This window comes from Zootoca vivipara, chromosome 11 (genome assembly GCF_963506605.1).
Source record: "Zootoca vivipara chromosome 11, rZooViv1.1, whole genome shotgun sequence".
In the NCBI taxonomy this organism is placed as follows: domain Eukaryota; kingdom Metazoa; phylum Chordata; class Lepidosauria; order Squamata; family Lacertidae; genus Zootoca; species Zootoca vivipara.
This window is the reverse complement of record NC_083286.1, coordinates 26,782,373-26,926,551: the sequence shown is the minus strand read 5'-3', so window position 1 is coordinate 26,926,551 and position 144,179 is coordinate 26,782,373. Positions and strand designations below refer to the sequence as shown.

Genomic DNA, 144,179 nt, shown 5'->3' with positions numbered 1-144,179 from the left:
TGCACGCTGAAGACCTCCTTTAAAACCTGAGCACTTTTAATCTGTACTTTTCCTTTTTCTCCCCTTATAGCACTCACATTACCAAGTAATTGAAAGCGAATAAATGAGAGTTTGTATGTGTAGGCAGTCACAAAGAATATAGGAAACACCTGTTTTTACTTCCAATGACTGTCTGCAGGACTAATAGTGAGCGCTTATTTGGAGATGTTACATTAGCTTGGGTAATAGCGCACGACACGCTTTCAGTTTTACTGCAGGCAAACAGCAAACATGGCTAAGAATATGTGAATAAATGAAACACAAACATGTCCTCCAAGCCAGCCATGCAAATGAATGGAAGTATAATGACAGCATAGATTACCTCCTCTGTCCACCGTGAGTTGGCAGGAAACAGTTGGTGAGCGACCCTCATTTTTCCATTCTTCACAACCTGTCGGCAGCTGTTTACTGAAACACTCAGGTTAATTCAACCAAAAGGCAGGGATAGTGTGTAGGCAGGATTACATGAAACACACACACACATACAAGCATCTTTAGGGTAAAGAACAGCAAACTGAAAGGCAGCTGTTCTGCACAATGTTTTCCTTGCTCCCTCCCCCCCCTTTAAATACAGTTCAATCTACTTTACAGCCATGCTAATGATAGCTGTTTATAATGGACAAAACCTCATGAGCATTTACTTAACCTGGAGCTCATTCATGCATCACAGTGGAGTGGCTTGGGGACACTCATAGCGGTTAGCAATTAGCAGTTCCGGAAAACAATAAACCTGATATTGTCTCTTCCGGTTGTGTGCTGGTGTTGGTCTCTAAGCCACTGATCACAGATAAAGGTAAAGGTAAAGGAACCCCTGACCATTAGGTCCAGTTGCAGACGACTCTGGGGTTACGGCACTCATCTCGCTTTACTGGCTGAGGGAGCCGGTGTACAGCTTCTGGGTCATGTGGCCAGCATGACTAAGCCGCTTCCGGAGAAAGCAGAGCAGCGCATGGAAATGCTGTTTACCTTCCCGCCAGAGCGGTACCTATTTATCTACTTGCACTTTGACGTGCTTTCGAACTGCTAGGTTGGCAGGAGCTGGGACCGAACAACAGGAACTCACCACGTCGCAGGGATTCGAACCGCCGACCTTCTGATTGGCAAGCCCTAGGCTCTTTGGTTTAACCCACAGTGCCACCCGCATCCTGATCTCAGATAGTACTAAGTACTAAAATAACTAAATACACTTTTTAGGCTGTAAGACTCAGTTAACATAATCTCCGAGTACAAGTATAGGATTGTGTTGCAGTTGTGAGGACAAGCCTTCTCACACTTCCTGAGTGTTGTGGCAATATCACAAAGGACCGGAGGCCTCAAGGCAGGGTAAGCTGGTCATTCTAGCGATCAAATCTACCCAAAAGTGAATCTGGTTCTTTCTGGGATTTCTAAGTTTCAATGGAAGTCAGTTCAGTTAGGTGCACGTGTTCATTTTGTAACAAATGAAAAACTGATATGAAAGTTCAATTTTCATTAGTTGTTAAGTGAATGCCAGAAATAACGAATAAATACAAAGGGACTCTATTGTCATTACTTAGGCAAATAAAATGAAAGTTAAAACAATGTGTCTGAGCAGGGTGGATGGGGTAGGTACTTTAGATAGTCCTATCAGGTAATCTCACCAAAGAAGAAAAAGCTATGTAGTAGTAGAACAACCGATGTTGTCTGTTTTAGATGTCTGTGCCTAGCAAGCAGATGAATCGCATTAGAGAGTCACAAACACTTTTGAGCTAGAGCTCATCAGACTGAAGCAATGTGTCAGGAGATTGTTGCGGCTACTCTCGAGTAAAGATGCTCCAGTCCGCTCGCTCTGTCTTTCAGAGTTTTATTGTGCATATTATTTACAGTGCAGAGATATCAGAAAACATGACCGCCTAGTCCGATTCAGAACCCGGCAATGGCTGTTTCCGGCTCTTCGGCCAGCATAAAAGCCTGGGCACCCCAAAGCGCCTCCCCCTAGCCCTGCATGTGGGCGCACACCTCAATTCCGGTGCTGGAAAAGGCTGCATTCCTTCTCCTGTCCTTTGGCTGGAGCGTTGCAGAGGCTCCGGCACCTCGCTGCACTGTCCTTCCCCCTCTGGTCAGCTGGGTCGGTGCCTAGACTCTGACATGTCTAAGAGCCCTCTCTCCACCCCGCTCCATTCCTCATTCCCTCCCCCTGACCCGCTGCTAGTGCTGTCACTGGGCGAAGTGAGGGTCAGGATGACTGGGGGAGGGTCCCTGTAAGGAGTCCCCCTGACACACGGCAACAGAGCCAAGTTCATGATCAATATGCCAAGCTTACACTGCTAAAGGAGACAAAGTTATGAGCATGGACCAAGGTGATGTGATGAGAACCACAAGCACTTACCTGAGCAGAGACAAGCAGTGAGCCCCATCCCTATTTCACGACAGACATGCATAGAAATGTGCAGCAATTTGCTACCTTCCAGAGAAATAGGTTTTAACCTTATGGTAGGTTTAGAACTGTAGAGAACATTTGAATATTTCACTGAAAAGGGGGTTGAAAATGCACAGAACTTGTATTTTAAAATATCAAATAATTGTTTAGGACCACCACCACAATCCACATTAACCATCAACCTATATAAAACAAAACAAAAATGCAACAGCTGTTTACTATTGGAAATTCAGTTGCAGACCAGTGCCTAAAATAATACAAATGAATAATCCTCTTTAGCCTGGAAATACCTATGAGCTAGTTAATTGCCTGTCTCATCTTAGAAAAGAGCTATTATGTTCAGTGTGTTTTTCTAGGCTCTTTTCCACATGCTAATTCTTTTGTCTTTTGTTTGCTGTCTGTGGCATGTTTGAAGAGAACTCCATTAACTGATCTGTTCCGTTCAATTAAAAGGATGAGCCCTGATTCAAGCTTCAGGGAAGAATCCTGTTTCAATGTTTACTGTTCCAATAGTCTAAGATACATCTTCAAGATGAATTGAATTACAAAATTCATGATGCTTTATGGCTAGCTTGGATTATTTGCTTTTTAACCCAGGAAAGTCCAGTTGGCTTCTGATGCTTTTTGTCATTTTAAGTTGTAAATTATCTTTTTATTGGAAAAAGAAATAATAAAGAAAGGGCATTTTGAGTTTCAGTGGATACATTGTCTCTTGCTTTCCTTATTCTGTCTTTGTGAAAGTGCTCTTTTCTTTTTACAAAGTGAACTCCAAAAAATTAGGCGGTCTCTATGTTCATAACATGGTTACTGTAAGTTAACAAAAATATGTTCATAATCCTCATAATTCAGAGGGAACGCTACTTCATATGTGGTGGACCTGTAACAAAATTAAGAGCTTCTGGGTCATGGTATATGAGGAGTTGAAAAAATTATTTAAACAAACTTTTGTTAAAAAAGGGGGGGGACAGAAGCATTTCTATTGGGCATAATAGATTCAGACATTGCAAATGAAAATAAGAGAAGCAGTGCCCTCAGATTAAAACCTGGACTTGCTTCGAATAATTTTTGCAAAACAAAACACTGTTTACAAATGCAACATATGGAGAAGGGTAGAAAAGACGAAATGAGAAAGAAGCAGTTTATCAAGTTTAAAATCAGACCCACGTTGAGGAGGAAGGAAGTCTATTGAACAGAATGAGAACTAAAGACTGGATAACATAAGTCTGTGTGCAGATACTTGTGGATTTATGGATATATGTTTATCATTTATTTTGTGTTTTCTTTTGTAGTTTGTTTTCTAAGTGCCCTGTGTGTGTGTTGCACAATAATAAATTAATAAAGCATTTACATAATCCTCATCCACTGAGAACCTATTCAGCTATTCAGAAAAGGCAGTCTTCATGGTACTGTTTCACTTCAGCATGTAGCTGGTCCATCACATATTTAAATGCCGTCAGACAATACAACTCCCTGCACAGGGAAAGTGTGTGTAGCAAGGTAAGTGCATCCTCTCTGCCCTTTTCTCTGAGAGATTGGCTTTTGATATGGGAAATATTGCCATGTGCCATTTTCTATGTGCATTTTCTAATAGGGCAGACCTCAAAAGATTATTCCACACGGAGGGATGCATAGATCAGTCAATTTAATGCCTGTGTCAGTTTTGCATGTGTACATTCATAAATCCTATCTCGTTTCTAGTTTAATCCAATATATATGAAAATCCTGATATGTAGATGTCACCTCTTCTTTTAATCAATAATTTTAATGGTTTAGTTCAGATTTTTGTAAACCACTTTTACAGTCAAGGTATGTAATTTTCTTGATGTCAATGACTCTCTATATATTGTCATTGCTGGCATCCATCTGTCTTGAGAAGCAATGGAGTACATCTCTGGGAGTGAAGTCAAGCTACTGAGTTAGCAGCACCAGGGTGCAAGCCTGGGCAGTTTGTATGGAGGTCAACAACAGCAAGACCTCCCTCTCAGACAACAGGACCTCCTTCTCAGCCTTGCTGATGTGGTCCAAAGGAAAGCAGAGCAATACATTTGGAACCAGCTTGGCTGCAGGAGCTACCAAACGGAGGCTACAACGTACCATCCAACCGTCTTAGGGACTGCACTCCAGATTCGTGTAGGAGTTACTCCTTAGCCTTTTCTTCTCCCAGAGATACCCCGCAAGGTAGAGGTTTGGATCAGAGTTTTCCTTCTCCTAGATTAGGCATCCCCAAACTTCGGCCCCCAGATGTTTTGGACTACAATTCCCATCTTCCCCAACCACTAGTCCTGTTAGCTAGGGATCATGGGAGCTGTAGGCCAAAACATCTGGAGGGCCGCAGTTTGGGGATGCCTGTCCTAGATGGACTACCTTCCCAAGTTGATGAGCCCCATCTGGCCCTCACTTCTACAGAACACGCAGAAACCACCTTCTTGACCTTTGGACCCACTATTGGTCTCATCCACTTATCTTCACATGTAGAAGTCCCTAACTCACTGTGGGTTTGTGGCCCATCAGCTACCCTCACCTGGTTTAGCCAGCCAGTCAAGGCCGTTTCCGTGGTATGACTGCTGCTGCATGGTGACAGCTTCTAGGAGCCACAGGTGAGAACTGAGTGCTGGGTGGAGACCAAAGGTGGACCAACTACCCCAGAAGGAGCACAGCATGTCCCCCACAGAGGTACTACCCTTTCTCTATGCCAAGGAGATGCTCTACAATTAAGCTACATTCTTTGCCCAATAGAGAGAGCAAGGAAGGATTGGGGGGGGGGAGGTGGTTGATGATGAAGTCATGGAACCTGCGCTCAGTTTACTGTCTGGCCTGATGAAGAGGTCTGGCAAACTCAGAAGTCTGCACACTATTTTGTGATGCTTTGGATGGCCTAGTAAAGGTTTTGGATCTTTTTTTTCTTATGGGGTAGCAGGGCTACCTTTACTTTAGTATATATGTATGAAACTAGTGCCTATGCATTGATAGGAACCGTGTGTGTGTGTGTGTGTGTGTGTGTGTGTGTGTGTGTGTGTATGTGTGTGTGTGTGTGTTGCACAAATTTCTCACACAACTAGATAAGGTGGATGATCCTTAACAAACACTTCTCGATTCCAAATGTACTACGGCATACTTCTTATTCTGCAATGCTCCCCCCCCCAAAAAAAACCCCCACCTATATGAAAATAATACCCTTGTTTCTTCAATAGAAACCTTAATCTCCCAAGAGCAGTAGCAGGTGATGGAGCAAAGATATCAAAGTACGGCTTTTCCATGGATTAAGCCGATGATTAATTCATAAAGCCTTATGGATGAAAGTTATTTCAGAAGCAGGCTGAGCCTTCAATGGCTGCAAATTCCTATTTGCACTCACCAGCACAAAGCAGATTGCAATGACTACAATCACCCCCATGGGAACAAAGGCTTGCCCTATCAGAGAATGTGCTTGGCACCTATTGAATCACAAGTAAAGAGGCAAAGTGTCATGTTCAAGATGGCAAAGAAAGTTGTAGTTATCATGGGAAAGCTTGATAGGGGACTTTTCCAGCAGTGATCCTGGGGGAAATAACACATCTGAAGCTAATGGGGTATTTCTTCACTCAGGGACGGACATTGGTAACATGCCACCCTGTGTAGTGGCACAGCATGGGTTCAGACCCAGGTACAAAATTTGTCGCATGAACACTGGCTATTTATTTCTTCAGATTATCCATAACCCACTCATCGTTGTTCACACAATTCCAAAATGAAGAACGTCATTAAGCAATGGAGCGACATCTTACTTAAATGCAGCTTCATATAAAATCAAACAATGTACAATCAACATAACTACATCAGTCAAGTGAGTATACCTTAATCAAAGCTTGAGCTCAATAGCCACATTTTCAGCAGGCATCAAAACATCATTAGTGTGGGTGCTGGTTGCACCTGAGAGAGGAGAACATTTCAGAGCTAGGATGCTACTATTGAGAATGCCCTCACAAATCACCACATGCTATATGTCAGAGAACTTTGACACTGTAAGAGGGGAATCACCCAATGACCTCAAAATCTGGACAGGTGTATATGCAAGGAGGTGGTTTTCCAGATATCTGAGTCCCAAGCCTTGTACCTTCTGTTCATTCGAACATTCCTCCAGAGGTACTAACTTGTGAGGGACATTGGGGGGGGGCAACATTGTGTGTGTTCCGTCAGGACCTCCGAGAAGCTAGGGGGCAGAGCCAAATATGGTGGCAGTGCAGTTTCAGTGGCCAGCGGCTGCTTCCCCCCTCCGTGGCAGGAGAAGAAGGAGCCAGCCACTGAAGTCACACCATGCTTGGCTCCATGCCTGTCCCTGACATTTTTGAGCATTGGGGGCCTGCTCCTCAAAATATTGGGGGGAGGGTTGGGCCCCCAGGCATTGGTGCCCCTGCATTCTTCCATGGTTTTTTGTGAAATGAGGTGGGTGATCTCTTTGTGAGAAGGGCAGGATTCAAATGGGAGTATGCTTACTATCATGGAAAAGAAGGCACAACTTGCAAGTTAAATAAATTGGAGTGACTCCCCCCCACCCTTAGAAGTATTTTCTTTGAAGGGTAGCAAGACGACAGCCTTAAAAACACAATGTACGTTCTTCATTCTGTGACCTTACCAGGTAGCTCCTTGTCCTTTTCAAGTTGTTGCCCTACCAAACAACCTTCAGAGCTCTTTTGAGTGAAGACTCCCTTCTGAACTTGCTAGCATCCTTTTAAAAACAAGGCACAAGATGCATGTGACAGTTTGTATTCTGCTTTTCTAACTTATAAAGAATCATCCATTCTTCATCTCATATTTAAGATTTCACCTTGAATGCCCTTGACCTTTTGCTTCAGCCCCACTCACCTCACAGAGTGTTTGTTGTGGCGGAGGAAGGGAAAGGAGAATGTTAGCCGCTTTGAGACTCCTTCGGGTAGTGATAAAGTGGGATATCAAATCCAAACTCCTCCTCCTCCTCCTCCTCCTCCTCCTCCTCCTCCTCTTCTGAACTTGGCACTCAGTGAAAAACAGGGGATGACTTGTTTGGATTGGAGGGGGTGGGGAGGCGACCTGCCCACTAAAGCAGGAGAATTTCCAGGCTTATCCATAAACCTTAGCATTTATGAGCGCCTCCAGGCTATCAGTATTTTGGAACTTTATGCTTGCACTAGTCGATTTGTTGCAATATGGTGACAGAACACTTTAATTAAGTATCACCAGTATGCAACAAATCCACTTTTCAAAAACCCAGATTTTATTTTTTATTTTTTGTAGTTTGAAAAATGATGGGAAATGCACTGAAAAGTGTAGGATAAGCTAGGTGAGAGTAGCCAATGGGACTCAAACCCTCAGTGAAGACAGGCTCAGGCAGATTGAGTGGATAACACCAATGGTGGGTCAAGAAGGTAGTTTATGCACATGATGTAAAGGGAAGCGGGGGGCAAATGGGGCTCACCCACCTGGGAAAGTATCTTCCCACCACTAGCAGCTTTGACATGGTGTCAGCGAGTCATTTGGAGAGACCGGGGGATTATGTCAGAATGCTGTTTATTGATTATAGCTCGGCTTTTAATACCATCCTTCCAGACCATCCTTCTTATTAAAAAGCTGATGGACCTGGACCTTTCTTCTACCATCTGTGATTGGATTAAAGACTTTCCGAGGGATCACACACAAATAGTGAGGATTGGGCCTGTTACATCTACCTCTCTGAAGCTCAGCACTGCCACCCCACAGGGATGCGTGGCGAGTCCCTAGCTGTACTCGTTGTATACATGTATTTCATCCGATCCATCCACTGTCATTATTAAGTTTGCAGATAATGCCACCATAATGGGTCTAATTACAGGTGGAGATGAATCAGCGTATAGGGAGGAGGTTCAAAAAGTCTCGACATGGTGCCTAGAGAACAACTTGCACCTAAATATCAGTAAGACAAAGGAGATGGTGTTGGACTTTTGGACATAGCTGCCAAGTTATCCCTTATTTTAAGGGATTTTCCCTTATGCTGAATAGGCTTCCTCGTGAGAAAAGGGAAAACTTGGCAGCTATGCTTTTGGAGGAAGAGAGGGGAACTAGCCCCGTTGTATATCAGGGGGAGCTGTGTGGAGAGAGTCTCCTCCTTCAAATTCCTGGGAGTTTATGTTGGTATGCAAGAGTTAATTGTCCAAAGGATGTTACGCTCTGTCACTGAGCATGTTGGGAGTATACGCGCATGCGCGAGACTCCGTATAAAATGAAGAGTCTCTACATGTGCTCTCTCTTCTCTCCCTCTCTTGCTTGTCTCTTGTACTTGGTGCTTGTAGTTCTTATCTTTGTTTTGAGTTACTCATGCCTGTGTGCTGAGCCGGTTTCGTTTTTTGCCCAGAGATGAAAGCATGTCTGCTACATCTCCAGGGCTGTTGTAAATAAAAAACCTCATAGTTTAAAGAGCCTTTCCAGCAGTCCTGATTTATGACTCTGAAGATCCACTGCTGCTTCTCAGCCGCGGTGCAACTCTGCTACAGGGGAGAAAAAGGCTGGAAGCATACCGGGCAGCCTTTGTCCAAGTCTCCTTTATAATTACAACAACATAAACTACAGTGGTACCTCTACTTACGAATTTAATGCATTCTGAATGCACATTTGTAAGTTGAAAAAAATTGTAAGTCGAATCCCATAGGAATGCGTTGGGAGAAAAAATTCGCAAGTAGAAGCAACCCTATCTAAAAATTCGTAAGTAGAAAAAATCCTATCTAAACCGCATCCAAGATGGCGGACGGAGCTCCATTCGTAAGTAGAAACATTCGTAAGTAGAGTTAATCGTAAGTAGAGGTACCACTGTAATTAAAGTTTATGAACAGTTTACCCTAGTGAAGACTTCACTTGGAAAATCAATACAACCCAGGTGGTTAGGAAGGCCCAAAAGAGACTCCATTTCCTTAGGGTCTTGCGTAAGAACAATGTCAAACAAAAATTGATGATCTCTTTCTACTGGTCCACAATAGAAAGTGTCCTTTCATACTGTATTACAGTGTGGTACGCTGGTTTGACAGCCATGGACAGGAAGTCCCTACAGAGGGTGGCAAATACAGCACATGATATCACGGGCTGTCCCCTGAGTTCGCTAGATGACATAGTAGGAGACCACTGCCTCAGGAGAGCGAGGAAAATTCTCAGGGACGACTCACACCGCGGCCAGCACCTCTTCAATCTCCTACCTTTGGGCAGGAGATACAGAAGTATAGTCAGCAGCACCAACAGGTTAAAGAACAGTTTTTATCCATGGGCTGCTGGGCTGCTGAATGGGGAAAAAAATAGTGGTGCAATTGACTTCCAACAAGCACACAGAGTGCGAACAAGACTGAGTGTATTGGGGGGGGCTCATTTAATTTCACTGCACACAGGTGGTATTGTGACAATAAAGTTCTATTATTATTATTATTATTATTATTATTATTATTATTATTAATAGTTGGGCACACCTGTCAAAAGTTGACCTGTGGGATGGGGAGAGGGATCTGCTTCTCCGCCATGTTACCGACAGGGAACACACTGGTGGAGCAGAACCCAGCAGGATTGAACCTTCTGCTCATCAGCTGACGAGTGCAAAATGCAATCATGCTGGCTGCAGTGGTCTGCTTCGCTGGTATGTTCCCTATACAGGAACATGCCAGTGAAACAGGATTGAACCCTACCACCCAGCCCATCATCAGCTGATATCATTCACTAGTGTCAGGTGATGGACAGGTGGGTGTGGTTTGGGGACATTGCCTTGTGGACCAGCTTGGACCCCCTGGTCAGCCAAAATTGGACCATGGGGGCATAGGTTTTCCACCTGTGGACTGTTGGCAAGACTGTCAGTTTCCCATGACCAAATCAGCATGAATGCTCATTGTTGCATAAACAAATCAGAATGAATGTTCAATAAAGACCAGATATAATCTAACCACTCTCTAAGATTTGTGAATGAAAATCAGGATGAATACTGAGCAAACATCTGGAGGAGTAGAAATACTATACTCAGAATATGCCCCCTTCTTTCTTTGCGTAGTGATACCTATTATTCCCACATTCACAGGCATATGCAATTCCAATTGGTGTTTTTTAGGGGATGGAGGGTTGATGCAATGGCATTAGAATAGCTAGGCTGGGGTAGGGGTAGGGACAGGGGGGTGTAGGGCAGCAGCAGGGTCTGTAGGGTGTCATGGTGGTGTTACAGTGGTTGTTGGGCTCAACAACTTTGGTCTGCCAATGGGGGGTCGCTATGCTGCTGAGGAATGGCATCAGAAAGCTTGCTTCTATGAAGCCATTTTGCAGGGCTTGGTTCACATAGTGTCATTTCATCCACTCTATGCTTCTTATTAGGTGGACTTAAACCAGCTACCACCACCTCCGTTCTTTTATGAATGAGATTCAATAGCCACGATCGTCACAGCAATATTTAATAGCCATGATCTCCACACCAATATTTTATTTACTCTGCAGTACCAAGGCCAGGCCAGCTGTCTCATTACATAATCTGATGAAATCTCTAAAGACAGAACAATTTGCATGAAATGTACATAGAAGCAGCCAATTTACATACAGCTCTAATTGCCAGGCAAAAGTATTGAAAAGGAATTGTTATTTTCACTGAACTTAGTATTCAGAATGTGTTGTCTGAATACATCAGCTTCTTTGTATCTCCTCTTGTCTGACTTGGAGTTGTTTGCACAAACCAGTGTGGAAAGACGTCTTTAGAATACTTTTGGAATACTAATGAGTAATCCCTGTCAAGAATTATGTTTTGTTAACAACAAGAATTAAATTCAGGAGGGAATATATGGTTGATGGTTGCATTCTTTTGGACGCCCATTTTTAAGTGATGACATGCAGGACTGAAATGTTTCACTGGTGAATAAGTTAGATCAGGCATCCCCAAACTTCAGCCCTCCAGATGTTTTGGACTACAGTTCCCATCTTCCCTGACCAGTGGTCCTGTTAGCTAGGGATCATGGGAGTTGTAGGCCAAAACATCTGGAGGGCCGCAGTTTGGGGATGCCTGAGTTAGATGAATCAATTAAAATTTTTGAATTGACTTAAAAAGATGTTCCAGATTAATGGATCAGGAGCTTTATTTATTTTTTAAATGCAGTACATATAGAGACAGCTGTACCTTAGTTCTCAAACAGAATCCATTCTGGAAGTCTGTTTGACTTCCGAAAACGTTTGAAAACCAAGGTGCTGCTTCCGATTGGCTTAGGGTTGCCAGACTCAATAGAGGACAGGACTTCTGTGCCTTTACTTGCCTTGCTCTCTTTTGAGTCTGGAAACCTTAAAGAGAAACCAGCAGACCCTTTGCTTGGAAATTAAACAAAGGGTCTGCTGGTTTCTCTTTAAGGTTTCCAGACTCAAAAGAGAGCAGGGCAATTAAAGGCACAGAAGTCCTGTCCTCTATTGAATCTGGCAACCCTAGATTGGCTGCAGGAGCTTGCTGCACTCAGTCGGAAGCCACAGAAGCCACACCATACGTTCGGCTTCCAAAAAATGTTCGCAAACCGGAACAATCACAGACAAAAAGAAAGGAGGAAGACAACTCCAGTACCAATCAAGAGATGAGCCAATTTGGGATATCTTTTCAGATTATTTTGGTGACAGCTGTGGGATGGGTTTTAAGGGGTATGAGATGATATATTAATTGCAATTTATTCCTCCAGGCACCCACATTTGTGAAGCGAACAATTTCAAAATCCTGCCCATGGCAGCAAAATTGAAAGCATAGGAATTAGACTATAAACGCTTGTTTCATAATGAAATAAACTGCCCCCCTTCTTACCCCACTTAACAAAGAATCAGGAAACAACTTGTAAAGTAACTTTAAAAATAATATTTACCTATTTCATAATTATTCATTGTTTCACAGCAACAGTAGCAGTAAAAACTATTCAGGCAAAATATTGATATTTACAAGCCTCAGGCATTTTCCTGAGCTAGTGCAAGTGGAAACATTTCTGCTTCCTTCGCTTGTCAAAGGAAAAGAGGATCATTAAGTACTCTATGCTCCTTCGTCTCCAGGAGAAGAGGGGAAATGACATTGCACGGAGCCCACTCTACCACTCTATGGTCTGAGTATCTGTCATGGCTAGCTAGCAAGAATATGCAGTTGTTAGATTTGGCTACTAATCTCCCACTACAAGTAGCATATGGTATAGCTGAACCAAAGTAGCTCAGGCAAGCTTTGACTAGATAGGTAAGAGTTTTGTGGACTCTGTGCAGAACCAAAGGGAAGCATATGAAAGAGGTGGAGAAAACTGGTGTGAGGGAACCCTAAACAGCTAGATGAAAACCATTGTGAAGGCTCCTTTTTATGATGAAATATCGAAAGCCACAATAGTGACCATTATTAAATGACCCATTTAACATAATCCTCTTTCAAGGCTGAATTTTATTTCTAAAGAAATCCGTATTCAACGCCGAGTTTATTTCTTAAGGAAACAGAAATGCATAGAAATCAGTTATTTTCAAAAGAGTTTTGGTGCCTGTCCACCACTGAGGCATGAAGATAAAAGGAAAAAAACCTTGGCTGTTGAGTGACTCAGTGGCAGGAAAAAAAAGTCTGCTTTAATGAGAGCTACCTGCTGAAGATTTATAAGCTATTCCAGCTATTATTCCTGGTCACCAGTGTGCTGTAATCTCCTTCTAGAGCAATATAATTAGCACTGCAAAAGGAGTGACCTTTCTTGAGATCTTATTTTCCATTTTGCTAAAAATATCAGTGTGATCTTGGGTGCCTACAGCACTTTCAAGCATGGCAGAAAACAGCAAACTAACGCTCAGGAGGAAAGGGAAGATCGATGGACAAATAGTTAATAGTTATTGCTGCAGCCAAATTGGAGGAGGAAGAAGAGAGCCAACCTCCATATAATCATTTGGGGGGGGGAGCCAAGTATTTATTTATCTGTTACAGTGTTGAGAGGCATGGGTCAGCAGGGCAGCAGGTCATGGCAGAGCAAGGTGGAACAGGGCAGAGCAAGGCAAGACAAGATGAAGCAGGATTTGACAGGTCGGGACCAGACAAGGAGAGGCAAGTCGGGAGAGAACAATGGGATCCTGGAAAACTACTGAGAGGGTCGTGAGTTGATCAAGGAGGGGTGTTTGGAGAGTAGGCATGTGACAGGAGCATGGACAGAGTGCATGAGAAACTGCACGTAGGTAATGGAGGCATTTTGGGGTGGCACCGGGAAGTGACGTGCACAGGAACACCACCTTGTATGGAGTCGTGCTACCACCATTGGCAAAAAGTTGCGCTAACGGGTTAATCATTAGCTGTCAAGTAGAACTGTCAATAAAAAGGGAGCGCCCGAAAAGGCTCGAAGTCGCCTTCCCATTGGAAATCATCCTGTCTCATTGCGTCGTTCTTCACCAGCCGCAACACTTCTTGCAATGACAGTCTGCCACCTCTGTTTGAAGTCTCCTTCCTCGTATGCCAAGGGAAACGGTATGCACAGAGTTCTTCAAAAGGTTGGCATTGCGAAATGTTGCTGTGGCTCAAAGTTTAACCGGCATTGATCATCCTGGCCAAATGGGATTATGAAAAATTGCCTTCATCTTTTCAGTTAAAAAGAACAACTGCTCAAAGCAGTATTTGTAAATAAAAGGAAATTACATGTCTCTGAAAGAGGCAGAGGATACAGGTGTCTCGGGTGAAATGCCATCTGCCCTGTCTCAAATAAGTTTGACAGCACTAGCTAAAAGGCAAAGTGCTTTTATAGAGGTGGTCTATGCTCACAGCTGTGTGGTGCATGGTTGTTTAATGGCTGCAATATTATGATTTTTGATATTTTCATCTCAACCTGCTCAGTTTTTAATCATTGCAAGGGTAAGTGGATTTTTAATATATATTAAATCCCCTGAACATGGCACCTTATATCACAAACAATATATAGTTGCATAATAGTTGCTCTCTGGGGCTGTGCCAACAGCTCGAGCTCGGGCAGTGGTGACAAATAATAGCTGTTGCTCCTTTAGACTCAATTAAGTTAATGTAGTATATCTGTTTGTGTGTTTACTTTTGTTGCTTTTGTACTGAGAGGCACCATCCTCTGTACCTACCCTCTGTATAATATTTTTATATCAGCTGAGGAAACCGATCCAGGATGAAAAAAGGAGACTTGCCTCCGACTTGCCAAGGAACTGTAAACACACAGCAAAACACACTGCTCTGTATTCTCAGCCTATCTTCAGGCATTCAGTTACAAGAGGAAAGAGACGCTCAACACCCCAGTGCATTAAGGAGTAGGGGGAAATATAACCAGGATGGTTTAGCGGTTAGAGTGTTGGGACTCAGAACTGGGAGACCAGAGTTCAAATCCCTACTCAGCCACAAATCTCACTGGAACCAGTCACTGTCTAGACCAGTGATGGCCAAACTTGGCCCTCCAGTTGTTTTGGGACTACAATTCCCATCATCCCTGACCACTGGTCCTGTTAGCTAGGGATGATGGGAGTTGTAGTTCCAAAACAGCTGGAGGGCCAAGTTTGGCCATCACTGGTCCAGACTAACCTACTTCACAGGGTTGTTGGGAGGATAAAAGGAAGAGAGAAGGAGAAATAGGTACACCATCTTGAGTTCCTTGGAGGAAAGGTGGGATCGTCGTCGTCATCATCATCATCATCATCCAAAGGGACATGAGAAAAGACCTACTAGATCAGGTCACTGACATACCACCCTACAGTCCCACTTCGAGCAGGACATCCTGCAGTTACAGATGCTCCCCGGCTTCTGTTTGGAATTCCAGATGTCCCGGTTCATCCTCCTCTCCCTCCTCCTTGCAGCCTCCTCCACCATGTGGCCTTTGCCAGCCCTGCCATACTCCTGGAAGTGGTCAGAGCACATCTGGAAGCACACTTCCGGAAGCGGGCACACCACTTCCGGCGGCCACAGCAAGATCGAGGAGGCCGTAAGGAGGCCAAGGTAGCAGCAGTGGAGAAGGAGGAGAGAGAGAGAGAGACAGCAAAGGTAAGGCAGTGGCAGGTGGGGGACGTGGCAGCAGCAGAGGGCAGCAGTGGCGGGGAGAGGGGGTGGCTTGGTGCACGGGGTGGGTGTGTCCTGGATTTGGGTGAGAAGATGTTGGAGGGTATACATTGAGTCCAGCATTCTTCCCATAGTAGCCAACAACTGGCTGCTTCTAGGTAGAAGAGCAGACCCTGAAGAAGAATTTAGGTGCCTCATTATCCTCTAGTCAGAGAAGGAGCATGCTGGGAGGGCCAGGTTTTGGCAGGACACATACCTATTTCACTGGAGGGGCTGCATTTGAGATGCTCAACTGAACCCCTAACAACTCTCTCTGCTGCAATCTCATCTTAGCCAATCTCTCTCTCTTTCTCTGTTTCTCAGGAGCAAGAGGCGTTCAGGGAACAAGCAGACATACAAAATAGGAGGGTTTGGAGCCACAGTGAGTGGCAGAGCAGATGTTGCTAACCCACTCCCTGGCAATCTGGAAATATGCCCTGCCCCTGAACTATGAACTTCCCCACCTGTCCAAAACAAAGGGACACAGCTAAACTCCCTGAGGTCCTCCTTTGCAGCTTCTGGCCAAACTGTGTCTTTGGAGATCAAGTACCATAAAGTAGTATGCTGATTCTCATACGGGCATTGCCTTTCCTCAATATTTTGCTAACAGCAAGTACCGTATGTTGTGCCATAGAGGTTTTGCCCACTATTGTAATGTTATGCTTCCTGATTCACTTGCTTGTGGTTGAAGCACACACAATCTATTAAGATAATGGTATGAGATTATATTGTACTGTACTGTACTGTGAGTCCTTGTCACATGGGTCATGTTGTGGAATCTCAGCGTCTGCCATTATTCAAGGTCACTGATTCTTTCATAAGGATTGTTGTTAATGACCGCTGTGGGATTCATATAGTCACAGAATTGTAGAGTTGGAAGGGACCAAAAGTGTCATCTAGCCCAACTCCCTGCAATGCAGGAATCTTCAGTCCAAAGTGGGACTCGAACGCACAACCCTAAGCTTTAAGAGTCTTATGTGCTACTAACTCAAAGGACCAGTTTCCCCCCTGAGGGTACTCAAGCGTACGCAGTACCAGCACCATTTCCCCCCAAATGTTAAAAGTGTGGCACTTACTTTAACAACTTCATGGTGAGTACTGGCACATATATGGATGGATGACAACTTTTTCAGAGACTTTGATCATGGCTTGTAGGAAGCACATAGATTATTTATTTATTTATTTAAAAACTAACTATGGTCCCTGGGAGATGAGCTTCATGTTTAGCAACAAAGACAGGCCTAGGAATTCTGGCCGTTGCTCAGATCGTATTTCCTGTTTTCATCAGATACCAGTGTGTGGGCTTCATACTGATTTAATTTCAGCTCTTCTGATGTTCTGCAGACAGCGAGAAAGTATGCCAGTTTCAGCAATTGCCTCATTCCAGTGATAAAAAATAATATGTGCACCCAACTAGGACACAGTTTTGCCTCTCTTTTTAAACATAATGTTTGTAAATGTCAACAATGGGAAATGTTGCCTTTTCTTTTTTAACTAAAATGCTGCAATTTGAAAAATGTGTTCTAGTATTTCATGGTTTGTTGTTGTGTTGTTGTTAAACTGTAAGAATGATTTCAAATGTAGCATCCCATATACAGTATAGCAACAGGTAGGTAGCCGTGTTGGTCTGACGCAGTTGAAATAATAATAATAATAATAAAATGTCCAGTAGCACCTTAGAGACCAACTAAGTTTGTTCTGGGTATAAGCTTTTATGTGCATGCAGAAGAAGTGTGCATGCACACGAAAGCTTATACCCAGAACAAATTTAGTTGGTCTCTAAGGTGCTACTGGGCAATTTATTTATTTATTTTTTATTTCATATATAGCAAGTTATTGGACCATTTGAATGAAAGTAAACTCACACTAGCCTTCCTGTGTCTAGTGAGTATACTAGGGTACAAACAAAGATCGCTTACTCTTGCAAACACACAGGTATCACCTAGGGAAAACATCAATCAAAGCATATTTATTAGCATGCTCTTCTAGATGGGGAAAGGGAAGGGGTTGTCAAGCAGTGCACCACCTAACCACAATATAATAACCAAAATCAAGACCTTCCTATACCAACCATTCAATATTTTCAGTGGAGAGGTTATATATAGTAATACGTTTCAATGTTGAATGTGTAAGTATATGTCTAGAGACAATGGATAAAACAAACACCGCTAGATGTACTGCTGGATAATTGGTTGTTGGTTGTTAGTTATTGTATTTGTTTGTTTAAAAACCAATAAAAATTTTGTGTTGTTTTTTTTAAAAAAATATAGAATGCAGGAAAAGGGATGATTCTATGAAGAAGGCCAGTGTGTTTCCATGTTGCATGTGTCAGCTGCAGTGAGCCTTGGATTCCTTCTGCATTGCTCCCCTGTGTTTGGAACGAACTAGTTCAGTTGAACATCGTTGACCAAACTAGTTCAAAAATCTCCGAACTACACATGAAAGTAGTTCCTATAATCACCGGTTCAACTAAAGGTGAATGACCACAGACCTGTTGTGGGAGTAGGAATAGAAAACCGGAGTGGGAGAATGGAATGGAATACAGTGGTACCTCGGTTTATGAACACAATTGGTTCCGGAAGTCTGTTCATAAACTGAAGCGTTCATAAACTGAAGCGAACTTTCCCATTGAAAGTAATGGAAAGTGAATTAATCCGTTCCAGGCGGTCCACAGAGTAAGCGTTCATAAACTGAAGCAAACTTTCCCATTGACAGTAATGGAAAGTGGATTAATCCGTTCCAGACGGGTCCACGGAGTACTTAAACTGAAGCGTTCATAAACTGAAGCATGGGTGTAATTGGTTCTGGAAGTCTGTTCATAAACTGAAGCGTTCATAAACTGAAGCAAACTTTCCCATTGAAAGTAATGGAAAATGAATTAATCCGTTCCAGGTGGGTCTGCGGCGTTCATAAACCGAAAATTCATAAACCGAGGTGTTCATAAACCGAGGTTCCACTGTAGCTAGAATCCTGAGCAGGAGCACTCTACACCACAACATTCTGTTGTAGTGTAACAAATAATGTACAGTAATGTAATTGGACTTAACTGTCAGGGGTCCTTTACCCTTTTTAATGTAACTAATGTGTTCTGAACTCTTCCAATGAATGCACTATATTTGGCATTGAATATTATGGGAAATTGTTCCATTAGGTTTGACATGAACCAAATCATAGCTCTGTGGATTTTCCACTCATGGAGTCTTTTTAGGCCCGATATTGCTGGAACAGAGTGACCCAGATGTGGGTTTTTTTTAAAGTCCGTTACTGTTATTATTAGTGACACATAGATGCAAATTACGAGCTAAGGGCTTTGGCAGTGGCAAAACACACCATGATTTCATTATGTTGCGCACAGAGATTGACACATGGAGCTATTCCAGTTGTGTCAGGGTGTTACCTGTCTTTTGTGACGGGTGCATTCATTTGGCATAAAAGATGTGAAGCTGACTTCTTGAACCGAGGAGCTTGTAAGATAAAATATGCAGGCATGTACAAGGTGCCAGCAAGAGGTTTAATACATAGCAAAAAATAGTGAGCCTGCATGCAAAGTAGACGTGCTACCACTGAGCTGCAGCCCTTGCCTATTCCACCCAGTCAGACCATTTCTGCCTCTAGCTCAGTATTGTCTTGTGCCAACTGGCAGCAGCTCTCCAGGGTTTCAGGCAGAGGCCTCTTTCAGCAGTGCAAATGCTCTTATCACTGAGCTATGGGTTTTCTGCTGAGCTACAGGGTTACCAAACAGCAGACAAGGTATTGCACACCCCAGCCTCCAAGCAATGAGAAGCCTGTGCTTACCCAGGGTTTGGTTTCCTTGGAATGAAGGTCAATGGAAACTATGGTGTCTTTAGGATATGTGGTTTTATTTACATATATATACCACTCAAGCATAGGATTTGAGGGGTGGTGGGAGGGGCTCATAGCATTACCACCACAAAAGATCTTGCCCACCCATTGTTGTTTCCAAGGAATCCCCACTTCACACCCTTGGGTCCAGGACAGAGAAGACCTGCCTCTGTCTCTCCAGCTTCTGCTTTCATCTCTCTCTCTCCTTCACCTATTGTTCCCTATTTAGGATGATGTGGCATCCAGCCAGGTGGGGAGTTGGGGTTGGGAAAATGCTGGCTCCCTTCTTTGAAAGTGCCATCACTTAGTTGTCATTATGGCTACATACCATAGCTCCCTTTTTGAGATGCTGATGAGAGCATTTAACTGGCCAAAAGCCATTACCTTAACAAATAAAATTGTCGTACTGGTTCAGTAGCCTTTTCTACTGGATTCTAAACCTCACCGGATACAGAATCACAGCCCTGGAAGTGATCCACAGGCATCATTCAGACTGACCCCAAACCCCATGACAATAAATATAAGTTGATTGGCTTGAAATTATGGATTTTAGTGCTGGTTTTATTAATTGTATTCTATTCTCCTTTTGGACATCTTTAATACGTAATTACTAAAGCTTTCTTTGCAAGCCATTTAAAGGTGCATTTACAAAAAGTGGAAACAGTTTAGATAAGAGCACCACATGTAGTCTGGTTGGGCAGGCCGAATGTGTGAGGTTCGGGACAACCAGGCCTGACATTTGCAAAAGGTTGTAGCTCGATCAAGAGAAATACTAAAAGTAATATACAGAACAGCATGCATAATCTCTTGGGCTTCTTCCATTTTCCCTTCCCGTCTATTTCAGCATGTAATATGAATGCACCATGGTGCGAATGAGTGAATGGAAGTTGCCTGACTTGTTCCTTTATGAGGTTGGGCGTAAAATAATAAGCAAGCCACCCACTGTAAATTTAATGAGGCAATTTGCTTCATGGATCATACCCAATAAATGACACAGAAATCATTTCTTTTCTACTGATGCGTTGTAAGACGTGACTCAAAGGAAAGTGATAGGGTCTGGTTAAGGGAAGTCTCAGTCGTTATATAGTTTTTTAAGGAAACGGTTATGATTGCAAAAATAAATGTGTTATGAAACACAGGTGTGTTATGAAAGGGGAGAGGGGGAAACCAGCTCGCTCTTCTACCGTGAGGAAAAAGAATAAAGTGATGTAAAGGAACCAGAAGGGCAAACTCTGTGACTCTTATCACTTAAGTCTATGGCTGGGAGCTGTTGGGACACGGAATCTTAGAGAACAGTTTGGGGTAGGGAACAAAAAGGAAAATGGAAAACATAGCAGACAGGGAATTGACAGCTTCCAGTAAGTATCCTGGAGGGTGTAAAAAAAACACTTTGTGACATACTTTCCTCTCATGACTCCATAGTAGCATTCACATAATTTTATCTGTGCTTATCTTAACTGAAGTCCTAACAGGGATGGACCATAAAGAAGGCTGATCGCCGAAGAATTGATGCTTTTGAATTATGGTGCTGGAGGAGATTCTGTCTTGAGAGTCCCATGGACTGCAAGAAGATCAAACCTATCCATTCTGAAGGAAATCGGCCCTGAGTGCTCACTGGAAGGACAGATCGTGAAGCTGAGGCTCCAGTACTTTGGCCACCTCATGAGAAGAGAAGACTCCTTGGAAAAGACCTTGATGTTGGGAAAGATGGAGGGCACTAGGAGAAGGGGACGACAGAGGACGAGATGGTTGGACAGTGTTCTCGAAGCTACAAACATGAGTTTGACCAAACTGCGGGAGGCAGTGCAAGACAGGAGTGCCTGGCGTGCTATGGTCCATGGGGTCACGAAGAGTCGGACACGACTAAACGACTAAACAACAACAACAACAGGGATGTGATTCTGCTTTCATACAGGCTTGAAAGCAAAGTTTTATATATATATATTGCTAGGAGGATCAGTTCTAACTCCTCCTCATCTAAATGTCTCACCTTTGTCCAGAACTCTGGTGGGTCTATTATGGACATTGGGTCTGTTGTCAGTCTCTACCTCCGATTCTGGCTCATAAGGTCAAGCCTCTTGATAACTGTTTGTTGTTCTTCCTGAGAGAGGTTCCTAAAGGAGCTGAGGAAATCATCTTCCAAGGGATTTATGGCATACTCAAATTCCTGGGGTTGATCATCCAGAAAAATCAGCTGTTCCTTTTGGCCATCCTGGTTATGTTGATGTTGAACATGATTCTGCGGATTCAACTCGGGCAAGTCTATTTCCTCCTGGCTTATCAAGTTTGTTTGTGATGTCATTACTACCATTGGAGATCCAGGCTTTGGTTTTGTGGGTTGCTCTGTAGCCCCAGTCCTCATCTTGCATAAGGGCGCGACAATAGAATTGCGAAATACCTGGGTTGGAAAAACTCCTCTGCTTGACAGTCTGAGTTTCAACTTGTGGATCAGTATGGGCAGTCTGGTAGAGGGTTTTTAAGCAGAGATTGGACAGCCATCTGTCTTGGATACTTTAGCTGAGATTCCTGCATTGCAAGGGGGTTGGACTAGATGACACTTGGGATATCCCTTCCAACTCTAAGATTCTACTGTATGATTCCATGTACCAGAAAGGAAGAAACTACCGCCGACCCCTGTGGGTTTTATTTCAAAGTTAAGATGCTTACAATAGTGCTATAGCTCTCATGTAGTGTTACAGATTCCAGGAAGTTCATTGAGCTGGGCGTGTTTTCCATCGATGGACAACTAAGGGTGAATTCTATGGGAATGTTAGGGATGTGGATTAGGATATATTATTAGATAGATCCTATCCAAGCTTGTGTTAGCAAGCTTCCAATATCAGCAGAGTGACATTCCCCTTTTGTGCGCAGCAAAGCATGTGCGTTAGATTCGCTAGAATCTCTATAACAATATTACACTTTATAGTTCAATATTACACTTCCTGGCAAAGGTCCCCTTTGTCCCTCTTAAAAGAAATACACAACACAGTGTTTATAAAATAAGATAGAGTTTACTTACAGTTTCATCCTGAGTTACAGCATAATCTCAGAAAGGCAGGCTTGCTTAGAAAAGTTACAAGTACATATATATCTAGAGACTACTTAGTAAAGTAAGACTCCATTTGGTCTCACTCTTGGCTGCAGGCCTAGAGTGAGAACCATGCTGACTAGAGATTCTCTGAAGATGTGTTCCCATCGAAGGAGGAAGTATCTAAGAGAGAGAGTGATTGCAGGCTAGGGCTTTTGTCTAATCCAACTCATTTGCATGTCTGAGGGAACAGGAACTGACCTGTAGTCAGGTGTCCCTCCAGGTGAGTTCCTGTTAGTGGACACTCTAGGAACTGTTGTGACTTGTCTGCCCCAGTGTTCCATCCCACAAACCCCTTCTCAGGCAATTCACAACATTCATTACATACAAAACAAAACATAAGCAACTTTATTCAACCACCCAAGAGTCCCAGCTTGACACGCAGGTTCTGGAAACTCTGTCTTGGCAGGGGTTTCGTCAGGATGTCTGCTGTCATCTCCGATGTGCAGCAGTACGACAGTTCGATAAGTCCATCTTGTATCATCTGGCGAACGTAGTGGTACCTGACCCCAATGTGTTTTGAGCGTGCTAGGAACTTCTCACTCTGCGCCAGCTTTAGACAGCTTTGGTTGTCCTCCAGCAGGCTTATAGGTTCCTTTCTCTCCACGCCAAAGTCTGTTAGGAGTTGGTCCAGCCAGGAAATCTCTCTGCACGCTTCTGTAGCCGCAACATATTCCGATTCTGTAGACGATAAAGCTATACATTTCTGTTTATAACTGCCCCATGTGATAGCTCCGCCCCCATACATAAAGACATGCCCGCTTGTGGATTTATAATCAGAATTATCACCCGCCCAGTCAGCATCAGTGTACCCAATGAGCTTAGGGTCACTGACAGCTGGTAAGTTTAATTTACAATCCATTGTACCCTTAAGATATCGAACCACCCTCTTCACACCAACCCAATCATGCTCAGTGGGACTACTCACTTTCCTGCTGAGAATCCCTACTGCATTGGCTAAATCAGGTCTGCACGTGGTAACTAAATACAAAAGTTTACCAATTGCTGAACGATACTCTGTGTTGTTTGGCAGCAGCTTCGAATCCTCTTGGTTCTTTAAGAAGTCTGTAGCCATCGGGGTGTCGACGGGTTTTGCATCCTGCAATTGCATACTCTCCAACAGTTCAATTATCTTTTGCTTCTGATTAAGTAGAAATGAACCATCCTGTTCTCTTTCCACTTGAATCCCGAGGTAATACTCAACTGGTCCTAATTCCTTCACTTGCACTTCCTTGTTGAGGTGCTGGACTACATTTTTATAATCCCTGTCATTTGACGTTGCGATTAAAAGGTCGTCAACGAAGGCAAGAATATAAGAAAATTGTCCATTACTCTGCTTAGTGTACAAACACTTGTCAGCTTCACCTTGCTTGTACCCAAGTTTCACCAGCATTCCATGCAATTTCAAGTTCCAGGCTCTGGCTGCTTGTTTTAAACCATACAGTCCCTTTTGAAGCTTGCAAACCAAATGTGCCTCATTTGGCTTTATAAAACCTTTAGGCTGCTTCATGTAAATTTCTTCAGAAATTTCCCCATGCAAAAACGCAGTAGCTATATCGATGTGTTTCACCTCCATCCCTTTAGATGCTGTGATGCTTAAAAGTAATCTTACGCTACTGTATCTCACTGTCGGTGCAAAGACTTGGTCATAGTCGTGGCCATATTGCTGTGAAAAACCTTGTGCCACTAGTCTTGCTTTGTAACGTTGCACCTCCCCTTCTGAACCCCTTTTAACCTTGAACACCCATTTGCTCCCAATTGCTTTCTTACCAGCAGGTAATTTTGTGAGTGTCCAGGTCTTGTTCTTGTGCAGTGCGTCAATCTCCTCCTGCGCGGCTTTCCTCCAGAGACTGGCTTCGGTGGCTGGCATCTGCTCTACCTCTTCCCAAGTGGAAGGTTCTGGTGGAGACGCCGACCCTGCAAAGTAGGACAGTCGTAGTGGCGGAACGCCCTTGTTGGTTCTGGATGAGCATCTGACCTCTGGTTGTGCAACCGCATCAGCATCCTCATCCTCCTCCAACGCTGGCATGTCCACGTACAGCTCCTCCTCTTCGTCTCTGGTGCCGCCAGGGGTCTGGACCTCTGCGTCTTCTGGGGTGTCGCCTGTAGGGGGTGTTGTGACACTAGAAGGTATATTAGTTCCTTGTGCTAAAGGAAAACTTATAAACTCTTCATCTGGTGACTCTCTAGAACAGTCAATAACAGTGTTCTTTGTATCAAACTTTCCTAGTTCATCAAAATGAACCACATGGTATGGGTCTACTCTGCCACTCTTTGGATCTAGAACTCTATATCCCTTTCCTCCAGGAGCATATCCAACCAGGATACCTGCTTTTGCTCTGGAGTCAAGCTTGTGTCTGCGCTCTTTGGGCACGTGGTAATAACAGACACTTCCAAACACACGTATGTGCTGCAGACTTGGGACTCTCCCGTGCCAAAGTTCAAATGGTGTGCGTTCTGCACCCTTTGTAGGCAATCTGTTTTGCAAATAAATCGCCATATTCGCCGCTTCACCCCATAGCTTCTGTGACAAGTTGGCCTCTTTTAACATGCACCTTGTCATCTCCATAATAGACCTAAACTTTCTCTCAGCAATGGAGTTCTGTTGAGGCGTGTAAGCAACTGTAGTTACATGTGCTATGCCTTCTTGTGCCATGATGGCCTTCATCTGCCGTGAGCAAAACTCTCCACCATTATCCGAAATTAAGGTGGAAGGAGCTCTCTGGAATTTGTTCTTCACCATGTTTAAGTACAGTTTGAACAATTCCGGTGTCTGACTCTTTTCCTCTAGAAAATATCCAACACAATATCTTGAGAAGTCATCTATAAATATCAGAATGTACTTATTGTTTCCTAGGGAAGGTACATTCAGCGGACCACATAGGTCAGTATGAACAGTGTCCATGACTTTTGTGCTTCTCTTCTCTGTACAACGTGGGAAGGAAGGCTTGACTGCCTTTTCAGTTATGCAAGTTGTACAGTTTGGCATTGGTGTACTGCAATTCTTTACCTGTAGACCTTTTACCAGATTTTCCTTCTGCATTTTCAGGATAAGGTTGGTATCCCTGTGTCCAAGCCTTTTGTGCCAGAGTTCCAGATCTGGTTGATCCTTTCTGCTGGGTTGTGCAACCCTTGCAGACTCATTCTCTGAAATATCAATCTCATACACATCATTGATTAGTTTGGCTTGAATAAACACTTCACCATCTTTTATCACATTGCATTGTCCATTTTTAAATATAATTTCAAAACCTTTCTTGTCCAAGCTAGACACACTTATTAGGTTACAGTTCAGCTTTGGTGCAAACTTAACATTACTCACTGTAGTATCAAAAGACTCATTGTTCACTTTGAAATTCAAGTTCAAAGATCCTGCACCTATTGACTTTATAACATTTCCATCAGCAATTTCAATCTCAGACTGTTTATTATTGTCTATTTCATTGAAATATTCCCTTTTATAACAGAAGTGGCTGCTTGCTGCACTGTCCAGAAGCCACTTATTGCGCTTTCCTTCACAGCTCTGGAAAGCTACATTTCTTTCTTGCAATATCATTGCACGCCCACGACCCCCCTTCTTTTCGCCTTTTGGTGGAAAGGGGCGGGATTTATTCCTAGGTGCCCGGCATTCCTTCGCCATGTGCCCTTTTAAATTGCAGTTAAAGCAAATTATTTCCTTTGGCGTTTGTCTGGACCTTTGAAAATGCTTGGAAGCATAATTAGTGTCCTTTCTCCCTGTATTCCTTTCTAAAGAATCAAGGTAATCTCTGCATTCCTCTCTCAAATGATCAATCAGTTCTTCAAAAGTCAGGTCCTTTTTGTGATCCATGCAACTCTTGAATGAACTGAAGCTTGGTCCTAGAGATGCTATCAAAAATGAAACCTTTGTTTCTTCATCAAGGGCTTTAGTAGTAAGATCAATCCTCTGAACAATTTCACTAAATTTGCTGATATGGTCAGTGAATTCTTCTCTTGAATTCATCCTCAGCGCAGTTAATTTGCTCATCAAATTCCTGTAGGAGTTCTTAGTAGATGCTCCATACCTGCGCTCAATATCTTTTAAGATTTTAGCTGCATCATCTTTGCTATTAACTGATGTTAGATGCCTGTTGCGAAGTCCACTCAAAATTATGTATCTGGCCTCGCTGTTCATGCGTTTCCAACTTGCTATCTTAGCTAAATCCTCTGCTGTTGTGCCAGTAGGCATAGGTTTTTCAATGGCATCCAAAACATTCCTTGCATCTAAAAATGCTATCAGGCGTTGTTTCCAAAATACATAATTGTCATCATCTAGAGCCATGAATCCTGGCTTAACTCCACTATCAAAATCTGCAAAAACCATCTTGGAATCTCAAAATTCTAAAAATTTCTCAAAATTCAAAAATTTGCCAAAAATTCCAAAATCAAAATCTCTAAAAATATCTCAAAATGCAAAATAATCTTCACTGCCTCTGAGTTCTCAGTGCTGTAAACTCTGAGGGAGGGGAGGGGTAGCTAATCCCCTAGGCACACTGGAGAACAATAGACCATGTGCTCACCAGGAAGTTCTAACTGAAAAAATCCTACTCAGTTCAAAATCACAATCCAAAGCAATCCTTCAAAAATACACAAAAATACGCAGTCCTGGGCCCATAACCCTTTATGGGAATGTTAGGGATGTGGATTAGGATATATTATTAGATAGATCCTATCCAAGCTTGTGTTAGCAAGCTTCCAATATCAGCAGAGTGACATTCCCCTTTTGTGCGCAGCAAAGCATGTGCGTTAGATTCGCTAGAATCTCTATAACAATATTACACTTTATAGTTCAATATTACACTTCCTGGCAAAGGTCCCCTTTGTCCCTCTTAAAAGAAATACACAACACAGTGTTTATAAAATAAGATAGAGTTTACTTACAGTTTCATCCTGAGTTACAGCATAATCTCAGAAAGGCAGGCTTGCTTAGAAAAGTTACAAGTACATATATATCTAGAGACTACTTAGTAAAGTAAGACTCCATTTGGTCTCACTCTTGGCTGCAGGCCTAGAGTGAGAACCATGCTGACTAGAGATTCTCTGAAGATGTGTTCCCATCGAAGGAGGAAGTATCTAAGAGAGAGAGTGATTGCAGGCTAGGGCTTTTGTCTAATCCAACTCATTTGCATGTCTGAGGGAACAGGAACTGACCTGTAGTCAGGTGTCCCTCCAGGTGAGTTCCTGTTAGTGGACACTCTAGGAACTGTTGTGACTTGTCTGCCCCAGTGTTCCATCCCACAAATTCACCTATGCACGTTTATAATTTGCAGATTGCAACAGTCCTATTCATTCATTCAGGGTGAACCCAGGTGGGCTTATAGTGGGGAGAGGGTGGAGGTACATGCAAAAGCCCTGCCTCCAGTATCTCAGCAAGCTCTGGTGCAAAAATCTGAAGAAGGATACTAAGTGCATTAATATGAATGCATGTGTTGGAAAATCCTGAAAGCACAGAGTTTACACTGGTGGAAGCATTTAGCTCTGAACACAGTTAGAGCATCCCTGCATACCTTCACTCTCAACATGATTCGCACTTTAAGCCCGCAGATGTTCACACAAGCACATACATAGGACTGTGATGTTACCTACATGGGTGGAACAGCTGCCACATATCAAATATCACCAAATGGAGTTTTTAAATTACCTCATGTCATGCCAAGAACAGTATTTTTCAAAGGACACAATTCCCCCAATTTAATTGTGAGCCACTGTTTGAGGAGATATCATCAATTCTAAGAAAGGGTGAATGTATATATATAGCAGCCAACAGAAGATCAGAATCCCGAAGAAAGCCCACTTAAGTAAAATGACCTTCACCTCCTGCCTGAAAGCAGGAAATGAAAGATCCATGTACGGTAATCTCATTGTACCCTGAATTCCTTGGTTCATGTAAAGACTTGCAGGTTTAGACAATCCTAGGTTCAACTGTATAGTACTTTGTTCTGCTGTGCCTGGCCACCTGCTCTGTGTAAAAAATAAATAAATACTTTTTTGGATGCAATTCTGCGCACTCTTAATTGGACCAAGTCTTGCTGAGCTCTGTGGTGCTTACTTCTGAGGAGACATGCTGAGGAGACTGCTGTGGAAGATACTGTACAGCCTTTTTTTCTCAGCACGCAGCTCTGTGGAGTTTACAGCATCTGTGATTTTTCAATAGAACTGTTAAGTGATCTGCCACAATATTTCTGATGTTCATGGAATGGATCTCTAAAAGGAAGGGGACAGGTTTGGAAGAAACTAGTAAACTATTGTGTGCATTCCAGTTTCCCAGAACATAATGGTCAAGTCTTGAGGTGGTAGCAGTGTGATGACCTGGCTTCCTGGTTGACTGCCTGTAAAGATCTATGACACTGGAACTAAATCATCAGTTGCACCCTGTGACATCTTGTTTTTGCATTTGGTTAAGCTACGAAATATTGCCTTCACAGATTTGATTTTTTAAAAACTTTTTTGATAAAACAAACCAGCAGTCAAAGACGTGATCTAAGATTTATAACAGTGATTATCTTCTCACTTGCTGACGTAAATTTGCCTTCTGGAAAACCCAAGTTGTGTCTCAATATGCTGCTAATGAACAATGAGTCAGAGCAACTGATGATCTCTCCGTTTCCACAGGAGTTTTATAGTACAGTAACTGCAAATGTGAAATTATGGCAACTTCCATTCCAAGAGCTTTAGAAGAGAGGATCAGGGCTCTTTTTGCTATTGCAGGCTCTTTGGCTTGATGGTTTTGAATGCTTTTCAGTAACAAGTATATTTTTTCCACTTGATGTGATAATGTAAGATAGGGATGATCATTGCCCCCATTGACATTTAGACTTGAGAATGGTTGTTGTTGTTTTTATTGTCTCGTAAACTGACAGTGCAGAATTCCTGGATGCTTAAGGGAAACAACTTGTTGCATTTTTTTATTTTTTATGGGATCAAATAAGGCCATAGCTTTATTGGTTACAGTTGTGAAGGTTTTGGCCATAGACATTGGGGTAAGCAGCCCTGTACACCACTCTAGCCCATCTGCTGGCAGTGTCTCTAAGGGTAAAGGCAATTGGGAGGGATGCCCTATAGTATGACCTATATCAAATCGGGCATCCCCCAAGTGATCCCCATTGGAGGAGTGGTACGTCACTAGCATCCGACGAGCCACTCCTCCTGGATACTTTTAACAGAATACCCTTACCCATAGAGGGGCAGACGGAGACTACAACTTGCCCTTCGTCCAAGATCTAAACTTACCCAATGACTATCCGCCTTGCAAAGTTGTGGCGATTGTTGTGAGGTAGGCGAAAACCAAATGGCCAATGCCAATTTGCCAAGTGGAAAAATTCCTGCCCGGTCCTGAATATAGCAAGGTTGTAGCATCTGCAAAAACCCAGAATTGAGGGAAGGTGTGTGAGAGAAACGGCAAAGCAAAAGAGGCAACTTGTTGCATTTGACATATGCATTGCAGCAAAGCTCTTCTCAGGTGTTCAAATGTGAATGCATAAAGAGCTTTAGCCAGGTAACCCACACAGGCTCTACTTCCTCCAATGACCCTATCATCACAGGAGACCTTTGCGTGCTGAGCGCGGAGGTCTGAGGCAGCTTCTAATTGCATTCAGGTGAACCCTGTGCTGTCAGTTCCCAGTTGTTTGGAGGCATTGAAACACTGGATCCACTTGGAAGCCCCCTTCAGTTCATCCCTCTCAGTGCTCAGAGAGATGCTCTAGGGATGGGGACACTCAGATTGGGACAAACACACCTAAACCCATAGATTAGAATTGCTGTGCATTTCTAACAAGTCTTATGGTAGCTCACTGCACCACCTGATGGCCATGAAAAATCCTAGAATTAATGCACTCTCACTCTCGTCCTCCCTCCCCCTTCCAATATTATTCTTAATGTATTGTTGTGAGTTTGGGGGGTTCCATGGTTGAAAGAGCTAGGTCAGCTTCTTGCTAATGGCCCTAAAGCAGGCATGTCAAACCTGCGGCCCTCCAGATGTTTTGGCCTACAACTCCCATGATCCCTAGCTAGCAGGACCAGTGGTTGGGGAAGATGGGAATTGTAGTCCAAAACATCTGGAGGGCCGCAGGTTTGACATGCCTGCCCTAAAGTATGGGTCATTAAGATACGAAAGGAAGCTGCTCTGTTCCAGAGGCCAAATGGGTGGGTCCCCTCCCTCACCTGGCTGCTAGTGAGAAGGACAAGAGCCTGTGTGAGAGAGCTGGGCTAGAAGCAGGCTGCAGACAAAAGCCTCAGTGAAAGAGAGAGAGAGAGAGATGCTTGATTTCTGCTTGAAGCCGAGGCTGTTATTATGGAGCATCAAGACCAGGCATATGCAAACTCGGCCCTCCAGATGTTTTGGGACTACAAGTCCCATCATCCCTAGCTAACAGGGCCAGTGGTCAAGGATGATGGGAGTTGTAGTCCCAAAAACATCTGGAGGGCCGAGTTTGCCTATGCCTGATTAAGACCTTCTGGGCTGTTAATGCTGTGAACCATAGCTGCCAAGTTATCCCTTTTTTTAAGGGATTTTCCCTTATGCTGAATAGGCTTCCTCGCGAGAAAAGGGAAAACTTGGCAGCTATGCTGTGAACCCCTCCATCGTAGACTCAGATTATATATGTGTGTCAATAAACCACATATCCTAAAGACACCAATGTCTCTCCTGTGCCTCATTCCAAGGAAATAGAACCCCGGGTAAGTGCCAAGAACCCCTGCAATCCTGCACTGCTTGGAGATTGGGGTGGCGTGCAACAGTACAATTTAAAAAGTTTCAGAGTTCAGGTATAGAATCTCAGCTGGGATCAGAAATCACCCTACCTGAGTTTACAGAACATTATCCCTAAAGGTTGGTGGAACCCGCCTCCCGTCTGAGGTGCAGGCCTGGGGGAAGGCACAAATATCACCTATCAGACTATGGCGTATATGTGACATGCGGCCACTGTTGTGGCAAGGTCAAATGTGGGAGAAGCTTTCCGGCCTTCTCATACCTTCTCACACCACAGCACAAAGACTTGTGGATTTTTTCACCCTTCCTCCTCGTCTCGCCCTCACTCCACTACTTGGGTCATGCAGAATGTAATAATTTCTAATGCGGCTATTGTGGTAAAGTGATTTTTTCAGGGGTAGTGCCATACAGCTCCTTGCCAAGGATGCAAAGGACCCTAGGTATACCTCTGCTTGTGGCCATAGACTCATTGCGATTTACTGAGACACCATTCATCAGTTGATCCTGTGGACCAGGTCGTTTGTAGCTTATCCTCTTACAACCACAATCCAAGTGCTGTTACTGGGATCTAAGTTCCACAGAAATCACTGGTGCACTTCCTTTTCCAATTAAATGTTTACTTGAACATATTTTTCCCCAGTTCACATTTTTGAGATAGTCTATTCCTTCATAGAACTGAGCTGCCTGCTTTTGGTCCTCTGATATTTTTCCATTTCCCATCTAGATTTACGTAAGCCTTCTTTATTATTAGAAGTACTTATGGGCATACTGGAATAGTACCCATCTGCAGCCCAGCGTAAGGGTGCTCTGAATCACTTCATGACGTCTGCGTCAACAGTTGCCCCATCATCAACAGGAAGCAGCTGCACAATCAGGTGTGGGCAGGTGGTTGAGTCCACTCTGACAGTGGGGGGAAACGGCACCTGAGAGAAAGTACATTAGGTCCCTGCAGCTCGGAGAGAAAGAGCACGGCATCGCTTAAGGAAAATGTAATAAGGGGGATAATGGGAGATTCATTGTGCATGTAAGCTGAAAAGCTTCGGAAAGGGAAGGAAATCATTTGGCATTGGCAGAAAGTGAGTTCCCTTTGCTCGGTCCCAGCTCCTGCCAACCTAGCAGTTCGAAAGCACGTCAAAGTGCAAGTAGATAAATAGGTATCGCTACATGCACTGCTCTGGTTCGCCAGAAGCAACTTTGTCATGCTGGCCACATGACCTGGAAGCTGTACGCCAGCTCCCTCAGCCAATAACACAATATGAGCACCGCAACCGCAGAGTCGGTCACAACTGGACCTAATGGTCAGCGGTCCCTTTACCTTACAATATTTTGGACTACAACATTCGTCATCCTTGACCATTGGCCATGGGGCTGATGCGAGTTGCAGTTCAACAACTCTTGTGGGTACCATATTGGGTGCTTCATGTTGGCTACCCCTGCATCACTGCGAGGACTCTGGGAAGCTGCCTGATTCAAAAACTCCAAGCACCTGGGGAAATAATGTAAGCGTAAGAACAACAAACATTGGAAAGAATAGCGATCATTTGGACAGTGGGTTAGCTAATGGCACAAGCTTGTGAACACAGCAGGCCATAGGATCCAGTGAAATACACTTTTCTGCGCTGTATCTGTGTTGCACCCATATAGGGAAAACTCCATGTGAATTCATGTTCACATGATTTGTATTTATGAAACAGAAGCTGCAGTTGTGTGGCGTATTGCCTGCTAACATTTGGCCTTGATGAGCACAATAAAATTGTGGATGTAGTAATTCTGCTCATTGCAACTGCTGGTCTGTAAAGTCCTCTGGGTCTGTTTGATTTATTTACAGACAGTTGGTTAGGCACATAATGAGAGCGAGACAAACACAGCTGCCTCTTTTCCAACAAACAAGCAATTTGCTCATCATCAGACTCAAATTCAAGGGTGGTGCATTAATTCTGAAATAATTGGCTTCTGTGATTTACATACACTTTTGGAACTAATCACATCACCTTCAGGTCAGATTGGGTAACGCGATTAGCATCCCTGTAAATTCTCCACAGTGAGGTACCCAGTTTGTGGCTTCTTCAGAAGGCCTACCTCAAAAAATGGATAGGATCAATAGTCAAAGGCCTTGGAAATTGTGAAGCACCACAGGGCATTTCAAAATCCAAGGGATGCCAATATTGGTAGCTACATCTCTGTTTTACAGAAGTAGTAAAAGTGAGGGGATTTAACAAACAAACAAAACAAACAAACAAACAAACACCATTCTCTGTAGATGAGAAAAGAATTTGCATTCAAAAACTGTTAAATGGAATTGGGGCACAGGAATTTTGTCCTATTTACCTTCCCTTTGAGGTGATTGAGGGGTGTTTGGAGTGTCCTTTTTTGCATTGTACAAATAATCTCATCTGCAGTCTCCCCCCTGCAGGCTCCCTGGGTGCCCATACTTCAGTTAAAGGCATCATGAAGCAACTCTTCCCCAGTCATGTGTGTGTGTGGTGGGAAAGAGCCATAGAACTGTCCCTCCCCCGTGACACCAGTGTCTCTGCTGCTTACCCGGAAGAGGGTGGAGTGGGGCAATGGTGAGGTTAGGGCTGTCTGGTTCCACATATGTAGGCCTCTCAGCTTCTACAGTTAGACAAATTGCATTGTTAAAACAAATAACCATATACACTGCTGTCAGCAGCATTGAAGTTTTCAGCAGTAACCATGCAAGATGAAACTTCCTTTACCATAAAGCAAGTAAAGTAATGTGCTTGAAGAAAAAAAACAAAGTAAATTTTACCGTAGGCTGCAGACTGGGAAGCTTGCAAACTCTTACCTGAAAAACATGGCTGCAGTGAAGTAGATCACTTTTCTTGTTCATCCCAAAGAATGTAAGCTTCAGAACATGACAACAGCAGCTTATTTAAAAATAATATAAATTGCAGAACTGATAGCTATTCCCCCCAAAGCCTAATAACTTTCATGTAATAATTCAAATTTGATAAGTGTTGAGTTGGAAGCTGTCAAATAGGCTGCATATTTTAACAAATGGGTCATAGCTTCCTTTTCAATCGCATCCACAAAAGATACAGTTATGAATTAAACTAAAATAAGAGAATGTCAGAGAATGTCAGCCTAGCTATAGATCAGCGTTTCATTTTTCATAGATGACTCAGCTGGTAGCTATGGCAACTTCTCACTCGTATCATCACCATGTTAGCTGTGGCCTAGTTGTCATTGAGGCAGGAAATCTTTCCCTGGGCAGTGTCACTTCAGACTGCAGGTGAACTCTCACACAACTGCATGTTGCCCCACATGAAGACCCCCTGTCACTGTTTACAGCCCCCAGCCAAATCATGTATATATATATTACTGTAACCTAGGATGCCACATTTGACATCTGAGATGAAGTACAGTGGTACCTCAGGTTAAGAACTTACTGTAATTCGTTCTGGAGGTCTGTTCTTAACCTGAAACTGTTCTCAGGGCCGGCCCTACAGGCAGGCTGGGTGGCGCAGGGCACCACAGTGCCGGCCCGCCAGGGGGCGCCACAAGCTGCGCCTGCCCGCTGGCCGGCCGGCTGGTCCGCCGCGCAGCTGCGCCCACGGCAACCGCGCTGTGCCTGCCCTCCCTCCGTGCAGCAGCGCTTGTGGCAGCCGCGCTGTGCCCGCCCACCCGCCCACCGCGCTGGGAAACGGGGCGGGGGGCACCAGAGGGATCCGGCGCATCACGGCGCCAGGGGCGCTTAAGACGGCCCTGACTGTTCTTAACCTGAGGTACCACTTTAGCTAATGGGGCCTCCCGCTGCCACCGTGCGATTTCTGTTCTCATCCTGAAGCAAAGTTCTTAACCCGAGGTACTATTTCTGGATTAGCGCCAGGGTCTGTAACCTGAAGCGTCTGTAACCTGAAGCGTCTGTAACCCGAGGTACCACTGTAGATTCTCCAGTCCATGAAAGTTTATGCCACAATATATTAGTTATGCTTTAAGGTGACACAAGATTCAGCAGCTGCATACACACCATATGTTTAAAGCACATCATTACTCTCAGAGAATCATGGGAACTTTAGTTTGTTAATGGCTGTGGGAATCATGGCTCTGAGGGATAAACTACAGTTCCCAGGATTCTTAGGGAGGGGAGCCATTTGCCTTAAATATAGGTTGTGTATGTAGCATAGGCACTGACTCCAAGGGGCCAAGGCTCTTTGGGCCCCCTCAACCTTTTTTTGAGGGGGTTGGCATCCCCCCATTGTTCAGGCCGGGCGTAGAGCTGGGTGTAGAGTGATGTCAGGACATCGTACAACATCAGGACATTGTGTTGGCCCCCCTCAATGTTCTTCCAAATGTGGTGCCTCTGGTATGTAGCCTTTGTTGGTTTTCTGTGAAATGGACTAACATGGCTGCCCGTCTGCAAATTCTCACATAAAAAGGATTCCTTGATGTAGAAACTTGCATGTCATATTCAGTCAAGTTCCGCTAACTAAGCCTTTTTCAGTCTTTGGGCTCCGTATACTGTTGAACTACAGTTCCTAATCATCCATGCCCCTTGCCTAAGCTGGTAGGGGTTGATGAGTCCAACAGCTGAGGACTCAAGGTCAAAGATGGCTGCTCTAACAAGTCATAACCTTTTCTGTAATAAACTGTACGTCACACAGTTTGAGAACTTGTGGAACTGTCACATTCTGTACTACGGTTTGCATAGGCATAAGATGCTTTGGTCACCTCTCTCCAAATGAAGAATTCATTGTTTTGCAAGCCACATTGCGTCTTTAACAGAATAGCTGCTTCCTGCTAAAAGGAGGAATAACATTTTCCTGTCTTACTAAACATCTGAATTTGTGCAACTTGTCTGACTTCAGTGTAGAAACCAAAAGTGAACTTGGGTCATGAAGCGTGCAAACTTCAGCAGATATGTTGGATCAAGGTCGCTCAATGGCCATCTAGCCTCTGCTTAAAAACCTCCAAAGAAGGAGAGCCCACAACCTCCTGGAGGAGACCGTTCCACTATTGAACAGCTCTTATTGTCATAAGTTTTTCCTAATGTTTAGTCGGAATCTCCTTTCTTGTAACTTGAAGCCAAGAAAGGCGATTCCAACTAAATACAGGAAACACTTTCTGACAGTAAGTAGTGAATGGTGAACCGGCTTCATATCCATACAGTACTTGTCAATTTCCATTAGGGTTAAAATATTTCAAGGTGGAGAAGGATAAGAATGCTTCCGATTCGTCGCGCTGGTGAAGTTGGACGCAGGGACTTCGTGCTCTGAAGTCCCTGGCTTCGTGGAGGGGGGGGAAGTCCGCAGAGCGAGCGGACTCCCCGAAAAAACACCGAGTAGAGAGTCTCGGTGACAAAGTGCCCAGCTGTTTGCTCCGAACGTGAATCCTCTGCTGCCCGAGAGCTCAGTAGAGCAATCGAGAGCCAGCGGAGTGGAGTCGCGGGAGCCATTTTTGGGTTTCATCTTACCTCCTTGAAGTGAAGCTCCGAGTCCTCAGCCTGCAAGCGGCGGATTCTTCCAAGGCAATAAAAGGCAATAAAAGGCAATAAAAGAAGGCAATAAAAGACTTCTTCAAAGTAAGTTAAATCTCTATTCGGATCTTAAAAATTTTAAATTTGAAGATAGGAAGAGATTCTAAAGTAACGGAAGCCGATCTCTTCCAAATGGACAATCGGGAGGCGCATTAAATATTCCCAAGCCGAAAAGGGAAAACTTCTTTCGAGATTGCGGACCCGAGAGAAAGAAAGACTTTTCCAAACCTCCCCAGCCCCCCGGTGTCGTTGCCCCTTGAGGTTCAGCAGCAACAAGGGGAAGGACGTTTTGACAGCTGTCAAAAGCTGTCAAGTTGTTAAAGGGCTAAGAAAGATGATTTTATTCCTGTGAATTGGAAAAATTGATTCAAAAGGTTTTAAAAGGATTTAAGCGGACTGTAAATTTGAAATCTGATGAGGTTAAAGACAAAGGATAAGAACAGCCAAAATGGAGCCGAAAACGTTGTAGAGAGGAATTTTCCAGTACCCTTCTGCCCTTATCTCTGGTCTGCCTGTGGTCAAGTGAACTATGAAAACAAAATTCTCTCGAGCTTTCCAGGAAGCTGTGCTGGGTTATCTACAAACATGGGAAGATATCTACAAGGAAAGGCAATGTTTCAATCCAACAGAAAAGGAGAATGAGGTGCAAGAGCAAGATTTAGAGGACAATTTTGATTATGAGATTGTGTGTGAGGAGCAACAATTTGAGGACAATTTGGAGACTGATTCAGACTATAAAAAATATGTGTTGGATGATGAAAAACAAAGATCAGAACAAAGAGATGAGGCCGACAAGGAGAAGCAAAGTGAAGAGAAGATTGATGGAAGTGAAAATCCTGGAGAGACTGAAATGTTGAATGGTGTTAGTGAAGGGAGGGAAAGGCAGAAAGAGGGAGGAGGAGAGGTCTGGAAGTGGATGTGGGAAAGAATTGGAGTGGGGTAAAAATTTTAGTTTAAGGTACTGTTTTTGATCTATGAACAACGGTGTCGGAATCTTGGTTTGTTAAAGGATATGCTGATCCAATTGGGAGGAGGGACATGGGGGGGGGAGGAGAGATTTTTATAGTTTAAGGTTAAGAGCTTTCTGGAGGGAGTAAAAAGAATGGCTGAGGAAATATGCTTAGAGTTTGTTTTTGAATAATTTTGGTGATCAGGTGTTTGGGTGGAAAACTGCCTGTCTCCCCCTTCTTACTCTTGGTACCCAGTGGCAGGGGGTGCCTTGAGGGGAGAGGGAAGGGTGGAGGGAAACCCAGACACAAAAATGGAACCTTTTGACTGCTGGACTCCTCGGGCTACCCCAGTGGCAGGGGGGGGGGGGCTCAGAGGGGGACAGCATGAAGAAGGAGGAGGATTGTGTTAATATTATAAGAATAAGATTCTGAATTGGATTAGAAAACCCGCCATAACTATGTAAAGAGGTTGGGAAATCCAGGAGGAGGAGAGTCGTGGAAGCCATTAATATTTTTCCTTTTTTCTTTTTTTTTCCTTCCCTTTTTTTCCCCTTTTCATATTTTTGCTTTTTTTTTTCCTCTCTCCTTTTTTCTTTGTTTTTCTTTTTTCCAGTACAGTGAAGAAATAGCTGGGGGATAAGCCAATCCCCAGAGATCCTCCGCCTTTGTCCTCTCAGTGGCAGGGGGGGGGATGAGGGGGGAGGAAGGAGGGGGGAGGTCAAACCCAGCTTAAAATGGACCCCTTCGTTCCCCAATACCCATGGGGCTCACTGGTGGCAGAGGTGGGCTTGTGGGTGGAGGGAAAATGAAGGGACAGAGTTTATGTTGTATACTTTGTATGTGTTTTTTTTCTCTTTTTTTTCTAAAAATTAATAAAAATTATTCAAAAAAAAAAAGAATGCTATCATGAATTGTACCATCTTCTGCTGAATATTACAGCACCCTGATTGTTACAATAGGATTCCTGGAAATTATTGCTACTTTCTCTGTAGAACATATCAGGCTAATTCAACCTGCTGGCTTTGCCTTTCACCCTGGTGGCTGAACAGTTTCTCTGTTTCACAAGAGAATTTGGGGCTGTACTCAGGATTCAGGTAGAAAATACTTTTAAAATATGTTCATCCAAAATGATCAGAGGCCTTAAACATATATTAAGTGACAACAGGGGGCAGCAAGGCACTTGCTTTTTTGCTGAAGGATTAACAATATATCAGGTGAAGCTGGAATGAAACCATCTTGCACAAATTAATTGGGCTTTAAAAATAAAAAAGTAAAAAAAATTGGAAGTAAACAGTTTGACTCCTAAGTGACAAGATAAATGACGCTGTTCGACTGAATTCTAAAGTTTGGAGACCGTGGTTTAAAATGTCTGGGTGAATCTCCTACCCGGAAATGGGGGATTTTGTTCATTAATGTATTAAAAATATTTGTGTACTACCTTTCACATCAAAGAAATGGCAAGGTGGATTACAGCATAATAAGACAACATTCATCAAACACAGCAAATAAAAAAGGCGTAACATAACAATGAACAGAAGAATAGTAGAGTGAAAATAATAACCATGTTACATATTGTTGCTATTCGAAAGGCTGTTTTGTTGGTTTTTTGGTATCTTTTGACAGGGAAGCATATTTAACAAATAGAGCTAGCGTGTACAAAATATATACAGTGGTACCTCGGTTTATGAACACAATTGGTTCCGGAAGTCTGTTCATAAACTGAAGCGTTCATAAACTGAAGCGAACTTTCCCACTGAAAGTAATGGAAAGTGAATTAATCCGTTCCAGATGGGTCCGCGGCGTTCATAAACCGAAAATTCGTAAACCGAGGTGTTCATAAACCGAGGTTCCACTGTAAAGGAAATTTTATTTGGAACTTCTCTAAGCAGCATGCAGACAGCCAGCAGATGGCACCAGAATCCATTATTTCACTTTAATTAGCAACTTCCCAGTTTTGTCTGGCAGGGAAGATTTGTGTTCTGTTACTGAAGGTTATTTTTATTTCACTTCCTTTCTGGTGCTTCTGATTAACAGTAGTGCCACACTATTAGCATAATCTTTAATGTCCCATGAATTTATGCATCCATGCCCATCCTACTACTGTTGAATAGGAGGCTGGTTTTTAATGGCACAGTCCTTAGTGTTATTCCAGCTCCTGCATTGGCTGGAGAACCGAATAGTCAGGGTCACTAACAAAAAGAGGCTGCCTTTATGGTAGGTAATATTTCCTGGGAGTACACAGAAGAAAACTGAAAGAAATGGCTAGCAGCAGGGCTGACGGTAAATAAATGAGTCACAGAAGGGGACAAGGGGAATCACATTACAGCACAGCTCATGCTGTCCTATAATGCACAGATAATGTTCCAGGACAGTTGCATAGTGATCAGCACACGCTATTCTGAAATACATTTTTTGATGGTATAACATGTTTAGGGTCCGCCACTGTTTGATTGCTTCTTTATCCTAGAAGTGACTGAATCCCTGGAAACTATGCTGAAGCTGACTACTAGTTCCCAGTTCCTTAAAGTTCAAAACACTCCAGCCTCAGAAAGCTGATTGCCTTGGTTCCACTACAGATGCTCAGGTGTTCCTCAGTAGAGACATTATTTTGGAAAGCCTTCTCTGCCCAAAGAAACTCAAAAGCACTGGTCTAGTCCAACAGGCGGCTGCCTCCTCCTCCTCCTCCTCCTCTCTTCTTCTTCGTCTTCTTCACCAGTGTGGTGTAGTGGTTAAGAGCAGTAGATTCATAATCTGGTGATTCTGATTCGTTTCCCTGCTCCTCCACATGCAGCTGCTGGGTGACCTTGGGCTACTCACACTTCTTTGAAGTCTCTCAGCCCCACTCACCTCACAGAGTGTTTGTTGTGGGAGAGGAAGGGAAAGGAGAATGTTAGCCACTTTGAGACTCCTTTGGGTAGTGATAAAGCGGGATATCAAATCCAAACTACTACTACTCTTCTTCTTCTTCTTCTTCTTCTTCTTCTTCTTCTTCTTCTTCTTCTTTCTTCTTTCTTCTTCTTCTTCTTCTTCTTCTTCTTCAGGATCTTCCATCTCAAACTGCTTAAAAGTGTAATTTAAACAGAAAGTTTAAACACCTTGTATGAAGGTGGGGGAAATCCTTCTCAACAGAGAAGTCTGGTCTTATCAATATTATTGTATACTGGATGTTTCTGAGAAGGGACAATTAGAATACCCGACAAAGCAATTGACATGTTATAGGCAGTGTCCATAAGTCGCAACATTACCTGTCCATCTCAGTTTGCAGGAAAATGTCTTACTGGTGAGCATGAAAGCAATTCCCCTGTCAAGAGAAACCATAGCCTTGGAAAACAATTATAGAGAGAATGGCAGTGAATAAAACAGGGGAAAAATATCACCAAAAAGACATCACCATCAGGCCCTTGTTAAGTGAACTTGCACATACCATGTTGGGAAGTTTGCCAGGCCCAAAATAGCAAATAATTGCCCTTCCCTTTCTGCACCCTGGAAACTGGTGAAACATGAGACTTGACAGGATTAAGCCAAACGGAATACAGTTCATGTGACATCTTTCTTTTTAAACCCAATCCAATCCTTTCGGGTTCTTCCCTCAGTAAGTTCTTAGGCTGCAGTCTTATACACAGAGAGACTGAGAGTAAAGCTTATGAACTGGATAGGACTTCCTTCTGTTTAGACACGAGTAGGATTGTGCTATTAATCATACATCTGATTTGAATGGATGACTCTGGAAGATACGCAGCCAAACCCCCAGCTGAACCAATGAAGCTGGGGCACTTTGATTTGTCCTTTCAAAAGAGCAAGTGTGGTGCAGTGTTTAGAGTTGGGAGACTAGGGTTCGAATCCCCCACTCAGCTACAAATCTCACTGGGTGACTGGGTGACTGGGTGACCTTGGACCAGTCACAGTCCCTCACAGGGTTGTTTTGAGGATTAAATGGGGAGGAGAGAGCCACGTACACCACCCAGAGCTCCTTGGAGGGAAAAGTGGTATATAAATGTGCTAAATAAATAAACAAACCAAGATACAGCATTAATTGCTCATAAGCAACTACCGACTGGAAAGCTCAGGGACCAAGAAGTCAAGAAATTCAAGAAAGAACGGGAAAAGTTTATAATTTATCTAGGAGACCACTGTAAGCAGGTGAAAACATTAGCAGGATTTTAACCTCACTTGTAATGTAACAGACAATATGGATAGATATAAAATATAGATGAAATAATATACAGTTGAAAATGTTGACAATAGGACCCATGGAGCGGATGGGGGGAAGTCTTGAGATTCAGAGTAATCTCTTTATATGGATGCACATTTGGTATGGTTTTAAATTTATATTTGTAAAATCAAATAAAAATGATTTTTTATATTTAAAAAATTGCACATAAGCAACTAACATGCAGGATCACCAGCCTTTAAATACTTGCTGTGGGTTGGGAGGGGGGCACAGAATTGGGTCTTCCAACAAAAACATTGGTCTCATGAGTCCTACCTCTCCTTTGCAATATTTACCAATGTACTACATTGCAGGGTTGCAGCTACTTTCTCAAAGCGACAGACTTCCCACTGCCAGAGAATTCCTATGTGTGTTCCATCTGTCACCCACCTGTGCCAAGTAGATGAAATGTAGCAGGGCTTGAAATACTAGCAGGAAGCAAACTGTCCTTCCCGGTTCCTCCTGGCTTGGCAACTGAAACAAGATACATAACAGCAGAAAACCAAAGAGAATAAAACACACACACACACACACACACACACACACACTCAAGGCAATGTGCAAATAAATAAATAATAATAAAATAACAGAAGCAGCAGCATCAACATTCAATTTCAATTATAAATCAAAAATATCAGTCAACCAATCAGTTTATTATGGTCATAGACCAGAAGTAACCCCCATAAATCTACACCCGTTAAAATGATGTCTTATAGATCAGCATCATTACTCAGTTAAGAGTGGACTGAAACACCCAAGCATTTAAAGCCTTAAAAGAAAAGTCCATAAGAATGAGCATCACTGAAAAGGCCCCGTCCTTTGTGCCCACCAGCCTGATGAACCTTACCTACAGGTCCTTGAAAATTGTCTCCATCAGAGCTATTTTTCTAGCTGAAAAAAAAAGCCCCGGTCTCCATCATAGGCCCCAGGCAGATTCATACAGGTGCCATTTAGGGCCTTACAAGTAATAGCAGCATTTTAAATTAGTACTTGAAATGCACCAGCAACAGAATTGGTGCTATATGTTTGTTCGTAAGCAACCAAAGAGCAGCTTGCTACACCAGCCTAAGCTTTCAAGCAGTCTTGAAGGGTAGCCCCACACAGAGTGTGGTACAAGGAGTCTTGTCTGGATGTAGCCAGGGCTTGAGTGACTGTTGCAAGGTCTATTTTCTGTTGACATGAATGCTAGCAGCAAACCAGCTGATAAAAAGGCATTCCTGACAACTGTACCTTGATAGGCAGTACTGTAACTTTTTTGTATTTTTAAGAATTCCTAGCAAATGCAACTGCATAGAGAAAATAAGGCATGGTTTACAAAGAGAAAGTTGGAAGAAATAAAGTAATTATTAGGTTACAATAACCCAACACTGTCAGTTTGGTGAAAAGCTTCCATATTTTGATTCTTGAGGACAGAGCAAGTCAGTGTCGTGAAAGAAAACCACAATTAGGCAAAAACTGAAAACTGAATTGCAGTTTTAAATGGGAATATGTTTTATAAGTCTGCTTTTATGACCTTTTATCACAAGGGGGTGCTGGAGCCTACTAGATGTCTTATAAAAGCATTGTCATTTTCTGGTTGTTCATATTTTTTTATAAAAAATATCCCCTTTTTAATCAGCCTCTGGCTTTTTGAGAGGCAAGCCAAGCATATTTCACCACACTGCTTGTTGATGATTCAGAGGAGAGCTATGGCATGACTCATCGCTTCTGAAATCACAGCCTAAGGGAGGGGGAGCAACTCGCTTTTAAAATCACCCCATGGAGAAGCAACAATTCCTGCTTTTGCTGACAGAAAACCAAGCGTTGAATTGAATAAAGTGAGTGAGCTAAGTCAGGATACTCGCGGCTGGAATCTCTGCCACCAGATGTTTTCCCTTCTTTAAGAAAACAAAACAAAACAGTAGCCAGTTCTCTCTATGAGACTAAAGGCCTGGGAAAAGGCATGTAGAAGAATACCGTTGAAGAATACTACAGAAACTAGATTTGAGGCTTAGTTACTTGAAGTTTAAAAGAAAGAAGAAGAGCCAGCAAACCTTTTTTTTTACTAATTCTTCAAATGGGACTGGAATGTTACGAACATTGTCAATTTGCCATATGCTTCCTCAATCATCGTTTGCAGGAACCGAAGGCTGTTTATGGAAAGGAGATTGTTCTGTAATGTAAAGGTATACCCTCCAACATTTAACCGATGAAAATAGGGACAACAACAACAACAACAACAATAATAATAATAATAATAATAATAAATACCCCACCCATCTGACTGCATTGCCCCAGTCACTCTGGGTGGGCAACAAATATAAAAACCTAGTAAAAGATTTTTAAAATAAAAATATGTCCCTAGACAGGGCTGCCTTCAGATGTCTTCTAAAGGTTGTATAGTTACTTATCTCCTTGGCTCAGGGGTCACATAACTCCATACCCTCCAAAAAAAATTCCATTGAAAATAGGGACGACCTAAGGAAAAGTGGGACATTCCGCCAGGATGGTGTCTGTAAATCCAGGACTGTCCCTGGAAAATAGGGGGTCTGTAAAGGAAGGCAGCAATTTTGTTGCAGGTTCCATTTGTTTCTTCTTTCTATTTTTCATTTTCGCAGTGGACACCTGGTATTTATCAGTGATTCTGCTTCAGTCCATTGTCTATTTTAAGGTGGTGGATCATGGAGGTTGCTTCTTTCAGGCTCATTAATTTATCTCAAAGCAATTAGCTTGATATGGAAGTGGCTGGGGAGCCCTTACAAAAGTGGTCAGGCACTCCCTCCAGGCTGTAATGCTTGGAATTCAAACAGGCAACACCCAGCTTGCCATATTTAACTTCCTTTTACACTGTAGACTTAATTCTTTCTAACCAGTATCCACATGATTATTATTATTATTATTATTTGCATAATGTTAATCATGATTTTGGCACCTGCAGCGAAGTGTCCCTGCATTGCATCCCTGCCCCGGTTTTGGTCCTGTTTGTGCTCCATCAAGACCACACAGAAGCTAATGCCGTAATGTAAACATGATAAAGATTGCCTGAAATTGCTTAAGAGCCTAATTAGCTATATACTTAAGTACTTTTTGCATTTCATTGCTATTTGGCTATGTGAGATCGGGGGGAATTTGGTGCAAAAACATTATTCCATTATAACAGTACAATCCCATCTATGTCTACTCAGAAGCCATTAATTTTAGAGGGGTTTATTCCAAGGGTGCAGAATTGATCCTGGAATGTCCCAGTTTCCCTTAGGATGTCCCTATTTTCATTGGAGAAATGTTGGAGGGTATGGAGTTATCTGACCCCCAAGCCATCTAAAGGCAATCCTGTATAGGAAAGTTTTTTTTCAAAAAATGTTTAATGTTTTATATATGTTTTTATATATGTTGGAATCTGCCCAGAGTGGCTGAGGCAACCCAGTAATATGCGTGCAGTATAAATAGTAAAGCTGTCCCTGTTTTCATCGGAGAAATGTTGGAGGGTATGAGACATGGCTATCACTCTGAAAATTTTTCAAATTTGTTTCAGAGAACTGTGATCAGAAAAATGCAGTGTTCAACTAAAATGACCTTAAAATGAAGAATTTGGGATCCTGTATCTGAGGTCTGGGACCCAGGTGGTGCTGTGGGTTAAACCACAGTGTCTAGGGCTTGCTGATCAGAAGGTCGGCGGTTCGAATCCCCGCAATGGGGTGAGCTCCCGTTGCTCGGTCCCAGCTCCTGCCCACCTAGCAGTTTGAAAGCACATCAAAGTGCAAGTAGATAAATAGGGACCGCTCCGGCGGGAAGGTAAACGGCGTTTCCGTGCACTGCTCTGGTTCGCCAGAAGCGGCTTTGTCATGTTGGCCACATGACCTGGAAGCTGTCTGCGGACAAATGCTGGCTCCCTCGGCCTATAGAGCAAGATGAGCAGACACGACTGGACCTGATGGTCAGGGGCCCCTTTACCTTTACCTATCTGAGGTCTGTTATTAAGTGTGTGTGTTTAATTCCTTGGTTCTTCCAGAAAAGTGCAGTGAAAAGAATGCCTGATCCTGGCTGACCTTCTTCAACTTTTTGCAGCGTTTTCAACAGGGAGTAGGATCCTTCATGTTGAACCCACAGGAATGCAGTGCAGTCTGTTAGACCTGTTGGCTGCTGATGCTCAGCTGTTGCTTACAGTTAAAAGGCATACCTATTCGGAGAATTACATAAAGATCATTTATGTTTCAAATAAGACACACCCTTTCTTTTGTTGCATTCTCTATTCTTACTTTCTGAGCACACGTTAAGTGCATGAGCTAAGAGCTGAAAGTCCCCACTTCAGATCAGAACCACAAAGTCAGAGTAGTTCCACCTCTTTCTTTCCATTGCTGCCAAGTTTTCCCTTTTCTCGCGAGGAAGCCTATTCAGCATAAGGGAAAATCCCTTTTAAAAAGGGATAACTTGGCAGCTATGCTTTCTTTCTTTCTTTCTTTCTTTCTTTCTTTCTTTCTTTCTTTCTTTCTTTCTTTCTTTCTTTCTTTCTTTCTATGTGCTGCTCTGCTTTTCAATCCAGGATTTTCAGAGTGGCTTACAACAGTTAAAACCCATGAATAAAGTTCTAAAAGTGGGTTTATCAAAACAATAATGAATTAAACAGCTTTTTAATCACATATTGGTAAAGTCAGGTTGGTAAAGTCAGACTTAAAGATGATTTAGTGCTCTTGTGCAACAAACCCACTTTCCTCTAAAACTGATCTTTTTGCAATAAGGGAAGTGACAGGAACTTGCACTGAAAGGTGTAGAACAATTGCTTCTTACAATGATATGTAACCTTCCTGCAAACCACTCAATAAATAAGAAATGTTGCCTAACTGTCCAGCAAAAAAATTAAAATTAAAATCAGGATGAATGCTCAATAAACAGATCCATCCGGAAGCAACCAGAGGGTTATATATGTATATGACTTGGGGGAATTTGAAGGCTATCACTTGACACCAAAATATGTCAAACTTCTCCCGGGAGAGTATTTCAAAATCAGGGCTTCACAACTGAAAAGGCTGCAATTTAGGTATAATAATGGGTGTAATCTGGAAATAATAATAATAATAATAATAATAATAATAATAATAATAATAATGGTTTACCTTACAAGGTGGCTATGATACATGTGACACACATTAGAAGCTGCTACAAATGGTACAGGCACCCTCTGCACTCGAGTGACACATTGGGACACATTCGGTGGAGATGGGTTTGTAAAAATAAAATAAAGACAATGTACAATACAGAGAGCCTCTTTATGGGAGTTAGCAGAGAAAGGATAGCTTGCTGCACTTCACAGTTTTGGACTCTTATGTGTGGGATTTCTCATCAGTGCAGGGGCTGCAGAATTGCCAAGCTGGTCACCATCCTGTTTCATGCTAGACAGAACTCCCTGACTCCTGCAATTGAACAATGTGTGCAAAGGGCAGCTACAGCCCTGGCATCTAAACCAGCTATCTTGTGATTTGTGATAGCATGACGGTTGTTATGCAGACATTATGTTCAGTGTGCTTCATCCTTTCCCAAGCGCCTTCTCTCTGAATTCTGCCAAGTGGCCAAGTGGGATTTGTGTCAGCACTGGAACCGTATTAGTGTGTGTCATATTTGGTGTAATCATCATCACTATTGTGAGTCCCTCCAGACTGACCCCCCCCTTCCCAAATGTATTCTTCGGCATGTCATTGAAACAATAATAGTGCATTAGGGTGTATTTATACAGGACCATTCATACATCATTATGCTTTACTAGTTGTTTTTCAATGCTTCTTTGGTGCTACCGCATTATTGCCACTCTTGCACTATAGCACAACCAAGGCAATAAAATAAATAAACTGGAACACCTGCAGATAAAAAAAGAGAAGGGACAAGAAATGAAGCTGCAGGTCTGCCACAAAACTTTTGCAGGTGCAAAAAGAAATGGAAATGACACAATAAAAAGGATATCTGGAGGGAGCTTGTGTTTAACCATGCTTGAAGTGGGAATTGCTTGGGCTCACTTTCCATATTAGTGGTGAAATTCTGGGCTAAGTACTTAGTTAAGGCACAGATGAATTCAAGGCACAAGGGCAATTTAAACACTCAAAAGCAAATAAATGTGTAATTAAGCAATTCCGACTCTCGGCAGCTAACATTTCAATGCTGCACCATGTTGTGAGGGAGTAAAAAGAACAGAATCCTACCACCAGTTTAATAGGTGGACCCATTAGCAAGTACTATAGTTTAATCCAGGCCTCCTCAAACTTGGCCCTCCAGATGTTTTGAGACTACAATTCCCATCATCCCTGACCATTGGTCTTGCTAGCTAGGGATCAAGAGAGTTGTAGGCCAAAAACACCTGGAGAGCTGAGTTTGAGGAAGCCTGGTTTAATCTGACAGATTATTTAATACTTTAAGCTCACATTTCCATGGTTTATTAGGTTTTTATCTGGACAGTTTTGTACATTCCACTTTCTTTTACTAGCAGCTTATTTATTTATTTATTTATGCCCAAGTTCAGCCTATTCTTGACAACAGTACTGAAATGTTCTAAACAAGCATGCATTTGGGTTGAAATTGCACTTAACGCACAATTCTATGCATATCTACTCAGGAACAGTCCCACTGAGTTCAACAGGGCTTGTTCCCAGGTGTGTACACTAAGATTTCGGCCCTTTCTTTTTATATTCTTCCTTTACTGGGGTGGCATACACAGGACTTCACTCCCAGCCCCTCCAAGTGCCCCTATTTTCGAGGGGTAGCCCTGGGTTTACAGAAGCCACCCCGGTTTCTGATTTGATTCCAGAATGTCCCACTTTTCCTTAGGCTTAGGGTGTCCCTGTTTTCATCAGAGAAATGTCGGAGGGTATGGAGTTATGTGAACCCCTGAGGCAAGGAGAAAAACAACCATACAACCTTCAGATTATTTTAAATCAGAACTAGTGAAGGCGGTGAAGGTCCTGTGCGAGTGCCTGGAGGCAGTTGGAGGATGGATGCCGGCTAACGGATTGAGATTGAATCCTGACAAGACAGAAGTACTGTTTGTGGGGGACAAGAGGCGGGACTCCCTGGTCCTGAATGGGGTAACTGTGCCCCTGAAGGACTAGGTGTGCAGCCTGGGAGTCATTTTGGACTCACAGCTGTCCATGGAGGCGCAGGTCAATTCTGTGCCCAGGGCAGCTGTCTACCAGCTCCATCTGGTACACAGGCTGAAACCCTACCTGCCCACAGACTGTCTCGCCAGAGTGGTGCATGCTCTAGTTATCTCTCACTTGGACTACTGCAATGTGCTCTACGTGGGGCTACCTTTGAAGGTGACCCAGAAACTGCAATCCAGAATGCAGCAGCTAGACTGGTGACTGGGAGCGGCTGACCACGTAACACCAGTCCTGAAAGACCTACATTGGCTCCCAGTACGTTTCCGAGTACAATTCAAAGTGTTGGTGCTGACCTTTAAAGCCCTAAACAGCCTCGGTCTAGTATACTTGAAGGAACGTCTCCACCCCCATTGTTCTGCCCGGACACTGAGCTCCAGTGCCGAGGGCCTTCTCGTGGTTCCCTCGTTGCGGGAAGCCAAGTTGCAGGGAACCAGGCAGAGGGCCTTCTCGGTAGTGGCACCCACCCTGTGGAATGCCCTCCCACCAGAGGTCAAAGAGAATAACAATTACCAGACCTTTAGAAGGCATCTTAAGGCAGCCCTGTTTAGGGACGCTTTTAATGTCTGATGGATTTCTGTATTTTAATATTTTGTTGGAAGCTGCCCAGAGTGGCTGGGGGAACCCAGCCAGATGGGCGGAGTATAAATAATAAACAAATAAATAAATAATTTATGTTGTTATATGTATTGGAAGCCACCCATGGTGGCAACCTAGTCAGATCGGTGGGGTATAAATAATAAAATGATGATGATGATGATGATATAGGACATCCCTATTTTTATCAGAAAAATATTGGAGGGTATGCACTTCCCCATCCAGGCACTGATCTGGTCCAGACTTGTATCCCTTCAGGAAGCAGTGGCTTCCTTTATTTGTGCAAACATATCTGGTAGGTTTTATTCTGCTGAGAAATATTAAGCTTCTGGTGGGCGAGGCACATTTTTATCTTGTTTGAACTGAGCCAAGTCTTGTAGGACGATGACTGGCCCTGCTAGAAGTTCAACCCTAGATCTTTTGGCCTATTATTTCCATCTTCTGGGCTCTTTGAAAGTTGCTTTGCCAGTCAGTAAGTGGCCAGGGAACTTCCCTGTTCTTCTTTTTTAAAATAAAAAAAAAATTATTAAAGATTTCTTAGTTTACAAAAATAAGTGCATTGTCTCTTTTTTCAAGTTGCGTTTTCTACAGATCAGTTTCGTTTGTTGTGAGACATTAGTGTTACATGCAGTGTTCGGTTAGGAAGAAAAGGGGGGAAGGGGGGGGAATGGACAAACTAGGGAGTACCCAAATGCTCTGGCTAATACACCACCATTTAAAAATGCCCTGTTAAACAATCCAGTACTGTAGTAAAATCAGCAGCAACTAGGCCCTCGACAACTTTCCTGTTTTGAGGTTGAGGCTTCGTATTTCCCTGCCAGAAACAAAGTCTCTCCAAAGTAGCAAGAAAGTGGGATCATCGTCTTCTTCCTCGTTCAGTGCCTCATATGCCTGAGAGAACTGCGCTCAGTTCAAACAAGATAAAAATGTAGCCTCGCCCAGCTGTGGCCTGGTCAGGAGTCTCAGCTGAGCGTCTTAGCGAACGAACGAAACAAAACAAACTGGCCACCGAGTCTCTTTTGTCGAGCCACGCTCCCCTCCCTTCTCCCCAAACACCGAAGCCGAGGACTTTTTTTCGGTTGCTTGTTGCTAAAGCGGCGGCTGCAGGAAGAGGAGGGACCTAGCGGTGCCTGGCTTTTGGCACCACCGGGGGGGGGGGGTGGCCGTCGGAAAAGCTGCTTCATAGCCGTCCCGGACCCTGCCCGCTTCGCTCGCCTTCCCCCTGGCGGGAGTTATTATTGCCTCGTCCTCGCGCCGCAGAGGACGTGAGAGGGAAACAAACACACACTCCTGTCAACATGTCCCAGCCGCAGAAAGACAGGAAAACTCCCGCCAAAGAAGGCAGACCCGTAAGTAACGGCGAGGGCGGAGAGGAAGGCGAGCGAGCGGACGGCCTGGGAGCGAGTCTGTCAGACGAAGCTCCCCTCGGTTTTTGTTTTTTTGTTTTGTTTTGTTTTGTGAGTGTGTTTGCCGCGGGGCAAAAGGCTGAGGCAGAGAAGCAGGCTGGGGGGCTGAGGAATGTGCCCCCCGGCGCCCTGTGGGGCTGACGCAGAAGGAAAGGAGACAAGCGAGAGCAGTGGGTGGGGCAGGGTGGGGCGAGGCGGCGGCAGAGGCACAAGTGAGGGAGCTCTGTACGCGCGCGCGCAAGGTTGGCGCAACTCGCCCGTTGCCCCTTCAGACGCAGCCTCTGAGGGAGAGCGTAGGCCAGGGAGTCTGCCCCACACTCGCCCCCAGGAACATGGCAGTCCTGAGAGAGGGTGACAGTTCCCTTCTTCTTCCTAGTGGGGCGTATTTTGGAGAGGTCCGCCCACCACCAGACGGCTAATGTTCTCGCTCCCGCCCCGGGAAGAGACGCAACGCGTGTCTTATCTGCGCGTCTCGACTCAGGGCTAGAGGTCCGGGCAGAGTTCGGCAGAGTTGCCACCCGCGAGGGATTGTGGGGAGGGAGACTGGCGGCGCGAGTAAGCGGTCTTCCTCCCCGCCGTATCATGGCCGGTGGAGATTAAAGCTCAGGGCGCCTCCCTTAGGCTCTGGGTGTGTGAGGCTCGCTCGGTGACTAACAATTTCTGGACAACTTCCAGAGGGGGTAGCCCTTGTTAGTCTGTTGAGGCGGTGACAATGACTGCATTGTGCCATTAAAAAAACAGGAACAATTCGGTTCCAATCTCTGTTGGAAGGCACTCTGTATGTGCTCAGAGGCATTTGTCATCAGCACATCATGTGTTCCAGGACCAAACACGGGCCCTGAAAATGTGTTGCTGGCTGTAAGCAAGCTTAGTTGGTAGAGCATGAGAGACTTAATCTCAGGGTTGTGGGTTCAAGTCCCACTTTAGGTGAAAGATTCCTGTATTGCAGGGAGTTGGACTAGATGATCCTTGTCGTCCCAACTCTACAAATCTATGGTGGGTGGTGTAAGCAGCTTTCTAGGATCCCTCCAGACCATATGTATTTTGCATTCAAGCACATTCATGAGATTCAGACACCAGTTAAAGAAGATTGAATGTCCCTGTTGTCCTAGTGCAACAAAACTACTTAAAAAAAAGTTTCAGAGGTTAGGAAACTGATAGGGTACTACACTGAACTGAAATGTGTGGAATGATTAACAGGAAGAAATCCTCCACAAGCAAATCAGGGTGGATGTTCATTGTCATGAAACCTCTGCATAAACAAATCAGAATGAATGCTCTATTAAAAAAACCTGGTATAGTCCAAGTGCCACAAAAGTTTTGGGAAAGCAGATTAGGGTGAATGTTCAATAAATAAGTGATCTGGAGGAGTCCCTAAAGCGGGAGAGACAGGAATCCAATCAAAGCCTAAGGAGTTGGGGCAAGAGATTGTCCAGGGCATTTTCTCCAAGAAATAAAGGGATATGAAATGTCTTGGGCAATAACTCTTCACTTTCAAAACAACCAAGGAGACCTTAAAGTTTAGAGCTGCTCCTCCTATAACCAAGGAAGGGCTGTAGCTCAGGGGTAGAACATCTGGCTTTGCATGTAGAACAGGCATAGGCGAACTCGGCCCTCCATATGTTTTGGGACTACAACTCACATCATCCCTAGCTAACAGGACCAGTGGTCAGGGATGATGGGAATTGTAGTCCCAAAACATATGGAGGGCCGAGTTTGGGGAATGCCTGGTTAAGACCCTGAAGAGGTTCTGCCAACAGTGCTGAGCTGCATGGACCAATGGTCTGAGTCAGAGCCTGCTTAGACCATTATTGTTAAGACAAGCCTATTCAGACAAGCTGATGTTCTTCAACCTTTTTTTACCCTTATTTTTAATTATTTTAACATTGTTCTAATGGTCTATTTCTTGTAAACCACCTAGTGGCTTTATTGCAATCAAGTCATACATAAATTCTGTTAAATAACTTTTTTTAATAGAAAAATAAGCAAGGCAGCTGCTTGTGTTTCTGTGGAACAGTAGGTGGCAGCCTGGTGTAGCTCACTTTAATTTGAGACCAGTGTCTAATCTAATGCCACAGCTCAGTCCCGGCCCTTCCCTGTCTGCAATAAAGCCAATCCTCAGCATTCCCCTCTCTGCCAACCTCCCCCTACCGAGTTCTGCAGTTGCCAGCTGGTATGAACTGTCCTTCTCTTTCTCATAATGCCCCCTCCTTTATTTTGTCCATATTATTAATTGCAATGCGCCCTCACCCCATGGGGGGGATAAAGCACTTGGGGACAATGTTGCAGTGAGGTTAAACCCAACCTACTTTAGAGTAAGTGACCTGACCCTTTCCCCTCCAAGAGCATCTGAACGCTATAAAAACCCTCCCTCCACACACTAAAAGCATTTCATTTCATTTAGCCAGAATTTATTGGGGGGGGATTTATGTTAGAGGGGACAGAACCGATCTTTATTTAAGTGTTTTTATTTATTTACTTGATGGGGGGCAGACGCCCCCCACTCCCCTGGCTATGTCCATGCCTCTGGCCATGTGCAGAGTGCCTTTCCTTAGTTCTGGGCTACCAACTACCCCATCCAACTGGGAAGCGGAAGTGGAACAGGGGAAGCTCTCCCTGGTAGTAGTCGGAGAAAAGGACAGAGCCATTTCCTTCCTCCTGAAAGAAATCTTTTTGGGAAGAGGAACAGGAAAAGTTGGGACCTGGCTGCCCACTATGAATTAGGTGAGGGGGCATGAAATCCTACCTCAGGCCATACTCAACATTTACAGTCCACACCATACATGGAAAGCGCCAACCCCAAAATTTCGGGAATGATTTGGTATTCTGGGCCTCTCTGTACTTCTGCTTAGTTTTATTTGGCATCTGTTCCTATGTTTTCTCGCGTTTTATTATGAATAAATAGGGTGTGTGTGTGTGTGTGGTTTGTACTTAGCCCAGGGGCTCAGACAGCAGTGCCAGCCCCCAAAGGAGTCCCACTCCAGGGATGGTTCTTGCCTTCAGGGTACAGAAGGCGAAAAGAGCCCGCCCTTGCTTGGCATGAGTCCAGTCCCGTTCCCCCGAAAAAACCCTATGCACTCCAAGCCCTCTGTGGGTTAACTGTGCACCGCAAAGCCCAAAGAAGCAGCCGCAACGGGCGCAAACACCCCCACCCCCGCCTCGCCCTTTCTGGCGTCACCGCCTGTGGAGGGGCGGGGCCGATGGCAACAAGGACAGGTCACGCCCCCTTTCTCCCCTCCGCCAACCTGCCCCGCCCTAGTAGAGGAAGCAATGCAATCCAGCCACTCGTGGCTGAGTTTGTGAGCGCGCAGTTGGTCTTACTGAAGCTGAAGTTTGGAGGGATCAATCGGAGAGGAGGAAGCAGGAACCCAGGATGGCGTTTGCAAGCTGGTGGTATGCGACGGTAAATAAGAGCGATGGATGTACTGTGATTGTTTGCTGTGGGTTTGTGCTTGTCTTTTCTTTTCCTTTTTGGTCTTCACGCTGCTGCCTGTGTATAGATTTTGTCAGGGAGTGTCAGTCATCATGGGCAATTGTGTAGATAAAGAGTGAATGGAGTGGAAAGCTCAGCTGGAGAGCTTAAGTGCACACCTATGGGCAGGTTACTCCAGGTATGCGTTTCCCCACAGAACAGGAAACTTCACCCACTTATGGTATGCGGAGGAGAGTAGCTGGCCCGTTCTCGCAGGATTCCATTGCAGCATTTTTCGCTTTAAAACGTGGGAAGCTTTTGGAGCGTCACAACAGAGGGAAAGTGGAAGTGGTTTGGAAGACCTGGGGAATAAATCGTTTGTGCATGGTGTTGTTGTTTTTTGGCTTGGAATGTAATAAAGTAGACCATGGACAATTTGTTTAGTAGGCTACAGTACTTCCTCATGCTTGTCAAGAATGATCTGTTGGCACTCATTACATTGGATGGTTTGAGAAAATGACATATGAATCTTTTAGGAAATTATTGGCAGTTTCAGGATTTTTAATGTGTGCTAATATAGTGACAAGTCAGGCTTTAATATTCCTTCTCATTATGGAGACTAAACATACAACCCACAGCTAATTAAAATTAATGACAGGTCTTCTAAGCATGCTGTCCTAAGTACACTTACCTGAGCGTAAATGCCATGGAATTCAGTTGGATGTTCTTCTGAGTAGACATGGTTAGGATTGTAGTGGAACTTTTGTGGCTGTATTATTGCAAAGTTTTTAAGATTTTTTTTTAAAAAAAAATCAGTCCCCCCACCCCACCCTCAGTTAGCAATGTTTCTAATTGGAAAAGGAATTTAATTGGAAAAGGTTCATTTTTCTGATGCTAAAATAACTGTAGTACTGCATTATTGGAAAAGAGTTTAGCATTTCACTAAAAAAAAAAAGTTCCTGGCTTTAAGAGCTTTACTTTTTAATGGTATTTCTGGCTTGAGGGCACCTCCTAAAATAAATCATGACTGTTTGAAGTTTGACAGTTCCCATCACACAAGATCATCTCAAGTAAACCTGCAATTACTTAAAAAAAAAGAAACCAAAACAGCCATCCCTTCAATTTGCTGACCTTGAAAATTCTAGTGGATAGTTGCAAAATTGCAGAAAAGGGGTGGGGGTGGAATAATACACCCTGGGAGATCTGTGGGCAGAAGCAGGTAGCTAAATTCATACAGTGATAGTTATCTGGATCCCAATTGACTGACAGTCTGTCAATGTCTTGATAGAAATGCAGTAGAGCCACTAGACTCAATATAAGGAAACGTGGTGGTATAAATATTCTAAACAAATAGGTAATGCATGGTTACAGGTAGGTAGCCGTGTTGGTCTGGATCGAAGTAAAATAAAATAAATTCCTTCAGTAGCACCTTAAAGACCAACTAAGTTTTTATTTTGGTATGAGCTTTCGTGTGCATGCACACTTCTTCAGATACAGTGAAATGGAAGTTTCCAGGCAATTATGTAGAGAAGGGGTGGGGAGGGGTGGGGATGGGGAGGGGGGATCACTCAGAAGGGTGGTGGAAATGGGTGATTGACTGACTGATAGCTGTTGATGACCGCAAACGACTGCAAATGGTTTTGCATGAAAAAGCAAGGGTTGAGATGGCTGAAGATCGCTTATCATGTATAATGAGATAAGAATCCGATATCTCTGTTCAAACCAGGTCCCTCCATGGTTTTGAGCTTGGTGATAAGTTGCAATTCAGCAACTTCTCTTTCCAGTCTATTTCTGAAATTCTTTTGTAGTAAGACAGCTACTTTGAGATCTTGTATAGAATGTCCTGGGAGATTGAAGTGTTCTCCTACTGGTTTTTCTGTCTTCTGGTTCCTGATGTCAGATTTATGTCCATTTATCCTTTGGCGTAGGGTTTGGCCTGTTTGTCCAATATAGAGAGCTGAAGGGCACTGTTGGCATTTGATGGCATACACAATGTTAGAGGATGAGCAATTAAATAGTCCTGAGATGGTATGTTGGATGTTGTTGGGGCCAGTAATGGTGTTGTCTGGGTGTATGTGGCAGCAAAGTTGGCATCTGGGTTTATTGCAGGCTCTGGTACCAGTGTCCATGTTAAGTCTGGTGGTTGTATTATTGTGGGTGAGGAGTTGTTTAAGATTGGGTGGCTGTCTGTAGGCAATGAAAGGTCTTCCTCCCAGAGCTTGTAATGCATGTAACTGGTTGTGTGCAGCTGCAGGTGAGTTGTGGCCACATGTAAGAGGCTACAGTGGGGATTGGTTTGGTTGGAGAACAAAATATGTGCCCAGCACTGGAACCATAATTGAGAAATAAAAGCAATTGACTGCATTACTCAACACAGATGCTTTTGTAGCACAGTTCTTACTCAGAAGTAAGACCTATTCAATTCCGTTGGGGCTTAATCCCATTTCTGGATCAAGACTGCAGCCCTAACCTCCTTTACCTGGGAGCAAGCCCCAATGAATTCCATAGGACTTACTTGTGAGTAGACATGTTTAGGATTTGATTGCAAGTCCTGCTGATTAAGGTAATTTGGGATTGGACTGCAGATTTAGTAACTTTATCCGATTTCGTGCAAAATATTCAAATACTGATTTCCACAGGATGTTTTTGGGAGGGTTCCCATGACCCACAAGCTATATCTGGCCTATTGCTTAATTTTATCTGGACTTCGGTTTCCATCTTTGGAAACGCAGAATTGGCCAGCTATCTGCTAGCCCAGTTTGTACTTTGAAATCTCTCCTCAGGTCGTAGGTTGGCCAGCCTTCCTCCTGAGAAAGGATGGATTTGAAAGCAGAGACCAGATTGGCTAACAGCTGGCCCAGTGCATGCTTTGAAACATACACCAGGCAGCAACTCAGCATTAGACCGCCTTCCACCTGAAGGGAGCTTTGAAAGAAATCTCTGGTTTATAGCATGGGCATAGCCAAGGTTTTTGCTGGGGAGGGCAGGCTTTTGTTAGGGGGAGGAAAACCTCAGTTAAGTATTTTTATTTAGTGGGGGTCAGCTGCCCCTGCCCCACTCCTTATAGCAGGACTGACCCACACATTCAGTTTGGAATGCACTAAGAGGAAAGAAAAAAGATCCCCCATTGCTAGAGGGAATTGATTAGGATATGCATACTTTTAATTCAATTAATATAAATTTTCTTTCTCAGTGTTTTATCTTAACATCTGAATCAATTAGCTGCTATTAGCAGGTGTAGATGAAAGGTACTTGGTATTCTTAATTAGACTTGGGAATTCAAGTAGAAGTGTAATGAAGCAGCTGTGGATTGTCTTGTACAGATTGTGCTTATGGGCATGTTGATGGTAAGAACCACCCAGGGAGTCTTTGTGCATAAGAGGAGTTGAACCCAATGCCTCTTGTTAGCTCTAAATTCTCCAGGCAAGCACCTGAAGTAAACAATCATCTTTCTTGCATGTTCTGGAATATTATTTTCAGGAAAACAATATAAACTTTGGGCTTCTAGTTTTGCAATCAACATGTCTTTAAATGAAACACAGTACATTTAAATGAATACACAGTACAGTGGTACCGCGGTTTACAAACTTAATCCATTCTGGAAGTCCATTCTTAAACCAAACTGTTCTTAAACCAAGGTGCACTTTGAGGCCTCCTGCTGCCAGTGCCCTTTCACCATTCGGATTCTGTTCTTAGACCAAGGTAAAGTTCTCAAACCAAGACACTTTTTCCAGTTTTGCGGAGTTTGTAAACCAAATCAATCTTAAACCGGACTCTTCTTAAACCGAGGTACCACTGTATTCTCCAAGGTTTGGCACATTGTGACTGGCTTGCTACTGTGCCATAGACCTCCAATCATCCTCTTTATCTCACTTGTTCCTCAGTTATGAGAAATGACATAGCTTGAAAGTTTAGCATCCTAGTATATAGGCGTGCTCTGGTCCATGGGGTAACGAAAGTCAGACACGACTAAACGACTAAACAACAACATGTAAAACAAAGGTCTCTTTAGTCCTAACTGGCTTCCACTGAAAACCAAACATTGTGCCAGCAGTCCATAGGTAAAGGTAAAGGTACCCCTGGCCATTAGGTCCAGTCACAGATGACTCTGGGGTTGCGGTGCTCATCTCGCTTAACTGGCCGAGGGAGTAAGCTGCTTCTGGCGAACCAGAGCAGTGCACGGAAATTCTGTTTACCTTCCTGCTGGAGCAGTACCTATTTATCTACTTGCACTTTGATGTGCTTTCAAATTGCTAGGTGGGCAGGAGTAGGGACCTAGCAATGGGAGCTCACCCCGTCATGGGGATTCGAACCGCCGACCTTCTGATCAGCAAGCCCTAGGCTCTGTGGTTTAGACCACAGGTAAATGAACATTAAAGTGTCTGACCAAGACATCAAATTCAGGTAATCATGGGTGCTCAAGATTGTATTAAGATCTTGTGCCTAAATCTACTTCAGCAGCATAATGTTAATTGCAGGGATGAAATGTAGGCCAGTACAGGGCCATTCCTGCTGGTAGGTAGGGTAGAGTGGCTCTCTCCTGTGGCTGATGCTGTGTGTGTGTGTCACATGGCTGCCCTACACCCTCCCCCAACTAGCCTGTTGTCCTCTAGCATGGTGTAGTATGCTGTCCCATTGCCAATCACATGCAAGTGCAATTGGCACCTCTATACTGAATAAAGACACACCAATGTTGTTTTCATTGAGCAGCAAAATAGTCTTGGGGTGGCCCTGCTGCACATATGGTTTGTGTGTCAAACAACCACACATTCCAACAGGGTTGTGACAGATATTATACACCTGGGCCATTTTGATTGGTTTTAAGTGACTTATTAAATGCAAAAGTGATAAAATGAACAAGATGAGACACACACACACACCCGGGCATAAGCACCCAAACTCTCATGTTTCATATAAAGGAATCTGTGGTTCTCCAGAAGTTGTTATCTCAATGAAAAAGCAGGTGTGTCTTCCTGCATGTTTTGAAGAGGGAAGGCTGCTCAGGTGCCATGAGTGACCTGGTGGAATTTTCTCTTGTGGTTGCAGCATTTCTGGCATCCTATTGTGCAAAGTGCAAGTTACAATTGTTATGTATGTATCTTAATTATTTTGTGAGCTAAGAAAAATATTATCTTGTATTTTTAAATAGCTGTGTGTTATATCCTGGCCAAATAGAAACATTGCATGGCTACATAATGGCAAATGTGTGCTATACCAAATACAGTATCTGAAAATTATTGCTACATATGAGTCAACGAAGGATGCACTCAATCATGAAAAAGTGAATGACTGGCAAAGTTTCTTTGTATTCTACTAAATAGCCCACTAAGATACAAAATTGCCTTTTTGTGCCTTCTGTTAGTTTGCAAGCAACTTTGTAACAGCTGCACATTTAACAGATATTGCTTTTATTTCTTTATTTTATAGTTTTGTAAGCTCCCTTTTGATCCCTCCCTCAAAATTTTCCAATCTATCCACAATTTATTTATTTATTTAAAATATTACTAGGGCTGGAAATAGAGAGAATAAAATATTTTGTTAGGATCCAAGCCAATGTTCTGTAATTAGGCTTCTATGAACAGAAAAAAAAAAACACCATCTATAGGAGTGTATGGGAGAGACATTGATTTCCTCCCGCAGCACTGCTCGTTCTGCTCCAGGGGGTCCCCGAACTCTTTGGAGCAGATTTCTAGGGGGTACAAGTGCCTGAAGGAAGCCTCCCTGCTTCCACTGGCAGGAGCACAATGTGAGCGAAACTCTACTCAGGAAGCTCCTGTCATCAGAAGCAAAAGCAGGATCTCAACCATAGATTTTGTGGAATGAGAAGGCTGTCCATGGACCCGACTTCTGATAAAGATGTTCAGCATTGTGGGTGAGGTAATACTTTATGTACAGTGTCCATTGACATTTGAACTTTCCTTCATCTCTTGATGTGGGACACTTCTCTTTCAACAAACCTTCAAAGCTGAGTTTGTTTTCTCATTTGGCATCCATATTGGATTGCAGTTGTTGTTTTTGTTGTTTTATATTGTCAGTGTTTTATGTGTAAATTGTTTTTTTTTTTGTTCAAGATGCCTCATAGGAAGTGATTTATAAATCTGTTGTTGTTGTTGTTGTTGTTGTTAACATTCCATCACCAGGGAAGTCTTCAGGTGTCTGCTCCAAAGATAATAGAAGTCAATGACAGAAATCTTGAACATGTTCCAAATACATTTTGGCTTCTGTCTTTACGGAAGTCTGTACCTTCCAGTTTATGAGGCTCACCTTGACTGATCAAGGAGTCGGAGCTGACAGGTGTGGCCATGAAAGAACATGCTTTTATGGCATTTCAAGTCTGCTTCATTGAACACTATTGTTCAAGCTTGTGAAGAAAATTGAAAATGCTGTTCACTGGAATGTTGTGTTCAATAGCTTATCCAACTTTAGCCTCTCGGAGTTTTCTTTTGATTTGCTGTGGTTTTACAAGCCAAGAAATTACTTTTACTCCTTAGACTGTTAATAGCTCTCCATTTATTTGGGTATGCTAAGAAAGTGTGGTTCTAGTTATCAGGTACTACTTTGGGTACAGTAATAACATCAAAAGCCAGATAAATGTTGGACTTTGGATTTGTGCCGCCGCCTTTGCATTGATTCTCCACCCAAAGAAAATACAGGTTCACATTTCAAAATTATGTGACTGAATGCAGCACATTACTATAACTGTATGCTGCTCTTTAGATAGAAATCTTACTTACATTGGTGGGAAAGCTGTGTCTACATCTGTGACAATGTATGACTCTTTAGAATTTTTATAGCTGGATCATAGTGATGTAGAATGACTGACTTAGGGCTAGTTCACACAGGCATCTCCAGCAGTTATTGACTGTAGTGTCATGTAATGACTTGGATTTATGAATGAGCCACCACAGACTCATCACCAATAATAGACCCATCACCTAAGGCTCACTCTAAGTGCATTGCTGTCCAATGGAGATAGTTCAGTTGTCTCGTTTAGAGGCATCAAATGCTAACATATCAAGTGGTGTATATGTGAACAAGCATCACAAGATAGTTCCTTAAATGAAAAGCTCTCTAGTGAAGCATGGTGCACTGGAAGAGGAAGTGAATATGTTTCTCACGTAAGAGCCAAAGTAGCATTGTGATTATACTATAAGACTAGTAGACGGAAGACCAAGGTTCAAATACTGGGTCAACCGTGAAGCTTACTGGAGCAGCTTGCCCAAGGTCATGCAATATATTCCACTGATGTAGTGAGGATAAAGCTGTAGGGATCATACAACGTATTGTTCTTGTTGGGTAAATATGCAATAAAACAAGATGTGGGGGTATATAGAAGTAGCAGCAATGGATGGCATAGATCTTGGATATACCAACTGGAATTCTTGGTTGGATGGGTTTGTGTGCGTGCAGAAGATTAAGTATGTTTATGGCATGATTTCACAAAGTTTTAAAAGTGCTAGTTCAAAAGTAAATGCAAATACCTTGTGAAATATTAATACCCAAAATAGTGTGCTTTATAGAGGCGTATACACGCTGCAAGCTATTTCCTCCTTTTAATTAGAGCATTAGGTGCTGGTTTAGCTGATTAGAGAGTTAAGCACATAATTCCTGAAATGTGTGCTTGGCAGTACTGTAAATGCATTCATGCAAGGGGAGATACTATCTCCTGTGGGATGAAGTCTCCATTATATGCACAGGTCAGTGGAAGTGACAATATGTGGTTATACATTTTGTGTTATAGAAATACCGCATCTTATACACTGTATCCTATATCATCCTCAGCACCAGAACAGTTACAGGGCAAATACAGTGCAATTTATTTGCAAGATTGCAAATGGTATACGTGTAAAGTGTACAGTACAATTTTTTTGTAGAACTGCAGTTTGTTGGACTGATATAGTAGATTTACTATGGTAGATTAGTATGATTGTTTTTGCTGTCAGGTAGCCTCCTTATTCACATGAAGCTACATCACAAAAGATGTGCAATGGGGTTGAGCAGCAGCACCTTTCGTTCAGTAGGGATGAAATGAAGTAAAGGTAAAATTTGGGGGAAGATCCAAGGTTGGCAGCAGAGGCCGTGCTGGTGTGCACACACCAGTGGGCTGCTACCAACCTAACTCTTCTTTAATCTTGCTGCCACTGCACCTGTCCCATCCCTCTCCAGGTGGGCAAGCAGCAGTGCCCTCTGGGTCACACGGTGGATGTGCCTGCTTAGTTAGGATGTACATTTCTTGGCAAGCTACGTATGTGCCTGTTGATTATCTTAATGTGTGAGCTGCCTCATACAGGTTAAGAGGACCTTTCAAGTATCCTGGTTGGTTCCATGCCGTATAAGTTGGGAATAAGGAGCCTGAGGTTCTCCAGAAGTTGTTGGGCCTTCAACTTGCATCAGCCTCAATCTGCATGGACAGTGATCAGGGATGATGGGGAGTTGTCGCTCAACAACTTTTGGAGACACACAACTGTCATCATTCCTGACCACTGGCCATGCAGAACTACAATTCCCCATCATCACTGATGTAAGCCTCTAGGGGTCCTGACCAGTGGTTTCTACAGTGCATTCACACCATCCCTGCACTCCTCCCTTTTTGGCACACCATGATTGAATAATTTTAAACTAATTACAGTTTCCTGTTATTTCCCACCTAGGAGACTAGGGGTACCAGGATTTTGAGTGAATTTGGATCTTAAACCAATTCAAAACATAGTGATCATAGGCTTTAGATTCACATGGTATAGAAAGGGATATTTCTCTGCAAGAAATAGAAGTCCAATGTTTTAGTGGGTGTGGAGAGAACTAGGTTTGTACTTCATGGGTCATGGCCAATATCTTGGCTGTATCATTTGTTTGCTTTAATTTACAGTTTGTCTTTGTTTCCTACAGCGTGGGCCTAAAAATGCAAGTGGATCATCGGAAGATAAAAAAGGAGCAGAAGCAGTGGAGGTAATTATAAAGCATTATGTTTTTATTATTAGGATTATGTTACAGTAATGAATTTTAACCAAAATTATTGTGCTATTCAAGGCAGCTAACAAACTCAAAATGAATAAATAATTCCTATTTTCCTGTGTGCAATGACTTTTAATTGCTATTTTAAAAAATGTTTACAGGTGAAGGCTCTCACAGCGCACTGTTCGCTTAGATTTTATGATTTGAAAATAGCAATGAATAATATTGCTTTGTTTGCCATAATTTAGAGGATCAAAGGAGTGATGAAGCACTACATAAATATTTGCAGCCCAATATCTGTAACTGAACCCAGTTGTAATTTCAATAGTGTGAGAAGGAAACAGTGTGGGGGAAAGCGAGGAAGCTGAGAGGTACAACAGAGCAAACTGCTTTGTTTAATGATTCCTACCTAGAGAGCTGTAACAGAATTCTCTCAGTTCAGAAGAGTAGCAATCTGACATTTCAGCCGCACCAGCCATCATGTCACCTAAATCTCTGAGACTTCCTGACTGAATAGCAATTTGCTTAGAATGTGATCTCTTCTGCCTTTCATTAGACAGATGAGTAGATATTGTATTGCCTGAAGAACAAGGGCTGCTGTAATGCATCTCCTCTGACTTTGTCAACTCAATCCTTTCATCGTCTAAGGTTTTTTTCAGCCTACCTGCATAAAGCAGGGTGTTGTGCTGTGTTGAATTCCGAGATCCTGAAGACACAGAAACTGGAAATGCATGAATAACTCTTTATAGACAGTGGGTGGAATTGAACGTAGGGCTATGGCAATCTTTCAGTCAGTGTAAGCATTTTAGCTTGCCGAGCAGAACAGCCCCCCCTTCCTCCTTGCCTTTTCTGAGTGTGCTCCCAACTCCCTGAGCCAATTTGGGGTGTAGGGATGTAGGGATGAAGGGGGAAACCCATTGCACTAGTGGGAAGTCCTTGTGTGGACTTTCGTTGGCAGGACTCATTAGGTGAGTCCAGCGTAGTGGTGCTGTGGGTTAAACCACAGAGCCTAGGGCTTGCTGTTCAGAAGGTTGGTGGTTCGAATCCCTGCAACGGGGTGAGCTCCCATTGCTTGGTCCCAGCTCCTGCCCACCTAGCAGTTCGAAAGCACATCAAAGTGCACGTAGATAAATAGGGACCGCTCTGGCGGGAAGGTAAACGGCGTTTCTGTGCGCTGCTCTGGTTCGCCAGAAGCAGCTTTGTCATACTGGCCACATGACCCAGAAGCTGTGTGCGGACAAATGCCAGCTCCCTCTACCTATAGAGCGAGATGAGCACTGCAACCCCAGAGTCGGACACGACTGGACCTGATGGTCGGGGCCCCTTTACCTTTATGTTTCCAGCTAAGTCATGCTCACAGTAGACCTGCAAGTCCACTGATTTCAATGGGTCAACCCAGTGTATGACTTAGGTGGATATGACTATTATGTTGGCATATCATGGATCAGCCATTGCATTGTATTTTTAAAGAAGAAAATCCTGAGAGCTTAATTATGAAAACAACTTGCATTTCCATTGTATTGAACATACATAAATATAAGAAAGCTATCAAACATTACTACCGTAGGAATCATTATTGGCCCTAATCCAGGGAGGAGAGACAACAGTAAAAGGCTACACAGCCACTGGAGACCTTCCACTCCTTGCTCTAAGATTAGTGTTCTCGGTTCAGGAACGGGCACCTTCAGCATCTTTCTAACTTAGCCATTTCTGCCTACCTTTTCTATCTCCTCATTCTGCACTGTCAAAGTGGAAAATCCACTGATAGGTGATATGTGCACAGAGTAGCAGTAATATATATGCATTGTACCGGTAGGTACTTCCTTTTCTGTATCAAGTTTTGAATGCTTTGCTTTGTACATTGCTTACTTTCAAGGAGGAGTCTGGCGCTATCTACTTGTCTGAATAACATGGGCAGTGCTATGTTTTTGCCTCCCGAACCAATCTTCCTTGCTTCATGCCAACCTTTACTCTTTGATTTGGAAACTGCACAATTTGTGGTTATGGTGGTGGGAGTAAAAGGGCAAAGCAATTCTGGTTGGAACATTTCTATTCCAGGGCCCTTGCTGAAAGGCCAGCATGAGTCTTTCTATTTCAAAAGAAGTTTGTGCCCACTTCTTCTAGGAAGGTGTACATTCATAATATTATTTCTATGCAATTTGCTATTCTCTTAAAATGTCAAACTTTGAATGACTAGCACCCTAAGCTAACATTTACAGGCAGGAGTGCCAGCTTGGCCCTGAGACTGTGCGTGCCCGGGGCTGTGGGTGCCATGCAGTGTGCATGGCCCTGGCGCCAAAATTTCTGGGTGCCCAGTCTCTTCATGGGGAATTTTGTGGGTGCTCAGCATAGCTGCCAAGTTATCCCTTTTTAAAAGGGATTTTCCCTTATGCTGAATTGGCTTTCTCGCGAGAAAAGGGAAAACTTGGCAGCTATGGTGCTCAGGCACCCAGGGCCCCAGGGAGCTGGCACTTATGTTTTCTGGGTTATATATCCATGGCATCACTCTCAGCAGTCTCCTGAACAGGACAAGTGGTTTAGCCTGTATGTTTCACTGGCCTGGCATCTTCCCCTCGTACTCCCAAAATTGGGTAAATTCTACCCCATTACTAAATTTATGATTATGCGGAGTCTGCACCGCCCAAAAATTCATAACAGCACTATAGCAGTTAATATACCACCTTTCAGTAGAATTGCACAGTGGCTTGCATAAGAGATGTCTTTTTGGAGTTAGCATCTGTTGGTTATTGGCCAGTTAGTTTATTCTGTTTATATCCTACCTTTTTCATCCAAGGAACTCAAGGTGGCCTACATGGATCTCTCTCCCCTCATTTAATTCCAACCACCCTGTGTGGTAGGTTAAGCTGAGACTTTGACTGGCCCAAGGTCACCCAGCGTGCTTCATATTGTTGCATCATTCATTCATTCATCCGCCACATCATTAATAGACAGAGTTCCGAAACTGATCATTAACTATAAGATGCTAGGGGGATGGATGCTACATCACTTCTGTGATGCTGTTTGTAGTGTGTTAGATGTTTTTCTGATATATGCAATCTTACAGGGATTTCAGTGCAGCAATGATTTTTATTTTATTTTAAATAATTTATGTAATGTATGGTCCAGCCGATGCTAAGCATTTCTAAGCTGGAAATGACTACCTGCAATGGTTAAAGAGATCATTCATGCCATCTCTACCGTACTGAAAGAGGAGGCCAGGAATGATGTGTTGTCTCCTGTTTCACTTGACTAGAGTAACTTGGAAAATCTCCAATTTAGATTGGGAGCACAAGTCACGGACAAGTGTCAGCTGTTTTTGTTACACTCTTAAACATCATCTGGGACGTTTGATGTTGTTACAGTGTTAGTATATTATTTACCATTCTTGGGAAAAGCTCCAAGCATTGCTGGGTTAAGTAGATTTCTTAAGGCTGTTTCACACTAGGTTTGGATGGAAATTGTTTGGCAGGTATATTATTAATTAATTAATTAATTTCCTCAGCCACTCTGGGTGGCTTACAGCATATCTAAAAACATAAAACATCAAATGTTAAAAACCTCCCAATACAGGGCTGCCTTATTGTTAATTTAATTCACACTGAGGTCCCAGGATGGGTCACAACAGTTTGAAATAGAACATTAAAAACGATTTAAAGCAGCTTACATCCACAAAAATGGGGTGTGTCCTAAAAATATATATCTTGAGGAGACTCTTCATGAGCTAGGGACCAGTGTGAATATCATGGAAATGTTTGGAAAAGGCCAGCTCTGAGTGTTAACTTGACACCCGATGTGAAAAACCACCATCAGCCTGGTCTCATTGACATACTTGAGTTCTTAAATAAGATAGTAACTAAGTGACTCCAAGGTTTTCATGCAGGTTGGAGGAGAGTGGGAGGGAAGGGTTTAAAAAATATTGTGACCAGAGGATAAATTGCATACATGTGTGTCAGCGGCCTGCAGATCTGCTTGCCTGTTTTAATATTAAGATGCTGGAACTTTGACAGAGAAGGGCAATTAATTAATTACATTGGCATCGACTTTTTGCTCCATTCTTAGTTTTCATCTTTCAATCCATCCTGTTTTATTAACATAGGAGAAAATATGTATTTATAATAAAAGGCTAAAAGCAAGGAAAAGCTCCTTGAACTTGATTGTCAAGGCAGTGTTCTGTTTATAGAGCCGGCCCATTTGAGAGCATTTCGGTGCTCCATTCTACACCACACTAAAACTGCCTCTGGTATCAACTATTATTTGCCATTATTTCAGGCATCATTTGCTGATGCAATCATTTCCCCTTAAGATGTATATTGGAAACCCGCTTCCAACCATGGTTTTCAACCCGTCACCAGAAGTCTTTGCTGATTCCCCCCCCCCCTAATTATGACAAACTCTTGGTTAATACTAAAAAGGAAATCGAAAGGGGAGGACACAGCTCATTCACAGTCTTGAATTAAGTTTGTGCATCACCAGTTTAAGCTGACTATATGGAGAGCAGAGCATAAATCTTTGCATCCCTTCCCAGAGCAAGTCTTTATCCAGGATAACAGCAGAGTTGTTATTCAGGAAGGGACATAGCTTAGTGGTAGAGCAGGCACCCCCAAACTTTGGCCCTCCAGATGTTTTGGACTACAATTCCCATCTTCCCTGACCTCTGGTCCTGTTAGCTACTGGTCCTGTTAGCTAGGGATGCCTCTGGTAGAGTGTCTGCTTTCCTCTTTTTTAAAAAAATGATTTTTATTGCTTTTGTTCATTAAACAAATATTCAAATACATAAATAAAATTATTTCATACAAAGAACTGAAAAAGAAAAAAAGATGTGCTGTAAACATTTCATAAATAAAAATATTTAGAAATAAATGTTCCGTCTCGTACCTTATTTGCCTTTCTTTTCTTTCCTATATATTTTTCTTCTAAACTTGTTCTTTCGAACTTGACTTCCTCTTTCCTCTCACTTGGTTTTATTTTTCCAGTTTTCAGTTTTCGGCGCTCTATTCTTTCTTGCCTGTCCTAATCCTACATCATTTTCACATATATCTTTATGACAACGGCTATATATATCCTTGTTGTATTTTCAAATAAGCCTACTGGTGGTTTCAAATTTTACAGTAATCTTTTAAATATTCTACAAATTTATTCCATTCTTTTTGGTACCTTTGCTCTTTTTGATCTCTTAATCTTCGTGTCAGTCTTGCCAACTCTAAATATTCTGTCACTTTCTCCCTCCAATCCTCTACTGTTGGGATTTCTGGTGTCTTCCACCTTTGGGCCAGTATGACTCTTGCGGCCATGGTGGCGTACATAAAAAGGTTTTGGTCCTCTTTTATTTCTCTACCCAGTATGCCCAATAACATTGCTTCCACTTTTTTGGGGAAGGTATAGCGCAATAACCTCTTTAATTCATTATATACTGATTCCCAGAAGACTTTTACCCTATCGCACTGCCACCACATGTGGTAGAAATCCCCATCTTTTTTATTACACTTCCAACATTTTTTACTGTTTGTCTTATATATTTTTGCAAGTTTGTCTGTTTTCCATGCAGAAGGTCCCATGTTCAATCCCTAGTATCTCCTGGTAGGACTGGGAATGTTCTCTCCCTGGAGAGTCACTGTCAGTTGGTGTAGTGATACTTACCTAGAAGGACCAATGGTCTGATTCGGTTTAAGGCAGTTTTCTATGTTCCTATTCATATTCATACTTTCACATGGCACCCAAAGATTGCTAGTGAGTGAATTAAAGTAATTGCACTTTAGTAAAAAGCTGACTGCAGATCAGTACATCATCAACATGGCAAGAAAAATAGCTCTGAAAATAGGATGCAACACCTATCTTTATTGAAGATTTTCCCTACAGCATTAGTGTTTTACTAGTAAATTAATATTTCAATTTTTTTTGTCTTGTAGAAGAAACCTGAAAGTGCTAGCCTTGCCGAATCTCCTAAAACACAAACAAGTGGGACATCTTCCATCAGTAAGGTAACTTGAGTTTTTATAGAACTGCTCGTCATATTCCTGGAAGTATGACCGGCAAATGCTTTACTAATTATCTAATCTTGAATGTTTATGCCGGTGTCATCGGTCTTTAAATTGACTGTGGGTCAATTTAATGCATATTGTTGACAAATTGTTGGAAGCTGCCTTTGGAGGGTTTGGACCTAAAATGTGGCTCATATATATTTTAAATTAATAATATAGGTGAGTGATATATCAGTCAACTGAAACATCAATGAAGTGAGTTGTGATGCCTTGACAATACAGATGTCACCCCTCCCCTACTCCCCACAAAAGGCTGCAGACAAGCTTCTGCTGAAACCAAAAGTAATGTCTCTTAAATTTGCCATAATGATGGTGAAGCAATGGGAGAAGGGCGAGCAAACACCAGAATGGAGATTTTCTGTCAAATTGCCCATGAAACACTAGACAAGACTAAGCGAGTCTTTTTTTTTTAACCCCTTCCAAAACTGTAATGGCTGTCCCTGTGGGGAAATGACAAATTACAGAATGATGTCTGCCATGAGGATTTATGCAAATTCCACCCCAAAATAAAAAGGGTTTTGGACATTTCCTTTAAAAAAATAAATCAAATGTATGTAGCAGGAAAGTGCTTTGATCTATGTCTGTCTGTAATTTGGTAATCTTTGTTGACTCTGGAGGGGGAAAATATGCCTGCAGATTTAATGCATGCATGTCAGGAGAAGAAAAAAATGGTTATAACCATTGCTGATTTCCCAATAGCAAAGTGGCCAGCAGGTTGGGAGACAGCGTGGACTTGGACAGACCCCGAGATGAATCGGGCACCTAGAAAGTGCTTTGACGAAAGCTCCAAATCAGGGTCCAAATGGAATCATGTGGTTGATGCACACCAATATTGCATACATGTATAAAATATCTGAATGAAAACTGCAGGTTTTGCGTTAAATTTTGAGGTGCTATGGTGGGTTCTGGGTATTTCACAGCACTGTGAAGAAATCCTTTGAAAACGTCCTGCATTGAGATAATCATTAAACATGCATTCATGTGCAGCTATGTTTTACCATTGGTTTCCAGCCACAGTTCAAATCTTGGTAAGCCCCCTCCTATGTCGGCTTGCCTGTTCACTAAACTCGAGGAAGGTCATAGTTGAAGCGCTGTTGGGTGGGCCAAGGAATGTGGCTTTCTCAGTGACAGCATTGTAGAATGGTTTGCCCAGTGAGGTTCAAATGGCCTCCTTCCGAGTGTTTTCTTGTAATTCATGAAGACTTTTTTAATTTGCCAGATTGAAGTGATTTTACTGAAGGCTGTGTTCTGTTTTGAGTTTTTATTCTCGCTGAGTTGTGCTCCTCTGATTTTAATTATTGTGAGTTGACTTGGTTGGGAGGGGTTGGTGAAGCAGGCTGGTAATGCAGAGCTGCCACAGTAGCATCACTGCCACTTACCTGGATGGTGTCTGGGCGGGGTGGTGGCAAGGCTGGGGTTACGCGGACGAATTGGTGTCAACACCAGATAGGCACTTTCCTAATGGTTGAGATTTCCAGAAGTTTAGCTGAGCCATTAATGCAGCTTGTTCAGTGTTTATCTATTTCACATATATTGTGTTATAAAATGAAATATTTATTTCTAGAGTGGTGGCAAAATACCCGCAGGAAACTATCATATTGGATATACCTTTTCTGTTATTTTCCACCCTGACTGCTAGCAGCTCTCCAGATTGCGGTTTTTGCCTGCTCTTCTAGCTAAGATTATTTTAAGTGGAATGTCTGGGGTGGACTGTGGAAGCTTCTGCACATGAAGTATGCACTCTGCAAGTGTGCTATGGTTTGTCCCCATCAGTATTTTATGTATATAGTAAAGGAAACCTGAAGCACTACAGCTCCTGTAAGCTGTTCTTGTGTAAGTTTTTAATTTGTTCCCTGGCTCTAACAGTTTTATGTGCAGCAATAAAATATTGTCTGATAAAGAGAAAGTTACATGTTCTATACAGTGCACAATAAAATGGCTTCATTGCTATATAGAATTCAGAAACAACATTTTGAAAATATACAGTGGTACCTTGCAAGATGAATTTTTCGCAAGACGAATGCATCTTGCGATCTGATGGTGACTCGCAAGACGAATTCGTTTTGCGAAAAATTCATCTTGCGAATCGCAGTTTCCCATAGGAATGCATTGAAATTTATTAATGCGTTCCTATGGGCAAAAAAAAAAAATTTCAATGCATTCCTATGGGAAACCGCAATTCGCAAGACGAATTTTTCGCAAAACGAATTGACTCGCGGAACGAATTAAATTTGTCTTGTGAGGCACCACTGTAGTTCTCTTCCTCTCTATATTCTGGATTAAGAGAAATTGCCAAACAAATTTCAATATGCAAATAATTTGTTTTTAAAAAATATTCAGAATAGTTTCAAAAGATATGTGGTACATTGTTGTTGGTGTTTTCATATAACCGTGTTAAGAAATCAAGTGTTAAGAAATCAAGCTAGAAAAAGTCATATTATGAAGAGTTTCAAATATTTTTGTGCCCACAGATTCTTCCTGGTGAATAAACAGGAGCTGTAAAAGGGTTGCCTTAACTGGTTTTTGTAATGCATTTATATGTTATAGAGCAGTCTTCAGACTATATATGCCAGGCACCCCCAAACTCGGCCCTCTAGATGTTTTGGGACTACAACTCCCATCATCCCTAGCTAACAGGACCGGTGGTCAGGGATGATGGGAGTTGTAATCCCAAAACATTTGAAGGGGCAAGTTTGGGGGTGCCTGCTATATGCCTTTCCCAGTTTGGTAAAACAAAATCCCCTGCCAGTAGGTTATTAGTACTCCCACTTCAAGCTTCCTTGTGCCTTTGGTAGCTTTTTAAAAAAAATTCAGAAAATTCAGAAGCCTCAATAAAACTTGGTGGTTCAGTTTTGTCTACTGTCTTCTCTTAACTACAAGCCACATAAGTAAAACACCCACATTTGACTTTGGCTGCTTTGCCTGTTCCATTTTGGCAAAGCTAGCTGCTGCCTGTCCCCACCTTTCTTGTGAGGATCTCTCAAGTTTATTTGAATATTCATAGGAGGTGGAGCAACTGAGCCTGCAGATTGAGTGTGTCTGCTTGTGAGCTGTTCGGATTGGTCATGCCATCTTCACTGGCATGGGTTTGTTCCAGGGGCTGTGTTAAAACTGAAACCATGGCTAGAACGCATACAGACTGAAATAAAAGCAAGCTTGCAATAAGGATCTGGTGTGGTCTGTTGACCTAGAGCTTGGGAAGGAACATACCAGCTGCCTGGAGTGAGTACTGTTTTTCCGGGTTGGTTTTTTTTTTTTTGCTACTGCCGGTACTGCAGTCTTACTGCGTTACATACTTCCTGCTTTCTTTTACTTCTCCAACCCTGCAGTGCTCATTACCGCAGAACATGAACTGCTGAATTAGTTAGTGTTGTGTTTAGTAAGAGGGCTGAAGCATTTTATTTCTGCAGTTGCAGAGTTTACAGCAAGACATAATTATCTTGCTTTGTGTCCATCATTTCTAGCCCTGAGAAGAATAGGCTTTTTTGCAAGGGGCTGCTGATTATCTGGTGTGTTTTTATCAGAAACGTTGTTGTGAAATCAGTGACTTGTAAGATCTTAGCAAAATCTTGAGAGCAAGATCTTCATGGCTATAGATCTAATGATTCATAATCTTTTCTTTATTATAAAAAACCTGAATTGACTGTCATAAGCTCACAATGGTGTCTTGCAAATTTGGTGTGTCATTGCTGACTGTCTATTCAGTGTATATTTGGAACCTGTGTAATTCAGGGTGTGGTGATCTGTACAGGATATCTCTCTCTCTGTTCAGGCATGTCCAGGTAACTATTGTCTCTTCCAACCCACAGGTGGTGTTTACTTAATATTATATGTGTATTATTCCATAACAATGAAGCTGAATGACTAAAGCTGTTGCTAAGCTAACAATAGTAGGAATATGTTTCCGCCCGACCCCCGGAATTATAATCAATTTCCCCCCTTTTAATGTTTTAGAAAACAATTATTTTCAGTTATGGGGTTTGGAGTTAATTGACTGAGTTAAACTTCAACCCTAAACATTCTTACCTGGGAGTACGTCCCACTCAACTCAGTAGAATGTTGAAGCTGAAACTTTCTATAAGATATCTCTCCTCCAGGAAATGATTTCTTCCATGGTGCTGAAGGTTGAAATGGGAAGGCTTGTAATGGCAGGCTTGAGTATGCCCATTTATGTATTATGAACCAACCCTGTCCAAGTTGGGATATAGCTTATCATGTACTCTACTAATCATCACTACCACTGCTCTTTCACTCAAATCACACCTGGCAATGTGTGGCAACTAGGAGGACAAGGCATCTATTGAAATGGCATCATTTTCTGTGCTCTCTGCACAGTTCCACCACCATCCTTAGCAGCGGGAAAGCTCTCTTGTTTAAGGAAAGGCAGCAGGGAAGAAAACCCTCTGTTGCCACCTCTTACAATCATAGAACTGTAGAGATGGAAGGGATCCCACTTTCTGTAATGCAGTACAGTCATACCTCGGGTTACAGACGCATCAGGTTGCGCATTTTCAGGCTGCGCACCACGCCAAACCCGGAAGTACCGGAATGGGTTACTTCCGGGTTTCGGTGCTCGCACATGCGCAGAAACACTAAATCGTGCTTTGCGCATGCAGCACCAAATCGCAACCCGCGCATGTGCAGACGTGGTGCTGTGGGTTGTGAACACTGCCGGTTGCAAACATGCCTCCCGCATGGATCACATTCACAACCCGAGCGTCCACTGTATACCAGAAGGAACATCTCCCTCCCCCCCCAAAACACCTTCAGCCCGGACACTGAGGTCCAGCTCTGAGCGCCTTCTGAGGATTTCCTCACTGCAAGAAGTGAGGCTACAAGGAACCAGGCAGAGGGCCTTCTCGGTAGTGGCCTCCCATCAGATGCCAAGGAAATAAACAACCACCTGACTTTTAAAAGATATCTGAAGGCAGCCCTGTTTAGGGAAGTTAATGTTTGATGCTATATCCTGTTTTTAATGTTCTGTTACCGTAGGAGCTGCCCAGAGTGGCTGGGTGTATAAGTAATAAATTATTATTATTACTTTGTTGTTGATGATGATGATGCAGGAATCTGAACTAAATCCATGACTAAATCTGTTTAAAAACCTCCCATGAAGGAAAGCCCACAACCTCCTGAGGGAGTCCGTTCTACTGTCGAACAGCTCCTACCGTCAGAAAGTACTTCCTGATGTTTAGTCAGAATCTCCCTTCTTGTAACTTGAATCCATTGGTTCAGGTCTTACCTTTGGAGCAGGAGAAAATAAGCTTGCTCCATCTTCCATGTGGCAGACCTTTGGATATTTGAATATGGCTATCATATCTCTTATAAATGTTATGGCCCTGCCCTCCTTCAAAAATGACTCGTTTTAATTTTTCCCTCCCTACACCAAGTTATGGGAAATGCCCATTTTCCTACGGGCCAAATAGCTTCATGAAACTTGGAGGCTTTAGATGTGTTTTTTTGATAGCTAGCTCCAGAGCACGGGCAGAGCGAAAACACAAAGTTCTTCAGTGACAATTTGGCTATTTCCTCTAATTGTCTTTGTGGTGATGACCTTGACACCACATGGTACTTCTCCCATCACTAGCTGTCATTTGCCTGAATCTTTGAGTGCAGGTTGATTATGCACTTTGGGTGTTTAGCAAATAGGACTGGTTAGGGAGTTGATGGCCTGAACTAGGAACCACATTACTTTTATGCTGGGCCATAGTTCATGGTCTGTGTACAACACTCTTGGGCCCCATTTCAGACATAGTAGGCATATTCAATCTGGGGCATTGCCCCAAAGTCTGACAGGCAGTAATAGGCCTCTGGATTGGTCAGGTTTGGTATAAATAGTAGGAGCCTGATCTTCTCCTGCCTCTTGATCAACACAGTAATACCTTTTGCTTGCTACTCTTTAGGCTCCTACTTCCAGCTCAAGACTCTAATCTCTAGGCAGTGTTCGAAATTAGCCAGGTGCCAGGCACATTTTGCACCTGCTTTTCAACTGCTTCTGACCAAGTGAAGGTGCCAGGGTGGCACCTAACATCTTCACCATCTGGGGATCATTGGATCTGGACTGTTTTCACACACCAGTACCCCATCCTGTAGAATTCTATAAGTTATATTTATTCTGCACAATGAGAATGAATTTCTGGAACTAAAATGGTTTTTCTGTGCAGCCTGAGCAGGAGCAGTCACCATTAAGCAAGAGAGGTCAGAATAGGCCATTATATATATATGTGGACTGTCCCAGGATCAAGTGACTTTTCTTCTTTAACTTCTCAAAGCTCTTAAGCTAGCTCAGGGTTGCCATCTGAACTCACCAGATGTTTAACTGAGAATCAATCACAGTCAGTCTGTTAGGGCGCCAACAGGTTGGCGCGTTGAAGGCAGCAGTCAGATGCAGAGGGAGCCGAGGTCCACAGTCCAGGTCAGGAGAAGCCAAAGTCAGGAGCAGCCTGATTCTGGAACCAGCTGAAGTCAGATATCAGTACCAGGGGTCAAGAGAAGCCGAAGTCAGGAACACTGGAATTAGGAACAGGACGAGCAAGGACAACCTTGCGCTTCAGCACAGCAGTTGCAAGTGCAGGAGAAGGGAGCAGCCATCCTTCCTTAAGTAGCTGGCTCATCACCATGCCTCTTACGAGCTGCAGCTGCCTCCAATTGTTCCCTCCTTTTCTTAGCTCTACACTCTACAGCTGTGAAGGGAGGAGGGGAGGGGGCCTGCTGGCTCCTCTCCTCACAAGGGCTGATTCTGCCTCGACTCCTTCCTCCTCCTGTTCTGGTCTTCCCTCTTGCCTATCTGATTCTTCCTCTTCTGAGGAGTGCTGCCACCAGTCTTCTCCAGGTATGAATTACTCTTTCCCCCCAGACTCTTCCGTGGCGCAACCCTGACACAGTCCATCATTTGACAAATGAGACTTTAGAGCTGTCTTGCGCAAAAATGCAACTAGACATTCCATTTTGGTGCCTTCAACCTTGGTGTAAGGAACCATTTGGCACCTAGCTTATATATCTAAGTTTATAATACTGTCCCTAGGAAGCTAAGGTAGAGAGAAACTCTCCAGGTCTAGATTCAGGTGTGACTTATGGCTTCCCTACCTATAGTTTGAAGATTCACTGCGAAGCATTTTTTATTCTTTACTACAGCTATTTTAATATTCTATAGTGGTGCTCTGATTTTATCATGAAAATATCCACACTGTGGTTTGGTTCCTGCTGTGTTTTTGAAATCTGAAATTTCTCTCTTCCTTTTTCAGTAGAGACAGATTTATTCAGTGCACCAGGCAGTTCACAATTATTGTATTATAAACTGGGTGTGCCTCTGGTCAAACATGCTACAATCTCTCCCAAGTTCTGTTTAGCTATGAATCATACAGTTATTACTGGTTACCGGGCAACTCTTTTCATATTTGTTTCCAAGCCCAACATATGTATTCACATGGTTCATCAGTGGCAAAACGTTGCTTGTTTATGAACTCAGTGGTAAAAAGGCTTTATTTTTTAATGGCTGCTTGATAAATATTTGAAAGGAAAATAGCAAAGCAAACAACATCAAGCATTCCGTAGAGTTGCAATGAAGAAAGATATCACTGCAGCACTAGATGTATACAATGTAAATGTTATTGCCTCTCCTTGCAGTCTTTGTGACAGATTAAATTCCCCTTGGCCACACTCTTGCCATTTCATCCTAAGGGTTTTATTACACGTGGTGCTGCAAAACTAAATTGTGATCATTCTCAGTTTAAATAAAAAGCTCCCTCTAGTTTCATGTTCAGTTTCAAACCTGCTCTCTTTATAGTCCAGTTGAAGAACTGATACATAATCAATATAGCTGCTGATCCCATCAAACCATCCTCCTGTGAGTCTTTACAGATGTGTGCAAGAGATTGTTATGTAGACCGCCCAGGGCCAGCTCTAGGTAGAGCCCCAGTGGCGCAGTGCACCAGGGCGCCTGGCTGGTAGGTGGGGCACTGCGTGGCAAAGCCGCACGGAAACCATGCTGCGCCCTGCAAGGGCGGGGGCGCCGGAGCGATCTCCGCCCCTCAGCGCCAGGGCGCCCGACCTGCTTGAGACTGCCCTGAGACCGCCACACACATAGAGGGGAAGGTTTATCCTTTCTCCCCTAGTCATGACTGGGATTAAAATTGTCTTCCTCCATGCCTTAGCCTATTATATTGTTTTCCCTGAGGATCTCATCTCCAGTCTAAAGTTTGCCACCTCATCTCCAGTCGAAAGTTTGCCATGAGCTGATGTTCTCTTTCCATGATTACTGCTTTGATCTCAACTCCTCACTGGCTCTCTCTCTCTCTCTCTCTCTCTCTCTCTCTCTCTCTCTCTCTCTCTCTCTCTCTCTCTTTACTTCACACTTGCCTATGGTCCCTCTGATGTTTATTTGCTGCTCTGGAACCACAGGGCTGTTTCTCACCCACTTGGGGACTGACAATTTGCTTCCCCAAGTCCTGAAATCCAGTTGCCTCAAATCTGGCAGTTTGAGTAGGGTAGGTATGGGACTTGCTTATAAGGCAAGGGTGGTGGCAGCCTCTTTCAGATGCATGTTTACTCCATGACAATAATGAATGTGACTAATTTTAAAGAGGCTTGGAACAGATACTTGTCTTGTATCCAGGAGAAAGAAGACTCTGCACAAGTAACTTGATTATGTGAAGGTGGCTTACTGTAGAATGAAAGTATGACCTCATTGCCTAGCATTTACGTGTTGGGAAAATATAGGTGGATAATATAGTCAAATTACAGAGTGAAAGCGTTTTGGCATGCCATTCAGAATCTATTGAAGTTGAGTCTGTTACTGAAGACATGTACTTAACAATAGAATATCTGCTTGCCACATTTTATGCAATGAGAGTGCAAAAGAAAATGGTTTTTCGAATTTGGTAAAACAGAAAATTTAAATAAGGGACCTGTTCCATGTGGCTCCTATGTAAATGTAAAACTCTTAGTTCAGACTTGCCAGAGCCTACAACCACTTATGTCAAATGATAGCTCAGTTGGTAGAGCATGAGCGCCATGTTAGGTAAAAGATTCTGGCACTGCTGGGGTTTGGACTGGATGATCCTTGTGGTTCCTTCCAACTTTACAGTTCTGTAATTCTGAGTTTTAATGTTTTCTTTGGGCCAGCTCTGGAAAGCTTGGATTAAGATGGGATTGTTAGCCTGGTTTTTTCCAATAAATAATTTTGACAGCATAATGACTCTTAAAGAGATAATTATAAGCACAAATACATCTTTGGTTTCAGTACATCATTAACCTTCATATTGAAGAAAGGTGGGATAGAAGGTTAATAGCTCTAACATTAATTGGTTTTGTAAGCAGCCTGTAATATTTGCTGTTCTGTGCCCTTTCATTTCTCCTGTGTCCTTGTATTTTTCTTAAGTCTAGCAATGTTAGTTTGCCCCTATTAAGAGATTATCAAAACGTAATCCACCCTTGAACAACTCTCTTAGTATTACCAATTTCATTTCATTCTATTGGTTATCTGTAACCCACTTTTCATTCCAGAAGGAAACCAAACATGGCTAATAAAAAACATCTGTGTCTGATATAAGCACTCCAGGTTATTCTGACTGTATTCAAGCATCTACTTGTTTATAGCACGTTTCCCCCCCCCCCAAACCTTTGCACTTCAGTCCTACTGCTAATGAATGAGTATGTTACATCTTGTTTAATCTTGTAATGAGTCTATGGAATTTTGGTTATTTGTGTATTTAAACACAGCTCCCCATTCATTATATGCTCTGTGCAATTTGTGGAAAAAAGGATCAGCATTCACACCCATCACTGAACATCCAAGTTCAATGAGAGCTTTGGGATACAGATTTGCAACTTGCTGTATTGGGATGGAATTCTAAAAAATATAAAATAGTTAACTCCCATTGGTGGCCAATTAATTCACATCCTTCTTTTTTTGCACATTGTAGGCTCAGTCTTCTTCCACGGTTTCCTCAAAGACACCCACTATGAAGCCTTCTGAAACAAAGGTATGTCTTCTGAAAAAGGACAAGCAAGTGTCCATTTCTACCAGTCTGATTCTGTGCTACTTTTACAGCAGCTGTTATTATAAGAAATTGCTATGTGATCTTTTCCCATCTCTGAGCACTTATAAGTGAGTGCAAGTTGCTGACTGACCCAAGAAGTAGGGTTTAACAGAAGAGTTTAAACCAGGCATCCCCAAACTGCAGCCCTCCTAATGTTTTGGCCTACAACTCCCATGATCCCTAGCTAAGAGGACCAGTGGTCAGGGATGATGGGAATTGTAGTCCAAAACATTTGGAGGGCCAAAGTTTGGGGATGCCTGGTTTAAACACTACTGGTGTACTATCAGTGTTAACGCCCATCAAAATGGTTTATATGAGCAAGTAATAAATGTTAACAGTGCTTAAGAACTGTTGTGGAGAACAATTCTGTTGTTTCATGTCTCAGGTGAAATTATATGTCTCCATCGGCTCATATGTGCATAACTGATAGGCAATTTTTATTCCTTTGCAACTAATAGTGTTTAGTCATATATGCAACTCCCTAGACAACATTCCTCCTTTCGAGAGAGGATAGTAGTGAGTTGAAATTGTCATTGCTTAAGGGGGAGGAAACTTTCCCAGGCAGGTCAGTAATTGACCATGTAAAATTTCATGTTCTGTTTTACCTCCTTATCCCCATAACCTTGATTCCTAAGTTTCTCATTTTTTGACTTAATGAAATCCTACAGCAGGCTAACTACATAAAAACAAGTCTGTCTCATTCTGCCTGTTATGTAATCAGTCCCATTGTTGCAGAATTCAACCAGGCTCAAATACTGCCTCTACCAGCACACAGAACAAAATGGTATCTGAAGAAGTGTGCATGCACACGAAAGCTCATACCAATGACAAACTTGCCGTCGTTGGTCTCTAAGGTGCTACTGGAAGGAATTTTTTATTTTGTTTCGACTACGGCAGACCAACACGGCTACCTAACTGTAACTAGCACACAAAACAATTCACAATAAAATAAAATCTTGTTAAAAACTTTTAAAGGTTTTTAAAATACTGTATCCAATGGCTTCAGTCAATTTTTAAAGTAATGAACAAATAACTGAGAGACATCAACTGATACATAGTGTGGACTGGGGTGGGGAACCTGAGACCCAGGGCCTCCAGCTCTCTCTGTCTGAAGCTTAAGACTCTCTCCAGGCTACACCTGCCATGGGTGTTTTTGCCTGACTGGAATATGTCCAGAGCTGTGATAGCACCCTTTGCTTGCCTGGATGAGAGAGATGCAGGGCCGTCTTGAGCAGATCGTGCGCCCTGGTGCTGAGGGGCGGAGATCGCTCCACCGCCCGCCCTGCCCTCGCAGGATGCAATTGGTTTCCGCGCGGCAAAGCCGCCCGCCGCCCTCCTTGCCAGGCCGGCGCCCAGCTTACCAGCCCCCCGCCAGGGTGCACTGCGCCACCGGGGGGGGGGGGTATGTAGAGCCGGCCCTGGAGAGATGTATGTAGAAAACTTGTGTGCGGTTGGAATATAGCTTACTGCACCAAAGTAAGAATCACATTACTAGATCTATCTGGCTTTGCCTTTGGCTGCACCCTCCACTGGCATGCGATCCCTAAAAGCTTCTGTACAAGGGGATGTGGCCCTCCAGCTGAAAAAGGTCCCCTACTCCTGGTCTAGAGTATTTAGCTTCTATTCACTTGCTTACTTGGCAGTTGTAAATCGTGTTTCTGTTAAGGCAGTTACTTGTCAATGTAAGCCAAACTCTTGAGAAAGCTGTTCTTGCGCTCTGGTGTTCACCTTCATGGGATTGGCACTCAAGTGCTCATATAAATAGGCAAAGTGGGCATCCTATTTATAGATTCAAATGACTACTAGAAGCACTTGGCACGTTCCTTACCTTATTAGAGAGGGCGCCAAAAACCCAGCTCTATATGCAGAGCCTGTTTTTGCACACAATTAAGATCAGACTAGAAATGGTCTGCTCTTCTCTTGTGAACAAAATAAAGGATCAATCTTCCTCTTTTCTATGTGTGAATTGTACCTGTGTGATACCTTTGCTTTGTAGAAGTTGCTTAATGTAGCAAGAAGAGGAGTCACAGAGGAATAATAGAGGTTCTTGAGTCAAGCCTTCCAAGCACCTATTAATAATCATTTCTGCAAAATTTAAATCACCCAGATCTCTGTCTTTCATACCTCCAAAACTTGTTGAAACAAAACATGTGGTGTGCCTTTTCCTCATATTCCTTTTGCCTTGATCTACCTGATGGGGAGTTGCCTTACTAAAGAGCAAGACTTTAGATTAGGAGGTTATCAATGCTTGTTGGAGAAGAAATGGTTGAAAATCATTCTTAACTTCTCTAGCTTCTTTGATTGCAGGAAGAAAGAGCATTAATTCTTTTGCTTCCCTGCTGCTGTTTCAGTAATTGCTTTTCTGCCTAACCCAGAAGTGGGTCTCTTTTACAGTGAAGTGGTACATAAATGGCATGAAGAAAATGTATAGGAAGCTGCCATTTGCTATTATCAAACAGCAGCTCCCCATGCCATAAAACCACTTTGAAAACAAACTGAAGGGAAACTTATTGATATGGCATAGTGGTCTCCTTTTCAAAAGGAAAAAAAGTCATTGATCCCACTGGGAATCCTCAAGCCCCTTGGGTGTACCTAAAAGAGATCTCTTAATCTGAGCCACCATATATATATATATATATATATATATATATATATATATATATATATATACACACACACACACACACACACACACACACATACATACACATACACACACACACACACACACACACACACACACACACACACAGAGTGGTACCTTGGGTTGCGGACCCAATCTGTTCCAGGGTGCCGTTCGCACCCCGAAAAGTCTGCAACCTGAGCAGCAATTTCACGCATGCGCGAAAGCACGCTTCTGCACATGGGCACAGCAGAACCCAGAAGTAAACACTTCCGGGTCTGCCGCATTCGCAACCCGAAAAAACGCAACCCGGGGTATTACTGTGTGTGTGTGTGAGTGAGTGCACACACACACACACACTCATTCATTCAGGTCTATTTCCCATTTTTATCCTAATGGCTCAGGCACATATAATTGTGAGCAGATTTTGTGTTAAAACGGGACCCTTTCTGTCCTCAGACTGCAAGTACCACTGACCTATTCCCAGTCCTACTCTTCTTCTGTCTTTCCCACTCAACCCATTTCTTTTCTCCATGAACTGGAACCTTTCTGAATTTTAAATTGGACTTTCATCCACAATTATATTGACAGTCTCTTAGCATTACACAACACAACAAGGGCTGGAAAAAGAATAGACTCTGTTTCCAGGACAGCTACATTGGATAAAGCAAGGGAATCTCTCCCATCCTCTTCAAATGGGTGCAATGCCCACATGGCCTCTGGTAGTGAAGAAAGAGTACCCCCCCCCACTCCACCCCACTCCCTCTGCTCCTGTAGCTTTAAGGTGGGGTTTTGCTGGTTGGCTAAGAAGTGAAGCCCATTAGTGCAACTGAGTTCAGAAAGAGGCAGCTTAAAAGAAAAGAGAATGAGGATGGGAAGCGACAAAAAGAAGCTGCAAGTCCAGCTGAAGGATCATCTATTGAATATCTTTTCACAGCTCAGCTCTTGCAATGCATAATATTACATAAAACCATCAGTGAGCATATGCCCTGTTCTCTAACCCAGAAGTCCTGTTTAGTTTCCTGGAACATAGTCTCTTTCTAGTAAGTGTGCAGAGCATTGCAACCTAGTAATAACTCTAGCCAGTGATGCAGCATAAACACTGCAGGAAAGGCTATGCTCAATTAAGTTCCATTGTTTTCCTATCTTGCTTTGATGCATTTTATGGCTTTAAACCTGTGCAGAATAGTAAACTGGAAAATACATTCTTCTAATTGGTACCCAAGTTCAGTGTTACTTTTAATGCAAGCACAACACTTACTTGACCTTCACAACTGTTGATTATTGTTAATTTTTTGGATGCCGGTTACCTGAATGTTCTGGGGGGAAAGATTGTCGGGGAGAGGTGAACAGAGGCATAGCCCTGCCATGTGTTTCCATACCCTTCCAAGATAAGTCTCTCTCTAGGTCAGTGTGACCTTTGAAGAATATGGCGAAAGCTGCATAGGAAGTTGCTTTATACTGACTCAGACAATTAGTCCATCTAGCTCAGTATTGTCAACACAGATCAGCAGAAGCTCTCCAGGGTTTTAGGCAGGAGTCTCTCCCAACCCTACTTGCAGATGCCAGGAGCTGAACCTGGGAATTTTTGTATGGCAAGGCTGTGTCCTACCAATAAGCCTTTCACCAAAGGGGAAAGTTTTCACCATTGCAAGGAATACACGAGCACATATGGTGTTCAGACATGCACCTGCTAATTCCTGTAACATGCACCTGTGTTGGAAACGAGGGTGGAACACATGTCAGCATGGTAGCTCTTGTTACTGGAAATTTAGTGCTTAAAAATTCAACCATTCATAAAATAAAACACTTCCTCAGAAAGCCTTTAAAAAGGAAAGGCAATTTTCTTTTCAGTGCTTTATGCTCTAAAACGGCCTCCCCCTCTTTTTGAAACACATTTCCTTGGCATGCCTTACACAATTTCTGTAAGCACCCTGAGTTTGTGCTCTCAATATTAGGCTTCTTCAAGCCAGCAGCAGGCCAGTGGAGTGGAATCCCACAAAAGGAAACGAAACAAGAAGCAGGTGAAAAGAGATTGGTTTTTGTGTGTACGTTTGGAAATAACACCAGCTACACCAGCAGCATGTGCGCATTCATCAGTCTTGAACTAATAAACTTCATTTTACGTCTGTCTTTAGTTGCATATAGTCTCGCTGCAATCTTTTCCAAAGTATACAGTCCGCCATGGAAATAAACCACCAAACGTAATTTCATTTGTGTCCTTGTTCTTGTGGTGTGACAGTATGCAAACTACTAGCTAGAGGTGTGTGGTGGCTAATATCCATGTAGTGGTTGAACTGCACTATTGGAGAAATATATGGATACAGCTATAGCAGACTGGTTTGGGCTACAAGACAAACAGAAAACCTAGGATTTCCTGGTCTTTGTGTTTATAATGGAGGTCTTGCATACTTATACTGTTTGGCTTGTGTGTGTGTGTGTGTGTGTGTGTGTGTGTGTGTGTATAGGCACTAGAGAAATGCTTCAAGACAAATTGTAGCATGATGGCTAATGCAGAGTAAAACATGTAACACTTGAGTTGAAGTAAGCAATTTAAAGCTGTGTTGCTTGTGTTCCTTGAGAGCTTTAAAAAGCTCTTGTTGGTTCAATGATAGTAAAGCTGCTCCTGAGGTCTCACTTGCTATAAATTCTTTCTGCTGACTGGGAATTCTCTCCCCTCTCTTTCCATTCTAATCCACCATTTAAATTGCTCTCCCCACATAATTCCTCAACACTTGGATTTTTTAATTCCTTAACTGTCTGCTTGTTTTTATGCTCTGCTTCATTTCATTCTGCTAGCTTCACGGTTAGTAAGCAATCTTGTGCCACACAAGAGTCAAGAATTCATTGGTCAATTAAAATACGGCTTGCAAAAAAGCCTCATGGGAGTCAGTTGTTTTTTAAAACTCCTTAGCTATCAGTTCAAAATATTGCAATCCCTATCAGTAACAGCTCTCAGGGGTTTGTTCCACTGTAGCCAATGAATGTTCCTGAGGAGGAATGTCCATTTCATCAACTTCTGTTCATGCTGTTTCTGCTTGTAAATATTGTTGCATTCTAAGGAATATCAATTTATTTTTAATGTAACAATAGGCTTTTTCATTTGACGTTGTTCATATTGTAGGCAGCCCAAAAAGCCAAAGCAGAAGCTGAAAAAGCAGCCCAGTTAGCTAAGGTAAGGTAACATACATTTATATATCTCAAAAGCATTTATGTATGTGATGAAGCTCACTTCTTTGACTAATCATTATTTGTTTTAAACAAAACTTATGGGTTTCATAATCTATAAGGTTTCATTCAGAGCCTTCTGAATGTGTTATCAGTCTATTAGATTGCTTCCAAAAGGTTGTTGTAATACCTATTCTGCAACTTACAATAACTTTGAAAAAGAAAATAGTGGCTTTCTGACAGTAGCAGCTCACACAGTTGACTGTCCCTACCCTTTCCCCATTTCTGCACAGTGTCAAAGGAAGGCAGCCTGAAATAATTTGCACTGAAATCAGTGGAGATTACACTTGGTTCCTAGATGCATTTTAATAAGAGTAAATGAGCTCTTAGGAAAAAGCAGGATACGAAACAGGAGGAATAAATAGCTTCCATTATGCACTTAATCTGGTATAAACAAAAATGGTTTGTAAACTATGTATCAATAAATGAGTTTGCATTAGCACAGTGGCTGTTAGTTTTTGGGAACATTGCCTGTACAAATGCATGTCCACACGGATGTCAACAAGGGGGGAAGACAGCAGCACCAGGAGAGCAAATGATGCAAAGACCCTCCCCGCACTCGGGGAATGAAGTTAGAATACAAGTCCCATAGCTACTGGGTACAAAATGAGTTGCACAGTATCACTTAAAACCATGACGAAAGCTGCACATATCACTTCTGTCTAGAAATAATGAGACAGAGGAAGCCCATCCTATGATTCCTTTGAGTGTATTTTGATCCTTCAGGAAGACTTGTCAGATGAAGGAGAGGTGGGCTGTAAGTCAGTGCAGAGTCAGTGGAAGGCTTGTTTGCAGGGGCTGTGCCCATCCCGAATGCATTCAGATTTTGACGTTCAGAGGGGGTGTTTACTTCACCAAGCACCCCTAATTTTAATGCAGTTGTGCTCATAGACATGTGATACAAATACAACTTGGATTTTTGGACAACGTTCAAGCTTGTATTGTTCTGTCACAGCGAAAATACTTTCGACTATTACTTTCTTCATTGTGCAGACTAGTTTGTTTACATTTTATCTGTAACTGTTTGTTTACATTTAATTGTGAGATAAATTTGATCAATTAATTTGCTATCTCTGTTCACACAGCCAGATGATTCTCAGTCTAAACGTTCACCAGAAGAGAAGCAAAAAGAGCCTGGAGGGGTAATTTTTATTTTACTTGCTAGGAGATATAATTCTTTACAATGCAAATTTATGTAAGGGCATTCATCTTTTTTATGTGCGTACATGTAGGCAAAAAGCCAAAGCAAACCTTCTGTAGTGGAACCTAAGCAACCAAGTACTGGAAAAGTACCCTCTGGTCAGATTGACAAGACAACAACACAGCTGACATCCAAAGAAGAACCAAAGGTAAAATATAAGCAGAAAAACCTTCTTCAGAAAGCTTTTGAGTAGCACTCCTAAGGTTAGGTATCTAAAGTGTTTGCCCCAAAGGATGGGACGAAATTGAATAAAACCCAACTTTTATTGGACCAATGCAAGGCTTAATACCATTTTATCAACATAAATAAGTTGAATAAATGATCTGCATTTTTCCTGCTTTTTTCTAGTTATACAGTGGTACCTCGACTTACAAATAACTCTACTCACGAATGTTTCTACTTACGAACGGAGCTCCGTCTGCCATCTTGGATGCGGTTTAGATAGGATTTTTTCAACTTACGAATTTTTAGATAGGGTTGCTTCGACTTACGAATTTTTTCTCCCAATGCATTCCTATGGAATTCGACTTACAATTTTTTTCGACTTATGAATGTGCGTTCGGAACACATTAAATTCATAAGTCAAGGTACCACTGTAAATTAATATATTGTAATACATAAATACACCTGTATGTTTTTGTTTTTCTTTGCAGTAAAATAATTACAGAACATTAATATAGTTCCCTGTAAGAGTTGAATAAAATGTGATTTCTTATAGATATTTTTTTTCCTGCAAGGCTGACTTCGTAATGTCTGGCTATATGTGTGCTTTCCCAGGTTCAGCTTTCCAGCTGTCATGTCATTAAAACTATTTTTGTGTAGGTTGTAGTTGGGCAGCCTTAAAATATTAATGGCAAAGTTTCACCTGGACCTCTCTAATCTTTCTCCACTTAAGGCTAAACCTGATGACAAGTCATTGGCCACCAAGGCAGCTGTTGCAGCTGCTGGCACAGCTGGCGCAGTAGCAGCTGCAGGCTTGACTGCTGCAGCTGCAGAGGTAAGTTTAGTGTTTGGCATTAATTGGATGCAAATGTAATCCTATGCTTAGTTCTCAGAAATGCCTTCTTATTTGCAGACTAAAGAAGGCAAATTGCCAGCCCCAGTCCCAGCTGCTGCAGAAAGTAAACCAGCTGAAAAGGTAAGCAACAGTTCATTTGCTGTCTAGTTAGATCAGTGATGGCCAGACTTGGCCCTCCAGCTGTTTGGGGACTACAGTTCCCATCATCCCTGACCACTGGTCCTGTTAGCTAGGGATGATGGGAGTTGTAGTCCCAAAACAGCTGGAGGGCCAAGTTTGGCCATCACTGAGTTAGATCATTTCACAGAATCATAGAGTTGGGAGGGACCACGAGTGTCATCTAGCCCAACCCCTTGCAATGCAGGAATATTTTTTCCTGAATTTGGGAGCGAAATCTATAAGTTATCTGAAGTGCCATGTACTTCATAAAAATATTTTTTTCTCTAGTCTGACATAGATGCTGCCTTAGATGATTTAATTGATACCCTTGGAGGCCCTGAAGAAAACGAGCCACCTACTCCTGAATATACTGGACCAACAGTTTCGGTATAAGATCTCTTGTATTTAAAGAGCCTTATTTATGACGCCTGTGCTTGTGAGCTTATTTGTTTGGGTAGCAGTAGCCTTTTTTGTATATGAATTTGTACTTCAAATCATCGGTGAACTTGATCTGAATTGTACATTATAGGATTAGACAGATTCATGGAGGACAAGGCTACAAGTGGCTATTAGCCACTGCTATTTTTCTAGAAAAAGAGGTGCTGGAGCTCACCATGAACTTCTCTCTTGTTCTCCTAGAATAGTAATGGCACCCACCTGAGAGGTGCTGGAACTGAGCTCCGGTGAGCTCTGGCTGGGGGGGAAAAAGCCCCATTATGTCTTATGTTCAACCTCCACCGTTGGGGAGGCAGGGGATGCCTATGAATGAACAACAGCTCTGAGCTTATCCATAGCAGGGAACTGCGGTTTGTTCTAAAGTGAAAGCAGAAGCTCTCTTCCTCTCCTTCTCTCACACATGGGAAAGTGGTGAAGGAGGCGCATACAAGCCTGAGGCTCAGGCTGTCTTATTCAAAAACATCTAAAACACAGTTTAGAATGGATGGATGGTTGCCTAGACTGGACCTCTCCATTTCTTTTCCTGTTGTTGAGGATTTTGTTATCTTCATCCTCACCATAAACTGGGCTCGAAGCCTAGATTGTCACTGGATCTCTCCATTTTCCAACTTCTAAATTTAGAAAAATAAATAATCTGTTTGGAAAAACAGCAAGACGTTGTAGAAGTCCTTTAGGCAATTTTTTTTAAAAGCACCTGAATTGAGGGAACCCAGTTAGGGCCAAACTTGAAAACACAGATTTGGATTTAACATGCAATTGTTTTTGTTTGAAATACATCTAGCAAAGCTGGTGTGGGACCTGATAATTTTCCAGATTGGGTATAGAGGGGAAGTATAACTCTTTCTTCCCATGGAAGAGGGAATGTGTGAGCTTGAGGCTCCTGTAATCTTGTTCATGGTAATCTAAACCAGTCACCCCCATCCTTGTGCTTTCCAGATGTTTTGGATTATAATTCTCATCATCCTCAACCAGCAATGCCAATGGTCAGGCATGATTGGGAGTTGTAATCCAAAACTTCTAGAGAGCACCAGCTTGGGGAAAGCTGATCTAAATTATGGTTCACTGTTTTGAACCTGCATGATTTATATTTTTAACCATGTTTTTGAATAATTTGTTGTTGTTTTGCAGCAACTAGTAAGTTTAGGTGGTTAACAAATATTTGAATGTTATTGCTCTCTGTTTTTTGTAGTAAATTATAATCTTATATGAATGAATTGTATATATTTATACATTAGTCATTGATTTAAAGAGTCAACAATATTTTTTGCATGATGCAGGACCCAATGTCTTCCTTATATATAGAAGAGCTGGGTAAACGGGAGAGCACAATTCCTCCAGAGTACAGAAAACTTCTAGAGGTAAGTAGTAAAACCAAAATTGTGCCTTGGATGCCTCCTCTACTGCACATTAGTTGCAGTACTCATTCACAAAATTTTGTTTTTCAGGGTAAAGGAGATGGCAAAGCAGTTCCCCTGCCAGTGGCGGTAGGAGAATCTCTGGTATGGCTTTTTTATTTGGCACAAAGTGTGAAAATGGAAAATTTATTACTGGTTTTTGAAGATGCTTTTTAGTGCTTTATAAACTTTGCATTGTTATCAGTGGGATGGATGGTGGCTTTACTCAGAGTAGACCTGTTAACAGACTAAACTTAGCCATGTTAATTAATTTCATTGGGTCAATTCTGAGAAAAACCTAGCCGAATATCACCCTAAATTACTTATGCTTTATTCCCATTGAAATCAGTTAGTAGTAATGACCTACATGTGACAATGAGACTGGATACCTCCAACACCTTGTGTGCTGTGCTGTTGCACTTGAGTAGTTTTGGTATTGTTGATATAAAAAGGTTTAGCTACAACTGTGCTGGCTTAATTGGCTTCTAGTATACAGTGGTGGTCCATGAACGGCCAATGCTAGAACCTCTTCATTCGATTTATGTTGAAGTCAGTAGCTAGACTCTAGAAATTGATAGATGTTGCATGCAAGAGATATTTACGCTAGTTGATTCACCACAGCATGTAGTGGTCCCTGAATCAAGGGATCAATATCTGGATCCAGATCATACTCTGCTATTTGTCCATTTCTGATGTAGAATGCCACAGGGCAGAATTGCAAACAACTGACCAAAGGAGTAATTCAGAATAGTTTGTAATTCTGCAGTTCCCTTAGCAGATTGTGGGTTGCAGACACAAATCATCTGCAAAATCCTCCTATATATGCAGTCTCCCCATCAAGACGTAATAGATTGTCAGCTCTTGACCCGAGATGGCAACCTGTTTTTCTAAAAACTCCAGGGCATAAATATACTTATGTAGGGAGAGTGATTCTCATTCATGTGTCTGTTCTTCTGCCCCCTTTACCTTTCTGCTGCTACTTCAGGACTGGGAAAAGAAGCCACTGTAACTTCCACAGAGTTGCTAGAGTAAGAGGTGGTGTCTTTTAGCTCAGGATTTGACAATCCTACAGCACAGCTCTGCATCCATAAATGTGCAAATGCCCGCAAACTGTAAGCTGCTGTTGGGCAACTGGTTAAAAGCGTAACCCAGTTTGTGTTTTCATTTAGCCAACAATGACAGATGATGACCTTGCAGATGCTCTGTCATCTGATTTTACTTGCAGTGCTGTAACATCTGCTGGAGAGAAGAAAGACATGCCAAAAGAGGTACTGCTTTTGCTATCTTTTTGAAAGGGCCTCTTAAAATCTGACTTAAAGTCTGAATCCTGTGAAAAACTCAACACATTTAAATTGTTTCCTGTTTTAAAAGAAGCCTGCAGAAGAAGGTGAACTCCTACAAGCACAGTCTGCAAGTTTGATCAGCAGTTCAGCTCCTCCTAAAGAAAAGAAAGCCAGAATGGAAGAGGTATAAATTAAGTACTCTGATCCCCTACCCCACTGAAATAACCACACAGAACCTGCTATCCTAAAATAGTATTACAATGTTAGAGAGAGAGAGAAAGGGTGATCATGCAAAGACTCCCTGGGCTGCACATAAATTATATATGCTCAAACTGTAATATAAGAGACAGTGCTAAATCTTGTTTAATCAAAATGTATTTAAGCTTTTGAAGACTGGGCTGCAACCTATTGGAGGAAGCTACATTTCTATTAAGAAACCACCTGCCTGCACCCCCATTCTTTACTTCAGCATCTTCCTTTGTCCAATTGCCAAGGTGCCTTTAAAATCTGGGGGATGATGACGGTGTGTTTATGCATAAGATTCCAGGTGTGCACACTCCTGTGGACTGGAAAGAGTTGTGGATTTAAAAGTTTCACCTTTTTATGAATCAATTACTCATTCTGAAATAACTTCAGTTTGGCTGCTATTGTGAAATTTCTTGGAACAGTACAGATTAGAAGCTTTTTGAACGTTTGGGTATGCAACCTGAATCTGTAGTAAAAAGGTTCCAAACTAAAATATACTGCGAACATAAAATATAACCCTCATTGTGGACATAAGTAGCCTTTTAAACGGATGTGACTATTAGGGATTCAAAATGTTGCCTATATTGGCTGTTTGAGTCAGGATGTTATTTAACTTCCTTTGTTGCTCTAAGACAGGCATCCCCAAACTGTGGCCCTCCAGATGTTTTGGCCTACAACTCCCATGATCCCTAGCAAACAGGACCAGTGGTCGGGGAAGATGGGAAATGTAGTCCAAAACATCTGGAGGGCCGAAGTTTGGGGATGCCTGCTCTAAGAAGTTATTATTCCTTTCTGACAAATGAACGCTCCCTTGCTTTTCCTGGCTCCTGGACTGGCTTCTGTTTTTATTTTCTGCTTGAGTAAGGTATCATTATGTACGGTATAGCCTTTCCATTGCCTACTGATATTGAGGCTATTGGATGAGCTTAATGCTATATTATTTGTTTTGAAATACTGTTATCCTGCCTTCAAAGGTTAAAACGCCCCTTGGTTTGCAGAAGCCAAACAACAAAATACATTTTATTTCTCATATATGCATTAAAAAAGCCACATTCACCTGCTGCCTCCAGATATTGGAGATTATTAAGCATTAAGTAGCTGGAAATAACACCCAGTCATTTTATTTACAGCAGTCCAACAACCTATAGGTGATTTAGGTAAATGGGAATTTATATCAATGAGCTTTCTCCATAAAGTGTCATTTTCTTTGTCTGAGTTCACTGCTGTCGGACGACAAATAAAATACTTGGATCAAGTTTCAAGAACCAGAGATGTATTTAGTAGTGGCAAAATGCACATCCTCAGCCGTTCTGGTTCACTTACAATTTAGCCTCCGCTACAGAAAAGCTAGATTCCTACAGATATGGTGCTTGAAGTGGCATGGCATGTTGCCCAATAGCTGAAGAATACACAGTTTACCCTCCTACACTGCAATGTTTTAGATAGAGTGTCTAGATTACAGTATGCTGCTGTTTAAGGATGCCAGATTCATCAGTGTACTGCCGTAATTGGAATCCTAATAATCTCAGTATGTATTGCATCTATCATGAGACAAATGCTGTTTTTGTAGCTCATGGTCATTTTATCACTTTGCGACGCAGGCAGCCCTTAGTGACAGTGCCTTGGATGCTCTTGTGGATACGCTTGGCATGCCAGAGCCGGAGCCGGAAGTAGACCTTAGCTCCATTGTGGAAGTGGAAGAGGTATTATTTACACTGCAAAATCTTGCAAAACAAGCCAGAAAAAATGCTGCTTTGTCTGCTGCTAGCAGAAACCTTTGAAAGCGCTTTGAATTCTATGGTAGTAGTAGCTACGTAGTGGCCTGCTTCTCTGCTGAACTACAATGTAGCTTCATCAATGTGGGAATGACTGGGAAGACTTCTGTTAACAAGCAATTTTGCAGTATGACCTTTTTTAAAAAACAAAAACATTCCCAAGGCTGCAATCTTGCGCACATCTAATTGGGAATGAGCACAGTTGGGCAAGGCAAGACTTGCTCCTGAGTAAATATAATAGGATTGGGTTGCAAGTGAATGAATTGCTGTACAGTGTATAAATAATTAGTACATGATTGATACCACTTAATGTCTTGACATGTATGTAGACATGCATAAATTGTGGATGACCCTGGGGGTCCCTTCCATTGCTACAATTCTAGGATTCTGTGCCCCATTGACTTCCAGGAGTTAAATGCATAATGAAAATGTTGCTTGTGATAGTAATTCAGCTGAAAATGGTTAATTTTGGCTGGATTACGTTCTTCAGATGTGTAGCAAAAGCAACAGGAAATATGCAAAAAGGGCTATAAAGGAATACTTTAATTTACAGAAATTGCCCAATGCATTTTTTGTTTTGCCTAGTTCTTTCTTCAAGCTTTTATAGTTCCTATAAAAGAAACAAGAGTTCGTTGTTAGTTAATCTTGAGAAACAGAGCTGACAGGGCTAGAAATACATTGGGCCACTTCAGATAATATGTATTTTTTAATAGTACCTTCAGGATCCTCCACCTCTGCCCCTGAATAAATGCTACAAATACAGTACCTTTAACAGTTCTTTTGCACCTGTAATAGGTATGCATGCTACTTTATTTAGTTTAGGAAAAAGAAAAAAATAGAGATTCAAAAATTATGAGTTGCATGCAGGAGAAATGGGGGTTGGAGGAAGCAGAAATATGCCAAATATGAAGGGGGGAGGGTGTATGCATAGAAATATGTTTAAAATTTAACACATTTCTATGGCACAATCACCCTGTCTTCCAGCTTGCTTGCAAAAGATCCAGCAATGCATTTCAAGTGTTGACATGTCGTGATTCTTTCTATTCAGCCAAAGGCCAAAGAAAGGAAGGAGAAGAAACCCGGTGAACGCGATGATACAATCCCTCCAGAGTACAGATTAAAACCAGCCTTGGTAAAGTTCTCATCTCTACTTTTCATTGCATATTCTATAAAATCCAAAATTTTACCATACTGAGCCCATGTGAAGAAAAATCGAGAAAGGACAGCTCTTTCAGCACTCTGTACCCCCTGCTGTATCCCAGCGGCAGCAAGCTAGAACTAGAAAGCCCCCTCCTCCAATTATTTAAATGTATCTTCTGTTGTCCACCTGCAGATCAGAGTATTGCAAGCGAATGCTTTTGAAGACAGTGTAGAAACTGCAGCCTAGTGCAGAATCTCACGTTGACTAGGTTGACTGGGACCAGATAGTCTGAACGCATAATACTGCTTCTATCTCAGTTAATTCAGTTATCAGTTAGTTTCTGATATCAATTCACAGTGCTGATTTCTACAGCCTTCTACAGGTTAGGACCCTAATACCTTAGGGCAGGGGTCGGCAGCCTAAGGCCCATGGGCCGGAAGCAGCCCACGGAGGCCGTTTGACCGCCCCATGAGCAGCGGCGTCGCTAGCCTTCTGGCTGCCCGGGGCGGGAAACCCAAAGGCACCCTGCCGGGGGGCGCAACATCATGACACACACATCACGAGGCATGACACATGCACACGCAGGAGGCCTACAACGCGCCGCAGCAGCAAACCCCACGAGCAAGCCCTGGAGTGAGGCACTCTCGCTCACATCGGGGCTTAAGTCCTTGATGGTGGCGGTGGCCGTCGGAGGTGGTCAGCCCCGTCCAGCCCTGTCCAGCCTGCTGCCCCCCACCCAGCCTGCCGCCTGGGGCAACATGCCCCAACCGCCCCCATCTTAATATGCCACTGCCCACGAGCCGCCCCCAAACTGAGCCGCCCGCTTGGCAAGTCCCCGCGTGCTGCGCTAAAACGGCGCAGTGCCGTGCATGGACTCTCTTCAGTGACCCTGGAAATCGCTTCTGTGCATGCCCAGATGCTGGAAATCACATCTGCGCATGTCCACGGCACCAGAAATCGCTTCTGTGCATGCCCAGGCGCTGAAAATCGCTTCTGCGCAGGCACAATTTTTGGCATCTGGGCATGTGCAGAAGCGATTTCCGGTGTGACGGACATGTGCAGACACGATTTCTGGCATCACGCTGCTCCGGTCCGGCCTATGGAGGATCTGCATGGGAGTGATCTGGCCCATGCCCAGCAAGCCTTGCCAACCCCTGCCTCAGGGCAAAGATTTTAAGTCCACAGCTCCCTTGACCAACTACATTCTTTCTGCAGCACCCCTGTGGGGCTCAGGAGCCCAGTTATGTCACCCTTTGCCTGCAGAGCTGGCAGCCTCTTACCCTTGTGCAAAAGCGCCGCTCTAGTTACAGACTTTTCGAGGTGTGACCGGCAACCCGGAACAGATTTGAGTCCGTAACTAGAGGTACCACTGTATTGGAACATTTAAAGAAATAAAAAAACTATGTAGAGTATCTTAAAGTTTGTTCAGTGTAACAATAATTCTGCCTGTTTATTTTTAGGATAAAGATGGGAAGCCCTTGTTGCCACAGCCTGAAGAAAAACCAAAGGTTCTTAAGCGTTTCTATTAGATTTACTTTCCTTCACCTGCATTGTAAATAAATGATAAAGCTGAAATTTTACATATTATTTTTTGTGATTTCATAATGCTCGAGATGTTTTAGAAGGAAGCATAGTAATCTTTTAAAAGGCAGTTTTTAACACAGATGGTTTACTTAATATTTGGGATCAGTGCAAAATGAATATTTGAATTCAGAGGCACATTTTCTGTTGTATTTGGATTAATCTTTTGCTATTTTAGCATTGTGCCACAAATGCCTATTGTTCAATTACTGAAGACAATTCAGCCAATTATCTTTGTCTCAGTGTTTAAACACTTACTTTGCTTTATGGCGGGAGTATCCAATGCAGTGTCCTCCAGATGTTGTTAGACTACAACTCCCATCATCCTTTGCCATTGGCTATGCTGGCTGCAGCTGGTCGGAATTTGAGTTCCAACAACATCTGAAGGGTGCCACGTTGGCAACTCCTGTTTTTGCGGTATAATTATGCAGGTATACTCCTGTTTTGTGTTTCATAGATATAAAATAGTTCTAATACAGCTGAGTCAAATCAAAGGTTGGGTGTTTTTTCTGCAAACATTATATACATGCACACATGCTGCAGCAGCCTTTATGCTCCTAGCTTTATCACAGGTGATCTTTTCTGCCAGCCTGTGCAATGCCAGCTCACCTGTTTAGGGGGTGGACTGAATCCCCAGTGAGAGGAGGGCCAAGACTCCATCTTCCTCCCTACAATTACAGGTGGTCAGTACAATACTGACCTCCTGCTATTTCTGCTGTGTATGTAGATTCAAATCCATTGTAAAAGAAGTGCAAGCATGCCATGGAGCCCTGTAAGCTGAGTTCCAGCTGCTCAAACACCATTTTCTTCACCTCAAGTTTTCTCTATTGCATTCTAACAATAACAATAATTAATAATAATTTATTATTTATACCCGACTCTGGGTGGCTCCCAACAGAATAGTAAAAACACGATAAAACATCGCACATTAAAAACTTCCCTAAACAGGGCTGTCTCCAGATGTCTTCTGAAAGTCAGATACAGTGGTACCTCAGGTTAAGAACTTAATTCATTCTGGAGGTCCGTTCTTACCCTGAAACTGTTCTTAACCTGAGGTACCACTTTAGCTAATGGGGCCTCCCGCTGCCACCGCAACGCTGGCACGCGATTTCTGTTCTCATCCTGAGGTAAAGTTCTTAACCCAAGGTACTATTTCTGGGTTAGTGGAGTCTGTAACTTGAAGCGTCTGTAACCCGAGGTACCACTGTAGTTGTTTATTTCCTTGACATCTGACGGGAGGGCATTCCACAGGGTGGGTGCCACTACCGTGAAGGCCCTCTGATAATTGATAAATGCCACTTATGTCTGTTCTTTATTTTATCAGCAACATGGTTTTGGTCTTCCTCTCATTTTTTAAAATTTCTTTACAGCCTCTTAGTGATTCTGACCTAGCTGATGAATTTTCAAAAGATTTCGCCTGTCCCACTCCTCCCGCAGAAATATCCAAACCATCTACACCTGCCGATGTGCCTAAGGTGAGTTTACTTTGCCTAGGAAACCTGCCTTAAAATTCGGAATCTTTCGTTGCATTGGGTGCAGAGAATTAAAGGTGGAAGAAGCTTAATTCAGGCATAGCATTTCCGTTCTTCCTTTCCTCCCTCATATTCCTCCCCATGTGTCACTTGTGTACTTAGCCTGAGGGCAAGGTGAAGATGTGGGTTGGGAACATACCAGGGGCCAGAGCTGGTGGTGTGCAAAGCCACACAAGGGCTGAGACTTATATCAGCTGCTTAATATAAGGCCATGGGGGTGTGCACAAAGATGGCAGGTGGGCAGGCCATCCATGCTGTGGGCTCCTGTGAAGCCTACCTACTCATTGGGAACAGAACACCTACTCATTGGCTGTTCTCAGGCTAATAATAGATATTGCTGTCTTCTTTCAGAAGCCAAAAGCTGCTGAACCCCCCAAAACTCCCAAAGAAAATGTGGCCACATCACCTGCAGTTCCTCCAGTGCAACCTTCAGCTCCATCAGGAGTTTCTACAGTGAGTAGCTTCTTATAGATCCAAAGCCAAGCCCATATTTTGGGGGCACCAGCCATACCTGTGTATGTCACGGTGTAGCACCGAATGACTCTGTGTCTGCCTCCTGGAAATTATGTTGTGAGGTGCTACAGAGCACTGTTTGGTCCCCAATGCTTTTTAACAGCTATAAGAACCTGTTGGGAGATTTGAAGCATGATATCTACAGTATATTGATGACACTTGGCTTGACTTCCATGTAACAGGCCTGGATGTGCAAGTCCTGAGCTGTCATCTGGATGCAGTGTTGGGCTAGCCGGGGGCCACTAAACTGGAACAAAATCCTACCACTTTGCCTGTCCTGAATGGAAGTCACACTCCCTTTAAAGAAGGAAGTTCATAGTCTAGGGCACCAGCTCTATTTGGACTACGACTCCCATCATCCCTAGCCAGCAGGAACAATAGCCTGGGGATGGTGGGAATTGTAGTCCAAAACCAGCTAGTGACCCAAGTTTTGGAAACCCAGATCTAGGGATATGTAGCAAGGAAGTTAGTATAATGTGGGGTGAACGAGGTAACCGTTAGGTGGATTTGTAGCTGGTTGACTGACCGAACCCATAAAGTACTCATCACCCTGGAAAAACACGACTAGTGGGGTGGCACAGGGTTCTGTCCTGGGCCTGTTGTTTTCAACATCTTTATAAACAACTTGGATGAAGGAATTGAGGGGATGTTCACAGCGGCGTACCTAGCTGCTCAGGTGCCCGGAGCGACGCACACACCCTGCAGTCAGGGGTGGAGCAAGCCGCCCATAGGGGTGGGGCGAGCCAAGGCAGGGCATGTTGCGTCAAGGCAGGGCACATTGTGTGGAGCCTCTCCGCTGCCTCCCCCGCAGCTGTAGGGCAGACGCAAGCTCTGTGCTGCTTGAAAAAGTAGTGTGGAGCTTGCAGGCAGTCCGCCCACTGCCTCCCCTTCAGGATAGACGCGTGGCTCAGGCTGAAACACATATTAAAAATACATATTTTTTGCCATTTTGTCACCCCCCTCAGTGATGACACCCGGGGTGGCCCGCAGCCCCCTTCCTACACCACTGGTTGTTCATCAAATTTGTGTGGTCCTCTATCGGCTGTGGTGGCTCATGTACCAGAAGTAACGTATTTAGCATTAACTCTGGCAGTATATACTTGTTTCTGACCAAACTAAGCTTCCTGGTATATATTTTGCTCTAAGAGGCTTAGTTTGGTTAACGTGAAATACATTACTTCTGGTAAATGAGTCACCACAGCTGCTAGAGGGCTGTGCATAGTTGTATCCTGGGCTTTTTAGACTCCTCTACCCATGTACTATCTGAAACCAAAGGGGCACATTGGTTACCAGATGTGAAATATATTGGCATTATTTTCACATGAAGTATGCTATGTAATTACAAATTTTGTTCCTGCTATCTCATCTCAGAAGCCCTCAGCAGCTGAATCCAAAAAGAGTTCTACAGAAGAAGTGGTGTCTGCTGCTGCTGCTCCTTCTGTGGCATCTTCAGCTCCCTCAGTAACTTCTCCAGTGAGTAACCAGTTGTGAAGGTCAATTAAAAAAAAAGTCCTGCACATTACTTAAAACTGTTGGTACAAAATTGTTTGGCATTACTGACTTTTCTTTGGGATATTTAGATTGTAGATTTTTCTCTGCCTTTGCTCATTAACTGTTGGATGTGTTTAGCTATTATGAGTGCAGTCTGCTAGTGGGAACTCTTGAAGTCCCATTGAACTTAAGAGAACCTTGTGTGAAAGTAGATCTTCCTTTAAAGTGGGCTAAGCTAGCAAAGTTTCCATGTGGATTTTGCCAGTGTACATAACAGAAAACTAATTCATATAATATAGAAAAGCTCTGCACTAATGCATTGCCACAGGCTATCCTAAAGAGACAGTTACTCAATAGCAGTCCATGCTGTCAGGCAAAACCATCCTCTTGACATCAGGGTCACTGCAGCTTACCTGGATGGTGATGAGACAGGGGGAATATGATGACAAGGGTAGAGCTCTGTGAGTACGCTGGAGGGAAAACTGGTCTGGCTCCACTGGTGCGCTTGTGCAGTGCCAACCCAGTCCTGTCCATGTAAGCTGGTATCAAGAAGGTGGTTCTGTGGCTCCACCCAACCACATTGGCCACTCCTATAGTCAGTTAATCATATTAATACTGCTTTGTAGAATTCTGTCCCCAGGGAAGTTCAGCTGGTGCCTTCAATATATACACCTTTGGGTGCCAGGTGAAGACATTCCACTTTAACCAGGCATTTGGCTGATTGACATCCAACGCCCTTTAAAACGTGTTGTGGAAGGATTGTTGGTTTGTTTTTGTTCTTGTTTGTATTGTGTACTTTGTAGTTTTTATATTGTAATTTTATGTTGTAAACCGCCCTGAGATCTATGGGTATAGGGTGGTATACATCATCATCATAATGATGATGATGATGATAATGATAAGTGAATCACCTCCCATAAAACTAATACTTGGGTAGTTAAGTTTTAATAAATGTATTTGTCAGCTGCTCCATCATTTGCACTCTAAGAATATTGCTTCGAACATTGTTTTCCAAAGCACTAAGCTGATTTAAAATAATGTTATTTCTAGACTTCACAGGTACCTGATGAAGCCCTGGAAGCCTTATCCGGAAGTCTAGGAAAAGTGGAGCCTCACCCAGAAGAAAAGAAGCCTGCTGTGGATAAAGTGAAGGTAATCAAATGATCAGAGTCCAGCGGCGTAACAAACATCTATCTTCCTGTGTATAACTGTTGGATCTCTCTTACTCTCTCTTGGGGGAGTGTACCAAATTGTTAAATAACAGCAACTGCACATAGAAAGCTAATTCCTGATATATTTAAGACAGCCTTCCCCCATCCTGGTATTTTCCAGATGTCTGGGGCTGCAACTTTAATCACCGACCCATCATTTTCAATGGTCTGGGATAATAAAGTATGATGATCAGATGATTTTATCTCTCTCCTTCCAAAAAATGCTACATAGGAGTTTACCATAACATTTTCCAGTCTTGCATACAGGATAGGCCAAGATATAGATGAGGCACAATGTCGGGCAGTGAAATTCCTGCCTTGCCATACTTGGAAAAAGCCTCTGTTGCTATGGGACATGGCTAAAAACATTTCCCTCCATGCACTTTAATAGTGCTCATATTGATGGGGGGCGGGGCAGGGAGTTTCCAGTTGCAGCAAGGAACATGTCTCTGATTACAGAATGCAAACTGGACTTACTGGTATTCTGAAAGGTTAGTAGTAAGTGGACACTTCCAATAAGCTGTGTTTTAGTTGACTGAAGCTTTAATTATATATTGTATACACTTTCATATGCTTGTATGCTACATGTACTATTATGAAACCACATGAGAGGGAAGAGTCTCTCTTTATACACGTTGAGAGCTTTCATTTTCCCCTGCTCCTTCAGGAAAAAGCAAAACAAGAGGAACGTGAGAAACTTGGAGAAGATGAAGAAACCATTCCTCCTGATTATAGATTAACTGAAGCAAAGGTGATTGATTTTTCACTTGCTGCATGATCTTTCAAGTCAAATTAATTGTATGAGTAGCAGCCTTAAGAATTGTATGTATTTGCACACCTTGGGTGCAAGATATAAAATGTTTTGTGTTGATGAGTGAGAGAGAGAGGGTGGGGGCGAGGGTGGTGTTCAGTTTTTCAGGAAATATATCACTTGTTCATAGAATAACCAGCAAAGTCCCAGCCCTATTCCAGTCTATTCTCTTAGCAATGGAGATTGTCCTGCTCAGATGAAGCAGGAATTTAAATATACAGCCCTAGGCCATGAAAGGCACACCCTTGATTGGGGGCAGTGCAGTTGATCCATTCTTGCCTGGCGTGCTATGGTCCATGGGGTCACGAAGAGTCGGACACGACTAAACAACAAAAATATTCATAAGTAGACAGACAGCTGCATTTTACTGTAACTGAAGCTCCTCGGCCAACTTCAGAGGCAGCACTGCGTAAACCACACATCATATTATTCCCACTTGGAGGTTCCAAAAGCATGGAGCAGTGTAGCAAGAACCCCTCTATTCATGATGAGTGGGTCCTATTTACGTAGGACAGGCAGTTGGTTAAAAGTACAGGAACATGCTTATCAAAAAACATAGCCTCCAAAAACACTTTTCTACTGTTCTGATGGGTGAGCCTTGCATTTTATACATAATGATACTGTGGCAAATTCAGTCACCTGCCATAGCTCATTTGTTAACCAGTGCCATATTTTCTCTGCAGGATAAAGATGGGAAGCCACTTTTACCAAAACCTCAAGAAAAACCTAAGGTTGGTGAAAAAATGCTCCTAACAGGCTGTTTTACTGGTTCTTTTGTTCATTTTTTTTTAAAAAAAGTTTACTAAGCACATAATTTACTACAACCAGAGACTAGAGAAATGGTTGGCATATTCTACATTTTCAACACAAAACTGAGAAAAAGTAATACAGTGTTTGGTTTCCAGTTAGTTTTCAAGAATAAAACGGAACCTTTGTTGTGTTCTAATATATATGTATGTTTATTTCTAGCCCTTGAGTGAAAGTGAACTTGTTGATGCTTTGTCAGAAGGGTTTTCTTGTTCTTCAGCACCAACGTCGAAGGCTGCCCCAGCAGCTCTACCTCAAGTAAGTCGTGTGTGTGTGTGTGTGTGTGTGTAAACAAGACTATTTAACTTTTAGACATAGTGAAAGTCAGTTACATACAAAGAATCATAGAATTGTGGAGTTGGAAGGAACCCCAAGAGTCATCTAGTCCAACCCCCTGCAATGCAGGAAACTCAACTAAAGCATGCATGACAGATGGCCACCCAACCTCTGTTTAAAAACCTCCAAGGAAGGAGAGTCCACCACCTTCCAAGTCCCTTCAAACAGGTCTTATTGTCAGAAAGTTCTTACTGATACTCTGTGTGAGCAATGTACACTCATTCTTGATTTGTTGTTATTTAATTATGCTTGTCAAAACCACCAGTGGTAGATATTTTTACAAAGGGGCTTTGACTATCCTGGAAGGCCTCTTCTCTTTGCATCCAATACTTAGGAGGTTGGTGACACCTTTAAGGGGAAGAAACACACCTGAGACTTGGCAAGCTTTTATGAAGGTGTGCTGTAGACCCAGTGCAGAGTGGTTTCAGAATACTGATCTGAACAAACTGTATGGGATGCAGGGCACATGGCAGTGAGCTGACTGTAGCCCAAACTGATGTGGACACAGTGTGAAACAGATACCTGGTTCCTGCCAGCTGATTATCCTTCACTGTCTTCTGGCACGTGTTTATGAACCCATTGTTTTTATTGTAGAAACCTACAGGTGCTGGCAAACCTGCTGTTGCACCTACTGAAGAAGTTATCTCTTCTGCTTCTGCTTCTGCAGTCCATTTATCAGCTCCTCCACCAGCAGCAGCTACCCCAGTAAGCAGAATATTTCCTACCCGCGTTAGTTTCTGTGACCAAAGCCTTTGATTGCAGTTTATTTTCCCTTTAAAAATGCTTAGCCTCCTTATCATTTAAGGCTTGTTAATTATAGGAACATAGGAGCTGCCTTACTCCAAGTCAGACCATTGGTCCAGCAAGTTCAGTGTGGTCTACAGCAGCCTTAACCAACTTGGTGCCTTTAAGATGTTTTGGAGTTGTGGTCCAGAATCACTGGAAAGCACAAGGATGATGGAGACTAGTCTTCAGTGACAGACAGCAACTCTCCAGGGATTCAGTCTTTCCTAGCCCTACCTGGAGATTGAATCTGAGACCTTGGGCATGTAAAGGTGCAGCCCTGTCCCTCAATTGTATTTTGGAGTTCAAAATGTCTTTGGAAAGATCTGTGCATATAACCATCTTTGGAACAAAAATTGTCATTTTTATATGGAATGCTATTTTTCCATTTTAAGGTAGAGTGGCTAGCTTCTTAACTGCTTTTTTAGTAATGTTGAATCATAGTTTGAGGCTAATCAAATTTGTTTTACAAAGGGCTATAAAACAGTTATGGGTTGAGGTGCACTGGAAGCCAATGTTACTTACTTGCAGCAGAATGGGTGGTTTTTTGTTTTTGTTTTTTGGCCTGGCTATGCATATTTTGTAACTTTCTAAAGTTTTTTTGAGCACTCTGAGGTTAACTTTCTGTCATGCTGACTAAAGCAACTCTGATACCATCAACATTTTTTATTTCTGAGACTGCATGCAGCATATTTTGTTTTTGTTCTTCTCAAATCTGTTAGGGTAGGAAAGAACTCGACGATGCTGCAGATCTTCTTGCAGATTCATTGGGGCAAAGAGAACCTGACCCGGATGAAAACAAACCACTTGTTGATAAAATAAAGGTGAGAAAAGTGTTTGTCCCCTCCACCCCCCCCCCCCGCAGCACAGCTGCCTTGACATGTTTGTGAGTACCATATTCATCTCCCAAATCTGCATAGGAAGCTGAAAGAACTGAGTTGGGTGGTGGTTGTGGTTTTGTTTTGTTTATTTTGGGGGCTAGGGATTTAGTCTATGGCTTTCAAGGTCACCCCTTCATCATTGCTAGCCCACCATACTACTTCCCTTGTCCTTTGCAACACCTGAGGGCAGAGTGAGGGTCTTCTGATTTCTGCATATTGTACAAGGTATATTTAGCTACGAAAGCAGGGGGCTATGCAGGGTATTTTTGCATTTCAAGAGGTCCCCTTTCATGGAAAGTGTTTTGTTGTTTCAGTTGAACTGAATTTGCTTTCTGTTATTGTGACAAACATTTTTTAAATTGCCAAAGGACGTGTGTAAATAAAAGCAACCTCTATTTTTGCAGCATTATGTCGGTCTTTGGATTGTTTTTTGTAAAGTGCAGCTTGTTCACAAATAAGCAGTAAAATTATTATTTATTCAATTTGTATCTTACCTTCCTTCCGAGGTAGCCCAGGGCAGCAAACATTGCAATGATAAAATGTTAAAAATAAGTTGTTACTACACACATTGCTATTTTGTGTTTAGTTGTCATAGGGAAGCTCTAATGGACTGTTACTTTTTACAATATTTGGTGTGATAATTGTTTCCATTTGGGGTTTTGTTTCATGGTTGTTGTTGTGTTTTTCTTCAAAATTTATGGCAACTTTTTTTTGTATTTTCTACAATTTGAGGGCAAGTTTAGATACTGTGTTTTTTGTATTGAGCTTTCCAGAAAAATTCAGAACATGACTTCCTGTTGTTGCTTTTACAGGAAAAGGCTAAATCTGAGCATAGAGACAAACTTGGAGAGAAAGATGATACAATCCCTCCTGATTATAGGCATATTCTTGACTCGGATGAGAAGGTAAGCTGATCCTTTCTGAATCCAAATTTATCTACACCAGGGTGGGGGGGGGGGCCTGTGGTCCTCCTGATGGTTTTGAGTCTTACCTCCCACCAGCCCTGGCCATTGGCCATTCTTGTTCGGGGTGATGGGAGATGGAGTCCAGCAACGTCTGGAGAGTCAGCAGTTCCCCACCCCTAATCTATATTGATAGATTTTGCACATATATGTTTATCATGTCATGTCATATATCATAGTTTCGTACTGCTCTTCATCCAACGAACCCAGGGTGGTTTACAATATAAAATATATGTTGAGGGCCACATTTTACCATAACAGAAGTGAGGAACCAATGGATCTTATGTAGTCAAGTCCCCATGATGTTTTAGAACAGGGGTCCCCAGACTACGGCCCCCGGGCCGGATGCGGCCCAATTGGCCTCCCAATCCGGCCCACGACGACCCCCGCCGCCCGCTGCCGCCGCCCGCTCTTACGGCGCACGGTGCGGCGGCGATCTTCAAAATTGGAAAAAAATCGCCGAAAATCCTTTGTGCGCATGTGTATGGGCCTCTCCCGACCCAGAAGAGGTCATTTCCGGTGCACTTCCGGGTCGGGGGAGGCCCATACGCATGCGCACAAGCGATTTTCGGCGATTTTTTCCGACCGTGTGCGTGTGCGCATGCGCATGGGCGCGCACTCCCCCGCCCTCCGGCCCGCTGCGCGCGCACTCCCCTGCCCTCCAGGGCGCGCGGCGGGCACCGGCCCGAAGCCAGGTAAGTCTGGGGACCCCTGTTTTAGAACGATATTTTATAATTTGCCTTATAAAATAAAGTCAGTAGAATAAACAAGGATGCACATTTTTTAAAAACTGGCTTTATCTTGAAAAGGTTTAGGCTAACTGGTTTAACATAAGGCGTTAATCTTATTTTATAGGTAATTTTTAATTTTGTAGGATGAAAATCCTGTAAATAAATAAATAAATAAATGCTGCTTTTTGTTGTTGAAGGGGAAGCCAACAGGCAAGGATGCTGAGAAACCCAAAGAACAAAAGGTAAGAAGGCACTGCTCTTGGCTAAATGCTGTTACTTGCCTGTGGGTTACATTTACGTAGCTATTTGGGAGAGGGCTGTTCCACTATAAAGACTCCCAGAGTGGCTTATATAAGATGAGTATCAAACAAGATGATCCCCATGAGCAGGATTACCAACTAAATGGCACAACACAAAAGGAAAGAAGAACGGGAGAGGAGAGGAAAGAAAACTTGTGCACCAATTTTTAAAGCTACAAATGTAAAGCTTTCTTATAATGGCAACTTGAATGAAAACCAAAATGGCAACTTGAATGAAAACCAAATGAAATGGTTTTTCAGAAAAGCAGATGAAGTAGCCCACCTTCATACCTCTCCCTCTGCTCCACACTGCTGTTCTAACTCAATTCATTCTACTTGTGGCCAATGAGGGACTAACACGGACCTCAAAAAAGAGATCTGTACAATGATAATTCAGAAAAGGTTCCTAATTTTAATGGCACCTGCTGATTTGGTGGCACTTATAGTAGAAGCTTAATTTTGTTTCTGTTTTTTGGCGTAGAACCAACAATTTAAACATTGGAAATGGGAGGCTATGTTTAAGTAAGGCATTTATTTTCCATATCACTTAATACACACATTTTTAAACTATTCTTTTTTTTATTGCAGAAGCCAGCTGATGACTCGGCAGCTATTGATGCCCTTTCAGGGGACTTTGATCATTGTGGGAAACCTCCTGTTTCTCAGCCTTCAACAAAGGTGAGGAGGCCCATTTGCTAAAACTAGTGTTTGTTCTCATTTTTAAGATGCTCCTTAAATCACCAAGTAAGCATAAGTGAAGGCAAAGATCGCAACAACAACAAACAACCAACAGGCTTTTATGCATGCTATTAAGAGCGCAACTGGGTGTAAATAACAACAACAACAACAACAACAACAACAACAATTTATTACTTATACACCGCCCATCTGGCTGGGTTTCCCCAGCCACTCTGGGCGGCTTCCAACAGAATATTAAAATACAATAATCTATGAAACATTAAAAGCTTCCCTAAATAGGCAACTGAAAAATTAGATTCCTGCTTTTTTATTTTTAGTTCAATTGCTCTGAGCAAAGTGGTGCTGGTGGCGCTCTGAAGATGCACAGAATTGATTAGCCTGGTTAATACATTGTTTTAAAAAATACAGTGGTACTTCACAAGACGAATGCCTCGCATAATGAAAAACTTGCAAGACGAAAGGGGTTCGTGATTTTTTTGGTGACTCGCAAGACGAATTTTTCTATGGCCGTGCTTTGCAAGACAATTTTTTTGCAATTCTCCCCCCCCCCCATTCCTATGGGAAACCGCGCTTCGCAAGATGAAATTATCACAATACGAAACGACTCGCAGAACGAATTAATTTCGTCTTGGGAGGCATCACTGTATAGTTGCCCCTCCTCGTTTCCACTTTCTACATAGGACTTTGCTCAAGAGTGACATCTACCTGTAGATGCTCTTGCATTTTCTTTTCTGTCTATTGCAGAATTTTACTTTCCCACTGCCTTGTTGTTTCAGGAGTTTGGGCTTTGGCCTCCTTTAGGGAGGTAGACTTTATGACATCTTAAAACTGGTCTGTGTTTCTGCAGGCAAAAACTCTTTTTACTCATTCAGCATTGCTGGTTCTGTTGGCAGCCTTGCCCTTGCCCTTAACAGGACTGCCACAAAGAGTTTGTTCTGAGGTTGATTCCACTTTGGTTTATAAGGCTTTGAATGTAATGCAAACAGTTTCTCTGGAAAAGGGAGGCTATGCTTTTATCCAAAGATTTCAGAAATAATCAGTTTATTCATTTCATGGAAGTTACCCTCCTTGGAACATTAGCCAGAGTTTCTTAAAGGCCAATATAATGAAAGTGTTAAATGTCCCTTAATTACATCCATGCAGATAATTATTTTATGTCTTGGGTTTTATTGGCACTCATTAACCACTTGAATGTGAATCCTAGAACTCCTCCTGTTGAAGTTTCCATCTCTCCATTGGTCCAAAAAACAAACAAACAATGGTTGGCTCCATTTCACATTTCCCTCTACCCTTTTTGGCACATATCTTATGCTCGCTAAAACTGTAAACTCTTGTGACATTTAAAGACCTTTTCTCACAATAAAGCTGTCTCAAGCATGGGCATATTTATGGAGCTGTTTCTCTTACCACTCAAAGGCCAGTTGTTGTTGTTTTTGTAGAAGGCAGCCTGTTTGTCTCCAATGCAATGGTGAATATGCACAATTCCTCCAGGCGTGTTTTTCTGTGCCCATCTATTGAAATGACTGAAGCTTATTCCAGAGTGTAAGATGAGTTTATCCCATGAACAGTATATACGAAATGGTATCATCTACCTTCTCTATATGTTGAACTGGCATAAAGTCTCATTATCTTTCTCGGCAGGAATAAAACCAGCTTTGGTGTGATGGGCAATTTTAATTGGGAAACAGTATGTAGGGTACAGGGGGGGAGGGGAGTTGCTTTCTCCTCAGACTTGTTTTCCCCTTCTGATTACAGCCTCTGTAGCTGTATAAAAGGAAGATGGCGTCTCCTTAAAAGAACCATGGAACTATATAGAACGCATAGTTTTGCCCTTAGAGAGTGGCTAGTTTTAGGGTGCTTACCGCACCTTGCTTACTGCTGCCTGGGTGTGCAGCTTTTCCAGATTATTCAGGTCAGCATTCTAGACTCCAAATTGATCCACTTTGTGTGGCTCTCGCAGAAGTAACACTTTCCTCGGAAAATCTTTTACCAAACTCTTTCAGACCCAGGTGTGTTTTGATCCAAATATTAATGAACTGAGGTTTTTCTCTCTGGTATAGGATGAAAAAACAAAAGATGCTGCCACATCAAAACCAGGTAGAAAAGATGAAAAGAAATCCAAATCAAGAAAGGTAAGAAATTGTTGATTAGAAAAATGAAATTTTGCAGAGTGTAGTTAGAGCAGCCACAGCCCATTTTATAAACTTCAGGCAGTTCTGAGACACTCTGCACAATTCCTCAACACTTGTCCTCCGGACATCTACTGCAGGCCAGGGGGCTTGTTATCTTGTCCTCCTTTTCCACCATCGCTGGAATACAAACCTTCACAAAGCTGTTGTTGTGCACTCTTGGAAGGATTTGAGAATAGGGGAGGGAATGAAGAGAGGTGGGAACATGAGTAGGAGAATTCTGGGTAGGCATGTTCTTCTCCTAAGAGGTATAGTGCACATACCCTCATGGTATATTCCAACCCTCTCACAGTATGTTATGCGAGTGCCAAACTGAGGACCAATATTTATATGACTTCCCCCTAATTTGTGGCATTTTAGCCACAAAGCATCTGTTTTGTAGGACCTTAGACCCACTGTCATTTCCCTGTAAATGTAAACTGCTCGCTGTCCCCTTTGTTAGGCTCTTGTACAACATGATTACGCACCCTGTTTCACCTTTGTTAAATCCTAACTGATTAATGATCAGAGCTGTGTTCAAGTGTAGAAAAATTGTGATTGAATGGTGAAAATAAACACCCAGTTTGAAGGCCAGTTACACATGCAGTTGTACTGGAGGCTGCGTTGAACGATGTATGCCATAAATAGCCATCACAGATCATGTACATAAGTCATCTTATGACTATAATCACTGTGCAGTGATCATGAATGTAGCCATTCATTTTAAGTGCCAAACTATGTGTTACATGGTATGTCCAACATCTGTAGCACAGAGGAAGATTGGGATGCTCAACTCTTTCTCCCTCCCTGCATTTTTCCCAATCTAGAATTGTGGGCCTCCTAGTGGTAGATGGCGTGCATTTGTGTGTAGAAAACGAATACCTGTATTCCTCCCCCTCTCTCGAACTGACAGCATCTTTCACAGAGAGGTAGCGCTTTAATCAAACAATTGAAGGAAGAGAGCATTCAGCTCCCCTGTTATGATCAAATGCTGGCTCTCTCCAGGGATGCATGAAAATAAAAACAAAACTTCAGAAAAGCCATTCATGTGTCTCCTGTATAGTTTTTTTAGCCCTCTCAAATGTGTGTCTCTCCACTTCCTTATTCATGATAAACACATTGATTTCAAGCTTTGTTTTACTTAAATGGCTGTGTTTTATTTCAAATATTTATTCACGGTGTTTGTTACGTGACCTCAGCATTCCAGCCAATAACATGGTTGTTGCTTTTTCCCGTTAAGGCAAAGGAGCAGTCTTCCAGCGCAAAGTCTGAGAAACAGAAAAAGAGTTAAATGTTACCAGGTAATAATTGTTAATACTGTTAATCATGCAAATTTGTGTGCATCCTTTATGCATGAAGAATGAAAATACATGTTTCCACTCCCTTCCATTGTGCACCCAGCAGGGATTTGTGCCTTTTGGTTCCTCCACCTTTGGGTTCTCTCCCAGACCCACTGGCAACATTGCCCTGTAAGAGGGTTAGAAGCTGTTTCAGGTTACAGTTGCCTGTTTAGCTCTAAGGTACCCTATCCCTTATTCCTGAAGCCAGTATAGGCCGAAGTAGCTTGTTTGTGAGGCTTCACATCTACCAAACTCCTAACATGTGGACTGACCCACAATATTTATATATTGCATGTGCAGAGCTGTTTTCTACATAGAATATTCTAAGTGCAGTTCAACCAAGAAACCAAGACTGACTATTGGTTGGTTGCACTTTAGTAAAAGCTCTGAGTATGCTTGTTTCACACTGCACCTGGCATGCTAACTTGTCCTTCAAACAGTATATTCAAAATTACTTTTGCATTTAGCAAATAGCAAAACATGAGAAACATGCATCTTTAATGTGAAATATGCATTATATACGGGAAAAGCATCTTTGTAAAGTACCTTTAAAATGTTGGAATGCCTCCAGAAAAAAAGACACCAGCATTTATTATTGAAATACTTTTTGAAAAATAAATGCATGAGATTTCACATACTGTAAGTAGCAGGAATTCTATCAATTGGGATTAATCTTCCCAAGAGCTCTGAAAATTAAACCACCTGCTCTAAAAAACAAGGGTCTAAAAATGAAAGTTTTCTTGCATTTCACGGTCATGTCAAGAGAGTTGAATCTGGATCAAACTTGGCTTTGAATCCTGCACATCCCCCTTTTTTGCTGCAGAGGCTTTCATGGCAGCTCCGAGGGGCTTTGAGACCTCTCAGATAACATCCTATGGATCCTTGGAAGATCCTTAACCTATTTCAGGCTTGTATACATGCTTCAGCTTCAGCCTCTAGCGCCTCTCCTTTTTTGAGAGAGAGGGAAGTTTCTTGCTTTGGCAGCACCTGTTTTCTTCTTGAGGCATTGAATAGGGCAGGTAAGGGGATCCGATACTTGTACAGCCTCACAAACATCAACACACAGGGCTCATCCAAACTTCCTTTTGCAATGTGCTTTCCAGGCACTTTCTACGTCTGTGCCTGAGCGGCGTTTTTTTTGGTCCTACTGCTTTCCCAGGAAAACCTGCTGATTACCACTGAATCAGAACAAATGGCAAGGAAGTCTGCATGAGCCGACAGACCATGCTGGTGGTTTCAACTTGCATTTTGTGTGTGTGTTGGGAACCTGCTGAATTCTGTTTTATGACATAACGTTTCCTCTCCTTACAGGCTAATAATGTGCTCTCTTTTCCTCTCTGTCTAGGCTTTTCATCGCTGATGCAAAAAAAGTCTTCGTTTTGCTGGTGGATAGCTGCACTTGAACAAAACAAAAAAAGGAAGCTATTTTGCAGAAGCAAGATAGTCTCCTGGGTGGTTTTTGTATCATGGTATTTGGATATAATGGCATGGGAGGCATGCATCTTACTATTTTCAAGGACGACCTTTTTCATTTATTTTACTGTCTCTTATTTTGTAATTTTCTTCAGTTATGAGAGGGAAAGGATGCTTTATATTTGTAATAAAAGTATTTCTATGGATTTAATAGCAATGCAAAAAGAAAAAAGTCTGCAAATTTTGCACATAATCTACACATAGTGCCTGCAAATCTCAGCAGAGTTCAGAAAGGCTGTGGTTTGGTTTTTGGTTTTTTAGTATAATGAATGCTCTAAATATTCTGGAATATAATGCATTTTGGCTATCATCTGCCTGCGGGTATTCATTTTGAAGAATAGTTAGTGAGATGTGAGTACTCAGTTGCTAAGATTTAAACGTGGGAGAAGAATAGAAGCGATTGTTTCTCAATCCTTGACTTCTAATAACATAGTATTCAATATGAACAGTGCCGCTAGTATTTTCATTTGAAACCTTGAGTTCTGTTTGTCACCGCCTTTGTATAATTCTGCTGCCTCTGTCAGTGGCTTGCAGAAAGGGAGTAATATTGCATCTGAATTGCTATTGGATAGGGGTACTCCAGAAAGGATGCACATAGGACTCCAATATGTTCCTATAAGTTACACTGGTATAGCTCCCCCACCCCCACGAATCCAGATTACACAGCTTGTTTCTGATGTATAAATTCACATCACAGCTGAATACAGAGGTGCTTTGTGAACTAATTTGGATGCAATGCTTGCTCAACTTCCATGTTTTATTCCCCCTCCCCTTTGGTATTCCTTGCAGTGAGAGAAAAGCTATGGCTCCAACAGCAGATTCTGATATGCTTTGCATTATGAGTAGCAATTTTTTCTATTGACTTTTGGAGTAAGGTGCTACTCCTGGTTTGGGTCAAGTCTGCTTCCAGGTAGCGAGATCTCTAGACTACCATGGTCAAATATATAGGCCGCAGCCTGCGAGGAATATCATCTGTGCAAGCCCCTTTGAACTGCATGGGAGTTACACAGGAGCATGGCCACTTTCTGCCATCGCTCTTACTTACTTCAAAAGGAGCAAGTGCAGGAGATGTTCCTCTGGGGACATCAGAATTTTGACTGTCCTTGACAATCTGTAATGTTAATACCAGACTGTTTTTTGAAAGTCTGTATTAAGATTGCCTGTCACACTAATAAAGTTTTAGAATGTATTACCTTGTAAATTGTATTTGTGAACTGTGTCCTTAATACATGGTTATTACTGTGGCTAGAAGGTACCTTTTACAGGTTTCGACCAAACCGAAAGACCTCCTCTATCCCAATGCAGTGCTGCGCATTCAGTTATTGAATCAGACCCATGATACAGAACTGTAGAGTTTGAAGGGGCTACAAGGGTCATCTAGTTCAACCTCCTGAAATGCAGTGATCTTTCACCCAACAGGGGGCTCAAACCCACGATGCTGAAATTAAGTGTCTCATGCTCTTTTCTTGATTGCTGAACAATTTGGTGCTTTTAAATTTCACATATGTGCAGGAACGTTGGGAATGAGCTCTCTTGAACATAGTGCAACTTATTTTACTAGATCTTGTAGTTTATAGCTGCATTTGGAAGAATTGCTTCTCATTAAGGGAACAAGCCCAGGGCAAGCCTTAGACTTGCATGCTCCCACCCACCGCCTCCCCTGGGGGCAGTCATGAGATCAGAAGTACTTGTTTCAGTTAAATACCATTCAGTATTATCTTAGACTGTGGTCTGAAATGGACAGCTGCATAAACCACAGTTAAGAGTTAACCATACCTTATTTGCGTTCAGAAAAAATGCAAAAGTGGACCTATGGAATCAAAAGGTCCCGATCCTCCGCAGGTGAAGCAATGGCTGTTACTTGCTACAGTACAGTTGGCAACATTCTAGCTATGGAAAAGTCAGATTTTCTATATCCCAACACACAAACATCTCTCCTTCCTCCATCCATGCAAGCAAGAGGCATAACCAGTTCAAGGACATGTTTCAGTCACACACAAGCATTTGAGAAGGGCATGTCTTAGGAGGAGTCCCAGACTCCCGTTAGAGAGGCGTAAAGACCTGGTCTAAGAGAGGTCTAATTTTCACCACTCCTGTTGTAAATGCATAACTTGACATGCATGCAAGGCCTTAATGCTATTTCCTCCACTTTGGAAGTATATGTACTAATCAGCATTCCAGTTTTTAGAATTTTATAAAAACCTACGTTTACGCAGGTAGCATTTTTCATATATTTTCAAGAACTTACTAGTCTTCTGAAATCATACTTCATGCAGTTTCATATTCTGCTATTGGTGTGTAACCATTCCTTGATTTTTTCAAGGTTCTTATCCATCCACTGAATATTTTCTTCAATGGTTTCTATTGCTTGGTGGACAGCACGGAGCTCTGAAACTTTTTTCCCTTGGGAGTTGAAGAAACTTTTTACCTGTTGAGTAAAAATAAATAAATACCACAATTAATTCTTGTACTATTCCCATTATCTTCAAATGGGCGTTGTAGGAGACTGCATCCTAATCTTCCTGTGCCAATGCCACTAACTGTACAGCCTGGATTTAGTCTTAAGAGATTCTCAGTAATAGAGGCATAAAGAAAAGAAATGTGTCTGTGGTCCCAATTGTACATGAATTACAAATGTTTTCAAAGGCCTTTTGCTTCAGATTTACAAAGAGATAATATAAATGGAAGCAGAACAGCATATGAGCAATAAGTATCATAACAGCATATGAGCAATAAGTATCATAAATGTCTCACTCATTTATACGTTTGGTTCCGAGAACCTATAATAATACAACTTGTCAGTTTCCTCTGCCATGGATGTCCATTTTGCTTTAAACAACAACAACTGCTGTACTTTGCCTTGAGATGCATGTGTGAAAAACAATTAATAAAATAAATGAAATCATGGAGTCCCACGGACATAGAATGCAGGCTGCGAGATATGCTTACTTCTGCAAGTTGTGCCTCTGTTGAATATTGATTTGTCACTCCAAAAACCAAGTGTGCAATAGTATTCGAACCAAGATCAAACCTATGCAAACAGAAGAAGCACACGAAGTAAATATTTTTATATTAGAAAGAAAATAAACAGGAGTACAAGGAGCAATAACATTTAAAACTTACTTTTTTACAAATGTCTGCCAATTCTGCTTCAAAAACTTCCAGGCTAACTGATAACCACCATGGTTCCTTCCAACAGATACAACAATATATGGAAGATCCTGCATTTTTATTACGTCATCCTGTAAACCTTGCTCCATTAACCTAAAGAAAGAAAACAAACCTCAGTGTGAGGAAACAAGGAAATAATATCATTACCTTAATAGGAATAGGAAAACTCGAGTACGAATAAATGATACACAGTGCAATGGCTATTTGATTTCATACCCTTAGCTTTCGCTGCAGAGAGATTATTCTTCATGTCCCCCAAGCATCCTCTCATACAGTCACCATGGAAAGAAGAAAAGGTGCTGAAAGGGGGCACTGTGCCACACGCAGGAATAATAATGATAATAATTTCTATATGTCGCTCATCTGACTGGGTTGCCTCAGCCACTCTGGGTGGCTTCCAACAAATTATAAAACCACAATAAAACATCAAACATAAAAAAAACCTCCAGATACAGAGCTGCCTTCAGAGGTCTTCTAAAAGTCAGATGTTTATTTCCTTGACATCTGACAGAAGGGTGTTCCACAAGGCAGGCACGATTACTGAGAAGGCTCTCTGCCTGGTTCCCTGTAACCTTACTTCCCCGCAATGAGGGAACCACTAGAAGGCCCTCAAAACTAGATCTCGGGCTGAATGATGGGGGTATGCTGGGCTGAGGCTGTTTCTTCCCTAGTTACAAAAGGCGGAAGAGCCTATGGGCCATAGAGGAGGAGTTTGATTGAAAAGCTGAAATGGGGGACATCTAATTTGGGGGAGGGAGAGAGACTTGTCACCATTCCCAGTCTTTATCAAAGGGAGAAATTAACTACCGGTATTCAGATTAATCTCATCTGTGCTGTGGGGCAGGGTTCTTTCTCTTTGAAATCTTTGTCGAAGACGAGCAGTGGGAGACAGAACGCTCAAAACACATCCAGACCTAAAAGAATGAAAAAGCTGGCCTGCAGCTGAAGATGGTTACTTCCGGGTTTTGCTGCTCGCGCATGCGCAGACGCGCTAAATCGCGCTGCGCGCAGACGCAACACTTCTGGATGCGAACGCTTCTAGTTGCGGACGTGCCTCTGGGATGGATTACGTCCGCAACTCAAGGTTCCACTGTACTCACCATTCAAGCTTCTCCTTATTTGGGCTTAGGCTGAGAACAGCTTCAATTATGTTTTTCTCAGTATTAAATTCGGGCAGCTTGTATTTGCTGAAAAGGAAGTCCCAGCCTTCGTCCGTCTGTGTTCCAACAGCATATACTGCAAATTTGATGTCATTGGGCAAACTGCAACAAATGGAGGGTTCAGGTTAGTTCCGACATGCATCTCTTGGTGTTGGTTTCTTATGTGGAATGAATTCTCTCAGGAGGTTGTGGACTCTCCTTCAATGGAGGCTTTTAAGCAGAGGTTGGATGGCCATCTCTTTTGGATGCTTTAATTGAGATTCCTGCATTACAGGGGGTTGGACTAGATGACCCTTGCAATCCCTTCCAACTCTGCGATTCTATGATTCCATGTCTGGATTCAATTGCAAATTACTACTCAAGCCAGACTGCCCCATCTCAAGAATCATTGAAAAGGCAAATTCACAGGTAATAGCAAATTTCCTCTCTCCAGTGATTTCATGCTCTCCCACCCAGCTGGACTGAGCAGCCACAACACAGCGACTTCCCTGGTTTTGTATACTAAATTGGGGTGGCGTTAGCATTTAAGGTGCCACGATGCATGTTTTTGCCCCGCGAAGCATGAAGATGCTATGCTGCTTAAAAAAAAGAGAAACACGTACTGTAAATTTCCATTGGAGTCCTTCCACTTTGTATAGAACTCTTTTGCTTTGTCCACACACGGTTGGTACTTTCGTACGCAGGCAAACACCAGAAGAGAGCTCCGAAGCAGTCGCTCAGACACTGTCCCAGAATCGTCCCAAGACTGTTTGTCAATCATGTTTTTCAGTAGATTGACTATGTATCCCTAGAGTGATTTCCCAAACATACAAAAAAGAAATCAGTTAAACATACTGGTAAACGCGAAATCAGTTTTTTAACCAAATCCATCAAAAACTGTATTGCCTTTCCCATTCTACCAATGTATATGAACAAAATCAGTTCAGGTTTGCCATATACACACACACACATACACACCATGTACTTCCATGGCTGAAGGAAGCAGTTGTTTAATAACCAAACTGAAACGCAATGGAATAATAAATGATTTAAGTAGGTATCATAATTAACAACCTGAAATTCTGATTATAAAAGACATGCACACAGGAGCTAATGGTTTCAAGACAGCTTCATATCTATGTTTCAGACAAACAACAATCTAGATAAATGGGAACCCTGCTCCCTTGCATCATGATGAACTTTTTCTTTAAAAAAAGTATGCATCACATTAAAATAAAATCATAACATATTAACCTTATCTAATTTCCAGTTGCTTTAAACAGATAGTGTTTCTTTAAATACTAACAGTTACTGTTTGACTTCTTTCCATTACTGATATGCTGATCCTACACACACTATATTGTGATGGATGCTACCCCTAATGACTCGCATCCCGTGAGAATCAAAAAAACAAAGCAGCTTGCTTTCATTCTACAGCACAACACATATACATTCATAAAATTATTGCCAATAACCTCATAGCTGCCAAGTTATCCCTTTTTTACAGGGATTTTCCCTTATGCTGAATAGGCTTCCTCGCGAGAAAAGGGAAAACTTGGCAGCTATGAATAACCTCAGTATGTAGCTGACAGCCTCCAAGTATTGACGGCTATTTTTCAGTCTTCCCCTTCTTACCTTTAATTGATTTTCTATGTCTCTCATGTCCCTCTGCTCTAGAAGTTTGTACAAAGGTACCAGCTCATCCATTCCTTCAAGCACAGGAGTAATTTCAGTTTCATGTTTTAGGTATAGTGTTAAATCAAGAGCTTTAGTAATTGACAGCTTTTCAGCACTGTGGGAAACATAAAGTGTCAGTAATAACAAATATTAAAATATTTGTTAAAGGGGCTGAACCTATAGTGTTTTTTCATTTTTAATACGTATTAGCAACACTAATCTTAGTGTTTTCCTTTTTAACAGCTAACGTTATGAATGAAACCTGCCTGAATTTTTGTACCTCAATGGCAAATTGTGCAAAAGCAAAACATGGTTTGGAGTGTTGAACTTCTGCACCTGTCAACATGTTGTGTTATATACACCGAGTTCAGGAAAGTGTAGCAATATGATAATACATTAAAACTGCCAGCAGCTGATCCACTGTTGAGTGTATCATGAAGGGATTTCAGCAGCAACATTGCTTATTATCTGTCTTGCCAGGCTTCTCTGCCTTGCATACTTCCTACTCTATTCTATACTTCTAGTTCTAGATTTATTCATGCTTTTTACCAGGTTTTGCGGTCTTCCTGAATTAACCCAGCTTTGCAATCCTGCCCACAGGTAATCAGAACAGTACTGGTCTGCATGCATCCATGCTCTCTCTCTCTCTCTCTCTCTCTCTCTCTCTCTCTCTCATGAAGGCCAGCCCCCTTCTTAACCAACAATAGTTCCTGTCTCTGGCTACATATTTTTTTAGTACATTTATACCCCATTTTTCTTCCAACATGGAACTGAAATTGGTATACATGGGGCTCTCAAGACAGTCTCCCATCCAGACACTGACTAGATCAGGGGTCAGCAAACTTTTTCAGCAGGGGGCGGGTCCACTGTCCCCCAGACCTTGTGGGGGGCTGGACTATATTTTGAAAAAAAATATGAATGAATTCCTATGCCCCACAAATAACCCAGAGATGCATTTTAAATAAAAGCACACATTCTACTCATGTAAAAACACCAAGCAGGCCCCACAAATAACCCAGAGATGCATTTTAAATAAAAGAACACATTCTACTCATGTAAAAACATGCTGATTCCCAGACTGTCCGCAGGCTGGATGTAGAAGGCGATTGGGCCGCATCCGGCCCCTGTGCCTTAGTTTGGGGACCCTGACTAGACCCAGCCCTGCTTAGCAAAGCAAGTTGGCTGTATCAGATATCCTCAGCTCTGGGACCTCAACCAAGGGCTGCCACCGGAATAGGGACCAAATTACTTTGCTAAATAGGCACCTTCCCTGCTGCCGTTCATTATCATGTGCTGTCTCAGAGATGTACATCAGCTGTGTACATTAGCTGACACAACATATTCATTACAAGATGTATACAGTAAGCCCACAACTTGTGCACATTGAACTTGTGTGCATTCAAGCTTTACGCACAAGGCAAAAAAATAGAAAGGGGGCAGAAAAGGGGTGGCACTCCAGGGAAAATGACTTTGGAAATGCCACCTGCCATTGAACCCAATGCATTTGGACTATATACAATAGGAATGTAACCACCACAAAAGTTGTGGGCTTGCTGTATTTCTGCAATATACTCTCCCCCCCCCCCCAATGTGGATCAAGGAAAAGACACTTTGTTGCAGGTATTGTTTCTACTCGGAAGAAATATTTTTGTTATAAAGTAGGATGGGAGCGTCCTATAAACCTCTTGTAATGGCTGTGCCAAATATCTTGAGGCCAACTAGGGGAAAGGCCTGTGTCTAACAAGGCTATAAAACATGTATGTGCTCATTCCTTATGCTAGCAAAAAGTGTAGTGACATCTGTAAAGGATCGGTTCAAGACGACATTGTGTCAATGGGCAAGAACTAGGAGAGCTATTATATTTTATTGGAACAGGAAGCAGTATTTTATTCTGAGATCTCAAGCTCTTATCTTTTCTAACTCTCCCTGTCTTAGTAGTACCACAACTCTCCCAATATTCACGCAGAAATGACCTAAGCAACGTCACTGAGGAAACTCTGGATTTCTAATTCTGCAAATGATACAGGAGTATCTCTCTCATTTTATTATGTGATGAGCTAGTGTTATCTGTACAGTATTACTCTTGTATAGAACAAAAATGGCACATTGCTTACCAAAGAGACATTTAGTGTGTACTATCATACTTTACCTCACCATCTGGAATACACTATTGATGAGACTTGCTCTATCTTTGCTGCTAATTACTTTATGGTTTTCTTTCAAAAGACGAATTAGGGCATCCCATCCATCATCTCCATAGTGCACAATATAATAACCATTCATTCCAACATTAAATTTTATCCACTCCACTTCTTCTGGGAGAATGATGTCACCTACAGACAAAATATATCACAACCTTGTATTTCTCTGCCCAGCAGTACTTTACTCATTTCATTTGCAGTTATCAACCACAGATAAATAACTGATTAATGATAGGTAAAATTGCTTCAAAACCTAGCCTTCATGTCTACTACACAGTTGCTTTATGGATAAAAACTTCTGTGTGTCTTACAAGGACTAAAGAAATGGATAGCTTGGAACACCTGTATCTTCTTAATTCTTATAATCTTCCATAATAAAATTACTTAAACTTGAAAACATAATTGTGCATCTTACCCATTTGAATTACGTCAAACATACCTGTTTTAGTTGTCAGCAAAAACCTCTGAACTTCAGCACATTTACTGGTAATATACGTTAATGGAACATGCCACAGATTCCTAGAGTAAAAACAATGATGATTAGCTGATGGTTTCAACAGCCTGTATAAACACATATCTAAGCTGACCACTGAGCTGCATGACGGGGGGGGGGATGTAAAGAGAGGTTCTTGTTGAGAGTTCTACGGCTGCAAGGTCTGTTTTCACACACTTAAAAGCAAACCTGCATTTCCAGAGATGGTTCATGATTCCTGCCATATTAACACTATGAGTACCTACCTTTAAGAAAATGCTTTTGTTTCCTTAAGGCTTTGCCATCAGAGCCACCTGCGCTCTCAAAGAAATGTAACAAGTGTCCCTACAGGACAGAATTAAACCAGTCTCCAGTTTAGAGATTGTAACTTTTCTCATTTAGAAAGTCTAGCAGCCCCTCAGTGCTGATTTATTTGTATGATGTAAAAGAATATTCAATATGATTTTTTTATAATAATAATAATAATAATATTAATAATTTATTTTATACCCCACCCATCTGGCTGGGTTTCCACAGCCACTCAGGGCAGCTTCCAACAAAAGATTTAAAAAATACATTAAAATGTCAGACAATAAAAACTTCCCTAAACACTAACTAGTTAAGGAATCACAGTGCAATCTGCATTATTTATTTTTATAATTAAATGTTAGCCAGTGGTGGAGCTTCACTTGCTTCTTTGCCATTACCCGGTTGGTGCAGAAGAACTAGAAGCCTTCACATAGTGCTCTTGGTGTACATGGACTTTCTTCCCTTTTAATGTCACAGTTACCATCGGGAATCCTTTCTGCAGTGTCCAAGTGTCCATCATGGTCTTCACATCATGAAGCTCATTTTTGGTCCAGTGCTATAAATCAGAGACAAAAATATGATCTGAGGTGCTAGGAGATGCTGTTCATTGGGCAGCAGCAGCAAAGAGATAAAAATTACAAATCAGTCCTATCTGTATGACTTTCCATAGTTTATAATAGTGTGTGACATTTTTGACGTATGGCGGAGAAAGGTTTAAGAATGAAAGTATATGGTTTCCTGTAACATTTAAATGGTGACAAAAACCAGTTCCAGATTCCACATTTTTGCATCCATGCTAACCAAACAAAGAATAAAGGTGGTGGTGGGGGGGCAGTCTGATTTCCACTGAAGTACAGGTCTCTAACAATTCAGAAAGATTGCAAGGTTCAGCTATGATATGAAACCATAGTTTCTGGCTACAACTATGAGTTGCAGAGATCCTTTCCCCTCTTTCACATGTGCAAGATCATGGGGAACTCCCACTTCTGGTTTTAAACTAAGCAGTTCTGCATGATGTCTGAAGTTGATGAACTGTGGTTTGCTTAAAGCAGTGGTGGCCAAACTTGGCCCTCCAGCTGTTCTTGGACTACAACTCCCATCATCCCTAGCTAACAGGACCAGTGGTCAGGGATGATGGGGATTGTAGTCCCAAAACAGCTGGAGAGCCAAGTTTTGCCACCACTGGTTTAAAGTATGGTTTTAGAACAACCTATGATCTCAAACCAGTGTTTAATCTTGCCTTCTTCCTAACCATAGTTTAAATAAACTACAGCTCACTGTCTCTGGATTTAACTGAGAATTACAGATTGCTTAAAATCAGCAGAAAGAGATTCCAATCTCTTCCTCACAGGCATGAAAGGGAGCCAGAGGCTCATCACAACTTGTTCATGTAGCATGAGAGGCTAATGCTTTCACCTAAGACATCCATTTGTCAATATGATTTCACAGCAGTAACAGATTCCTTGGTCTCTGAATATCAGTTAAGTGTTATGCACCCTCACTTGTGGAAAGGGTGGCTTCCCCCTCTTTAGTAAGAAATTTATAAATTTCTAAACACAAATACAGTACACAATAAAACACAAACTCACGGAAGTTGAGATTGTCTCCTGGCTTCTGGCACAAACCCCATCATTTTGTCCTTGACCTCCACCAGCAGGGCAAGCCTAGCAACAAAACTCAAAAATTAGGTGCCTAAGGCTTCAAAACATGTGCAACAATACTGCTCAAAGAGCAATTCTGGCTAGCAATGCTTTGAAAATTATGACATTGCTCACTACCGTGTTTCCCCTTTTTCAAGACACCGTCTTACAACTTTTTTTCCTCAAAAAAACACACGGTGGCTTATTTTCAGGGGGTGTCTTTTTTTTTTTTTAGTGCCGGTACAACTGGGTTCCACTGGCTCAGGACGCTCGGAGCTCTCTTCCGTGCACATTTTCTGCCTCTTCTATTCTCTCCCTTTCCCCTCCTCCCCATCCTGAGTCAAGGGTTCTCCTTCCTTGGAGGCTTCTAAGCAGAGGAGACAGACGTGCACGGGGGGGGGGACTTCACTCTGTGAGGTGGATTTAAACCTCGTAGGATGCCGGAGCAGGAGGTATACACAAAGCTGCCCATCGTCATGTCGGTGTAGGTGGGACTGCTTCTCCTCCTGCTTCGGCTTGGCGCTCACCGCCATGGCTTCAGAGGAGGTGGCCGGGTGTGTGCGTACACGGAGGTATAGAGGCTGCTCCCTGGGCTCTCTCACACTGGCCGGGGAATGAGGAGGGAGGCCGGGACCCGTCCCGCTCCGAGACACTCGTGAGGGAAGCGCGAGGGGGACGAGGCTTGGGTCTGTGCCTCTGGCGCGCGCAACCCCAACTGACGGACCGACGGAAGGAAGGGAAGGGAGGGGGAAAGGGAAGGAGGGTGAGGGGAGCGGCATCAGCTCTCGGCAAGGAGGCCGGGGTGGCTGAATGACGAGCCAAAGAGGAACCTGTGCGACACCTTTTTTCTGTCCTGGGGGGGGGGAGAGAGAGACGCGATCGCAAACATACAGAGAGAGACAGACGCGCACACAGGGGGAGAGAGAGAGAGAGAGAGACGCGCACACACACACAGAAAGAGAAACGGACATGCACACACAGAGAGTGTGCGGCGCTGCTTCGCGCTTTGTCCGAGCGCCAACCCGAGAGAGAGAGAGAAAGAGACGCGCGCGCACACAGAAAGAGAAACGGACACGCACACACAGAGAGAGCGCCAACCCGAGAGAGAGAGACGCGCACGCACACACAGAAAGAGAAACGGACACGCACACACAGAGTGCGGCGCTGCTTCGCGCTTTGTCAGCGCTGCAGCCGCTGCCGCTTCCGAGCACCAACCCGACCTGGCAGGCTTCCTCCTCCTGCCAGGGCCGGCATTGCAGGAGCTGGGTCCTGCTGGCTTGTGCCCTTGGTGCTCCGTGCGGCACTGCTGCACGCTTTATCGGCGCTGCAGCAGGAGCCGCCGCTTCCGGGCGCTGACCCAACCCGGCAGGCTTCCTTCTCCTGTTGCGGCCGGCATGCTGGGTCCCGCTAGCTGGCTGGGGCGCTTGGTGGTCTTGCTCTGCATGTCGCGGAAGTATGTCTTATTTTCGGGGTATGTCTTACATTTCTCAAATGATTAAAAACCCTGCCATGGCTTACTTTTTGACTACGTATTAAAAAGGGGGAAACACGGTAGGTATGCTGGTAGAAAATATGCAAGAAATACTTACACCTGACAAGCTGTTCCACAGATCTTTGTTTTCTGTATTCTGATAGCTGAATCGTGACAGATATTTTATAAGGCCAGCTCTAAACACTTCTGGGCTGAGATAATGCAGTAGCATATTTAGAAGACAAGCACCCTGAAAAGAGAGGAGTGAAATGATAAATTCTACACTTGCTTTTTCAATGTCTGCTTATCTACATCTACATCAAAAAGATGTTCAGGAGCTCTGATTAGGACACTTCTAAGCCCTAAACTTTCATAAAGTTCTCATCTTTGGGTTCTGGCTTTTACATTAGATTTTTCTCCATATAAATTAAAACAAATGCTACAGAACATATTCATTATGTCTTTGATGGTTGAGGGAAGGATTGCATTTACACAGAATAAAATAAATAGTGTAATGAACTGTGCATAAGGGCAAAAAGGTGGGTCGATATCCTCCAAATAGTAGGACACATGGAGCCCCTGAGTTTATAAAAATCTCATCAGAATTAATGAAAGAATACATAAATAATAAGAACATTTTTTAATTTTTACCTTATCATAGGAAACACTATCAAACATTTCTTGAATCTGAGCTGGATCTTCAACAGGGGTTGATATAGGATGTGAAGAATTTAAGGCATCTACATCCATAGCAGCAAAATAATTGTTTAAAAAATGATCCTCCTAATAAAAGAAAAACAAAGTACTCATTTAATAGGGTTTGAAGGTTAAAAAAAAACCTTATTGTCATTTTACAGATGTTTTACATAAACAAAGTTAACAAAACCAAAGAACTACAATTCTCAACTCTGGAGATACCATCACCTTTGTAATAATAACAATTCACACATTAAAATGGTAGTCATTTGTATAAATTTGGGGTAGAGGGAGAATTGGGTATCATGAAAGACTTAGGAACCAGTCTTCTGTTTTCTGGTGAATTTGTAAAAGCAATTAAGTTCCACCACTTTCTACCGGTAGCAAGTGTCCTTGTGTTTTATTGTTCTCGCAAGTCTTAACTTGTGTGTTAGCTATTTTAGTGTGCATTTAATTTTTTTAAAAAATGTATTTATTAAGAATTTTCTCAAACAACAAAACATACAAAAATATAAAAAACAGAACAAAAACAAAATACCATACATACAAGACAAAGCAAGAAAAAAAAGAAAAAATTCTAGCAATCAAATCTTTTTCATAACTTCGTTATAGGACTTCCCCGATTCTCCCCATATTGGGTCCATTATAATAGCTAGATTAACAGTATTCAATATACATAGTATCTCATATTTCAATTCTACTTTTCTCTCCTTTTATCCAATAATTCCAATCTAACATTTCTATTTACCTTTCAATATATAATCCATAACTTTCCCTCACCTTTATTTTTTGCTAGCAATGAATCATCCTTCAATTATTAACTCTTATATCATGAAACATAATACATTTATAACAATAATAACTCCATCCCTCCTTCCACCCATTCCAGATTCCCTGGAGATTTCAGCGAATTCCGTAATTCAAACCAGTATTGGGTCTTCCATATTATCAGTCCATTAATTCCTCATATAATTCTTCTACCCCATTCCCACCCTTTCCCATATCCTCTTTCCAATTTTTTTGTACCACTCCTTCTGTTTCTCCCTCCCTCTATCTACCTCCCAACATCGTTTAGCCTTTTTTATATTTTCCCCAAATATGCCCTGTACTCTCCCCCTCTCACTGGGAGTACAAAGGCCCATCCTGTTTTTTCCTTGAGTGGTTCTTGTAACATGTCCTTTCTCACTTGTGGAACATTTTCCTCCTCTTCCTCCTCTTCTTCAATGTGCATAAGAATCTGCTGCTCTGTTTCTCTGTCCATTGACAAGAGTTCCTCTTGGTCCTCTGACACCTCTCCAAGTCTGTTGTCCAAATAGTTCCTTATTTGTTGATTTTGCTCATTCAGTTCATTTTTAATGTCCAAGAGTATCATAGAAATCCTTCGCCAGAGTCCCTCTTTGTTGGATGTTGAGACTACAGCCATCTTATCACTTTCCGTCCCGTGGGAAAACAGCCAAGTGCAGAACCGGAAATGGCAGGAATATTGTTTAGAAAATTAGTTCTCCATTTTGAACCCAGTCTGGAAATCTTTTCTCTTTTAGATTCACTCCATGATTAAAGTTCTTTACTTTTTTTATATAAAAAAACCCCAAATCCAAGCCAAATTAAATAAAATCCATAATCCTCACTTAATTTCTATGGTCCATTCGCCCGTCCCTCTAGGAACCCAGAACGGGCTTCTTCGGGGACATCCTTTGAAATCACTTCTTTAGCTTGCAGGGAATTTAATTTAAACTTTACTCTTCACTCCCCCCCCCCTGCTTGTTTAGTGTGCATTTAAAAGTATGGCCAAAAAGCTATCTGTGTTTTTACTTAATTTCTATGACAGAAATATTTGTACTCTTTATTAATTAGCAGATTGATATCCTGCCTTTCCATCATTTGGTGACTGCTTTTTGATTTTGAAACAGCATGTACCTAAGTATATAAGTTTGTGAATTAAAAGAAAAATAAATTTTGAAACCCCCCAAATTACCTGACTGATTTTCAGAGGGGGTAAACATGTTAGTTTGTTTCACAAAAAACAAGGAGTTTGGTGGCACCTTAAAGTTTAATACTTATTATGATTTCCATTCTGAAGGAAATCAGCCCCGAGTGCTCACTGGAAGGACAGATCCTGAAGCTGAGGCTCCAATACTTTGGCCACCTCATGAGAAGAGAAGACTCCCTGGAAAAGACCCTGATGTTGGGAAAGATTGAGGGCACAAGGAGAAGGGGACAACAGAGGATGAGATGGTTGGGCAGTGTTCTCGAAGCTACAAACATGAGTCTGACCAAACTGCAGGAGGCAGTGGAAGACAGACGTGCCTGGCATGCTCTGGTCCATGGGGTCACGAAGAGTCGGACACGACTAAATGACTAAACAACAACAAATGCTGTAGGCTTTTGTGTGCTAGAGTTCCATTTATAATAGGGGAACTCAAACTTTTTAAACGGGGCCAGTTCACTGTCCCTCAGACACTGTTGGGGGACAAGCTACAATTTGAAAAAAAATGAATTCCTATGCACACTGCACATATTTTATTTATCATGCACAAAAAACAGGAAAAACAATACAATATTTAAAATGAAGAACAATTTTAATCAACATAAACTTATAAGTATTTCAATGGGAAGTATGGGCCTGCTTTTGGCTAAGGAGATGGTCATTAGATGGATATCTAAATAGGAAACAATTTTTCTTTTCTTTTCTGGAGAATCATTTTTCAAATCACAGAAGCATTGGAAGGGGCCACCAGGATCATAGTCCAACTCCCTGCCATGCAGGAATCTTTCACCCAGCTCACTACCCTGAGACTGAGCTAACCAACAAGAAATACTGGGGAGAATCTACAGTCACGAACAATACGTTCTTAGCACACACTTCTTATTTGTGTGTGTGTGTGTGTGTAAACACACACACACACACACACACACATATATATGTAACTCACACCAGCCCTCCCCTCCAGCTTCAGACTGGGTGGCTCCCACGGGGACAGGTGGAGGGAGCCTCTTCCACCCTTCGAGAAATTATCAGGCCCAGCAGGGAAACAAGGCCAGGCGCAAGCAGTGATTCAAACCCAGATCTCACGCGCTGTGGCCGCTCTCCCTTGACACGGACGGTTGCCAACTTCCCTTCCCCCCACAAAAAAGGGGCTGTTCAGCAGAGTCGGCGGCAAGTCCTCCCGCTCCTGCACTAAAAAAAAAGGAACTTTCTGGTTCCCGCAGGTGGTTGAAAAAGGCCCACAGGAGCTAGCAAGAAATGGTGGCTCCTTTGGCTCCTTGTTCCCGAAGTTGAGAGATTCATTCCCCATGTGCAGTCATAGGTTTGTTGTCTGTCATATGACTGTATGTGTTTTCATTCCACAGCGTGGAAGTGACGTAGACCGGAAGCAGAGTTTCAGCAAGGGGACTTTTGCTAAGGGCAAACTCCTTGGGGGTGCAAGGCACCAGGGACCATGAAACTTGAAAATCTGTTGTCATGTTTATTGTGTTTTCCATTCCAGGTCGGAATCACAGCGTGCTGATGGATTTCTAGTTAACGCAGTGTGTATGTTCTGTTTCATGCTATAAACAGAACGCACCATCCAGAAGAACGGAAGCTTGTTCTTTACCATGTTGTGTTGTGATACATGGGGATGATGGGAAGGTTACAGAGACATGTGATGTTTTATCCGTTAACCATTTTTTTTCCATGCAGGTTTAAGCATGAAGCTCCCAAAATTGCTGAATGTCTGACGCAAGAATGGTTATGTGTACCAGTGTTCAGGACAAAGCAATAGGGAAAGGAGATAAGAATATCTCACAGAAATTACCTCTTGGCAATGGTGATGTTGACAGGGACAAAGTGTACCTGGAAAAAGTCAAGATGCTGGTGACAGGGTATGACGTGTGGGTTCCAAAGTCACACAGAGCAAAATGCTCAGCAAACATGGTTTGCAAAAGGTTTTTCCCTGAATTCAGACAGAGTTTCTGATGGGGACAGTGACAAACCCGGAAAAGCCAGAATGCCAATGTTTGTGTCTGACATGTGGGTTGGATATGTCATGAAACAGGGAGCATATATTCTTCCTGTGGTATGGAGGCATATACAGAGTACTAAAGCCTCATACCAAATTGATTTTACTCACAAGGGATGTTGAGTGCAGTGCAGAATGGGAAGGAATTCTATGTGTTTTCCTAGGCAACCCCATTGCTGGTGACTTACATAGTAAGTCTTTCGCTGTTATAAACAGCAAGTGTGCTCAGGTGAGTTTCCACTGATACAGTGAAGGAGATGTGCCAGGTGCGCAACTCAAAAGGAGCTACAAAGGGTGAAAGGCTCACCAAGAGTTTACTAACACGCTATTGCAGATTTAGCTGTGGTTAGTGGCTCGACAGAGGTCTTAAAACCCGCAGTCCAGAGAAGGGTACAGAGTTTGTCCTCAAGAGATGGTAAACCACGCCCATAGGCTGTGACACCATTTCCCTGAAGAAAGAAGCTGGACCACGTCCAGAGGCCATATGCGCCAACACTGTTTCCTCAGAGAGGAACGTGGCTAGGGTTCGAGTCCCAACAAAGCCAGCTGTACAATTTCCTGATAGTCAAAAAGGCTATGACGCCAAGACTAGTCAGAAGCGCACGATGGTAAGGCCCAGACCAATCCAGTTGCTGGTAGTTCCAAAGGTGGACTGCAACACAGTGCATAAATCAGGGGAGGATGTTGAAAGATTCATTCCCCATGTGCAATCATAGGTTTGTTGTCTGTCATGTGACTGTATGTGTTTTCATTCCACAGAGTGGAAGTGACGTAGACAGGATGTTTGTCTTACTGTGTTCCTAAGTGGGACTGTTATTTTTCTTTCTCTTTGCTGTGTGAAGCTAGAGAGGGAGCCATGATGAAGAGCTCCGAGTGTGTTTCTATGTAAATACAGTGGTACCTCGCAAGACGAAATTAATTCGTTCCACGACTTGTTTCATGTTGCGATAATTTCGTCTTGCGAAGCACAGCTTCCCATAGGAATGCATTGAAATTTAATTCATGCTTTCCTATGGGGAAAAAAGAAGCGCAAAAAAAAGGCGCCGACTCACCTGCCACGGCCGGAAGTCTTTAAGGCTCTGGGGAGGGGGAAGCAGGAGGAGGGCCAGGGGTCTCCTCCCGCCACAGTCTCCGCTCCTTCAGGCGCCGCCAATGTTCCCGCCAAGGGCCGCCTGGCGAGTCCCGCTGCTGCTCCTGCCGGATCCCGCCAGCCTGTCGGGGATGAGCTGCGGAGGCCGCCACTGGCGGAGTCCTAAAGGTAAGCGGTGGTGGCTTCCCTTCCCGTTGTGTGGCTGCTTCGTCTTGCAAAGCACAGCCATAGACAGCTTCGTTTTGCGAGTCTTCAAAAAAATCACAAAACGCTTTCATTTTGCGATTTTTTCGTTGCGCAAGGCATTCGTCTTGCGGGATACCACTGCAAAGTAGTTTAGCCAAATGCTGTGCTACTGAGTCTGTTATGCAACTGTGCAAACCTCTGCGTATCTGTGAAGTGTGTTGGTGTTCGTCTGACACCAGTCACTGTGATGTTCGGGCTGAAGAATGCTTAAGAAGCTCCCGGGGGGGGGGGGAGGGAACATTCCAGTCGGGCATATGTCTCTGCTAAGGTCTTACTTGTGAGTAGGCAGCCTCCTGATGTGCTGACACCCTCATGCCAGGCCAGGGCAGCCTCGGCCCCAGGAAGTATCTCATCCGGCAGCCGCCACCGGGCTTCCTGCTTTCCGCCAGGTGCCGGCGAAGCCATGACAGGAATTGGGAGAGAGATGCCGAGCGGAGAGAGGGAGGTGCTGCTGCCACTGGCGCTCTGGCTGCTAACAAAGCTTCAGCCCAGATGCCCCCGGGAGCCTCACCCGGCCTCTGCCCCGGGGCCTAGAGCAGGGGTTGGCAATCTAAGGCCCATGGGCTACAAGCAGCCTACAGGGGTCATTTTACCAGCCCATGAGCCGCCCCCGAACCGAGCTGCCCGTTCGGCAAGTCCCCGCACGCTGCACTAAACTGGCACAGTGCGGCGCGGGGACTCGCTTCCGTGGTACCGGAAATCGCATTGACACAGATGCAGAAAATCGCCTCTGCGCAGACGCAGAAAATGACCCGACCCACGGAGGGGGCTCCGCGGCAGTGAACCAGCCCAGGCAAGGTAAGCCTTGCTGACCCCTGGCCTAGAACGAGCGAGGGAGCGCCGAACAGGAAGGGCTGAGGAGACCCTCACGCCCTTTTCCCCGCCTCCTCCGGGGTGGTGGTGGTGGTGCTGCCCTCCGAGGCCATAGACCCGTTAGACAGCGGCAGGTTCTGCAATTGCCAGGTGGGCTGGATTCAGGACCCTGGCAGGCCAGATCTGGCCCTCGGACCGTAGTTTGAGGACCCCTGCTTTATAAGATACATGAAGTGTTATCCTAAATTGGCAGGAATGTATACATACACACACACGTGTAATATATATATAGAGAGAGAGAGAGAGAATGAAAGCAGGGAAGTCAGAGGAAAATGAAATGTGAAAATTATTGACAGTGACAATTATGTTAAAGTGGATGTAAAACCATTACAGTGATATATTTTTGTTAAACAATTATAGGCCGTTCACACATCAGTGTTGATGATAGCACACACATCCTGATATTGGCAAGCTAATTGACACTTGTAGTGGGATAATTACACATTATCTCAATTCAGGTGACTACCCTATTAAGTGCTAACCTATTAAGAATGTTAATTCACCTGTGACCTGAATCAAGGTAGCAGCTGTTAATGTCAAATTAGCTTGTCAATGCCAGGATGCTTATTTGCCCAGGAGGGTCATGTCCTTTATCAATCTCCCAGCCCTGAAACTCATGCTGCCGCCATGCCTCACCCCATATACATGAATAGCAGTACAAGACTTGTGATCCAGGGTGTCTGGAGTTATGAACAAGAACAATCTTTTCAGGTGATTGTTGCTGATTTGACTTATTTCCAATAATAATAATAATAATACTAATAGTTCTATGATCTTCAGCAAGCAATCAACATCTATTTTAAGAAACATTTTAGTATTATAGAAACTGGAATGTTAATACTCACAACTTTCAGTTCTGGGTGGGTAACATTTACAGACAGATATTCCATATAATTTGCAAATCCTTCATTGAGCCAGAGATCATCCCACCATTCCATGGTGACTAGATTTCCAAACCACTGCAAGAAAAAACATCTTGTTATGGGAACTAAGATGTGACGTTCAACAGAACACAATGCAGATTGAAAAAATGAGTCAGAAGTGTGCGGAAACTGAAAGAGGACTAAATTTACCAGAGAGACTAGAGATGGAAGATGAATATCTACCACAATGTGACAGATCCTAAAGAAGAAGAGGAAGAGGCACGGAATATTGTTCCCCCAGTGGGGGGGCGGGGGCGGGACAAGACCCATGCCTGATTCAAAAGGTCCTTAAAGAAGAACAAGTGTGGAATAATGTTCTCCCAGTGAGAGAGGGAGGACAGGTCCCACACTGGGGTCAGAATTTAAGGGGAATAAAAGTTGTTAAAGCAATGGAAAATGGAAATTTAGGAGGACGGTACCGTGCAACAGTTACGGAACCGGGGAGACAGCAGGGAAGGTTGAATTATGGTAATTTAAGTGGTTGGCATCGTGCAGTAGTAAATGAACTGGGGAGACAGCAGGGGAGGAAGAAGAAAGTGCAGCCGACAGGCAGTGACAGAGTGGGAGTGGGGTGAGAAGTAATAAGTGATGTTATTTTCTGACTGCTTAAGATGGTACGAAACTGGATTGATTCATGGAACTGGCTGAACCGTCTGGGAGATTCCATGACCAGGGGAGGGGGGTGAAAGTAGACGTAAGTGTTTACATGTTATTAGGAGATAAGAAGTAATATTTGATTTTATGGATATTTTTGGGAATTAATGTTAGGCTAAGGGATGAAATATAAGATAGATATTTGGGAAATTAATTTTTGGGTTAAGAATATTTGATGATTAAAGGTTAAGGATAATTGATGTAGAAAATGATCTAAGATATATTATGAAAATTGCTGAAGATGGAATTAAAAATAGACCCAGTGAGAGGGGAGTCGAGGAAGCCCACAATTTAAGTAAAAAGAAAGATTGTTATTGATATGCTTTTCTTTTGTATTTTCCTTGTTGATTCTTGATCTTTTCTTGTATTTTTGTTTTTGCTTTTTTGTATTTTTGTTTGATTTTTTAAAACGAATAAATATTATTTTTTAAAAAAGAAAAAAACATCTGATAGCAGAGATTTTCAATTGTGTTAAATTAATCCTCTGGTGCCTTCATTACACTGAAGAATCCACTGACTAGCACAGCTATCAGGCTCATGTATAAAATTAGTGAAAACCTACCTGGTGAGCAAGTTCATGGGCTATAACCATGGTAACTCGAAGTCTACGTGATGCTGAGGATTTTTCAGGATCGTATAACAAAGCAGATTCCCTGTATGTAATCAATCCCCAATTTTCCATTGCACCAGACTGAAAATCGGGAATAGCTGCTAGGTCTGCAAATACATTTTGAAAAAGTTGTCCTTACCTGCTCACTCTATTTATAAATTCACAAGTCAACTTCGAAAGTAAATACAGTGCTCCCTCGACTTACGAATTACCCGACATCCAAAGTTTTCAACTTACGAACGGGAAAAACGGGACGAATTTTTCTACATCCAAACGGAAACAGTTGGCGGTTTTAAATGCGGTTTCCTCGACTTCCAAATTTTTCCGAATATTTTTTTCCCTATGGGAATCCGCTTTTCGACTTACAAAATTTTCGACCTATGAATGTGCATTCGGAACGGATTAAGTTCGTAAGTCGAGGGACCACTGTATATACATAGGTATGTTTCATTTGCATGCATGTGTAACTTAGAACAACATTTCTATCAAATGTAGGGCAGCAAGTTTATTGATGTAGCAGAATTTTCTAAAGTGCTAACTGGTGACACCATTTAATTTCAGACTCTTTTGTAAAAGGTTATTCAGTTCCTTTGCAAGAATAACTATTTCTGCCCTGTTCTAATTTCAGTTATACATGGTTACACATGAACTGTTGATAGGAACGCACATCCAATTGAAATCAATGTAGTGCAGATAAGTCCCATGCTCAATACGGTGCACATCTGAATACACATGTAATTATGAGTGTGGTTCCTTATCCAACAAGTGACACATAGACAGAAGTGTATTTCCATGTACTAAAATTGTTGGATTAAATTTGCTTCGGGGCAGGGGTGAGTTGTTCAGAAGAATGCCCAGAACCGTGTAGGGAGGGAGGAGATGCATGAGAGAGTCAATGGGGTACAGTTCACAGTTTTGACCAAAATAGATTTAAATCCCTGATCTACCATGAATTCAATGGATAGCTTTGGGAAAGGCACTACCTCCCAGTTCCTAGGATATAATAAGTGAGTGTTAATTATCTCAAATCAGATAAAGATTGCAGTGGGTGCACTATGCATGCTAGGTATGAGAAACTTATAGTTTTCCAGATGTTACTGGGCCACAAAACTTCCATCATCATCTTTACCCATTGGTCATGCTGGCTGGGGCTGAAGGAAGTTAAGAGTCCAAAAACATCTGGAAGGCCACAGGTTAGCTGCCACCTCATATACAGAACTGATTAAATAGTCATACTCAGATACTCATGGTGATCATGTGATACTGAATTTTCATATTGTGGAGGCACAGAAAAATTACTGAATCTGTACCACAGTAACACTGTTTCTGACAGAAGCACCTAGGCAGAAAAAGCAAATTGTTGAAAAAAATGGGAGGTCTAAAGATGGGGGAAGAAAGACATCCATCATTCTAAAGTGGTATTTCAAAGAACACAAAACCCTTGCAAATATACCAGGAACAGAAGAGAATTCTTAGTTGAAAGCTACAGTAGTTTATGTACATGCAAAAAGATGTTAGCAATAGCAGATCTTTATTGCCTTTGAAAATAACTCCCATGGGTTTAACAGCAAAATCTTACGCCCAGCTTACAAGTAAATTATTTTATTACCTAGGTGGCTCAGAACAATAAATACCTTGCTTAGGCAGAGGATATGGGATGTTAAAATATCCCTCATAGAAGTCTAACAGTTTTACTGCTGCATCCAAGGCATAATCCAGTTGTTTGATCACGTGTGGTACAGCATATACTGAAACCTTAAATCATAATCAAAAACAAAACACAAACATTGATGAATTCTGAATGCAAACTTAAAAAAATATAAAGGGTAATTAGTTTGTTAACCCCTTAAAATGTGAGTAAAGTTGAGAGCTACCCAACATTTGATTTAGCTTTTCCTACCTTCTGTGCATAGGCAAACTCCTGTGAAAACCAATGGCAGAGGATATGTTTCTTAGTAGGACATAGTCCAGATCCATTCAAATTAAAGGACTCCGAAGGTGGATCTTAATTTAGCAAAAAGTACACTAACAATGGCAGTGAAAGTATCTATATCTTATATGTATTTATATAATTTTAACCTTGTCAAACCCTGGAATCAAGAAAATGTTAATTTGTGGAGTTGCTTGTGGAGATTCTGACTAAGCATCAGGCAGAACTTTCTGACGGTAAGAGCTGTTCAACAGTGGAATGGTATCCCTCGGGAGGTGGTGGTCTCTCCTTCCTTGGAGGTTTTTAAGCATAGGTTGGATGGCTATCAACTGCAGAAAAGTTGAGCTAGATGACCCTCAGGTATGGCCGTGGCCAAGTGGGGGCAGGGGAGCAGTTGGCCCCTCTAGATCAAATAAAACAATAGAAATACTGACCAATCACATTGGTTCTGCCCTGCCCCCCCCAACCAAGTCCTGCCACTCTCTAACAAAAATCTTGGCTATGCCCATGCCCTCAGGGCACTTTCCAAATCAACAACGCCATGATTCTATAGGGAAGAGCCACTGTGGTGGGTAGAGAGTTGAATGTGGACAGGGATCAAGTTCAAATGTTTGCTTAGAAACACAGGATTACCCTGGGGCAGCGGCTGTATGTATCTCATACTAAGCTACCTCATGGTGTTTTAGTGCAGATAAACTGAAAGTCAAACTAAAAAAGATGAAGTGCCCTATGACTGACTGATGTAAGATTGCCTTTATTTATTTTTAATTTAAAGGTACATTATCTCATTATCCAGATGCTCAGTCTTTTTTGCAACTGCATGCACTCAAGCTTTTTAATTTTTATCCCAGCAGTTTAGAAAATTAAGCATTACTGGTACACTTTTCTACAAACAAATGTAAACAATTGTGCAACGGCTGCTATCTATAAACTGATGCTTAACAGATGGAGCATCACCACTGCAAGTCTAAACTTTTGCTTCTTATAACATGGTAATAGAAGTTTTGAGAACTACTGAAAAAATATTTCAAATTCTATAGGGTTGAATCCAGTATTAGTCACAACCAACTTAAGTACAATTGATTTCAATGGATCTACTCTTGTTGTTGTTGTTTAGTCGTTTAGTCGTGTCCGACTCCTCGTGACCCCATGGACCATAGCACGCCAGGCACTCCTGTCTTCCACTGCCTCCCGCAGTTTGGTCAAACTCATGTTCGTAGCTTCGAGAACACTGTCCAACCATCTTGTCCTCTGTCGTCCTCTTCTCCTAGTGCCCTCAATCTTTCCCAACATCAGGGTCTTTTCCAAGGATTCTTCTCTTCTCATGAGGTGGCCAAAGTATTGGAGCCTCAGCTTCACGATCTGTCCTTCCAGGGAGCACTCAGGGCTGATTTCCTTAAGAATGGATAGGTTTGATCTTCTTGCAGTCCATGGGACTCTCAAGAGTCTCCTCCAGCACCATAATTCAAAAGCATCAATTCTACGGCGATCAGCCTTCTTTATGGTCCAGCTCTCACTTCCATACATCACTACTGGGAAAACCATAGCTTTAAGTATACTACTCTAAGTATGACTAAGTCTAGCTCTAACTCATAATAATTTCTTTAAAACCTTTCTAGGCTCTAATTACTTTAAAAATTGAAACTGCTGCAATTTTAAAATATCAATATGCAACACTTCAGTTGATATGAAAAGTTTACCTTAATTCCACGGGTAGTCATCTTGGAAACGGATTTGAAATCTGAAACAATGAAGGCTACTAGGTAAGTGCTCATCTTTACACTGACATCAAAGTGGTCTTCAAGGAGCTGCCCGCCGATGTTTACGGATTTCACCTAAAAAATGTAAAAACTCTATTACGTTTCAGCTCTAGCTCTGAAGTATATTAATTACTTCTGGTCATGCGTGCGCGTGCGTGCGCACACACACACACACTATATTTTATCTCCCTCATAACTCTTTTAAGGCTTAAATGCTATGATCTCCTTTTGACAGCTGCAAACCTACATCTAAGCAGAAGCTAGAAATAGATCAGTTAAGAAGGGCAACCTAAAGGTAAAGGGTAAAGGGACCCCTGACCATTAGGTCCAGTCATGACCGACTCTGGGGTTGCGCGCTCATCTCGCATTATTGGCCGAGGGAGCCGGCTGATAGCTTCCAGGTCATGTGGCCAGCATGACAAAGCCGCTTCTGGCAAACCAGAGCAGCACATGGAAACGCCGTTTACCTTCCCGCTGTAGCGGTTCCTATTTATCTACTTGCATTTTGACGTGCTTTCGAACTGCTAGGTTGGCAGGAGCTGGGACCAAGCAACGGGAGCTCACCCCATCACAGGGATTCAAACCGCCGACCTTCTGATCAGCAAGCCCTAGGCTCAGTGGTTTAACCACAGCGCCACCTGGGTCCCTTCCTAGCAGGAGGTAATTGCCCCCTATTTCTAGCCCTACTCAACAAATTTCACAGCCTTTCTTACACTTTTTCCAATACATGAATTCATTCATTTTTATATTCTGCTTTGCTTTCTTATGTGAGCACTAAAAGTGAACACGACATGAGCATAAACTCTTATGAGATGTGGTTTATAGTGTACAACGGTAATGTTTTCTACATTATTTTGCTTTATCTGTCTCAACTAGGCAGATCAAAGTATACAAAGTATACACCTACAAGAGGCATATTGGATAGTGCAAGATGTTTCGGTTCTCTTATGATCTTAATAGAAAATTTAGCTTTGAATGCAGGCTCATCAAAGCAAGGGAAAGCCATACGTGCAGCTGTTGGTTCAAACTGTGTTGATGCAAGCACCCTGGAAGAAAAAGAATACATTGAATATATACTTTGTAAGTAGTACAGTACATAGAAGTACAGTAAAAATATTCACAGATTAACATTTCACCTAATGAATAGAAATCAGCTTGCATTTATTCCTTGAAGAAAGAGATAATATTAAAAAACTTTAACAGTGTATTAAGAAGATTCCATTATGCTAATGGAATTTACTCTGATATAAATATGCATATGATTGCAACCTAAAGGTGCTTCCAGATAGGTATTTAATGTGGGATTGGAGCTCCTCACATATGCAAGTTTTTTGCCTGTGTTTTGCAATTCTACATGACACGAAGCTTATAAGCACAGAAGCAATGAATCACAGGAAACAGGAAGGTCAAAAAGATACATACAAATCTAAATGAAAATATTATCCCAAAACAACAAAGGAGTAGCATAATCATATCACAATCAGTCAAACAGTAGAATGAAAAAAGACTTACCTTACTTCTCCTTCTGGAGTTCTATATGAGCTTTTATAGAATCCATGAAAACTGTCTGAGAGATTAGCAGAATACTCAATGCTAATAATGTACTTGTGTTCAATTTGGAGTGGTTCAGTAGCAACAAGTGCAATCTGTTCATATGGTGGGTATTCTAAAACAGTCACTTCTTTATCAGCATCACGGCTTCCTGTTGCTCCTTGGATGGTAGCTTTGGTGATCTGAAGATATTTGCTGTGCAGGATGACTGAGCTAGTTTGTTCAGTTACCATAATTTCTATTTTGGCCAATCCAGTAAAAGTTAAAGTGGTGAGATTTGGATGAATAAGAAGATCATAACGAATTGGGATGGCATGCTTGGGAAGCCTAATTTTATTCCAAGGAAATTTATTACTTCCATCTCCAGGGGATGAATCTGTTGTTTGACTATTGAGATTACAGCCCAAAAACGGAAAAAGACTTAAAATGACTACCAATAGAAACATTTTCAGCTTCTTCAAGGTAACTGTCTAATCTGGAAGCAGCAATCTCAGTGCCAGGTTGTTATTGTATCCACAGTGACAAATCTAATAAAGAAACATTTTTAAATTAATATAAAAACTTTTTAAAACCTCTTTGACTACCACCTATGGCTTTCCCTATCAATGCAATCTTTTGTGTCAGAAAAACAACATCAACAGTGCAGAATTCCATGCACTTTGGATTCATAATGTGGAGACTTAAGGAGCACTTCTGTTGCATCATACATGTCTTATTCAACTGCTCTGATCTGCAGAACTTGCCCTTCTACAAATGCCATAATGAGGTTTGTTCTGCATTTGCAAGGAACTGAACTTCTACGTGTGGTGGCACCTATACTTTGATACTCCCTGCCTATTGATACCGGTAGTAGAGGCAAGTGCCTTTGCTACATTATTTCAGATGTCTACAGAAAACTTTTTCATTTTAGCAAGCCTACCCAGATATGTAACTAGAATTGCGTATACCCCATACATTTAAGAAACAATCATTGAAAGCACCACTGCACCCCAAATTCTAAGAACTGTAGTTTGCTAAGCTGCTGGGAATTGTAGCTTTGAGGTGCAGGCCCGACTCTAGGGGGTAGTGTAAAATAGTGGGTAAGAGGGATGAAGACACAGCTCTCAAAACAACCAGCTCTTTATTCCAGCTCTGAGTCCAGACTGAACAGCAGCTTAGCCAACTGGTTTATATAGTACTCAGTAACTTGCAACAGTAACAAACTTCCCCTAGCTACCCAATCTGTGAACAGCACTCTCAATCCTTCATTTGCATGTTGCGGACCTGAGTGAGAACTGCAGCAACAGTGAGCAGGGTAAGAACTGCAGCCATGGTGGCCAGAAAGGAGTACTGCAGTTAACTTAATACATAACAGGTAGGCTGGGTGGCGCGGGGAACCAGGGCGCCGGGCCGACAGGGGGCGCAGCGTGGCGGAGCCGTGTGGAAGCCATGCTGCACGCTGCGCCCGCCCACCTGCCACGGCAAGAAACGGGGCGGGGTGGGGCGCCAGAGTGATCTCCGCACCACGGCGCCCGACATGCTTGGGACGGCCCTGTTGAGGGGTAAACAATTCCCAAGATTCTTTGGGGGAAGACATGGGCTATGAATTTGCTTTCAAAGTTTGGTGTGTACACAGCCTAAGTCATCTTATGTTCATTAAAAAGGGGTGTTTTTTTTAAAACAGATTTTCACAGACCACACAAAGAGTGTTGTGATAAAGTGATCTATAAAACTTTCAAAATAAATAAAATATACAGTGTGGGCAGGTGCACAAGCCTGAGGCTTGCTTCTGCAGCTCCATATGCCAAGCACTCAGGGGATACATGTGGAACCCCTCTGGGCAGGCTAGAAGCCAGTAGTTATTGGTCTGTCATTTTACTGCCAACTAATTCCACCAAAGCGAGCTGGACTTTTAGCAAGATGGGGGTGGGGGTGGAGGAGAAGCAACTTTTCCTCAACTCCAGGTACAGAGTTTTAATTTTCGGCCATTTTTGTCGTTGCGGCTCACCCCCTCATGATTACTGGGAACTGTAGTTTCAAGGTGCTGGAAAAATATGGCTCCCTGTGAGGGGGTAAACTACAATTCCCAGGATTCCGTGGGGGAAGGGGTGGTGGAGAGTGCTCCGCGCGAATCCCTGGACTGACTACGACGGTGAAAGGTACAGGGGCGGAGGTAGCGGGGTGGGGTAGGGGCGACGCACGCGGCCAGGCCCCTGCGACATGAACAGCTGCCCCCAAACCCAGCCTGCGGCCTCCTGCGCTGCGCCTCAAAAAAGGGGGCGAGGCAGCGGCCTGCGGAGGGTGAGCATGCGCAGTGGAGCGTTCTTACTCCTACTGCTAAAAGAGGTGCGCGCCAAAACTAGGCCCCTTCAGCTGGGAGGCCGCGGTCTTCCCTGCGCTCCCTTCCCTTATCCCGCGAGCGATACCTGCTCTCCCGGCTCCCGCAGCGCGCGCACGGCCCCCGTACCTATTCGGAGGAAGGGAGAGTGAGGAGGCCTCCGCCGCCGCCCCTGCCTCTTCTTCTCCCTCAGAGCCGGGGGAGCGAAAGCGAAAGCGAATTTCTCCCCTCGCTACCCGTCTCGGTGTCGCAGGGACTTCTATGGATCTCCGCCTTTTGCGCCCTTTTGCTCAGAGGCAGGAGCCTTTGCACGAGGGCGAGGAAGCGGCGTCTGCAAGCCCCACTGTACCATTAATTTATATATATTACTAACTACGACGTCGAGGAAGCAATTATTTTATCCTCGTCGGTGCACCTGCTTCTGAAGCATATCGTTCCAACGTTACAACCTTGTCTGGCGGAAGATCAGCTTCCTGCTCGAGCAGGTTTTGAGTTTCCAAAAAAAAAAGGGGAAATGTACCCAAGCAAAGTGCTTGTTGCTGCTTCTTTCTCCCCCCCATCCCCCCTTTTTGCGTGCACAGCTGCAGCCTTAAGATAGGCATAGGCCCCTTATTTATAGAGAGCCTATGATTAGTTTTGTTGTGGTCCAGTGTTGGTTGTACAGTATGTTCTTTACTGCTTGTTTGAAATGGTTCAATTGTATTGCATGGTTTTATGATCAAGCTGTTTGCCCTGGATACATTTGGGAGAAAAGTAAGCTATAAGCAGTGTTTTTCAGGAAGGAAAAAAAGGGGAAATTTGCCAGTATTCACCATGAAGTTGTTACATAATATAATAATAACAACAACAATTTATTATTTATACCCTAAATGGGTTGGCTTCTCTAGCCACTCTGGGCTGTTCCCTACAGAATATTAAAAACAATAAAACATCAAACATTAATAACAGATGTCTTCTAAAAGTCAGTAAGTGCCATACTTTTAACATTTGAAAAAACGGTGCTGGTACTGTGTACCCTTGAGTACCCCCATAAGGAAAAGCACTGGATGATGATATTCTGAATATCCGGCAGTGAATGGGATAGCTATATATGATGACTCTATTTTGTAGTTCTTGATCACATTTCTATTTTCTTCCAATGAGCTCAAAACTACGTGGCTCTCCCTGCTTCCTATTTTATCATCACAACAGGCGATGCTGAGAAATAGCTACTAGGACCAGGTCGCTTGGAGCTTCATGGGTAAGGATTTGAACCTGGATCTTTCCTGTCCTACTCTGACACAAACTAATACATCATACTGACTCTCTAGCACCCATTATTTTTTAATTGGCTCTGGCACAATTAAAATGTTAGGGAGTATGCAAATGGGCAAAAGGTTGCTATTTTCCTTCTTCAAACCAAGTTAATGCTGCCCAGAGTGGCTGGGGAAACCCAGGCAGATTGGTGAGGTATAAATAATGAAATCATTATTGTTATTATTATTCCAACATTTGAAGGGGATGGAGTGAGTGCACAGAGAGGAACAAAGTGCATTTGAACCTTCTCCATCCCTCCCAGTTCTTTTCACTGGCACTGGGAGCTGAAATGGGGTGTATCTGCGGTAAAGAGCCATAAACTCCTATGCTCCAGCTTCTCGCATGACTGCAAAGTCTTTTCAGAAGCTGAGAAGTCAGCAAAGGCTGCTTCGAGACTGTTGCTATTTTGTGGGTAGTATTTAAAGTGGATTTGACATTCTTGCACAACAAATATGCTCCCCATCTCTATCCAAAAGCAGATTTTTATTTTTTATTTTTGGTAAGAATGAATCCTCAAAAAGCAGTGAACATATAAAACTCCTGCAACCTTTGAGCAAGCAAATTGGGATGAATGCTCAATAAATAGGACATTTGGAAGCAGTCACAGCCCTACCACTCCCTCTTGTGTGTTGAAATATCTGTCAGGATGCCACAAGATACCCAAACAAGAAATTTATTTATTAAATTTCTATATCATGCTTCATCTAAGAATCACAGGGTGCTTTACAACATAAAAAACACAAAAATACACAACATAGTAACAAACAAATACAGCCTTCCCGCCCCCGCCTCCCGCATTCAGTTTAAAAGATCCCAGATTGTTTAATTAGACAAAGGCTAGGGGGAAAAGGAATGTTTTTTGTAATGTACTGTACAGTAATTCCTTTCTGAGATAGTAGTGAGATGTACATTTGAATGTTGTTGTTGTTTAGTCGTGTCCGACTCTTCGTGACCCCATGCATTTGAATAGCCATGCAGATTCAGCTTGTTGCCACCAGAGGTGGCTCTTTTCCTATTCCTATGATGGAGCCATGAAGTTAATGAATTAGGAAGAAATGTACAGTAATGTAAAAGGAAAAAAACAGCCAGCTATATATCCGTTCACTTCCTGATATTGTAACTGAAATAGGTGGGCATATATTACAAGTTAAGGAAATAAATGCATGATTCCCAAAATAAAACATGCTGAAGTATCAGTTGTCAAAGTTAATTATTAAATGGAAACAACAGGCTCTTATGTTCTCAGTTGTTTCCCTCGTTCCAAGTACATGTTCTTATCCTATAATACTAACACATTATAAGACTTCCAGGCAAGGACAGTATAGTGGTACCTAGGTTCTCGAACTTAATCCGTTCCGGACGTCCGTTCCAAAACCAAAACATTCCAAAACCAAGGTGCACTTTCCCATAGAAAGTAATGCAAAGCTGATTAATCTGTTCCAGGCTATTGAAAAACTACCCCTAAAACGCTTCCCCCACCACCCCAATCAGCGCGATCTTTTGATCTCTCATCAAAGCAGCTGGGCTGCAGAGCGCTGGCGGGACGCTTCTCCCCACCGCCCCAATCAGTGCGATCTTTCAATCTCTCTCGATCTCTCGTCAAAGCGGCTCGGCTGGCGCAACACTGAAAATGGAAGCTCAGGACTTAGGACACATTCGACACATTTTTAGAGAAACCAGAACGCTCGCTTCTGGAACCAAGGTACCGCTGTATAATATTGGCACCAAATAAATGTTTGATGGCAGTGATGGTGATGAAGTAGGTACATGAATAATTTAAAACTGGTTTTAACTGAGCTGGAATACAATATCTGTGTAGTGCTAAATCAGAAACCAGAAAAAGGGGGTGGAAGAGTTCAAATATTTTTAATTTTACAATTTTAATCTTACGATCCAGTCTTATAATGAATGGGGGGGGGGCTGTGACTTAGACCAGGCATAAGCAAACTTGGCCCTACAGATGTTTTGGGACTACAACTCCCATCATCCCTAGCTAACAGGAACAGTGGTCAGCAATGATGGGAATTGTAGTCTCAAAACATCTGGAGGGCCAAGTTTGCCTATGCCTGACTTAGACATTAGCTGATGTATCTGAAGTAGGCTGATACCAGATGGATGGATAGATAGATTATGCTACAAAAATGCACGTTACCCCGTATAGTATGGATGCTTTAGTTGAGATTCCTGTATTGCAGAGGGTTCGACTAGATGACCCTTGGAGTCCCTTCCAGCTTTACTATTCTGTTATTCTAGTGCTACTACACCCTGCCAAGCAAATGATTGGTGCTTTTGCTGATAGTGGCAGGGGATATATTTGTGTGTAGCAGTAGTCACACAGCCTGCTGTTTCCACAAGGGTCTCTAGATCAAGGCAAGGTATGTCATTTGGTGTTTTCTTTGTTTTCAGGAGAGACGCGTCATTCTCCATCCATTTGTACAATGTGTATGCATCTCTGGGAGGCCAAGATCAGAGATTCTTATGAAGTCAAGGAATATTGTCTGTACGTGTGTTTTTCATTTAAAATGTGTGCAATGAAGTACAGAGATTAAAGTACCTTTTCCAGAGAACTATTTCCTGAAGTGAGAAGGTCAGAACGTTCATGAATTTCAAAGGGGATCACTCATGCACCAAGGCTTCATTAAACATTATTATTCTGAAATAGCTTTATAGTGTGGGCCTGTCAATTAC

At 42.6% G+C, this 144,179-nt stretch overlaps 2 protein-coding genes across 12 annotated transcripts; one reads left to right on the top strand and one right to left on the bottom strand.

Annotated features, from left to right (window-relative positions):
* Positions 1-50,599: 50,599 nt before the first annotated feature.
* On the top strand, positions 50,600-112,653 carry CAST (calpastatin). 10 transcript variants are annotated; one of them, XM_060280184.1, is made up of 33 exons: positions 50,600-50,823; positions 63,179-63,238; positions 69,151-69,217; positions 79,206-79,265; positions 83,904-83,969; positions 85,070-85,120; positions 86,259-86,315; positions 86,406-86,522; positions 87,270-87,371; positions 87,450-87,512; positions 87,840-87,938; positions 89,285-89,365; positions 89,453-89,506; positions 90,571-90,669; positions 90,773-90,868; positions 92,532-92,633; positions 93,754-93,837; positions 95,307-95,354; positions 96,798-96,902; positions 97,311-97,412; positions 98,844-98,945; positions 100,014-100,115; positions 100,842-100,925; positions 101,669-101,716; positions 101,955-102,050; positions 102,723-102,833; positions 103,634-103,735; positions 104,605-104,697; positions 105,683-105,727; positions 106,373-106,462; positions 108,544-108,615; positions 109,892-109,952; positions 111,337-112,653. In XM_060280184.1, exons 2-32 carry the CDS (start codon positions 63,192-63,194, stop codon positions 109,940-109,942), a joined length of 2,496 nt encoding a protein of 831 aa, XP_060136167.1. In that variant the 5' UTR covers positions 50,600-50,823; positions 63,179-63,191; the 3' UTR covers positions 109,943-109,952; positions 111,337-112,653. The 10 variants fall into 10 exon arrangements, with proteins under 10 accessions (XP_060136167.1, XP_060136164.1, XP_060136166.1 ...); XM_060280181.1 differs by having other exon boundaries at positions 50,601-50,823; positions 69,151-69,222; XM_035100172.2 differs by lacking the exon at positions 50,600-50,823 and adding an exon at positions 52,565-54,283 and having other exon boundaries at positions 90,776-90,868.
* On the bottom strand, positions 108,767-140,477 carry ERAP1 (endoplasmic reticulum aminopeptidase 1). 2 transcript variants are annotated; one of them, XM_035100169.2, is made up of 20 exons: positions 140,325-140,477; positions 137,840-138,405; positions 137,235-137,373; positions 136,268-136,402; positions 134,272-134,392; positions 132,590-132,744; positions 131,296-131,409; positions 124,196-124,327; positions 123,663-123,794; positions 122,023-122,097; positions 120,832-120,989; positions 120,092-120,171; positions 119,601-119,784; positions 117,410-117,566; positions 116,398-116,582; positions 115,736-115,897; positions 114,588-114,728; positions 114,414-114,495; positions 113,713-113,892; positions 108,767-109,919 (listed from the first exon to the last, which is right to left on the bottom strand). In XM_035100169.2, the coding sequence occupies exons 2-19, from the start codon at positions 138,322-138,324 to the stop codon at positions 113,743-113,745; spliced, it is 2,787 nt and encodes a 928-aa protein (XP_034956060.2). In that variant the 5' UTR covers positions 138,325-138,405; positions 140,325-140,477; the 3' UTR covers positions 108,767-109,919; positions 113,713-113,742. The 2 variants fall into 2 exon arrangements, with proteins under 2 accessions (XP_034956060.2, XP_034956061.2); XM_035100170.2 differs by having other exon boundaries at positions 140,284-140,396.
* Between the last annotated feature and the right edge of the window lie 3,702 nt (positions 140,478-144,179).

What these genes read in the sequence shown, in the direction of transcription:
- CAST (XM_035100171.2), top strand. Translation starts at nt 54,081, where the DNA reads ATGGCAACAAGGACAGGTCACGCCCCCTTTCTCCCCTCCGCCAACCTG. An exon ending in TGACTGCTGCAGCTGCAGAG is followed by an intron (nt 87,372 to 87,449) that starts GTAAGTTTAGTG and finishes TCTTATTTGCAG; the next exon opens with ACTAAAGAAGGCAAATTGCC. An exon ending in CACCAGCAGCAGCTACCCCA is followed by an intron (nt 102,834 to 103,633) that starts GTAAGCAGAATA and finishes CAAATCTGTTAG; the next exon opens with GGTAGGAAAGAACTCGACGA.
- ERAP1 (XM_035100169.2), bottom strand. Translation starts at nt 138,324, where the DNA reads ATGTTTCTATTGGTAGTCATTTTAAGTCTTTTTCCGTTTTTGGGCTGT. An exon ending in CACTATCCAATATGCCTCTT is followed by an intron (nt 136,403 to 137,234) that starts GTAGGTGTATAC and finishes TACATTTTTTAG; the next exon opens with GTGAAATCCGTAAACATCGG. An exon ending in ATATCCTCTGCCTAAGCAAG is followed by an intron (nt 132,745 to 134,271) that starts GTATTTATTGTT and finishes ATGTATTTGCAG; the next exon opens with ACCTAGCAGCTATTCCCGAT.